At 43.3% G+C, this 144,179-nt stretch overlaps 5 protein-coding genes and 1 pseudogene across 8 annotated transcripts in view; 3 read left to right on the top strand and 3 right to left on the bottom strand.

Moving 5' to 3' along the window:
- Positions 1-761, top strand: part of LOC311176815 (acidic mammalian chitinase-like) — a 13,342-nt pseudogene extending 12,581 nt beyond the window's left edge. The window contains exon 11 of the transcript in view: positions 471-761. The product of the transcript in view is annotated as an acidic mammalian chitinase-like (transcript). The remainder of the gene's footprint in view (positions 1-470) is intronic.
- A 1,950-nt stretch (positions 762-2,711) lies between these two features.
- CIMAP3 (ciliary microtubule associated protein 3) lies at positions 2,712-9,103 on the bottom strand (the record flags this gene model as incomplete). Its single annotated transcript, XM_084242454.1, has 5 exons — positions 2,712-2,780; positions 3,791-3,908; positions 5,112-5,242; positions 6,741-6,883; positions 9,070-9,103. 5 exons carry the CDS (start codon positions 9,101-9,103, stop codon positions 2,712-2,714), a joined length of 495 nt encoding a protein of 164 aa, XP_084098580.1.
- A 14,759-nt stretch (positions 9,104-23,862) lies between these two features.
- LOC311176363 (acidic mammalian chitinase-like) lies at positions 23,863-30,528 on the bottom strand (the record flags this gene model as incomplete). The annotated part of the gene is made up of 11 exons (XM_084241814.1): positions 23,863-24,131; positions 24,773-24,914; positions 25,030-25,149; positions 26,158-26,343; positions 27,006-27,129; positions 27,308-27,432; positions 27,662-27,827; positions 27,920-27,976; positions 28,537-28,738; positions 30,047-30,076; positions 30,504-30,528. The coding sequence occupies 11 exons, from the start codon at positions 30,526-30,528 to the stop codon at positions 23,863-23,865; spliced, it is 1,446 nt and encodes a 481-aa protein (XP_084097940.1).
- A 37,773-nt stretch (positions 30,529-68,301) lies between these two features.
- DENND2D (DENN domain containing 2D) lies at positions 68,302-86,161 on the top strand (the record flags this gene model as incomplete). Of its 2 annotated transcripts, none has more annotated exons than XM_084243365.1 (12): positions 68,302-68,359; positions 72,855-73,030; positions 73,853-73,965; positions 74,629-74,698; positions 75,334-75,411; positions 76,487-76,627; positions 78,367-78,515; positions 81,102-81,279; positions 84,484-84,525; positions 84,910-84,994; positions 85,335-85,574; positions 85,952-86,161. In XM_084243365.1, the coding sequence occupies 12 exons, from the start codon at positions 68,302-68,304 to the stop codon at positions 86,026-86,028; spliced, it is 1,407 nt and encodes a 468-aa protein (XP_084099491.1). In that variant the 3' UTR covers positions 86,029-86,161. The 2 variants fall into 2 exon arrangements, with proteins under 2 accessions (XP_084099491.1, XP_084099490.1); XM_084243364.1 differs by lacking the exon at positions 68,302-68,359 and adding an exon at positions 72,196-72,286.
- Positions 86,162-89,134: 2,973 nt separating this feature from the next.
- Positions 89,135-117,189, bottom strand: CEPT1 (choline/ethanolamine phosphotransferase 1; the record flags this gene model as incomplete). Of its 2 annotated transcripts, none has more annotated exons than XM_084243267.1 (8): positions 89,135-89,254; positions 89,799-89,924; positions 90,433-90,591; positions 91,615-91,746; positions 103,567-103,651; positions 109,762-109,903; positions 111,966-112,113; positions 116,851-117,189. In XM_084243267.1, 8 exons carry the CDS (start codon positions 117,187-117,189, stop codon positions 89,135-89,137), a joined length of 1,251 nt encoding a protein of 416 aa, XP_084099393.1. The 2 variants fall into 2 exon arrangements, with proteins under 2 accessions (XP_084099393.1, XP_084099392.1); XM_084243266.1 differs by lacking the exon at positions 103,567-103,651 and adding an exon at positions 96,705-96,789.
- Positions 117,190-130,968: 13,779 nt separating this feature from the next.
- Positions 130,969-144,179, top strand: part of DRAM2 (DNA damage regulated autophagy modulator 2) — a gene marked incomplete at both ends in the record, with an annotated part of 13,274 nt that continues 63 nt past the window's right edge. Inside the window, 7 exons of the mRNA XM_084243979.1 lie at positions 130,969-131,099; positions 135,616-135,683; positions 137,067-137,206; positions 141,667-141,844; positions 142,707-142,789; positions 143,697-143,789; positions 144,135-144,179. The exon at positions 144,135-144,179 is cut by the window's right edge and continues 63 nt beyond it. Coding sequence (XP_084100105.1) covers positions 130,969-131,099; positions 135,616-135,683; positions 137,067-137,206; positions 141,667-141,844; positions 142,707-142,789; positions 143,697-143,789; positions 144,135-144,179 — 738 coding nt within the window. The remainder of the gene's footprint in view (positions 131,100-135,615; positions 135,684-137,066; positions 137,207-141,666; positions 141,845-142,706; positions 142,790-143,696; positions 143,790-144,134) is intronic.

The raw sequence follows: 144,179 nt of genomic DNA, 5'->3' as shown, positions 1-144,179 counted from the left end.
CTAGCAGAGTAAAATGAACAACAAAATGTCTGGAGAGAGAGAGACAGAGAGAGAGGGAGGCAACACTGACAGAAAACAAATAGAACAAAGCAAAGAAACAAACAATCCAAGCATAACACTTTAGCAAGATGAAAAACCACAAATGTATTCCTTATGACAGAAATATCTACAGATAAGTCTCCCCTACTAAAACTCAAGTATTTATCAGCTCCCACTGAAATCCTGGACCCTGCCACTGTGGGGCTGGGTTCATTTCCCCTGAGTGATTACAGTGGAAGCCCTGGGCTGCCTCCTGCTCTGACTCCCTCCCTCCAGCACTTTGGATGCTTGCCTCCTTCTTACAGTCTTTTCAACTAAGCCTAGAAGCCTCTCTCAAGTTGTTTGAGAACAGAACTGATATAGAAGGTCTGTAGCTCGGTTTTCAAAAACAGGTTATGATTCTGGTCTGAAATGCTCCTTCTGTATTTTAGAATGTACCCCACCAGCTGCCAATACTTGGTACAACCGGCCAGTGGCACCCAGAATCACGGGTTGGGTTTCTGGCCGGTCAAGGTGGAGAAAGCGGTCGGGAGGGTGGTAAAGGAGGATTTGGAGGTAGTGGAAGTGATGGAGGGGTCTGCTCCCGCAAAGCAGATGACCTCTACAGCGACCCCGAGGACAACACCAAGTTCTATCAGTGTGTGGGAGGCAAGACTTTCCATTCCCATTGTGGCCAAGGCCTGGTTTTTGACCAGAACCACAAATGTTGCACTTGGCCTTAAATAAAAAGTCGATAAAATTCTTTGTCACAAATTCTCTTCTGCTGTTTATCAAACTACATCTTCCAATATTCCATGTAGTCTATAGATATTAATCAGTCGCACTGCAAGTCCTAATCCACTAAAACAGCATTATGATAAGATTTTACTGTCTTAAAACCAAAAATAAACTGTCACCCCCTCTTAATCATATATTAAAACCAGAAAGAAACTGTCACCCCCTCTTAATCATATCTACTGCATATTTTATTCTTAGTATTCACTTGTGTTCTTCCTTAAGTACCTGTGTGTACAGTTTTGCATGTTAAGGGACCCTGAAGGTTAACTGGAGCTATATTAAAAAAATTATTTTTTATCAAATGAGGTTACTATTTTAGAAAAGAAAGTCGCCTTCCGTGGAAAAAGCCAAGGGTATAGGAACCAAACAGCAGGGTGAGTCATGTTCTGCTACCTCATTGGTACCCCTTAAAGAAGGGGTCCATGATCCTGGGCCAGAAGAAATACTGAATGCTAAATTATCACTCTAAAAACCTGAATGCTAAATTATCACTCTAAATTCCATGTGAATGGAAACAAAGCAGGAAAAAAGGGAGGGACATGACAAGTGAAAAGACTTTTAACCCTGACTTATCTCAGGTCATAAACACTTCTTGACAAAATAACAGAAATCCTTAGATCAACTTCAAAGGAGCATTTGTACTGCGTGAAAGTTCTCAGTCTGAGGTCTTTATCATTAATATTTGAATTTGATTTCTAATACAGACTTTTCCTTCACCATTATTTCTTCAGAAGACTTTGATCATTAAGGAATTAGGCCTCTCAGCATCAACACGCCCAGGGGGGTTTACCTGGTATACCTCCTATAGCCTCTTTCACTAGCTAACCCTTTGCCATGGGGTACCCCTGTGGTTACAGTGGGGTTTGCTTTCCTGCAGCTCCTGGCTGCTCCTCACTCTCTGGTATCCAAACAAATGCAGATGTACCACTTTCTGGTAATTGCTAAAATGCCTAAATAGGTACTAAAAGGCCATCCATTAAAAGACATGAGATAGACCACACTTAATGCCCATCTCGAAGGAACTAGCCTTGAGTGTTTTTTTTTTTTTTTTCAGTTGGTGTTAGAAAGGGGTCTATTTCCCAGGCCAGAGGGTTTGGGTTCATATTTTGAATGTGGCTACTGTGAGTTCTGACCTTATACTCCTAGACTAACTTATAAGGTTTCAGGGGGTCATTCAGATGGGGAAGGCCAATGCAATCCACGAGCCACCTAAGAGAATTCTCCTTATACTTTAGGCCAGACCCCAGGAATCAGCACATGAGTTCATCTGGATTCCTGTTGTATCCCCAGTGCTTGCTGCTCAGGCTGACTCATGGCAAAATCTCAATATATAAAACACGATGACATGCAGACTACATAGGGTATAATGGAAAAGGGGAATTTTTGATTCTGTGAGTTTGATATCAATCTGAGGAAAGCAACCAAATCAGGACCTTCCTACTCCAAGCTGGGAACTTAGAAACTTGGCAGAGTTTCCAGAACATGCCTTACCTGCCTGTAAATATCCTCTGTATGTGGCAAGTCCAAATACAAGTCAAAGCAGTCCCAAATCCCATCCATATCCTGTATATGTCTAAGAAACAGCCCATTCCCAGGGCTTGTGGTAGAATACATAAAACTGATACCTGATCATTAAAGCTGGGTACCCATGAGAATTTTAGTGAAATGGAGCCACCCCAATGGACAGTCAGTAGGAACTCCCATCCATGTGTGGAGACAATAAAACAGCAGAGAGATAGAATACTCTGAGCTAGATTTTATGTGCTCATGAACCACTTGCCCTCTCCCGGGGCCCACGTTGGAAGACAAGAGGATCTCAGCAGTGCAGAGGGAGACTTCTTATCTCAATCCTGGAGATTCTGTGGTCAGGAAGAGCTCGTGGCAGTCACAGCTCCTCAATCATAATACAAGCTTAGATAGGCCACACGGTTCCGATGCTTTTTAAAGTCTTTGTCTGTGGACAACTGCCATGAAAGAATATTGTCAAGGTCAATATTCTAGTAAGAGCTCTCTGCCTGTCTTCCTCTCTGTGCAAAATAGAATTATATAGTATAGCTGTGTGGTTTAGCTAAACCCCAGCCCCATGATAATCTAGTCTTAGTAACTCAACATCTGTGTTGTGTTGTGACAAATGTTGTGACTCAACATTTGCCCATCAACTCCTTGTATACTGTGGTGTATACCGTGCTAGAAATTACCTTCCACTTGGTCAATCCTCAAAATCAAAGATTATATATATTATTTCCTTAATGCTACCAAAGTCCGTAGCCCAATATTATAATTATCGATACATTAGGCATTTAAACCATATCTGTAGAATTAATACAAAGTTCCACTAGGAAAAAAGAAGGCATTTCTAGAATTATGATGGTTAACATGGATTAAACATTTCTAATGTTATAAACACTGTGTTAAATGCTTTTCTGCACTTATCTCAATCTTTACAACCACGTTAGATTGGTCTGATATCTATTTTGCATCAAGAAAACCAAGACTTTGAAAAATTAAGGATCTTGCCCCAAATTACAGAACAAAAACACTGAACCTAAGAGGTCTGCCCCGAGAATCTGAGCTCTTCCCAAAATGCTCTCCGTCCCCCAGTGAGCGAATGCTTAAGAGCTATGATGGAAAGAGACTGACTTAGGATTCAAGCTGAGCAACCTGTATAAGTCAGTCCACCAGGGCCCGATTCCCTCCTCCACTACAGGGGGTGAGGAGGTGTAATTCTCCCGTATCTACCATAGAAGATTATCTAAGGATTAAATGAGAAAATGTGACTTGTTCATATGCATCTTTAAAAATCTAATAAAATCATGTAACTCTTCAAACAGATCCCCATCTGCACAGAGACATCAAACTGTGCATATATTTTCAAGTGACAAGTCTCCCTGAAGTCCATTTATAACTAGTGGTTAAGAATGCTCGATACACATGGAAGTACTACATGGAATGGTCCACAGATGTCCAATATTACCTCAGCTTTTAGAGTCCTTTTCTGTAGACATGGAACCTGAGCCCAATCTGGGGATCCAAATTTCATTGGCCAGGTAACTTTTGGGGGTGACTTTTTCTCTGGGTTGTACATACCAGGGCTAGAATCAAAACCACAAAACATCACATCAAATGAGTCAGTGACTATGCATGAGTCCACCAGCAACACAGCAGTCCCTGAACTCAGACTAGCTCTTTGGGAAAAGGTAACAGACTGACTAGCTTTTTAATGTAGGGAAGCATGGGGTTCCTCTGCCTGGTAATGTACTTCTAACTAGATGTTAGTATGGTAAAAATAGCTAGACTTGACATCCAGCTATTATAAAAATTGATTCTAGCTTAAAAATATTTCTGCAACTCAATGCAGATAATAGAAGAGATATACCACAGCCATGAATCAGTACTGCCCAAGATTTGAAAATGGGGATAAAAATACAGTGGCAATTTAATATACCTACTATCTAGGGACAGTAAAGCAGAACCAATTAAATTTTCTTGACAATGGAAATATATCAATTGCTTTTGTTCATAACACTTTTTCTTTGGTTGTAGACTCTTGGCTGTGGTGGAAATAATAGAATGGACTTAGGGTTGGAGTTCCACACTTCTACTTTCTTATTGCAACCCTTGAGAAAGTTACGTTCACTCTGACCCTTGGATTTCTCATCAGTGAAAGGAAGACCTTGACTTTTTGCCCTGCATTTCCCTATAACCTGATGGCTTCCTAAATAACTTAGAATATCCCCTTGGTCTACAAGGTTTAAACTCTAGCCCTGCCCAGCTCCTCCTCTGTACTCACTTCTACTTTGCTCACCACACTCTATTATCACTGACTTAATTTTTTCCCTCGCACCAAATTCCTTCCCAACATGCCTGGTTTGCCCACTGCAGCCCTAGCTCATTATGACTACTGTCTTGGTGTAATTAAGAAAGACACCTCTTATTTTCAGAGGCATCATAGTCTAATAAGTGACTTGGCTACTCTTCTTATTACCATTGATATTTTCCTATTTATTTGCTTCTCATTTGCCTGGACACTAGAATGTAAGCTCCAAGAAGGCTGTAAACTGCTGTGCTAAGTTTAATGCAAACTCTCTTGAACCTATATAACCACCTTGCATGTTTGGAAATATTTTTTGAACGAACCACTAAGATTTAAAATTCTATAATGCCTGAGATCTGGAAGGCAAGAAATCAAATCTTTTAAGATAGGTGGTTTCTTTTTTAGCCTCCATGGATTGCATGTAAACACTTCTTTTTCTTTCCTATTATTTTGTATTCAAGTGTACCAAAAAGAGACGTACCAGAGATAACCAGAGTCCTTAGAGTATGTCCTAAATCGAGGCAATAAGGTATTAAATGGAGCAAAATTTTGTTTGTGTTTTTGTTCCCGAGGATAGACTGTCTGGTACATGCCTGGGTAAGGAGTCACATCCTACTTACAAGAAAAAGATCAGTTATAATACAAGGTGATACACACACACACATACAGAGAGAGAGAGAGAGAGAGAGAGAGAGAGAGAGAGAGAGAGAGAGAGAGAGAGAGAGAACCCTCTAAGTAAAAAGAACAAGCCTCTTCCTGTTCTTTTATCAGCTGTGGTTAAACCACCTCGAGCTATAGAAATAGTTCTACAGTAGGTGAAAAACCTAGATAAGGGCACAGTTCCTTTACCTAAAGATACAAATGCTTAGAAATAGAAACAGACCTAGAGTTGTTGGAGAACCATGCTAACTTGTTATAGCTGCTTCGCCCAACTTCCCACTCAGATTTTTAGAGCCAATGTCCCCAGTCCTGATCTTAAGTGTCAGCAAAATGCCCAACAAGAGATTAGGCTGGACTGTACTGAAGATGTTTAGATTTGACACTCAATCATTTAAAAGGATGGAAAAGTTTCTTAGGCTGCGTCTTAACCCCTTGGGCCACCAGGGAGGCCCAAGTTCACATTTTTTTTAGCCAGCAAGGTAATATTGATGCATATCCACAAAGTTTCTAGCAGGTTAACATCAGGTGTGTCAGGCCTAAAGTCCTGCCTTGCTACCATTTCCTCTGAGAATTGTTTTCCATTGTCCCAGGAAACACATACACACACATTTGCATTAACTCCCAAACTTTCTGGATCAGTTTTTTAATAGTTAAATATCGAGTTTTCTTCAATTTTAGGGCCTATTCCTTAGGCAACCTCCCGCTTCCTGTGCTTTGCTCTGCAATGCACAGCAACTGAATCACATTAAAATCTAAGGACATTCAGTCATTTCTAACCTTGAAAATTGGCTTAAATCTCACGGCTGTTCTGGCTCCACATGTATATCCTTTTTTACTGGTTGGGATCTTAGCGAGGTTGTATGCCAAGCCATTTTTCTTCCGGTGGTGTATATTAAAAAAAAGAAAGACAAAAAACACATAGAGAACATTATGTGAACTATCAAAGTGAACTTAGGATGTTCCTATCAATCTCGGCAAAATTTTCCCTTTGTTTCTTACATTGACTTGCCCTAGTCAAGACTATACAATTACCTGGGTAACACAAGCACATCTGCAAAGGAATGTGGCCAGAGAGGAGGTGTAATCAATGACACTTGTGAGCATTCCAGTTCATTTAGTTACCTGAGTCCCACAAAGCTGAATTTGTTCTAATGCAACAGCCATTCTGATTAGATTAGCTCATACACTGACCTGCCAGCTTTGGACTAGTGTGATTAGCATTGGCTCCTCACAGGTAGAAATGAAATAAAGACTAACCTGGGAACTAGAGAAAGCAAAGGTTTGCATTTGGTGAGGAAGCAAAGGGAAGGAAGCAATGTTTTTTTTTAATTTCTGACAGCTGGTTGCAGAGGACCCTGAAGGCCACAAATCATAGTTTTTCTTCCATGAAACTTCGGTATGCTTAGATAGCCAGGAAACTGACCCACCTAAAAGGAAGGTGAATACTCACATCCTCTGAAAAGTAGCATCCAGGTCCTCTGTGGGGAGCTCCCCTAACCGGAAGGTACTTGTGCCCCAACAAGCTTAGGGCGTGGCCAGAAGGAAAGATCTTCCTGTGTTGACATGTTCCAAAGGGGTACTTAATCTGCCTTTCTGAAGATCAAGAAAGAGGAGAAACTGCACATGAGTAAAGGCCCCTGCATCTGAGTGAGCGGGTTTGGGGATGGTAAGGCAGAAGGCAAGGTCAGGCGAGCTCCTAAAGGAAATCAGATCCATCTCCAAGAAGGGGAGCACTTGTATCCCCGTCCCAGCCCCCTCTTCTCTCCCAAACTCCCTACTCTTCCTTCTGCCCTCTCTTCTCCACTCCTTTCCTGCAGCAACCCTCCTCACTCTTTTTCTTGAAGCACATCTCACACGAACCACTCGGCCTAGCCTGTGTGTATCGCGTTGCCTAGGAAACGGCTGCGCGCGCGTGTCCAGAGGCAAAGCTCCGGGAGGGGAGTGGCTCCAGGTGTCCAGGTCAGCAAAGGGGGGTGCTCTAGGAGCCACCAACAGGGCAAGAATCCGCACCTCCCAGGGAGCAAACCCAGGGGAGTGTGGACTCTGCAGGAGGGGCAGAGGAGGCTGGGTAGGTTTGATGCACTTTATGGGGGTGACGGAGTTGGGCAGAAAATACTGCTGCGGACAGAGAGACACGGTTCAAAATGCTTCCAAATCTGGCAGCTGGGATCTGGGAAGTGGGGAAACTCAGCTGCTGTAAAGATCTCCTGTGGGGATGGGTTCCTGGGCAATGCCCCTAGTCAGAGAATTGGTAAACAAATAGAACCCACATAATACTGTTTGAGGTGTTATGCCGCAGACCAGCACAGCAGTGAACGATGAGGCCGTCTCAGGGTTGAGAGACTGCGCAGGGTGGTCAGGGATTCGGCTAAAGAAATGACAAACAGACACACTTCAAGAGAGAGTGTAAATCTGAGTGTAATTTTTTTTGAGTTTGTGACCAGTATATATATGGAACAATGAATATCAATGAAATTAGCTTGCTCGTGGGTTTAGCTTATCACTGACAGGGCAGTGATTTACATCTGGACCTAGCCTCATTCCTAAGTAGATAGACCATTAGTTTTGTTTTTAAACTATATAATTGCATTTTTTGTTTTACTAACTACTTTTCACCTAAACTATATTTTAATTATTACAGGGTTTAGTAATGTTTTATTTGAGTCAGCCTTGTGTTAAGGATTTTATATGATTTTTTAATTAACAACCAATGACCTTTATAGAAGAAAGAAGTTTAGAAAGACAATAAGGGAATAAAGTTTGTAGTTCTAGAAAGACGAGATAAGGTTTTTTGTAGTAGCATTCTTGTAGTGGTTCCTGGTGGTCCTTATCTTTTGATAAGCATCTGTCTTATCTATGTTTTTAGGGAACTTTGTTGTACTCCCCTGTGCGCTGGTTTCTTGCCCAGCCGTACCTAGGGACCGGGGCGAAAGTCATTAGCCCTAAAGGTCACTGCAGGGGGAGGTGCAGCAGTGTTAGGCCCCGCTTAGACCCATTTTGCCTTTCCTTAACTCCTTCCAGTCAGCTCCTGCCCTCTTCTCGTAAGCCACAGCCACGTGGCTTTAGGAGGGCTGAACAGAGAGATGTCACTAATACTTCAAAATTTTTGAGCAGTCTCTCAAATATAATAGCCCCACTTCCTCATCTCTAAATTGGAAATAATAGTTCTTTCTATAGTTGTTGAGAGGATTAAATAGCAGAATTAAAGCATCCAGTGCTCAGTACTTGGTAGGTAACACTACAAGGGATTATTAACACGTCTAAAGTATTGGAAGATAATAACCAGCTGGCGCAGGCCCTCTGGTTTGAAATCTCTTCTTTACCTTTGCTCTGGATATGAACACACACATGTTTTCACTTGATTTGGAGTTATGTTTTAGGAGTTAGGTGTGCAAGGCAACAGAACACACAGTGTGACAAGTTCATGTTACCCTCAGATGCTGAGGATGACCTGGGGAGACACATAGAGCCTGGGTGAGCTCTGTTCAGGGATGATTATTTTACTCCAGTTTTATTGACTTGCCAATCATTTACACAACTATGTAATTTGGGGATTACAACTTCCTATGTGCACAAGTTTCAGCCTCCATCAAAACTGTGGTGCCAATATCTCATCACTTTGCCTGCCCCTCCCTGGCCTGTCCTCCCTACCGCTCTATCCCCTGCCATGACCCTTATTTTTTCAGAGCCTAAGAATTATTTCTGTTGTGTTTTCCTTTGGTTATTTATATTCTACAAATAAGTGATATCTGGTAACTGTCTTTCATGTTCTGCCTTACTCCACTTAGCATAGTCGCCTCGAAAGCCATCCATTTTGCCCCTAAAGACACTATTTCCTCTTTTTCAATAGCTGAGTGATATTCCATGGAGTATATTCCACAATTTCTTTATCTAGTCACCTTTTGATGGGCATTTGGGTTGGTTCCATGACTTGGCTGTAGTAAAAATGCTGCTATGAACACAGTCGTGCATTAATCTTTTCATTGTAGTGTCTTCACTTTCTCTGAGTAAATAGCTAGCAGTGGTATTGCTGTGCTATGTGGTATTTATTTATTTATTTTTTTTGAGAAACCTCTATACCTTTTTTTCCACAGAGGCTGCTCCAATTGACATTCCCACCAACAGAAGATTGAGTGTTCTTTTCTCCACATCCTCACCAACACTTGTTTCGAGACACTTTTTTTTAAAAAAAAATTTATTTTATTTATACAAGAGCCGGGATACAGGCTAGAGTCGCGGGAGGGTGAGAGGATTCACCAGAGACAGAGCAGGGAGCAGAACAGACAGACGGACCAAAAACACTGCTGAGGGGTGTAGTGGACGAGACAGTCTTGCCACGTGGGCTGCTCCCTGGCCGGCCAGGAATTGAACTGGCACTGCAGAGGCTGAGGACAGCCTCACAGCACTGCGCTCAACCTGCCACACCACCTGGGAGGCCTCCAGCCTTTTTGATAAAAGCCATTTTCACAGGGGTGAAGTGGTATCTCGTTGTGTTTATTTTTTTAATAATAAATTTTATTTTTATATTCCCCATACAATTGCAACTCCCTTATTTTGACCCCAATCCCTCCCCTCCCGCCCCCCACCCCCCCATAGAGTGTCTCTGGTTCATAGTTTTTTGTTGATTTTGATTTTCACTTTCTTATAGTTATTCATTTTCCTGGTCCCTTATTTAAGTTTTCTAGATTCCTGCTATGAGTGAGACCATCCGGTATTTTTCTTTTTCTTTCTGGCTTATTTCGCTGAGCATGATCCCTTCCAGCGCCATCCATGTTGCTGCAAATGGCATGTGTTTATCTTTTTTGAATGCTGAGTAATATTCCATGGTATATATGTACCACATCTTCTTGATCCAGTCATCTATTTTTGGGCATTTGGGTTGTTTCCAAAGCTTAGCTATTGTAAACAGTGCTGCTATAAACATAGGGGTGCAGGTGTTCTTTGGAATGGATGTTTCTGTGTCCTTTGGGTAAATACCTAGGAGTGGAATTGCTGGGTCATCTATGTGTAGTAGGTCAAGAAATCTCCACACAGCTCTCCACAGTGGTTGGACCAGTTTGCACTCCCACCAACAGTGCAGGAGAGTTCCTTTTTCTCCACACCCTCGCCAACATTTGTTGTTGCTAGTTTTTTTAATATGTGCCATTCTCACTGGTGTGAGATGGTATCTCATGGTAGTTTTGATTTGCATTTCCCTGATTACAAGTGATGTTGAACATTTTTTCATATGTCTGTTGGCCATTTGCATTTCCTCTTCAGAGAAGTTTCTTTTTAGCTCTTCTGCCCATTTTTGGACTGGATTATTTTCTTGTTGAGTCTCATCAGCTCTTTGCAGATTTTTGTGATCAGTCCTTTATCATTAGTGTTGGGTGCAAAAATGTTCTCCCAGCTGGTGGGGTTTCTCTTTGTTTTTGTTATTGTCTCTTTTGCTGTGCAGAAGCTCTTTAATTTGATGTAGTCCCAGCTGTTTATCTTTGCCTTCACTATCACTGCTTTGGGTGATGTGTCTGTAAAGATGTCTTTGATGTGAATATCACGTAGTGTTTCGCCTATATTTCCTTCTATGTATTTTATGGTTTCAGGTCTTATGTCTAGTTCTTTAATCCATTTTGAGTTGATTTTTGTGTATGGTGTGAGGTAGTGGTCAAGCTTCATTCTTTTGCATGTAGCGACCCAGTTTTCCCAGCGTGCTGGGAAAACTGGGTCATTGTGGTTTTGATTTGCATTTCCCTTATAAATGATGTTGAGCATTTTTTTCATTTGCCCGTAGGGCATCTGAGTATCTTCTTTGGAGAAGTGTTTTATGTTTTTTGCCCATTTCTTAGATTGGGCTGGTTTTGTTGTTGCTGACTTGTGTAGAAAGCTGTGTGGAGGACCCTTAAAACACTAAAAATGGACATACCATATGACTCAGCAATTTCATTCCTAGGTGTCTACCAAGGACTATAAAAATGAATTCAAAGACTTGAACATTTACACACTGTATGAATAAATTTGAAAAAAAATAGGCAAAACTTATCTGATTGTTAGAAGTCAGAATGGGGACACCTTGTAAAAGTGGGAAGGGTAACTGAGGAGAGATGGGGGGTTCTTAGGAAATTATGTGTGGTAGGTTATTTATCCACGATTGGAATAATAAAGGAGATATTACAAAATAATTTGCTTTTCAAAGTACTTGGGTCTGAACAGGATTGAGAATGCATGATCCAGAGAATAGAGATTCTACTGAAGAATTGATATGTGTAGAAAATGGTGAGGAAAATATATTTTCTGAATCCCACTTTCCAGACTATCTCAAATTCCGTCTTTCTCATCTGGTGATAGAGGAATGAAAGCAGTCTTTGAAGTCCATCATAACTGGTTTCAAACATTGGTACTGCTGTCATTTACCAGCTACATGACCTTATGGAAGTTATTTAAACATCCTATACCCCAGTTCATCTACATTTTTGCCTCTTAGGATTGACATGAGAACTTATGAGCTAATGGGATAAGTCTAGCATAACAAATGACTAACCTATAACTGGCATTTAATAAATCTTAATGCACTTCCAATCTGCCACCTCTGTTCCCAGGAAGCAGCCACTCCAAGGGTACCTGAGTGCAATTAATTAAAAAATAAAAATAAAAAGGTGCTCTTTCATCTGGATGGGTGTGAACCATAGGCTCATGACTTGGTGAACAAAGCTCTGCTCCTGGGGCCTCCCTGGTGGCGCAAGGGGTTAAGACACAGCCTGTGAAGCTGTCCACAGCCTCTGCAGCATGAATTCGATCCCTGGCTGGCCAGGGAGCTACCCACATGGAGCAGCAGACCTCTCCTGTCTCGCCCGCTGCTCCCCTCAGCAGTGTATTTCAGTCAGTCTGCCTGTTCTGTTCCCCACTCTGTCTCTGGTGGATCCTCCCACCTCCCACAACTCTGGCCTGTACCCCAGCTTTTGTTTATGCATAAATAAATAAATTTTTTTTAAAAAAAAGTGCTTCTCCCACCCCTCCTTGGAGGAGGGCCCTGATATCATGCCCCACCTGTTTCCAATTAGACTCAAATATTGAAGGAATGAATTTTCACATATGTAATAGAGCCCCAGAACATGATTACCATGATTAAAGTGCCAAAAGACTGGCTGGGTAGTCCAAGATGGGGTGATCTTCGAGCCACGAGATAAGACCTCTGAATTTCTCCAAGGAGCTTGGTAAATGGGTGGACTCTCAGCGGAACTTTCAGAACTACTCTCTCTCTCATTTGTTATCTCCATGAGTCACCACTCTCATAAGCTGACTTTAACTAAGAAAATGAAAAGTGTAACTAAAATTGGCACCTAAGCAACAGCCCCACCCTTGGTGTCGTTCATCAAGTCATTGTGACACATGTTTCTGCAGGGCAGTATAGAGGGAATCAGGGTTAACTGTGCTTTCTTTTTAGAGTACACATTGCATGTTTTTGTTTATATGAAATTTTTAGAAAAGGCAAAATGAGAGATGTAGAAGGCAGTATAGTGGTTTCCTAGAGTTGGGGATGGGTACAGATACTGGCTACAAGAGGACACAGAGGAATTTTCAGGTGATGGGAGTGTAATAAAAGACTTCAATGATGTCTACACGATGATAAAAGTTTACTGAAACTCAAGCTATATGCACAAGACACATGAATTTTATGGAATTTAAAGTATACCTCAGTAAAGTCACTTTAAAAAACTCATCAAAGTGAACACTCAAAATTAGTGAATTTTGATAGGTTTTATCCATTGAGCTGATTTTGAAAGAAAATAAAATTCTCAAATTATATACATAAAATTGTATCTTATTCACATAAATTATATCTCAACAAAACCAACTTCTAAATAAACCGCTGTGTATTCCAAGAACAAGTCATATACTGATATCACACACACAAAAAAACATTTACTCAATGAATTTTAGTTAAACTCAATGCCTGCATAAGTTTTCATTTCCAACAATGAATGACCCACACATCATCTTCACAGAAAAGGAACTTAGCTATTGTTGAAACTAAGCAAATACAAGTCAAAAATGAAATATACTTGAGCTAGTAGTGCAAGTTATTTCTAGCTCTGAAATTGTTACTTTGTAAAGATTACTTAAACAAAACTACATATTTCCCAGAGATTATTTGAAAGCATTTAGAATTATTTTTTATAGAGAACTAAGAAGCCATTTTCAAAATAAAAATTGTATTTAAAGTAACGCAACTTGTTTAAATAGGTGCTATGTAAAATAATTTTTAAAGCTATTACACAAATTTCTAGTACTGACAAATCAAGTGTCTTAAAGAGACTGAGTGCAAATATCCTGGGTTTGTTTATTTTTCTGTCCACCACATGGTTTGCTGAAAATTTTAAGCCCACTGTTGAGAACTACCACTCAGAAAAAAGGTTCCTTTCAAAATACTGCTGCTCATTGACAATGCAACTGGTCACCTGAGAGTTCTGATGGACATGTACAAAAACATGTACGATGCTTTCAAGTCTGCTGTGACAACATCCCTCTGTAACTCGCAGATCAGGTCTTATTATTTAAGAGATATATTTCCTAAGGCTATAGCTGCCAGAGATTGTGATTTCTTCAATGGATCTGGACAAAGTTAAATGGAAACCTCCTAGAAAAAAATTCACCAATCTAAGTGCCATGCAGAACATGCAGGATTCATGGGATAAGGTTACAATATGATGACTTTGAGGGGTGCAACACCTCAGAGGAGAAAGCCACTGCCGATGTGGGGGAAACAGCAAAAGAACCAAGATCAGAGGTGGAGCCTGGAGATGTGAAACTTGAATGGATGAGGAGCTGCACTTATGCCCTCGTGTCCCCTCCTCAGTGCTATTTGCTTTAGTAGTAACCAAAATAGGAAACATCCTCCAAAAAAAAAAAAAAAAAAAAAAAAAAAAAACTCCCCCGAATTCCTATGTTCCATTTTACTCCAAACTTTATCATTCTTTGGCTAGAAATACAATTATTTTAATGACAATATGTAACTTTACTCACTCTTGCCTTCACTTCCACATTGAGAACACATGTGTCCACATCTGTCTTCTAGCTCCAAGAAAGGTCTCAAAAGTGCCCAGAAGTAAATACATCAGCTACCACCACCAGGGTCCTATTTCCCCATGTCCTTTAACCCTATTCCAGCCCCATCTCATCAACATGGACATTAGATCATGTCAGCCTTCCTCTGTCCCTGCTAAATTCTTCCAATGATTTCACAGCTCACTTAGTAAAATCCATTTTTAAAATTGTTTTAGGATATGATCCGACTCCTGCCTATTTCTTCCCAGTGTGCACTAATTCACTACACCACTGGTCTTTTTTTTTAACATGTTGTTGCACCAACAAGCACAGGGCATGTTCTTTGTTGATTATGATGGACAGATAAAGGAGAGTCCTGGAGCTGTCAGAGGCTTTTTCAGGCTTTAATGCTCTTTCAGGGGCAAGCCTGTAGGCTGGTGTGATGGCAGGAATGTCAGAGTGCAGCTTTTCTATGATCCACGCAGACGGCGTAAGGAGGAGTCCTGGAGCCCTCCGTGGCTTTTGCAGGCTTTTATTGGGATTTACCAGGCACACGGCACACAGAGGTGCCTCCCTGCCAGCCTCCCGGCCCCCAGAAAATCTTCACTCTTTCTGGGCTCTCTGGAGGTCTTGTTCTCTGCTCCTCTCTCGGTTCTGCTTCTCGGCTTCTCCTGGTGTCCCCGTGATGCTGCCCTTATAAGCACAGCCTTAGCCTAGGTGTACCCGCTTATGCATGCCCACACCCTACTCCAGGTGCCCGCCATCAGGCATGCATTCAGGACCACAAGGATCCATCCTCAATCCTAATGGCGGGAGGGTAGAAAAGTCTGATACTTTTTCACTTACCCTTACAGCTGGCAAGGCAGGGAGGTTGGGGTGTTCAGGAGGCTGGCAGGGCTCCCAGCCCCTAGGGAGTCTGCACACTTTCCTGTTTGGGTTCTCTCTGGCATCTGCTCGTGGTCCTGCCTCTCTGTAGTCACTCATCCTCCTGTAGCGATTCCACCATAGCCTTCTTCACCACACATGGTCTCTGTGTGATGCCGCCCTTATAGCCTCAGCCTCCAGGCTCAGGTGTGCACACTTACGCATGCCCACATCACACTCCAGGTGTTCACAATCAGGCATGTGTGCCTCTGCATTCAAGGCCACAGGTGATAGCCACAGAGGCCAGCAGCGTAAAAAGCCTGACCATTTCATTTACCCTACACTTGCCATGTTCATTTTATTTATTTATTTATTTTTTTGTATAGAGGCATGCTTTATTTATTTGTTTGCTGGTCTGTTTGTTTGTTTTGTTTATACAAGCACTGGGTACAGTCAGAAGCGCGGGAGGGTGAGAGAATTCACCAGAGCCAGAGCGGGGAGCAGAGCAGGCAGAAGGACCGAAGTACACTGCTGAGGGGAGCAGCGGGCGGCAGGAGAGGTCTGCGCGCCATGTGGGACCCTCCTCCAGTGGCCGGGGAGCAGCCGGGGATCGAACCGGCGCCGCAGAGGCCGCGGGCAGCTTCGCAACCCAGCGCTCAACCGCTGCGCCACCGGGGAGGCCCCTGCCATGTTCATTTTTAACTTCAAGGACTTTGAACTTGCTGTACCTCTACCTAGAATGCACTTTTTCCAGATCTGAAAACCACAGGCTATTTTTGGATGTTAAAACTCACGGGGTCCTCCTCACAGAGACCTCCCTGGACTCCCGAGACAGAGGAATTGTCACTAGAGACCATTGAGATTAAGATAACAAAACGTTGACTGGTTTGCAAATGGCATGCTTCTCTTGGAAATTTGAGATAAGAATGAAAAAGCATGGAGATGTAGTGTGAGGACTGCTTCATGGCTGCAAGATCCAGAGAGAAAAAGAAATCAAGCAAGAGGAGGGCTCCATCTCTGATTATAGACTCACCTGTAAGGATAATAGGCTTTGCCATGATTGCCATCGGTACTGGTCCAACAGAACCTGCATTTGCTTGTTATACCCTCTGAGTTCCTGGTTATCATGAAAAGTAGCATTTAACCCAGCTAATCAGTTAAATTAAAGCTAATCAGTTAAATCAGCACATCTCCTCATGTAAAAACACTCTTTTGACCTGCAAACTACAGGTTCCTACCACCACCACCACCGCCAGCCTCTCCTTGATCGGCAGCAACAAAACAGTATTTTATTTGTGTGTGTGCATTCCCCAGAAAATTCCCACCACCAGTTCACCCGTGAACCTTCACCATAGTCCCGTGTGCTCTTCCCTCCCATTTTGATCCCTTGTCTTTCCTCTCCCTCCAGAATGTCTCTTACTTATGGTTGCCTGCTAGTTTTTTTTTTTTAATTGTTATTTTCCCCCTGATCTCTTATTTGGTTCCCCTATATTCCTCCTATAAGTGAAACCATTCCATATTGTGATGTTTCTTAATGGGGTGGTTGAGCCCATCACCATATTTACTAAGAGCTGAATAGCCCTTTTGGCAGTTCCCAGGGTTGATAAGCATCTGTTTAAATGTTGTGATTATTTCTTTTGTGTTGTAAACATTTCGTGCCTGGCAACAAAACATGTCTTTATTGAAAAGTAAATAATGAGAATCCTTGGGAAATATTGGTGTTCTTAAATTTATTTTCTTCATGGAATTATTTGTATGTAATTAGTGCAAATCAGTGCCTTAGGAACTTTCCCTGTTTAGGGATACTCGCTGAACATTTTACTGGCACCTGTTCTTTGGAATGACTGGAAGTCATGATTATGTGATCATTTTATTTAAGGACATATGGTTTCCCAAATGTCCCCTTTGAAGTCCACCTCTAGTGTTCCGAAGTTCTAACTTACATCCAGAAGATTCTAAAAAGTATTTTGTATTGCTGATGGACAAAGATGGTGAATTATTGAAGAGAGCCTTTTATAGAAACACTTGCAACTTGTAGAATTTTATGTTTAAAATTAATTTCAGTTCATCTTTCTAAGCATTATCCACTACTATTATCCTACAACTAATTTCTGCTTCAACCAAAACAGCCTATTCACTGTCCTCAAACATGTCTTATCTACCTTTGGTCACACTCTCTCTCCACCCCTTGTGTGAATATCCTTCCTTTCTTAGCACTACCTACAAGCCCAGCTCAAATCCTCTCAAATTATTTCCATTCACATCATGATAATTAGGTCCTGAGTATTTGGGTCTCACTTATAAGACCAGAGAAAGTCTGGCAGATGTGTTGTCAGGCAGAGTTTCAATTGTGGGGGAAAAATCCACAAACACTGCAAGCACCTACTGTGTGCCAGAGAGTATATACATGGTGTTTCTATCATTCAGAATTTATTTTTGCAAATGACTAAAGTCAACTCTAGTAAGCTCAAATCAACATATTGAAAAATATAAAGGAAGCTTGCAGAATCAAAGATAAGAATATAGGACTGCCGCTGATAGGACAGAAACCAGGCATTTCCCAGAGCAGCAGAGAGGGAGGCAGGATTAAGATGAATAAAGCACAGTTTTATTTTTCACCCATGGATCACTCACACAAGAACCAAAGTCCTGGGAGAAAATGTCTGGTTGTGTAGCTTTGAGCTTTCCCCAGATCCTTGGATTGACATGCCCATCAGTAGCCATCCTAAAATGAAATTCTACAAGGGAGAGTGAAGACTGAGTGAAAAACAATGAAAGTTCATTAGCAAGACTTACTTCGTTATTTCATTTATCTTTGAAAGAGAGTTGCTACTATCACTGCAGCTATACAGAGGAGAAAGTTGAGCAAGCGGCTCTTAAGTACCAGAACCAAGATTCAGTGCCAAAACCGGCTGCCTCCAAAATGGAAATCTAATATTTACACTGTCCTATGTCCTTATTTTAAGTGGACTGGCTTGTGGTTCAGGTTGAACTGAGACATTTCCCTGAGGTACCCCAGAGAATATGATTAGAACGAAGAGCCAGAATTGTGTCAAATCAAGGTGAAGTCGAGGATTTGCAAAAATGAGCAGCCAGGCAATAGTCCCATGTTTATCCTACTAGCACGATCTGGTCTTAATGCTGTTTAGACTTAGGAAAGTATTTTGTATTGAAGTTGGCACTCCTGATCCTAAACAAACTTCAGATTAGTCATTCCTCTTTAATAGCTCCTTAGAGCTCCAGGTGAGTCCCCACCCAACTTGCTTTCCAACTGGGCCCTTGGGAATTGGAGAGACTTACTGCTATCACAAGAACCATGGAGTAAATAAAGTTTTGAAAGAGTTGGCATTATGTCTCTTTTCATAATGTTCTATTTTTTTCAATATGTATTTTTATTCTCCGTTGCGTCGGGCAACACCACACTGATAAAGACCCGGGAGTCGTGGAGCAAGCTGCACAAGGCAGGATGATGCTAAGAGCAAGACCCTGGCTGTTTTGATTGATAGAATAATCACAGAGCATCAGCTACATGCGGTAGGAGGACAAGGAGAAAAGGATGGATGACACTCAGGAATGTCATCTACGGCTTGGTGGGACACGAGTCTGCTGACCATGTTATCAGCTTGATGACCAAGAGTTGTCATCTAAACTAGACCCCAGACCCCAGGCCACAGTCCTATCAACAAGGCTTTCCATAGATCAGCTCCTGCGGTCCCTTGGCATACATCAGTCCTAGGTCCCCTGGGTGTTCCCAGAGTGATCAAGCTTTCTGCTCTTGATTGATATGAAAGGCACCTTGCAAGGTTTGGCTCCTATGACTGACTGGACAGTTCTGACCTTTGTATAGGAATGCAGAACTGCAGGAAACCATAATGGTGGCTGAACAGGCAGCTTAAGTCTAGCAGCCGCTTAAGTCCAGCAGACCCACAATTCTCTTTCAACTTTCTGGTACACTATACCATACATGAGTTTAGATTTACATTTGAAGAAAATTATTAAAATAAGAACCTCTGTCCCACCCCCCCCATTTAAATAAGATAGTGTTTTCTTTGAATATCATCATATATATCCTTCCCCAGTTAGATGTTCCTCACCGGCCTAGAGGGAGCAACTCTCCAAAATTTAATGCTAACCATTTCCTTGCTTTGTTTATAATTTTATCACTTTTGCCTGTATCACAAAATAATTGGTTTCAGAGTAGTTTACAGTAATTAATTAAATTGCTTTTAATATGTTGATAGTTTTGACTTTATATAAGTAAAGAAATACTTTATAAAGTATTCAAAGTAATACTTTATATTCTCCCATTTCTTGCTTTTTTAGCTCAGCATTAATTTTTTGAGGATTGTACTTGTGGCAACTTAGCAACTGCTCACTTATTTTCACATCAGTGAAGTTACACAATATGAAAAGGCAGCAATTCTTATCCTTTCTGCATAGAACATGTTCATTCCCAGCTTTTCTCTGTCCTGTGCTGCTATAAGCCTTCCTGTACATGTCTCCTGATGTACATTTGCAGATTTTGCCAGTATTTACACCTCCTAGGATTTCTGGGAGAACCAGCATATGCATCTCAGCGTCACTCTGCAATGCCAACAGCAACGTTAGGAGAATTCCTACTACTCCCCATTTTTGTCACACTTGGTATCATCAGACTTTAAAATTTCTGTCTTTGTGGTGGGTAGTTTTAGTTTATATCTCTGAGGTTACAAACAGTGTTGAACATTTTTTAACATTTACTGGCACTTTTGTTTCCTCTTCTGTGAAGTGTCCATGGCTTTGCCCACTTTTTTTTCTACTGAGTTGTTCAAAAATTTATTCATCCTTAACAAGATACTTTACATGTTCTGTATTGTAGTTATATCTTTCTCCTGGATGGCCTACTAAACTGTGGAATGTAGGATTCTTCACTGACAGTCAGTTATATTGATAGATACTGGGTGGTGTAACGTGATAGAATATTCTAGAAAGATTGTGACATTAGAAGACACCAGGACGGTCACTGACTTTCCATGATTGCACCCAATTCTAGATGGTAGATTTAATAGCATGAAGGTTAGTAGGAAAGTCTACTGCCTACAAGCTTTGCATCAAAGAATATGGGGAAATTGGGGTGCTAGTTCTCCTGGGAGGATCTAGTGTCAGATAGTGAGACTGTATTACTGTATTACCACCCTATATCCCATGGTTTCAAATGTTTCCTTCCAGCCTAGAAAGGATTTTTTTTCTTCTTCCATAAATATCCATGGCATTTTGCCTGGGATCATCATCTCAGTGGGAGTCCTACATCAACCATTCCTATTCCTACATACATGTAATAGAGTACCTCCTTGGTACCAGCACTACATTAAGAATGGCTGTTCCGTGCCGACATTGCAGAGCTTTGGGCTCACATCAGGGTAAAATTGAGGGTTTAGTTACAGTGGGTAGCCCACTAACAGCCAGGTAGAGATAGCAGTGACTCAGATTAGTCTCTACCCATTCCTTAGCACAGGATGTAGTCCCGATTCACAGTTGCCAAGAGAGTGAGTGTTGGAAGAATAAAAAAAATAAGATTAGGAAGGAATACCTGGATTGGTTCCCCAAATCACAGTTGTTCAGCTCCAGAAAGCTTCCTGTCTTCAGGCTCCTAGGTTTACAACAGATGGTTTAGAACAGATGGCCTTGTTGGGAATGGCTCTACTTAGGATATTTTTAGCACTGGGCAAGCAATCTAGTTAACCTACCAGTTGGAAGTGATCAGGCTTAAGCAACTTGTCTTGGAGCCAATTTTTCTGCATTCTCTTGTTCTCATCCTCTGTGGGTAATAGGAGACATGAAATGGTCATCAGATTAGGTTAAGACATTGTCTTAATCTGTTTGGGATGCCACAACAAAAATACCATAGGCCGAGTGACTTAAACAAAAATTTATTTTGTCACAGTCCTGGAACCTGGAAAGCCCTAGATCAAGGCTCCAAGAGGTTTGGTTTCTGGTTGGAACCCTCTCCCTGGCTTGCAGATAGCTGCCTTCTGACTGTTTTCTCCTATGGCAGAAGCAGAGAAACAGGTGATGTCGCTTCCTCTTTAATAAGGGCACTAGTTCTGTTGAATCAGGGATCCAACCTAGTGACCTCATTTAACCTTAATTAACTCCTTAAAGGCCCTGTCTTCAATTTAGTCCTATGGTGGGGGTGGGAGGTTTAAAGCTTCAACACATGAATTTTGGGAGATATGGTTCTGTCCACAGTAGGCAGAGCAATAATAAATGGAAGTATCCTTTCCATGCTTGACATGGTGTAGGTTTTCTCCTGTTAGAAAGCTAATGCCTCTAATTCATCAAGGCAAGAGGTGCCTGGGAGTGATGGACTACAACAACCCCTAGCACTGCCCCATGGTTTTGAGTCCTCACAACTGTATGTTCTGGACATGTTGTCCCTTAATCTTCCCTTTGCCTTACTAAGTGACCAGTCCAGTTGCACCTGTCACTTGGCAGTCACCTGAAGGTCCCCCATGAACAAGGGGGTACTTTTCCCATGTTCTTTTCCCATGAACAAGGATAGGAACCATCATCGCTTTCATTATGTTTGAGCTCTTTATCTAAAAACCACAATCACATAAATTTCTAAGATCAGACACCAGCGGGAATCCACACAGCAGTTCTGCTGGTGGGGTCCTACTTGGGGTCATTCTCTTCACCTATTGTGGGGAACTCATTATACAGATCTCATGGCTTTAAGTCTTTCCTCTCCGTTGTCCCCATTTAACAGGGCCATGTAGCACGCTAACATCTTAATAACCTGCGCTGTCTTAACTGACCTCACTGGTCTCAGAAAGAGAGTAAGTGGTCAATTTGCTTGATCCTGTTTACATGAGGTTTATAGGGGCAGGAATGGCAGAGAGCAGGTTTTCTGATCCAGCAAACGGGTGAAGGAGGATAGAGTCCTGGAGCCCTCGGTGGCTTTTGCAGGCTTTTATTGGGATTTACCAGGTACACAGCAGGCAGGGGTGCTGGGGGGCCAGGAGGTTGGCAGGCCTCCCAGCCCCCAGCAAGTCTTCACTCTGTCTGGGCTCTCTGGCCTTCTCTTGCATTCTCTCTGCTTCTCTCGTGGTTCTCTGCTTCTCTGCTCTCTGCTCTTCCATTTGTTCACCTTCTTGTGGTTCTTCTCCTGTGGTTCTCCTCCTGCTGGCATCCGTGACGCCACCCTTAAAAGTACAGTCTTAGCCCAGGTGAATCCCATCTACACATGCCCACCCCTACTCCAGGTGCCCGCCATCAGGCATGCATTCAGGACCGCAAGATCCATCATCCATCCTAATGGTGAGAGGGCAGAAAAACCTGATGCTTTTTCACTTACCCTACAAGGTTATATAAAATTACATCATTTCACATTCAATCAACGAGAGTTTTCAAATTGTAATTTCATCAGAGATACTTATTCAAACTTCTCCTTTGGGCAACATCCTCTCAGGTCATTAAGAACAGCCCAGGAATATTAGGTTGTGTGATTTTAACCACCAATCTCTTTTCACCACTTTGGCCCTTCAGGAATTTGGGGAACCCCCATTACTGCCATAACAATTTTTGCAGGCAGTTGACCTCAACATTTCAAGAGGACTTTAGTGCAGCCATCCCAGAGTGGGTAGGCTCACTGTGGATTTGGGCAGATGGGTAAAGGAATCTTGGAGCCCTTGGTGGATTTTTACAGGCCTTTAATGTTGGATCAGGGAACAAGGTCCATGGGCATGCCAGGCAGGGAGGTTGGCATGAAAGAAGGCAAGCAGGGACTCAGGGCTGGAGGACCAGGCAGGAGGGCCAGGCAGCCTCCCAGCCCCCAGAAATCTCCACACTTTCTCTTGCCTTTCCCTGGCATTCTTCCTGGCATTCTCCCTCAGTCTTCTGTCGTGTCACCTCGTTTCGCCTCACCTAGTAATCTCATGATCTCACCTCAGAGTGAAGCCATCCTTTTATCCCACCCTTCTACACTTCAGTTCTAGTCTAAAACAAGATATTAAATATTGACTTAACAAAAATAAAAACATCAAATCAGGAGATAAAAGATACCGAGTGTTAGGTACTTATTTTTCATACCTCTAAAGTTGAAGTATTGGCTTAGCTAAGATAATTATGAAGGTGATTACACTGAAAAACTTATTTGCAATATAGACAGAACAGACTTCTATTAGAAGACAATGCCATCTAGGATTTTCATAGCTAGAGAGGAGAAGTCAATGACAGGTTTCAAAGCTTCAAAGGGCAGGCTGACTCTTTATCCTAAATCCTGCTTAAAACCACTTTCTTATTTTCACAGTTAGAGACCTCCCAGTCTCCACTCCTGCACCCCTTGAACACGTAGAGGTGTTTCTCCAATAGAATGAACATGATACTTTTTATAATGGATCTTTATCTGAGTCTTACCTCCTTTCTCCTCCTGCCCTCATCTGAGTATATGTTTTGAGAATAAAAGGAACAAACATCTCTGAATCCCTCTGAGCCTGCCACCTACACCCAGGATAGGGCTGTGCACGCTGCTGCAGGTGGTCCATAGAAACCAGGTGGACTGATGGAGCCCAAGTGTGTTGTTGGGAGTCTGGGATTAATTACATTGAAGACCTCAGTAAAGAAGCAGTAGTCAGTACATGCAATGCTCAACCCTTTATTGTACAATTTCTGGGACGGAATGAGTCAGGTGGTATCTGGGAAACATATCACCAGTTGCAGCAGGAACAGGAAGGATCAAAGACAAGGCCAGCCTGGCAGTGCTGACTGTAGGTCTGCCCATTCAAGCAGTTGTAGAAGGCATTTTTGTCAGTGGGGTCAGGGTACAGGCCGTTGGACTTGCCGGCACAGAATCCGCTGCCACCGGCGCTCCCTCCAGAGCTGCTCCCCCCGGAGCTGCTCCCAGAGCCACCACTGCCACTGCCTGAGCTGGGGGTATCTGGGACGGGATCAATGGGCTGGCTTGGGGCTTTGCAACCTGAAAGAAAACATTAGATCCTGAATCCCTTGCTTTTAATCAGTGATGCCTTACATGTGAGAAGTAATAACCTAGATTTTGTTCTAAGTTCTTCCTTCCATGTCTCTGTGTGTTTCAGCCTCTTGATGCAGTAAGCCTTCCCACCACCCCGCTCTTCTTTGCTCATCAACTCCCTCTTTATCCTTCAAGGCACAGTTCAGTATTTTCTCCTTCCTAGCTCAACCTGATACTTTGATTCTTCTCATTGCCATGAACTTGAACACAAGAAAGCTTATTATTCCTTATCTGGTACTTAATTATACAATATCTTCTGTGTTGTTATCTGACTTTGTAATTGCATCAATCCTCTGTAAGTAGATTGCAAGTTTCTATGGAGTAGAGACTGTAAGTTATGTATTTGGGGTCCCCTGGGTTACCTGCAGAGAGCTGCATACATAATGGATGCACAAAAAGGCTCTTTTAAATTATGAAGTAAATGAATAGATTCATTTGTTTGTTCTCTCCACCATTAGGGAGTCATTGCCAAACATGAATGGAGCAAAAGCCATAAAATCACTTGTACAATGGTTCTTTGACTTCCAAAAAGTCTGAAATTTCTCACAAGTTTGAGGCTCTGGGTTCCTTCTCACCCCCTAACTCACTTGCACTCTGCAGACCGAGGGCATTCTTCAGGGTACTGATCAGGGGGTATCGGCCCTGGTTGCAGAAAGAGCCTGTGAAGTCATCCAAGTCAATGGCCCAGACCATGGCACCTCCAAAGTTGTTCTTCTTCAGCCAATCAGCCTGGGGTAATTAGAGAGAAATTCAGTCAAGTTCAGACATCAAGGTCAACCTGTGGCTCCGGGTTACAAATGGGAACAAACTCACAGGCAACAACAGCCTGTTGAACACATTCTACCTTGATTTGGAAGCTCTTGGTGTTGTCATATCCAATCCACTCATTGCCTTTGTAAGTATAGGGAACTTCCTCACTGGCCTCCCACACTTCAGTGGCCCCATTCTTCAGGAAGGTACAGATCTAAAAAGATATGAGGACGCAGTCAGAGGTAAGCAAATAGTCCACATAGCAAGGGGAAAAGTGTATGGGGTGGGGAAATAGATGACAGATGTGTAAAAGCTACTTGAAAAGAAGACTTGAGAGTTCTAGAGTTCTTGATTTATTTCGGATTCTGTTTCTTTGTTATATTTGGGTCATTTATTTTCAATGTGAAAAAAAAAAACAAACTTAAAAATGGGCCTCCCTGGTGGTGCAGGGGTTGAGCACAGCCCTGAGAAGATGTCTGCAGCCTTTGCTGTGCGAGTTTGAACCCCGGGCGGCCGGGAGCAACCCACTTGGCACAGCAGACCTCTCCTGTCTCTTCTGCTGCTCTCCTCAGCAGTGTATTTTGGTACATCTGCCTGTTCTGCTCCCTGCTCTCTCTGGTGAATCTTCTCACCCCCCCATGACTCTGGCCTGTCCCCCATTTCTAAAAAAAAAATGGGTCTCCCTGGTGGCACAAGGGATGAAGATGCACCCTAGGTAGCTATCCACAGCCACTGCAGCATGAGTTCAATCTCCAGCCAGGGAGCTACCCACATGGTGCGGCAGACCTCTCCTGTCTCACCTGCTGCTCCCCTCAGCAGTGTATTTTAGTCAGTCTGCCTGTTCTGTTCCCCACTCTGTCTCTGGTGAGTCCTCCAATCCCCCACACCTCTGGTCTGTACCCCAGTTCTTGTGTACATAAATAACTAAATCTTTAAAAAACAAAAACTTATAAATGAGTTAGAAGTATTTATAAATGAGTATAATCTCATTGATTATACTCTTTCTGTATTTGGAATTCAACCTAAAGGGCCCTAGTGTGGGCCCAACTAAAGTAGCAAACACCAGTGTGTATCTTGCCTCTCTTCCAGAAGCTAAGCGCATCCACTTTTAGCTTCAATTGTTAGTTAAATGAGCCAAGAAGGGGGACTATTGTTAACATTGTTAAATCCAAGGACAAAGGGAAATTTACCTTCCCCCTTTCTAAAATTCCTAGGAACATACCTCATAGTAACTCAAGAACCCAGACTGCCTGGTGTAGGGCCCAGCAGGGCCAGCGCCAGTGGTAGGAGCTCCGATTCCATTGTTGGCAGGGTTGCTTAGGAGGAAAGTGTGTCCATAAGTTGGGAATCCAACGATGAGTTTCTCAGTTGCGGCTCCATTAGCCTTCCAGTAGTTCATGGCGTACTCCTGCAACGGGAGGGAGTTAGCTAGAGCTCCCACCCAGATGATGGTCTAGTAGTTAGTTACTAGCTAGGGTTTTTCGGTTTGGTTGCACCAGCTATACAAAGTATTTGTAGTGTGTTTCAGAGCATCATTCACATACCTCTGTTGAAGTGGTATGTCCATATTTCAACTCACTTCTTTTTAATAACACACCAGTATGGGATATTAGATAAACCCTTCCCTTCAAAAATACATGTGAGGACAAAGTTTTTTGTCCCATGACTTTCTTGGTATGATCCACTGGTGAATGACTGAAATTCTGTGTGGCAGACATGTGCAAGAAATTAGAATAACAGAAAATAGAGTAAACAGAAGGGGAACTGGAAGAAGAGAAAGCTGGGAGAAAGATTTTGTAATTTACTGAAATATGAGTTATGGGATCTAATTTTTTAAAGACTGAATAATATCTTATTTCTTATCTGATAAAATTACTTTTTTGGTGACTTTTTAGTAAACGGAACTAGTTAAATTAGTGATACCAGCCTAATTTCCCTTTTGAGAAAATTTCTACATTTATAATGCTTTCTCCCTCTAATTACTACATTCACGATGCCTTTTCTCCCCAAATCACCCTGTGATTTATAACATCATCTCTGGTCTGCAAATGAGTCTGTGCAGGGACTCACCACGTTGAGGTAAGCATTGCTGCCAGTGTCAGTTGGGTATTTGTAGAGGGGGCTGTTCTCTCCAGTGTAGCCTTCCCAGGAGCCATGGAGGTCATAGGTCATGACATGGATGAAGTCCAGGTACCTGAGTGGGGTGAGGGATTTAGAAACATTTCTCATGGCCACTTCCCACACCTATGCAGGAAAAGATACCACTTCCAGAGCCTCCTAAACAAGGCCCCTGAACAGCAAGACAGACTAAGGGCGAGACTGTCCTTCAAAAGTGAGGTCTATAGGAGGGTAAGGAAGAGGTGCCTACTCACTGGGACAGCTGGGGAATCTCATAGCCAGACTCGATGTTGGAGATGCCAGCAGCCACGGCAGCGGTGACCAACAGCCTGGGCTTGTTGACCTGCTGGGCCTCCTGCTCAAAAGCTTCCCGCATTTCCTAGAGGAGTAGGAGAAATCATATGCACATCAACTCTACTCTGCCTCCTACTCTGTGGATTAAATTCCTCTTTTCCCTCCTTCACCCTGCAGCACCCTCACTAGAATAGGGTCTCCAGGTGCTTCATCTCCACTGAGACCATAAGGCACGAAGATTTCAGCCTCAGTTATCTTCCATATGAGGTTTGGTTGTGCATCTCCCACACCCAATGCTATGCAAAGCAGCGCACCTGCACCAGGACAGTGAAGAGGTGCTTGTCCTGAGGAGGACTCCCACGAGAGCCGGGGTACTCCCAGTCAAAATCCAGCCCATCAAACCCATACTGGCGCAGGAATTTGATGACCGAGTTGATGAAGGTCTGGCGGTTCTCGGGAGTGGAAACCATGGCAGTGAAGCTGAGAGAGACCCAACAAAGACAGGGTGAGGCTTTGGAGCTCCTGATACCACATAGTGAATTCCCTGTACAAAATCATCTTGAAAAACTTACGGGGCAGTTCCAAAGTTCCAGCCTCCGATAGCAAGGAGAGTTTTCAGTTCACTATTCCTGAGGGAAAAGAAGCAAAGCATTGTGTCAGAAGAGATGGAAAGAAAGGTAGATGGGAAGGTAAGTGGAAAAAAGCCATGGTAACATTAACGATCATAGTGACTGAGAAGTCAGAAAAGTCTCTGGCAGCCTGTCAACACTGGTTCTCTTCATTCTTACCTTCATTTCCAAAACGGTAGGTGATCTAAGGTTGGCAGGTTTCAGTGTCTCAATAGATCTGATTACTTCCCTTGGGGTGAAAGGCCTGACTCAGGACCCTGAATGTTTCATCAGTGCCAGCTTTGGGTTGCTCCAAGTGCGAGACTGTTTTTATCTGAGCTCACAAGTACTGGACTTTTCTAAATTTCCCTTGGCAACTGAACTGGACTCCCACTGACAATCACCTCCTGTGAGCCAGGCATTCCCCTCACAGCACCACTGTACTGACAATAATAAGGAAGCTCAGAATGTTTGTGTGTGCTGCGCATCGACCTGTCCTGAATGTCAGTCTGGAGGTCACAGTAGGTTTTATACAAATGATTCTTAAGAATGTTTTGAACATCAGTTCTTTCAACACTTACTTGTTTTTAAGACCATTGAAAGCTTGGTAAAGCTCAACATCATTCCATTCGATGGTGGTGATCTCGTTATTACGCATCCCAGCAAAGGCATAGATCAGGTGAGTACAGAGGCAGGGGTCGATGTCATCAGGCTTGAAGCGTCCCAGGCCAGGACGGTACTGGGCCCAGTTGGTGAAGTAGCATGTCAGGTGGTAGGCAGAACCTGTTAGCAGGAGGGATAGGGTGGAACACTATTACCAAGAACCCTCCTGTAATAGCAATCACAGATTGTTTAGGAAACCAAGACTTTCCAAACAACTTTCCTATCAAAGTCTCAAAGGGATGGGGAGATTGGAATGAGAACTTTGTGTACTTCAGCGAACTGATAAATAGGCAAATTCAGAGCTGAATTATCTTAGCGGCAGCTCTGTCCCTTCAAGAGAGAATTAAAGAAACTTAGAAATCAGTGCCTTTCGCTGAAATTAAATCTTAAAACTAGTAAGCTCTGATTTATACGTAATCTAGTTCCCTCTACATGCTAATAATAGCAATCACTAAGGCCTATTTATTTATTTATTTATTTTTTTAAAGATTCATCAATTTATGCATACAACAGCCAGGGTACAGGCCAGAGATGCGGGGGATGGGAGGATTCACCAGAGACAGAGTGGGGAACAGAACAGACAGACTGACCTAAACACACTGCTGAGGGGAGTAGCGGGTGAGACAGGAGAGGTCTGCCTTGCCACGTGGGTTGCTCCCTGGCCCGCCGGGGATTGAACTCATGCCGCAGAGGCCACCGACTGCTTCACAGTGTGGTGCTTAACCCTTTGCACCACCAGGGAGGCCCCTTGTTTATTAATTGTCCAATTACTACACTGAGTAATTTACTTAAAGTCACTCATTAATCCTCACCAAAACACTAGAGGTAGGTACAATTGTTTCCATTTTACTCATTTGTAAACAGAAACACAGAAAGAATGCAACGTCAGTCTGTTCAGCACTTGTAGCTGTCTCCCTGGGTAATAATTGCACTCAGAGGGAAATGAACCATCCACTAGGTGCCTGGGATCCTGGATTCCGATTAGATTCTGACACGAACTCTCTGTATTTTCTGGAACAAGTCATATCACTCATCTGCCTCAGTTAATTGGTCTGGGGTGGCCAATTAATTAGTTGGGGTGGCCCTGCCTTTCCTCTCCGCCTCTCAGAGGAGACCTGTTTTAAAGACTCATAAGATGACTGATTTTAAAAGGGTTTAACAGAGCAGAATGCACCATGTAGATGCTTCACCAAGTTATTTTTTTCTTGTTAACATTTATTTTTAAGACCTCTGTCTAGGCAGTTTCTGCTTTGGGATTTTTTGGTCAATCATCCCTTTGTCAACTTGCTCAGGGATTTTTGAACTCCCTTTAAAAGAAGAAATGAATACTCTTTGCTTGAAGAGGGACAGAGAGCCATACTGAATTTCCACATTGTGAAGAAATAAAGCCAAGGAACAATATGGCGCCCGCGGGAGAGGAATACATACCTATCTCAGCCGTCAGCACGAAGAGCAGACCTTAAAGCAATAGAGAAAATAATGAGCTGGAGAAAGACATCCGTGAACAGGGCAGTGAAGTCTAGCGCTTCACTTAAGCAGCAGGAAATTTTCCTGCCTTTTACTCTGAGTCCTTTGAATACTCTCTGTAGACGCCCAACCTACTGAGGCTGACAAAACCTCAAGATTTCCTTCTGAAGCTCACTTCCCTCTGCTCCCACTCACAAGACCATTAAATTGCCAAGAACCTCTGAGGTTTGGTACAGGAATGGAGACTCCAGGGGACAACAAGAGTCATCACCAGGGAAGGAATTGTGCGCCTCTACTTTTCCCAAAAGCAATCGTCTTGGCGGATTGGGTTGAAATTCATTGGTGAAAGAATGTGTTAAAGGGGCAGGAAAATAACAGGCTGAGAGGGCCTCAGAGACAGAGTTGCAGGGGTCCTTACCCGTGAGCAGGGTGAGCTTCGTCATCTTGCCTCTGTGGTAGAGTCTCCTTGTCCAGCCTGCTTCTGTCTGGTCTTCCTTCTCTCCTGTCCCCTATAAGAAGCTCCTCTGTCCTGAAAGCCTCCAAAGTAAATGTTGGTATTGGCGGCGCTTTCAAAGCTCAAACCCACTGAAGAACCACCTACTGACAGTAAAACAATATTATCTTGATTTCTTTTTACAAAAACAAAAGATTATGCTTAAGTGCAGGAGTCATACTAAAAAGCCCCATGATGGAGAGGTTTATGCACAGGGCAATGTACTCTGGATAGAGAAACAACTAATTGGCTATTTCATGTTTTTTTCTGTTGTTGTTGTTGTTGTTTTCACAAGCAGAAGCATTGAGTAACTTTGTATTTCTTTATTCTTTTAGGTCATTCATTTCTTTTATTGTGAGGAGAAAATTCCCCCCTTAAGCAAAGGACAGAAGGTCATAACCTACTCCATTTCCTTTGCCTCCAAATTCTTTACCTTCTTTTTTTCATTTCCTGCTCCTGTTCCTCCTACTTTGTCTCAACCCTCTGCTCCTGAGGCAGCCTGAGTGTGGTTCCTTACTGCTCTCATTCCTCTCCACTATGAAACTTTCCTGGCTGCAGTCTGGCTTGGCTGTCCCCACATAAGTACCAGGCAACCAGGCCCTGAGCAAAATGGGTGACACTTTCCAGCAGGTTCTTTTCCAGCTGCCAGCACTTTATTCTGTGAATGGTTCCAAACTTCTCTAGATCACTGGGGCTCTGACTCTATGGTCTTCTTGACTTGTCACTTCCCTCTGCTCCCCACAACCCCCTGGTCACTGGCATCTGCAGGGCTCCTCTGCTGCAGTGCTCCTGGGATGCTCCTGCCCTCAGGACTCTTCATTCCCCTCCCCTCCAGCAGTACTCTTCACGCTTATCGTCTGTAACCATGTACATGACCCTCTTCTTTTCCTTCCATGTCTATTCTATAGACAGTCTCAAGTCCCTGAGAGTGGGGCTTTCGTGTCTCCTTTTTTGCCTCATAAAGGGAGTCCTTTCTCCTTCACTTGTGAGCAAGACTAGCCTCCATTGCCTTTCCAGCCTTGCACCCTGCTAGCCCCTCAGTATAAATCTTGTGTTTGAAATCATACCATTTTTTCCATCATCAAAACCACTCTCATCCTCATACTTTTGCTGCAACCCTTCCTCCCTTCTCATTACAAGTAAAATAGCTAAGCTATGAGCAGTGATAGTATAGGATATGGTATGTTTTGTAGGTGCCTGTGGATCTGGACTTAGTCTTAACTCTGATTTGTTTGGGGCTTGAACTATGTAGAGATCTTGAGGTCTTGATGCAGATAGTATTCCCAGATCTTAAAGATCTCAGATGAGCTCAAGTTCAAAAACATTTGTGTTAAGAACAGGTTTCTTTGAAAGTTTCTCAATTCCATTGTAGGCTCCTGGGCAGTCTCAGAATGCATCAATATTCTTTTATCCTAGTTTCTCTTTCAATTGTAAAGCAGGCCATGATCTCAAAGCAGTGCTGGCATATCCTCAAAAAACAAACAAACAAACAAACAAACATCTCTAAGGTCTAGGATCACACAGGAGTGGAGGCAGAGTGGAGGAGGCAGGCAGATACAACCTTCAACTCAACTCCAAGGTATAATGGATGAGCAAACATCTTGGACTTCACAGTGAGGAGACATCTAAATGTGAGCTCTACCACTAGCATGCTGAAGGTCTTTGGAAAGTCAATCTCTGACTTTTTATCTCATGTTATTATCGTAAATGACTTCAATGGTCCCATCCTGACATAGATGAACATGTTCTTATTCTGTTTCTTTTCCCCCTGGGCCTTCATGCCTGGTGCTAGAATATATAACATCCCCTTTCATAAAATAAATAACCACATCTCAAATTCCCTATGTACTCTTTGCTAAAATTTATTTGCCTGAAATCTAGTCTGCAGCCTGAAAATTTTCTTTCTTTGCGTCTCCTTTCACAATTGATATTCTCTCCAAAGAGAGAAAACACATGGGTCAAAAAGAATTATAGATGTAGCTCTTTCTCTTCAAGGAAGCAATCAGCCAGCAGATGCAAAGACACAGATATTTTATAAGACTCTGATGGGCAAGACCATTGCCCTTGAGGTTGAGCCTAGGGCCACCATCAAGAATGTCCAAACCAATATTCAAGATGAGAGGGATCCTATTAGCCAGCAGTGCTGGATTTTTGTGGGTTAACAACTGAACACACCTGCTCAGACAATAATGTCTAGAAAAAGTCCACTCTGAATTTGGTGCTTTACCTGTCAGGCAGCATTATTAAGACTTTCCTCCCTTTTTCACCTAAAAACCTAACTTTCACTGGAAGATCTGGCTCAAATGTTTTGGTCACCCACACCCCCATGCTGTCAAATGTTCTAAGTCATGCCAACAAAAAACCAAGTCCTCTTATCCTGAAGGTTGATCTTCTGCACACAAGTCCCATGGCTTTGAGGACCTCAGTTTCCCTTTAATGGATTGGTTTGGTAAAAAAGGGGGAGAAAGGATGGCAGATTTAAACCTAAATATTCCAGTAGCTACATAAAGTATAAAAGGGCTAAATATTCTAGTTTTAAGTCAAAGACTGCCAGTGTTTTTTCTTACTTAACAAGTTATTGAGTATATGTGGCCTGTAAGAGACATATCACAAAGACAGTAATATTGCAGTAAAAAGATGGGAAAAATATGCCATGCAAACATTAACCAAAGGAAGTTGGTGAAACTATTCTGACATCAGATAAAGCAGTTTTTAAGACAAGAAACATTCTTAGAGATTTCTCGGATATTTCATTATAATAAGGAAGTAATCCAATAAGATGGTATCAAAATTTGAAGTCTCTATAAATTGACAGGGCTGAAAAGAGAAATAGACAAGTCTACAGTCATAATGGAACAGTTTAAAGTCCCTTCCACCATAACAGAATGATTAATATATCTGACCTACTTGACATACATAAAACACTGCTTCCATGGTTACACAATCATTTTATTTCAAGTGTTCATAAAAAAGGCAAGAGGTCAGGGGCCCTTGTTTCCAGAGACCTTTCATCACTTAAAGGACATACAAAGAAGAAATGCTCTAATGAAAAGACAGCATGTGGCAGGTGGTATTCACGGAAAGATGAGAGTGTGACATAGGGATTAGCACATGGGAGGCCAGGTAGGAGCTGTTAAAAGAAGGCATTCTTTCAGTAAAAGGTGAGTCACAAGTTGGAAGGAAGAAAGGGAAAAGGTGCAGTTCCTGTCCCTATTAACCTGGAGTCAGACACTACTGCTCTGTGATAAATACCATGGCAATGCCTCTGCGTCAAACTATTCATTTGTTAATGTTGATCCACTAATTTAATAATGAGCTGATAAATGCTTGCATTGTGTAGGTACCATGTAGGTGTTGGGCTATATGACTATTCAAGACACAGGGCTTACTGGCTCTGGTACAGATAGAATAAATGGGAAATTGTGACTGGATGAATTAAGTGCTACAGGTCAAGTTAGTCAGTTAGTGCTACAGGACAAAAAGCCTTGACTATTGGAGCTAAGTGGGCAATAATGCATCTGATTCCAAAGAAAATGGTCAGAGGTGGGTGGAGAGAATCAAGAAAATGTTTCTTGGCCTCCCTGGTGGTGCAAAGGTTAAAGTCTCAGCACTATGAAGCTATCACCAGCCCCTGCAGCATGAGTTCAATCCCCTCCAGGGAGTAGCCCACATAGCACAGCAGACCTCTCCTGTCTCGCCCGCTGCTCCCCTCAGCAGAGTATTTCAATCAGTCTGCCTGTTCTGCTCCCCACTCTGTCTCTGCTGAATCCTCTCACCCCCCACACCTGTGGCCTAGAATTTATTTTATAAATAAAAATAAATCTTAAAAAAAGAAAGCATTTCTGAAGAAAATTGTTTAGTGTTGGGGTAAAGGCATTGGAGAAGTAAGAAACAACATTCCAACAAAATGATAATGCAAAAATTCACCCCAAAGAAGTCTAGAATAGCTCAGGGGTGCTAATGAGATAGAAAGGTATCTAAGAAGGTGAAAAAAATGAAGCACAAAGAGTATGTTTCTATACATACAAAACACAAGAAACAGATAATAATGAATCATTTTTGCAAAGTGGGACTACAGAGCAAGTGTGGACCATTGTAAAAATGGCCACGGAGCTGTCAGGACATGGAATCCCTAACGCCACCCTGGAATATGAATTGCCCTTGTTATTTGCTTTGCTGAACAGAATGCAGCCAGAGTGACTTTGTGTGTGTTATGTATGATCTGGGCCTCTGGGTGTGTTGGACCGGAGCAGAACAAAGGGGTGTAGTACGGACACAAGGATCACTCTGCCAGCATTGAAGGGCATTTTCCAGCCTATGACTTTAGGCACTTTCTTGCCTCTTTTTGCTATTTTTCTCTCTGTAAAGTAGAATAATTATCACAACTACTTCATGGGGTCCTTATAAAGATTCATGAGTTGATGTTTACAGAGTGCTGAGGACAGGGTTACTATGTAAGTGCTGGTGAAATAAATAAAGCAGCATGAAGAGATTTGGAGAGAAGACTGGGGGCAAAAATCGAAGGTGAGCCCAACAGGGCTTCCTTCCTGTTCTATCCAGAGCAAAGAAATGAGGACCCATCTAGGGGTGGGAACACACACAGCAAGACTACAATAAGACACGTGTCCAAGTAGCTAAAGCACAGACCACAGAGATCTGGGGAAACCAGAGCCAGAGAAAATGTCCATTAATTGTGAAAATACGTCAAAACCAAGAAAATCAAATCCAAGGTTTCTTTTGTTGGTAGATCACAAAATGTCTGCACTTTGTGCAAATCTTGGGTCTTTTTTTTCTGCTGACTTATGAGAACATTGAGTACATATGGAATGTTTGATAAACAACTCTGTCCCTTCAAATAACTCATCACTCAAACCCAGATACATTTGAGAGTAAAAGGAGCATTAGAATTATGTATTATTTGAAATATTTATTTCTGATTGGCAAATGTTTTGTTACACAAATGTACTTATCACTAATTCTCTTAAAATTGTTTTCAAAAATACATATTTTTAAAACTAAAAATTTATTTTATCAAAATATATTAAATCAAAATTTAAAATTCTGGATAATTATTCTTGCTACAGCTTCACAAACTTTAATCATTTTCTTAGCTATATTTCTAATACTCTGTCAGTGGAATTTTTATGAAGAATGAATTTTTTCCAGATGGTTTTATTATTTAAATTTTTAATAATATGCCATATCTTCTTTAAAGCTGTTTCCCAGGGTCAATGTAAATATGCCAATGTTTTCTGTATTAGTTTGCTAGAGCTGCTGTAATAAAATATCACAGTGTTAAATTTCTTTGCTTAGCACAGAATTACATAGTTCTGGAGGCTGGAAGAATCAGGGTTGGTTGATTCTGGGTTGGTTCCTTCTGAGGCCTCCCTCCTGGCGTGTAGATGGCCATATTCTGCGTGTCTGATCTCTGCTTAGAAGAATACCTCATTTAGCTTAATTGCCTCTTTAAGTGTCTTATCTAAAACACAGTCACCTTATGAAGTACAAGCATTAACAGTCCAACATAAGATTTTTGGATGTACACGATAACACTTTTATTGATTTAAGTCCATAGACCTTTTTTTTTTTAATTGAGAAAAAACCCATAGATGCTATGAGAAAATTCTGCCACAGAGGGAATAGTCTCAATTCTATTTTTTTCTATTAACATAAATATTTCAACACAAGCATTTTCACAGATGCTAGTTTTTGGCCTCCATCTCTCGCACCTTTCTTTAGCAGATAGCTTTATATGACAAAACCCATCAAGTAAGTTATTTTTTATGACTCTTTTGATGTTCCACCAAATTCAGATGCCACAAGATGAAAGCTCTCTTCAGTTTCTTCCTAATCTAAGCTCAATAAATATACCCGATTGAAATAGTACTCAAAATGGTAGTTCCATGAAAAGATTTCCCCAAATTGAAATCTTTCCAAATGAGAATTTCAAAAATTTATATTCTAATGTATTTGAGCACTCCCCATTTAATTTGTTTAGTGATTCTGCCAGAGTCTTTCTGTATGATATTAGTGATTTATTCAATAGTAACTTACTAAAGCTTCAAAAATTTAAATGTTCTGGAGCTTCATTTATTGAATACCTTGACCAAAAATTTAGATTAAAGAATATTATTTGGAATAAAATACAATGAAAATTTAGAAGGCTTGTATCCAAAGAAAAGGTTCAATACCATTGTGAAATATTTTGAATTAATTAAAAAGTAATTCCAAACATTACTAGAATTAATATATGATTTTCTATCTAAAGGATCTGATCATATTGAGATAAATATGGTATTACTCAAAATCTTGTGAATTTGTTCTGTAAATAGGGTTTGACTTTTGTACATTTCCGGAGAGAAAGAGAGAGAAGCAGACTGGGAAAAGAAATTAATTTGTCACATCCATTACTTGATTTTCATAAATGAAAATTTACACTTTGCGGAGGGATATAAAAAACATCTTTAGCAACTGCCTTTGTCAAATCATCGTCTTTAGGTAAAATTCCCTTAGAGAATATTTACTGCTTTTGAAGTAGCTGCTGATGCTGATTCAGCAGTTTTGTGTCATCTGGTTTTACTGAATATCAAAAAACCCCATAGTGGTTGGTAGATGTCACGTAACATCCTGCACATTATCTATTCCTTCAGTGTCCTTGGAAAATGGAAATGCACACCAAATTTTCATGATGTAGGCACTTCAAACTTAGCTTAGCCCCCTGCTGACAAAAACATTTACTTACAAAATGAAAGTGTTGTTAAACAATAAAATCAGTGATTGCAGATTGAAGCCATATCCCCACCCCCAAAGTGAAAACCATCCTAAACGGAGCATTTAGACTACTCTCCTCAATCTCAATGGTAGGGAGACTTGTCTATTTCCCATCTCACAGTCCATGTACCCCTAACCCGTGTGTTCCCGAATCTCCCATTTCCTATACCCTCACAGGGCCTGCGTCCAGAGGAGACAGCTGTCCTTAGCCACGACATCCACGTACACTCCCATGCCAGTTCACAGCACACTCCCTCGAATGCTCCCTGACAGAGGCTATAATTTAAGTTTTATAGGACAAGAGTCAGGGAAAGAGAGCTGTGTCATCACAAGTGATGTTGATGGTTTTAACTGAGGTGTTAAAGTAAGAATTCTGTGTGCAGGCCATGGTGGAAGTCCTGTGAAAAGTCCATTCAAATAACTTTCTACAACTGGTAACAAAAATAATTGATGATAAAATTTAAAAACCAGTACAGCTGCCAAAGGAATGGGAGGCTGGAATGGCAGTTAGCAAGCAGGACTATCCCAGGCAAGCAGACACAAAGACACCCGCTCTTATTCCAACTTATGAGGTGGGAAGATGCGAGATTTATACTAATTGGATTTGTTCTATTGTAAAGGACTAATCTAACATCCCCCATTGTGAGCTGACTTGTGTGGAAGGGCTTCCTTGATTGGTGAGCTGCATCCTGCCTCAGTTTCTTCAGCATGGTTAATGGTTTGAGGAAGAACAGAGGGCAATCTCTCCTGGAACTGGTAGAACAAGAGACAACCCCCACCCCTGCCTGGGACATACGTGCCTTTTTCCTTCCTCTGGAATTGAAGGGTGCATCTGACTGTGCTGTGGTAATAAAGATGATAATGAGCTAATTTTTAACAGCTGAGCTAGTTTGACAGCCGTGCTGATGGTCTCCGTTCCTAACCTGACAGGTGTGACGTGGAGAGCACAGGCTGTCTCACAGGCCGTCACGCTCTGTCCTCACACAACAATATGTGTAAAGGTAGTGAAAGAGGAGCTCCTGAAGGAAGTGTGATGCAAGGACTTCAGTGTCCTGAATCCACCCACTATTCTAGGTCCCTCTGCCAGACTCTTTGGAGATTATAATATGTGAGAAAAAACAAGGATTTGATCTTTCTTGCTCCCCCAGTTCAGAAAAGTCCCATCCACTTGCCTCTGCTTCTCTTCCAGCCCTGAACTCTGGAGAATGGAAGGCACGGGTTCTCTGCTACATGCGGGGAATGATTTAGAAATCGAAATGGACAACTTGGCATTCTGATGCAAAAGTTCCATGTAACCATTCTTCTCTCCTCCCATCCCCAGTGGGTCCAATAAATAGACAAATTACTTAAGCCCAGTTATAGCAAGAGCAGCTGGGGTCAAAGACCAGGCCTATCTGACAAGCCTCCTCATAGGTGCGCCCATCCACACAGGTGCAGGGGGCGTGCTTGCTGGCAGGCTTGGGGTAGAGCCCCCAGGGCTTCCCAGCAGTGCTGCCTCCACTCAGAGCTGCAGTGCCTATGGGGGCCAGACATGTGCCCAGGGCAGTGGTGGGCACTAGGCAACCTGAGGAGAGTGAGAGAAGGATCCCCTGAGGCTCTGGAAAGGACTCCTTTGTCAGGAACAGCACCATGTCTGTAGGATTAGAGTGGGTTCTCTTGGCCATGACACATCCTATTTGAACCAGTGGGTAAATGCTCTGAACCTGAACCAATAATATTTAAGTTGACAGCCCCGCTGTGCCATAAGCTAAGTGACCACGAGCAAGTCATTAATTTCTCTAAGCTTCAATTTCCTTCCTCTAACTAGGAGACAATAGATGATCTCAGAGTCATTATGTAAAACATTTTTCAATGTGCTTGCCCATGACAAAGTAAGTGCTACTCAATAACCAGCTTTAATTTAATTTAATTTTTAAGGGGAAAATTCTTTTTTTTTTGAAGATTTATTTATTTTTATACAAGAACCAGGGTACAGGCCAGATGCGTGGGAAGGTGAGAGGATTCACCAGAGACAGAGCGGGGAACAGAACAGGCAGACTGAAGAAATACACTGCTGAGTGGAGCAGCGGGTGAGACAGGAAAGGTCTGCTGCACCGTCTGGGATTCTCACTGGACAGCTGGGATTGAACCTACACTATAGAGTCTGCAGACAGCTTCATAGTGCAACGCTCAACCACATGAGCCACCAGGGAGGCCCTTAAGGGGAAAAATCTTATTTATCATCTTCATCACCTAAATGCATGACCAGATGTGATATTCCATAACCACCCCCCCCCAAATCCTACAAAGTTAAGGAATTTGAAAAATCATTTCATTCATGTTAGCTAAGGCAAAAGCTGAAATTCAAAACTAGTTCTGAGTTCCAAGGCTGTGTTTGGAATAAACACTTCAGAGAGGTACAGTTGAGCCATGAAAGGCTGTTCAAGTGCAATGCATGCAATCCCGATTTCCACAATCGACACCATCAACTAGCCAGCACTTCCAAACATCACCAGGCAGAGGTGGGCATTAGCAGGCAGGCATTCTCAGGCCTCTTATGTTATTTTGTGATAAGCACAATGTAGGGGCAGGAAAGACAGGGCACAGTGCAGGTTTTCTGATCCATCAGACCGGGTAAAGGAGGAGTCAGAGTCCTCAGTGGTTTTTTGCAGGTCTTTTATTGGGATTTACCCGGTACACAGCAGGAAAGTGTGCTGGGGGGCCAGGAGGCTGGCAGTCCTCCCAGCCCCGAGCAAATCCTTACTCTATCTGGGCTCTCCGGTGATCTCTGTTTCTCTCTTGGCTTCTCTTTTGGCTTCTGCTATCGTCCCCGTGACGCCGCCCTTAAAAGCCCAGTCTCACCCCAGGTGAATCCCATCTACCTAGGTCCACACCCTACTCCAGGTGCCCGCCATCAGGCATGCATTCAAGACAGCAAGGATCCATCATCTATCCTGATGGTGGGAGGGCAGAAAAGCCTGATGTTTTTCCTTACCCTACATACACGCACCATAAGTGCTACCCTCTAGCAAGGGTTTAAGTAGACAAGACAGGATTGTCCGCTGTAGGTGCCACACTGTACAGGAGGATTTATTCATCATGTGTAACTGAAACCTCCCCATTTCTCCCTCCTAGTTCTTATTTGTAAAGACAGATACTCCTGCCTCCAGCATACCTGTGAGGTGCATACCTGTGGGGAGAACAGGTGAGCTGGAAGAGCCAGCAGGCCTGGCATGGAATAAAGCCCAGAGTCTGCACCAGCACACCCCAGGGCTTCCCAGCCCTTTTTACTTTCTGGGCTCACCTGGCCCTTGAGGCTGGGGCAAAACTCTGTGTCGAGACCAGTCGTGACTCTGGTCCTCACTCTGGGGCATGGGCAGGCTGGACTCTTCAGGGTTCTCTTCTCATCACCTTTTTGCCTCCAGCTTTCGAATCCTTCCATTGCTTTGTCTTCTCTGCTCCTCAGAGTTAATAAAGGCTGGAAGTCGGCAGGTGGGAATGGGGGTGCGAGGTGTTCCTGCCGCCTCTCCTCCACAGGCTCCAGGTGCTCAGGTCACCTCACTGAGCAGCTGCCGAGACCCTCGGGAGGGGAGACAGGCCCTTTCTCTCTCATCAGGGCCCTTCGCCCACGGCTGCCCCTCAGAAGGCCACTGGGGTTTCTCTTGCCGGGTCGCAAATGCCAGTGCCATGCGGGCATGCCAGTTCAGATGGGAGGCCTGGAGGGGCCTTCCTTGAAGCCAGGTTGGAGGAGCCCTAGACAGCTTTTCACTGCACTTCACGACTTACTGGGCGTGGAGACACCCAGTGCGGACTTGAGGGCATTCGTGAGCAGGTATTTGCCTTCTCCATAGAACATGCCCGTGAAGCCGTTCAGGTCACTGGCCCAGACCACGGCCTGGCCAGAGCTGTTCTTAGCAGCCACTTGGCCTGTGGGAAAGAATTGGGGGAACGTGAGGTGTCCTTGCACAAGCACAGGGAGTAACTCTGGCAGGACAACAGGGATCTAGTCATGGGGAAGAGAGGAGGCCACGGCTTGCCCACAGAGACTCTCAGGGACTCATGGATGTATGTGTATACAAGGAAAGATTCTAGGCCTATCTGTCTGGACAAAGAGGACTGCAGATGGGGAAGGAAGGTGGGGGCCTGGGGTTGGTCAGAAGAAACACGCAGATCCTCTGGCCCACAGGATCTCTGGTGTCCTGATTCGGGTTCAGCCTGCACGGATTTGCTATACGCAGAGAGTAGCAGAGAAGAGGCAGAAACGCTGATGCCCACCCTGGCCCTCTTGCAGCAAAGTACACCATCCCAAGGGGCATGAGTCAGAGAGCTGGATGACCCCCCACAGTGCAGAGAGGCACAGGGTGGCCTCTGTGAGCAGAAAGGACAATAGGGGCAGGAGCCAGGGGAGGAAAGATGTCAGCTACAACTGACCTGGAGCAGAAGGGCTGCACCAACTGCAGCAAGGCACTGGATCCCCTTGAGACCTCGGGGCGCCCCTCACCTCTCCTAGGTATCTCCTGAGGTTGCAGGCCAGTGCACTTATAGGGAGTTCCCTCTCTCCTAACGCTGTAGGAGGGAGGGTGTGGAGAGCATTACCTGGAGGGTGAAGCTCTTAGGGCTGTCATACCCTATCCACTGGCTCCCCTTGTAGGCCGGGGCACCTCCTGGGGAACATTCCACACCTGGGTGGCCCCTTCCAGGAGGCAGCAGACTTGGGGCAGGTGTAAGAGGAGTGTGAGGACTCAAATGGGCCCTGCCTGCTGGCCCCGCCTCTCCCCCATCCTCTGTCCTTTTTGAGTTACACTCTTCCCTCTCCCCTTTGCTGGAAATAAGAGTGCCTGGTTCCAGTTTCACCCAGCTTCCTGTCTTGCTTCCTGCCCAGTGCCACAGTGGAGAAGGCACTGGCTGGAAAGAGCAGACATGAATTCCAGCCCAGTGTGTGCCGACACCCATCTGCGAAACAAGGACAGGGCAGTTTCTTTGTGCCTCATGCCCCAGTTTCCCTGTGAAACGAATTGTTCCGCTTATTTGAGTTTTTGCCACTGAAGAGCCAACGTAGTGAGAGTAGAGCATAATGGCTAGGCTCTGAGATTCAGGAGTGGACGACTTAAGTTTGAATCCCAGCTCCGCTACTTGCTGGTTCTGTGACCTTGAACAAATCTCTTAACCCTTCTGTGCCGCAGTGTCCTCGTGAGGTAACATTGGCACTTCATCGTTAAGGTGAGGGTTAAATAAAACAATATATAAAAATCACTAGAACAGAGCCTTGCTATTCATTTTGCAGTCAGTAAATGCTAACTACTACTAGTATTAAAGATGCACATTTACTTCAAAAGGTTGATATTTGAGATATTTTATCAATTGCTAGCTCTACCCCTCCCTCCCTAGAAATCAGAGTGTGACTTCTCTCTCCATGGAAGTACCTTCAATCCTTTAGAGCAGAGAGTGGATCTTCCTGGCCTCCCAGATCCTCAAAGTGGGCAAGAGTCCCAGACCTCTGAGTGCAGGGTCCAGCAGTCCCCGGCCCAGAGGTGGGGGCATCCAGAACATGATGAGCAGAGTCAGTGAGAGCGAAAGCACAGGCATAAGCCCCAAAGCCCACCATCAGCTTCTCAGCAGAAGCACCTTGACTTCCAGGAGTTCATTGCATAATCCTGAGGGCAAGGTGAGATATTGACAAGCAACAGCTGAGGACGTCACCAGGAAGTAATAACAGCTGTCATTCAGCACATACAATGTGTCAGGTGCCTCACATGCTTTAATTTATTTAATCCTCAAAACATCCTTTGAGGCAGATGCTGTTATTAGCATGTTTTATGGATTAGGAAAACCAAGACACAAGGCAACTAAGTAAACCACCATCAGTCACAATGAGAAGAAGCAGAGACATAATCCAGGGGAGAGCCTGCCTCTGGGGCCCTGCTACCTTTCACCACCCCATCCAGGGAAATCCTCGCTTGGGATTTGATAGAGCACTCTTAACCTTAAAAGATTCCCTTCCTGGGGCCTCCCCGGCAGTGCAGCAGTTGAGCGCTGGGCTGTGAAGCTGCCCGCAGCCTCTGCAGCGCTGGTTCGATCCCCGGCCAATGAGGGTCCCACAAAAAAAAAGAAAAAAAAAAAAAAAGAAAGAAAGGACTCTGCAGAGTTCAGAGCTTGGAGCAGAGCACACAGACCTTCCATGGGCACTGAGGTTCCATGCAAGGCCAAGGTCAATGTCAGGCAGCTGTTCAGACTCCATTGCAACAGCAGGATAATTAGGTAATAAACAAACACGAAATCCCATTCATGGCGCATCAGGCACTAATCTAAATGCTTTGCAAATATTGGCTAACTTAGCCTCACAGCTCTGGTATGCAGGTATTCTTATTACCCAGCCAGTCTGACGCCAAACTGTGCTTTCTTCTCAAGAATGCAAGGTCCAGGGAAGCAAGGATCTAACCCAGAGGGAGAAAGCCAGAGAGGTACCCCAAATAACACCTCCCTTATAGGAAGAAGGTGTGTACACTGCACTGTTCCCCTAATCTCCAGCAGAGTCTGCCCTGCCACCTGCTTTTCAGTACTTATGTCTGGCATTTGTTTGGTCATATTCAAAACAATAGTTCCACCCTCACTCCCCATTGGACTATGTAGCCTTCTTGAAACCCTTCCTCTGTAGAAATTCTGGTGCTGCCACCACTTATCAAGAACTATCTGAGCTCCAGTTATCCCAACTGCAAACTGGGCTCACATACCTACTTCCTAAGCCATGGGATTAAATATGTACATAAATGTGTCATTCAAAATTTAGGATAAAAATCATTTTCCTAGAAGGGGAGGATGGAAAAGGTGGGAGAAGGGAGAACACATAGTTTATCCCCCAATTAGGGTGTCTGAACCCTAAAACAACCTCAGATCCTGGCAACTCTAGTCCTGCTTTGAGCACAAATCTTAGAAGAACTGGGCCTCCCCTCGTGGTGCAGCGGTTGAGCGCTGGGCTGCGAAGCTGTCTGCAGCCTCTGCAGCACCAGTTCGATCCTGGCCACTGACGAGGGTCCCACATGGTGCGACAGACCTCTCCTGCCGCGCCCACTGCTCCCCTCAGCGGTGTACTTCGTCAGTCTGCCTGCTCTGTTCCCCGCTCTGGCTCTGGTGAATTCTCTCACCCTCCTGCACTTCTGACTGTACCCAGTGCTTGTATAAATAGATAAATAAATCTTTAAAAAAAAAAAAAAAGCTTAGAAGAACTGCTAAATTTTCTATCAAAAGCCATAGAGTAAACATTTTAGACTTCACAAGCTACACCATCTCTGTTGTATCTTCAAGACCCCACCATTGTAGGGAGAAAACAGCCATGGCAATATGGGAAAAAAATGACCTGGCTGTGTTAGGACAAATGTTTATTTACAAAACCAGCAGCAAACTCCGCCCCTGCTTTGGAGGGTCGACTGCAGGCCTTGAGACACATCACCTGGAGGTCACCATGACACACGCTCTCTGCACAGTTCTCCACCCACTCCAGGCCTGTCCTGGGCTCTGTTACCTTCATAGGGAGCCAAGGTTTCTCTTAACAGCTTGGACAAAAGGGTAAAAGCCCTGACTGCAGGATTTGCCTTAAAGTCATCAGCCAATAGACCAAGGCCATGACCCCTCCCAGCTTAAATTCTTTAGAAGCTGAACCTGTGAGTGGCACAAACAGACACAGAGAGGTTGGAAGAAATCCTGAAATGTCCATGACCCAAGTCAGGTCCAGAGGCGGGCTTACGTTTAGAATGTTATAGAGTCAGGGTTTCCTAAAGGGAAGGGCTGCTCAGGAAGACTTACAAAACAAGAGAGCCGCCCACTATTAACCGCCTCTCAGTCTGGAGCCTGGAGTCACCACACCCCGATCCAGTATTCCAGGGGTTCTGAAGTCTTCCTCAGATGAGGGTAGAAACCAGGAAGACACCAGCGAGATAAGTGATCTGGGAGGGTCAGTTACACCAGTGCCTCCTTCCTGGAAGGCAAGCAGATGTCCTACCAAGATCCAAGTGGGCTCAGAAAACTGGACCCTCTTAGAGAGGTAACCCATGAGTTGTGCTGCAATGCGGGGTGAGGTCGAGAACCCTCTGCTCCCTCTCCTATCACCTTGCTCCTCCTTTCTCTCCACCACCCATTTCTCCCCTTATTCTCAGTTCTTTCTTGTATCCTTTCTACCCCTCCGGCCTGGACCACAGGTGTTCACAGGTGTGGCCCAGAGAACAGAACCACGAGGCACTGTTTACCTTAAGGCGTCTTCAGGAGGAGCCACAAGTTAGAAATCAGATACATCTGAAGTCGAAATCAGATGGCAGCAGTGACCAGTAACTTTTTTTTTTTTTTTTTTTTGTGGGTTAGCTTCCTGGCCGGGGATTGAACTCATGCTTTAGTGGTTTGTGATAGCTTGATAACTCTGAGACTTAACCCTTGTGCCACCAGGGAGGCCCCTGGATTTAATTTCTTTAACCTTTCTTTGTATTTGATAGCAAACAGGCGTACTTCTTTTTAAAAAGGTATTATTAATAAGCTCTGATGCATATTTAATATACGCTAACAATTTACTATTTTTTAACATTTTTCCTAATTTTAAACAGTTTTCAATTTCAAGTGACAAAATTGCTGCACTACAAATGCCACTTTTAAACCTTCATCTAGGTATAAAAGAAAATGATGACGTCAAATCATATTCTGTTGAAATGAACAAAGAAGAGCTGCAGAATCTAATAAGTTCCTTGGAAGCAGCTAATAAGGTATTTTAATTTTGTCATATGGTTTTAAATTTTTTTTTACTCAAAATATGGATTTTTTTAATATATTTTTTTTATTTTTATATTCCCCATACAATTGAGACCCCCTTATTTTGACCCCAATCCCTCCCCTCCCCACCCCTCACCCCCCCATAGAGTGTCTCTGGTTCATAGTTGTTTGTTGATTTTGATTTTTACTGCCTTATAGTTATTCTTTTTCCTGGTCCCTTATTTAAGTTTTCTAGATTCCTGCTATGAGTGAGACCATCCGGTATTTTTCTTTTTCTTTCTGGCTTATTTCGCGGAGCATGATCCCTTCCAGCACCATCCATGTTGCTGAAAATGGCATGTGTTTATCTTTTTTGATTGCCGAGTAATATTCCATGGTGTATATGGACCACATCTTCTTGATCCAGTCATCTATTTTTGGGCATTTGGGCTGTTTCCAAAGCTTAGCTATTGTAAACAGTGCTGCTATAAACATAGGGGTGCAGGTGTTCTTTGGAATTGATGTTTCTGTGTCCTTTGGGTAAATACCTAGGAGTGGAATTGCTGGGTCATATGGAAGCTCTATGTTCAGTAGCTGACCAGTAACTCTTGCTGTGTTTTTCATTTGCATAATGAAAATAAGGAAAATGACGTCTCCTATATACCCACTTAAAAAATTGTTGTTAATACATGTGTGTTTTTTTAATCTTTGAAAGCAGTAAAGTGCTTTACAAATATACACTTCTGTAGTGGTCATCACACCACTCCCCAGTTTGAAGACCATGTCTACTTCCACCCCACCACTCTGCCTGTGTCCCTTCCTTTCCCGTATGCCCTGTCCTGGGAACCCCCCTTCTGTGATCAGCTATTTCCTCTTCCTGTTAGCATAAGCAAGTTACCAAAAGAAGATTAATAGCCAGTGGAAAAATGCATTTCAAAGTCACATAGAAAATGCATTTTGGATTGCTAACTCTTTGGGAATTATTTGCACTCATGTCTGCCTCAATGAGGGTAGAAAATAGAAAGCTATGTATTTAAGAAAATACCAATTTGTCAAAATTATAATGACCTGGAGCGATAAACTGAATAAATTAAATTTCCCTTGAGATGACGGCATCTCTATCCAGCAGTCCATACTAAAAGAGAGATTCTGGGCAGTCCAGCTGAGGGGTCTGGGAACAGCCTGCTGCTGGATCTGTGGGTGGATCTAGTGCAAAAGTCCATTGGGGCCAAACTAGGCCCTGGGTGCACTGGGGCAGGCTGGGCCAGAGCTGCGGCAGAGTTGGGTGCACATTTGATTCTCTTTCTCCCATTGGAGATCTTCTGACTTAAGGGCATCTCTCTTCATACTGCACAGGCTTGGGAGAGAGGTGATACAGGTACAGTGAAGGTGTCCTTCTTACCCAGGTGTTATAATCTCTTGCCTAGATTCTGGAATTCTCATGAAGGTATTTTTACATGTGGATGTTTGTTAAATTGGTATTTCTGTGGGTGGATGAGGACTAGGATCCCCTGTTCTACCATCTTGGTGACTCATTCATTTTTTTAAACATTTAGCATGGAACTTGATCTACCAAGAGTTCAGTCCTACCTACTCTGGTTCTCATCCTACAAGGCTACTGAACCTGGGTCCGTTACCCAGTTCAACCCACTGACAGTGGGCCAAGGAAATGCTGGTATCCCTGTAGCAGTTAAGGAGACCTAGTGTGACGGATCAGAGTTTGGGGGCCACTAGGAACCAAGAATTGCCAGATAGGTAGGAGGGTGAGGATGTCATTTCATGATGTATAGGATCAGAATTAAATGACAGCTCTGGGTAAATTTGACATGCAGAGAAGTCAAGATCCAGCTCTGTTCCAAAGTCCAAGGAGGACCTGAATTCCTACAAGTGGGGACCACTATACTTACTGACCCCAGGATTGTTCAAAAAGAAGCTTCAGGGATTTGAGAGAAAATTCAGAACCCAGTTCTGCCAAAAGGAGGAAATAAAAATGATAAATGACTTTTGGAAAGATCACGGAAGAAACTGAGGCACTGTCTCTAGTCTAGGCAGAATCTTGGGTCCAGCCCCTTCAGCAAGAGCTTCTGAATCACCTCCTGCCTGGACTGGGGACTTCTCAGCAACAGGTGACCTGAGGACATAGCCCCCTCTGGTGGCTGCTGTAGGAGGCTCAACATCAGGAACGCGGGGGCTCTGCTCCAGGGAAGGGAAGGTCTCCCCTAACTGCGTCTCCTAGGATAGGGATTACCTCAGAAAAGTTGGTGGGATAAAAGGAGAAGGCAGAATGTGTCCATGTCTCACTCACTGTGGAAATAGTTATGGGCCCAAAAAAGTAGAGTCAGAGGGAGAACTCCAGAGAAGGTGGAAGGGGAAAATGCCGTAAAAGGAAGAAGAAATATTCCATTCTAAAAATATGGTGAAATGGATTTTTTGGTTTGTCCCAACAAGCACAGATTCCTGAGGCTTGGCACCTTGCTTTTTGGGGCCTAGTTCAGGCCTACATTTGGTGTGACAGAAAGGAGCCTTTGTTAATATGCCTCTAGCCAGAGGAAGAGAGAGTCTTTCAGTGTATCTCAGCTTAGAAAGCAAGGGGTGGTTATGTGCTAAGAGACCCATGCGCAAGAAAGACCTCTGGGAGGGAGGTTAGATGAGGTCAAGTGTCCTTTGGGGAGAGGAGAGAGAGCAGGTTCAAAGAGATGTACCAGCTCCTTAGAGAGCAGAGTAGGCTCTGGGGTACCCAGAGTACCTAGCTAGAACCAGGGCCTTCCTGGTGGCCGTGGGCCTAAGTCTCAGCTCTATCACCTCTGCAGCTTGAGTTGGATCCCCAGCCAGGAGCTGACCCATACACTGCACAGCAGACCTCTCCTGTCTCACCGCTGCTCCCCTTAGTGTTGTATTTCCGTAAATCTACCTGTTCTGCACCCCCCGCCCCCACGCTGTCTCTGGTGGATCCTCTTACACCCCACGCACCTCTGGCCTACACCCCAATTCTTCTTTCTTCGGGGGGAAGAAAACAAACTGGAGGGCACACCCAAATGCCCACCTTGACTGGGAAACTTTCCCATGAGAAATTCCTATCAAACCCCCAACTAAAAATGTGAAACTGAACTTAAGTCCAGCAGGTCCTTGAACAGCATCTTTCATCCAATGTCATTTCATGATGACATTGATGACAACATTAAAGCCAATTCCCCGTCAGGGAACTGTCTGTATGAAGTTCGCACGGTCTGTGAATTCTGTGTGGGCTTTTCTCCACATACTTGTGTTTTCCCCCCACATCCCAAAGATGTGCAGTTAGGTTCACTGGCATGTCCAGATGGTCCCAGTTGGAGTACGTATGAGTGTGTGAGTGTGTGTGAGTGAGTGTGCTCTCCCCTGGAAGAGCACCCTGTCCAAGGCTGAGTCCTACCTTGAGCAGACTCCAGCCCGCCCAGCCCCAGCCCCTGGCCCTGAAATGGAATAATTGGGTTGGAAGATGAATGCAAATAGATGATTGTTTCTTGTTAGAAGTGTTTGGGGTCGTTATTTACATGTTTGGTGATTTTTTCCTGACCAGCAGCCTGCCATAGGAACTCCACTCTCGTTTATATCAATTAGCCTATGGTCAAAATTGGTTTCATTATATTTTGTCATTTTGCTTGAAGTTGCAGTTTCCTCATACTTCTCCACAGCATTAAGTAAGATCTTACTGTGGTTTAATAATGGACAATAGCCAGTCTCCCTTCTACAAAGCGGAAGGAGAGGTCGAGACCTTTTCTTGTTCCCCATCCCATCTTTAGAACTTGTGCTTCAACCAAAATAGGATCTCAGCAAACCATTCTTTAAAAAGAAAGTGTGAGAATAAATAAGTAGGTCATTCATCTGTGTGGCTGCAGCCAGTCCTTGCACACGGTGGGACCATCGATGACAGCCTGTCATTGATGACTGGGTGAATGCATGAGTCACCTGTTTGGAGCCGGATTTGATCATTGCTAGTCTGGCTCTGAGATGAAAGAAATTGCATAAAAATTTGCCTCCGTTAAACCACTGGTGGAAACTTCGCTCAAATACAGGATGTGGTGAGCATCTCATCTTACTTTTGAAGGTGTGGGTTGGTTGTACTTTGCAAGTTTCTCTGATTTGCTAGTGGGGGTTGTGCAGGGACTGCCTCATATGAAGAATTGAGAATTGGGGGAGGAAGCGGGAACAGGGGAATGCAAGCATGTTCACCCAGTGGGAGATGAGCAGGAAGCTGTGTCCAGGGGCTCATGGTCAAGAGGATCCAGGATCCCGGATGGGCAGGAGATAATCACACAGCATCTACCTATGGACCTGCCTCTCTTTTTCCTAGACAGAGGTAGAGGAGGCTTTGCCAGAATAGGGATAATAAAGTTACCTTCCCTGTGGAAGATTTGTGGGGGTTAGGTGTGGTCATGCATGTGAAGCAGGCCTGGATCAGAATGTGTGTGTACATATGCGGTTAATATTCATATTAATATTAGTGTTTTCCAGTACTTTCTAGATGTTCATTTCCATTTTCTGACACATTGATAAAGGGGGTGGAGAATTGTGAACCCAACAGTGATGGTACCAGATAACCTTCCTGTGGAGTCACCACCTACTGCTTGACTTTGAGGCTGCAGAAAAACAGAACGGTAAGTAGCTACCAAAGCCTGGTGGTGGTTCTCAGATCAAGTTCTCTGACAACAGATGTGGAGTCAGAATATGGGTAAATCATCACCAGTGTAGGGGTGGGGAAGGAGGCAGGAGTGGGCAGGGGTAAGCTGAGTCGCAGGCAGCCCTGACAAACTTTGGCCAGTCGGGTGAGAAGTTCTAGAATAAGTGGTATCCATGGAAGTTATCCCACCACAAACTAGCATGTGTGGGTCTTTATATTCCCACCTCATTGAGTCACCAGAGGAGGCTACCCAGGTAAGGGTGTGACCTCTGGAAGGAGGATATTAGCAACTGAGGCAGATCCTGAGAAAATACAGAGCAGGGGCCTCAGGGCAGCCTGCAGCTTAGCAATAGGTCGTTAGAATGAGAGCATCTTAGAAAAGAGGCCTTTTCTCTGTGGCCCTCAGCCCCTCGTGGCCTGATGCAGAGGTCGATGTTCAAGACACTGATGAATCTTCTATACTTAAACCAGCTGTTCATAACACAATTTCACAGACATGGTCTCATCTTGGGGCACGTCACTGCAAGGGGCCGTGGGAGCAAATCTGGGGCAGATGTCAACATGGGGAGAATGAGAAAGCACATCCGACTGGCTTGACGGAGCGGGTCTTAGTTTCACTCCCCCCAGGTAGATGATGGGTGATTACCTCCCGCCCCTCCAGGATCCCAGTTCATCCTCTATAGCCTGAGCCCCTGGGGACTGCTTCCTTCTCATCTCCAGCTGGTCCTTACATGTCCTGATTCCCTTGGGCCTGAAAGACCTTTCCCAGCTAGTCTAAAAGGGGGTGTGGGGACCTGGCTGTAGAAGTGAGCATCTGAGTATCTGAGGGCAGGAAGCCAGGGGGGCAGAGCTCAGAGGAGCCAGGCTGTGGAGAAAGCCATGTGACTTTAGCACAAAGAAGAGTCTGAGAATGCAAAACACCTGCACTGTCCTGCAGCTCCAACCACTCTTTGTCTCACACAGATGATTTCCCCATTGTGAGTTTCAGTTCCTCTCTGGCTCTACTGACAACTCCAAGTGCTCACGTCTCTCATGGAGGCTGAGACTCACTGCACATTTAAGAGTTTTGCTGCCACTTCTAGTGACAACTGTGTAACCCTCATACCATGAACTAGAAAACTAGTTTAAGCAGAGGCAACATTGTTTCTAGGCATCAGGCAACAGCACTGCAGGACTGTGATCCGAGAAAAAGAAAGCAAATAAAGTGAGCCCCACTGCTCCCCCAGCTTACTGCCTGGGGACAATTTCTAGATGGGGAAACTCTGCCCTGTGACAAGCAGAGCAGAGTCAAATATGGGAGTTAGAAGAGGCCAGGTGTGCGGAAATTGTGCAACAGAATGCCAGCAATGAGAGAGCAATACAGAAAAGAAGCTTCAGGACGGTTGTGTGTTCCCTTAGAGTTTAACGAAATACTAAGTTGTACATACATAGGATGACACTGCAGAAAAATGGCTAAAAGCGATGACCAAGAAGACAGCAGAGAGCTGAAACTGAACAAACACTAGAACTTGCACAGAACGAGGAGGACTTCATGTAAGAGGCCAGAGTGGGATGTCTTTGTTGAACAGATGGGAAATTAAGCGGAACCACAGAAGGTTAAAACCTTAGTAAGAGCACCCTGAACCTAATCACAAGGCTAGAACTTCTCTAAAAAGCTTAAACACAAGCCTCAAAATTCTCAAGTCAACAGCAAATAAATTAACCACATGCCAACAAAATACAAATATATGACAGTGTAACCGCTATAATAGGCAGCTCTCAATTAAAAAATTACTGGGTGCACCAAAAAACAGGATTTGTGATTCATAATTGGGAGAAAAGGGTGTCAACAGAAACAGATCTAGAAATGGCAGCGATTAACATACAGGGCTTTCATGTAGATTCAAGGATTTAAAGGAAAATATGAATATAATAAAAAGAGAAGTAGGAATGGGGGAAAAATGGATCTTCAAGAACCAAAAAATACATTTAAAAAATCTCACTGGATGAGAATAACAGTAGATTATTTTAAAGTTAATTACATGAAGAAAAAAGTGTTGGTGAGCTGAAAAGCAAAGTAACGGAAACTTAACCAAAATGAACAACAACAAAGAGAGAAAGGAACTTACCGTGCAGGGCTTGTGAAGTTCTTTTCAAGGATTTTGGCTTCTATTCTGAGTAACATACACACTGTTGGCGGATTTTGATGAGAGTGTTAGGGGGAAGGATGTCCTGAGCAAACTCCTACGGGTTTTGTGGACTCCACCCCCACTGCAGACCAAAGCCATCAAGACACTGGAAATGACAAATCCCATCATCACCAAAGGGAGGGTTGCTGGGACCTGAGGGTGGGGTTAAGCTGTCAGGTTTGGTATAAAACCAGACACATGGGCCTTGGGGGGGTCTCTCTCTTGGCCTCACGGCTCTTGGCTCTTCCCCAGCTCTTGGCATGCCATTGGGATTCCAGGTCAGCAAAACAGGTAGGATGCATTCATGAGTTTATCGCCCTCTTTTTCTCCCTGAGTTATTCATTTCTTCATTTTCCCTTTCTTTGGTAAATAAACCTTTATTAACCTTTTGTGTGTGCCTGCAGTGGAGTATTAATAAGTCCCTTTTAAGCGCCAGTGAGGACCCACAGTTGGTAACCCATTTTGTGTTGGGGTTGCTCTGTAACAAGAGGACTCCAGCTACTCTGTTAAGAATAGACTGAAGAGGGGAAAGGGTTAGCCTGTAAAGTGAATGTTACAAAATATGGGGCATATTTCAATAGGGGAGATTAGATTCTTTCCTGCACTAGATTTGGAATCGAGAGAGGGCCTCCCTGGTGGCACAGGGGTTAAAGACACAGCACTATCAAGCTATTGGCAGCCACTGCAACATGAGTTCGATCCCCAGCCAGGGAGCTGACCCACATGGCGCAGCAGACCTCTCCTGCCTCACCCGCTGCTCCCCTCAGCAGTATATTTCAGTGGATCCACCTGTTCTGTTCCCTACTCTGTCTCTGGTGAATTCTCTGACCTCCCATACCTCTGACCTACACCAGTTCTTGTATGCATAAATAAATAAATCTTTAAAAAATTAAAAAAAAATAGAATCAAGGGTGATGTTGACATATATATTTTTACATGCCATTAACTGTTAATTGAGAGCAAGAACTGTGTATCGGTTGGGACCACATTTAGATCTACATAACAGAAAACCAGTCACATAAGGAAAAAACTAGAGGCTTATTTGTTTCACAAAATTGGCTAGACCAAGGCTGGTCAGCTACTCAAGGTTATCATCAGTATCCCAGGCACTTGCTATCATCCTATTAAACCATACTGTAACAATTATCTTATTGTCCTTTTTCTTGTGCCTCGTGGTCTCAAAGTAGCTTCTGTCCCTCTGGCCAAGGGAGACAGAGTGGCCCTGCCAATTTGTCCCTGTCTACTCAAAAAGCCAAAACTTTCCTGGAGACTCCATCCAGCAAGCAGACATCCCCCATAGTTCACTAGGCCTCAGAGCCAACCTCAGAATGAGATAATGTGCATGTTCTCATTGTAATACAGGTGACTTGCAATTCATTCCTTAGAGCCAAAGTAGGGGGTCTATTCTCCCTAAAGTCTAAGGATTTCTTTTTTTAAATTTTTTTTTAAACAATATTTGCTTCCCCCTACCCCTCAGGTTGAGTCTCCATAGAGTTTCCTTCCCCAAGGCACCCGGGCACCATCACCACAGTCCCCTGTGCTTCTACCTCCCTCCCTCTGATCCCTCTCCCTCCTCCGCCCCTGCAGGATGTCTCTGATTTATAATTGCCTGTTTTTGCTTTGCTGTGTTTTGTACTATTATTAATTTTTTTACACTGATGTTTTATTTGGTTCCCCTATATTCTAAGTGAAACCACCTGATATTTTTCTTTTTCCTTCTGGCTTATTTCACTGAGCATAATTCCTTCTAGCTCCATCCACGTTACTGCAAATGGCACCTCCACATGCAAAAAAATGAAACTAGACCACTGCTTCTTACCGTGCACAAAAATCAACTCAAAATGGATAAAAGAACTGGACATAGACCTGAAACCATAAAATATATAGAAGAAAATATAGGGAAAACACTACAAGACATACATCTCAGAAATATCTTTAAAGACTCATCACCCAAAGCAGTGATAGTGAAGGCAAAGATAAACACCTGGGATTACATCAAACTGAAAAACTTCTGTACAGACAAAGAGACATTAACCAAAACAGAGAGACACCCCCCTGATTGGGAAAAAATCTTTGCACTCCATTCAACTGATAAGGGACTGATCACAATGATATACAAAGAACTCACACGGCTCAACAAAAACAAAATAAACAATCCAGTCAAGAAATGGGCAGAACTCAAAAGATATTTCTCCAAAGAGGAAATGCAAATGGCCAACAGGCATATGAAAAAAATGTTCAACATCCCTTATCATCAGGGAAATGCAAATCAAAACCACAATGAGATACCACCTTACACCAGTGAGAATGACACATATCAAAAAACAAGAAATGTTGGCGAGGATGTGGAGAAAAAGGCGCTCTGCTGCACTGCTGGTGGGAGTGCAAACTGGCCCAACCACTGTGGAAAGGTGTCTGGAAGTTCCTCAGTCTACTAAAAATGGGGCTACCTGTCACTTGGCAATTCCACTCCTAGGGATCTACCCAAAGGACACAAAAAGTCTAAGGATTTGTAATGGTAACAAGTCAAGATCCCCTGTAGTGCCAGCAAGCACAGGGCAGGTACTGGGCAGACGGGTAAAGGAGAGCCCTGGAGCTCTCAGTGGCTTTTTCAAGTTTGTAATGATCTTTCTACACCATTTGTAATGAGGCAACCAGGTGCAGGGCAGGCAGGGGGGTAAGAGGGGCTCTCAGCCCCCACTGAATCTTTACCCTCCCTGGGCTCGCTCTGACTGTCACTCGGAGTCTCTCCTCTAGCAGCCAGTCTCTGCCACGCTCTGCTGCAACACGCTCAGCCGCACCCCATCCTCTGTGACGCTGCCCTCCTAGCCTCAGTCTCTCGGCTCAGGTGCACCCACTTAAGCATGCCCACACATACTTCAGGTGCCCACCATCAGGCACGCGTACCCCACGCCCATGCTCCCAAGCGCCTCCGGCTTTCAAGGCCACGGGTGATAGCCACCGAGGCCAACAGCACAAAAGTCTGAGCAATCTTCATTTACCCTACAGCCCCTTAGCACCGGAGAAGGGAATTGCTTCGGGACGATTGTGAGGTTGGTGATGGACATTTCTATCATTGCTTTGTTTCTACAATTTTCCTACAAAACAACCCCATCCCCCCTCTCATCTCCCCTCTGGTGTCTGGCAGTTATCTATAATAACAATTACCGTGGCCTCCCTGGTGGCCTAGGGGTTTAAGTCTCAACACAATCACCGCCACGGCCTGAGTTGGACACCGGACCAGGGAGGTGACCCACATGACAGAACAGACCTCTCCTGTCTCACCCACTGCTCCCCTCAGCAGTGTATTTCAGTGGATCCGTCACACCTCTGGCCTACACCCCAGTTCTATGCAAAAATAAAAAAATAATAATAAAATAACAATTACTACTACCACGCTGTCGCAGTGGCACAGTGACTTTGGAAGACGTCATAAATACACGGCTTGAAAGAAAGACCTAGAGAAAAGGGGTGGGCCTGGGATTGTGCTGGGAGCCTCTGTGACTCACAGAGTCCGTAGACGATGGCAGGCCCGTTGTCTCTCTCATTTTAGGACACCTTGGGCTATCCTAAGATTTCCCGGGCCAGCAGTGAGGAGAACAGAAGCCAGTTAGAGGAAAACTGGAGAGAGACTTTTGGAGAACTTTGGTTGTGGTGGTTGCTGCTAGCAAAGCATTTGCATAATCAGTCCAGTCTGAAAAGTCAAGCCCCCAGGATCTGGGGTAGAAAGCAGAAAAGAAAAACAAGGAAACCAAATTGCTCTGCAAAATAAAGTAAGAAGAATTTTAGGGTGTCCGCAGAAGAGGGGAGTAGGGGATACAGGTTCCTAGGGAAAAGGGGGAGATTGAAGTGCACGGAAGAGCATGCTGGGGGTCCTCGTGGTAGTGCCTATTACACCCGCTTCCGTTTCACAGGGAGGCATCTTGCAACTGTTAAATGACAGAGCCAGGATTTAAAGTTCATAGCCTGGTGCTCATTCTAAGTGCCCCCCCAACCCCATCCCTCCTCGCTATGCACTCTCCCAAACCCCAGTGAGCATGAAGGAGATCAGGTTTGAGCCTGGAGGCAGTGGGTTGGATACAAAACCCTCCAGTCTCCATCTGTGGAGAGATTTTGAGTGAAGGTCCGCGTAGCAGTGCACTGAAGTATCAATTGCTCTGCCAGGAAATCCCTCAGTGACTTGGGGGACAGGCTGCTTCCTCTGGGTAGTTCTGTGGGCCACACACACTTCCACCCTTGCCCCTGAAGAACTGGTAAACAACCTTAGCCCCACCTCCTGCCCTCAGATCTCGCCCACTAGGCCTCTGTTGCTCAAACAACGATACTTTCAATTTCCTGATAAGTAGGCCACTGCTGTCTAGGCCTATCAGAATGTACATTTACTCTCCATTGTCGAGTTCAAAAAGAAAGAAAGCAAAAGCAAAACAAAGCAGTTTTTAATTGCACAGCCCCACTCACCCTGGGAACCCGAGGCCCAGGCTTTCTCACGTCCTTACAAGCTGATGCCGCTCAGACCTCACATCCCGCACATGCGCTCAGCTGCAAAGACACAGGGGCCGCCATGGCAGTGGCTCTAGCATGGACACTCCAGTTATTCAAAGCATTTTCCTGGGCCTCCCTGGTGGCGCAGGTGGTTGAGTGCAGTTCTGTGAAGCTATCTACAGGCTCTGCAGTGCGGGTTAGATCCCCGCTGGCCACAGAGATACCCACATGGCGCTGCAGACCTCTCCTGACTCGCCCGCTGCTCCCCTCAGCAGTGTATTTTGGTCTGTCTGCCTGTTCTGCTCCCCACTTTGTCTCTGGTGAATCCTCTCACCTCCTGCACTTCTGGCCTGTACCCTGGTTCCTGTATACATGAATAAATAAATCTTAAAAAAAAAAAAAAAAGCATTATCCTAACCAAAGTCTCCCCTGGTCGTCCCAAGACTTATGATAGTTCCGTTGAGTGTGAAGACTCCTCTGAGGGTCTCAGTGCAGCCCTTGGGGCACAGTTCAGGTTTGTGTGGTTCAATCTGCAGCCACTGGCAGTGTGCCGGGGCCCTGGAGACATTCAGGAGGTGATGAGTCCATTAGAGTAAGACGTAAGTGAGCAGAGAAGGGAGAAAAGATGAATAGACTGTGGCTTTTTATGGCTCTTAGAAAGTCTGATTGGGCAAATGGAGGCCAGGCTTCCTTCACTCTGAGGTCAGGTGCAATTTCCAGGGTGCAGTCTCCCCGCCGGCACCATGTTTGAGCTGCTCTATTCAGCAGACCCAGTTTGGGGACAGGTGCCCATTTGGTCCACATAGTGAAAGAGGCACGCAGGCACCTATGTGAGTGTATGTGCACGTGCACACCCCTACGTACATCCATCCTTTAATGATGACCAAGATATGAGGACAAACGCTATTCTCTGTGGCAGCCAAAGGAGAGAGGAGTCTCTGAGACCCAGTGGGCAGCCATGTCTGTGAGAGTGATGCCAGTCCTCTCCAACCTCTCTCTTCCCTCCTGCTCTTGCCACTATGACCTTTCTTTATTCTTCAAGGGCATGTCTTACAAAACCTTTCATTTCCCTAACTTCCCCAATGCAAACACAGCCCTTCCGTTTAGCTAGGCTGTCTAGTCCTTCCTGGGCTGGGCAGGGGCAATAGATGGGATTTGTGGGGTGTGGGTTTCATACCTTCCCTGGGCTTGGTATTAGGATGAATGTGGTCAGTGCTCTTAATCAATGAAGAGATATTTACTAATCGCTGCATTCCAGGACTGTGCCAGTTGCTCACTGCTCTCTATGGTCTCTGCTCATTAAGAAAAAAAAAATAGGGACAATTATCTATCAGGTCCCTTCTCTGGGCTGAAGATGGGGCTTAGACAGGGCCACCTGCTGGGTTCTGGCCTGACAGCCACTCCCTAGCTGTGTGATATGAGGCTTTACCCTCAGCCAGGGAGGACAGGGTCTGGCAGACTCCAAATTCTTTAGGTGGAAATTTTCCTGTACCGAGAACATGCCAGCAGAGGCTCCAGTGCTACCAGGGACAGGTTGGGCCAGAGGAGTGCCTGACACTCTCCCTTCTGACATCCTACAATTTGAAGTTATTTAATATCAACAAATGGCCAGAATAGGGTGGCTAATGAGACATATGGACTGCAGAGAAACAAAGAGGGCATGGAATCCAAGAGGAAATTAAGAGATTTCATTGACCTTCAGGGATGAAGAGAATTTCTATTCAAACCAGTCAATTAAAGTTCATGGAAGAGATATGTTATAAATGGTTATGTTCAAAATATCGAAATGTTCAATATTACAAGGAAAGGCATAGGGCAGAGAAGATTTTATTACTCTGAGAAGGGTGCAGCTTATTAATTTACAGCTCATCTACTATGACTTGGAGGTAACTCTGTTTCTCATCCAGAGTCTCAGACCAAACCCTGATGCTGAAATTGTCAGTCACCGATGGCATGGGACTGAGCTGGTGTTTAAGTTTCCTTTAGTTGAATGAGAAAAATATGTTGTTCTAGGAAATTATACAAATAACCAGGAAGGTTGGTAGGTAGGTAGGTAGGTAGGTAGGTAGATAGATAGATAGATAGATAGATAGATAGATAGATAGATAGCAGATAAATAAATACAGAATCAGTACTTTGGAAAACTGAGTTTGTTCAGGTTAAGCACTTTATCTTCATGATGCCAAGTTGGTTATATTTTGTGTGCTTACCACATTCAGCAGGCTGACATACTTGATTTATAAGACCCATTTATATGTTTAAAAAGATTTTGCTTGTTCAATTGATGCCTTCCCTAACTGAAGTTTGGAGAAAACCAGGCATTTTGCATCTCTAATGATAGCTAGAAATGTCTAAGTATCTTTGATGAACTATGACGACCCCCATGATCTTGAGACCCATGCTTTCCTCCTCTGGTGCTGAGTGGTGGGCTTGTTTACCCAGCTTTACAGTAGAACTCTACTCTGCCTTCTCTCAGTGGGGGGGACACTTATATCTCTGAGGTCTTGCTGTACCTGTGAACCTATTATGATGAGTCTCTGTCCCCTGTAGGGAAAAACCACATGCATTTGGGTGGTTCCTCAGGGTGGATGGAAGAGCCTTTTGGGACCAGCGAGCAGTCTGACCGAATCCCAGAGTGTGTCTGAGGACACCATGGACCACTGGTCAGCTGCACAGCAGACTCCAGGACGAGTGCTGCTGGGCTCACCAGCTCTGCCTCAAAAACCCGGAGACAAGGCTTCCCCTCTGAGGGGGAGTGAGAGGCTCACTACCTGTGTTGTCACTTCGGGCAAGTTCACAATCTCTGATCCTGTTTCTTCATCTATAACTCAAAGGATTGTTGACGATGCTGATTTGAAATAATGTTTGTGAAATGCTTGGCATAGTGCCTGAGACTTGGAGAGAATGCAATCCGTGACAGCTGTCTTTTCCTGTTACGGGAATGGCCAGGGAGCAGTGGGAAACTTCTGAGTGTAAGCAAAATGTTAGGACTAGAGTGCAACTTAGCAATTTCATACTGAGCATGTGCTGATGTTGCAGTTTTTGAGGTGGGAGGGGAGCTTAACTCATTCATTTGTTCAACAAATAATTATTAAGCAAGTGCTTGATAAGAAAATTACTTGTACCGACTGGTAGATCAGAGCATTAGAATGCTGAAAAGACCCTTCCATATTCTTACTCTTCATTATTTTTCTTCTGAATGTTTTCTGTATTCAGAGAGATTTTTAAAAACTAAGAAGATAGGCTCAGTGAAAGAAGCCAGTTGAAAGAGCTGCATCCTGTATGATTCCAATTTCATGACTTCCTAGAAAAGGCAGAATAATGGAGACTGTAACAAAGTGGTTGCTAGGAATTCCAAGGGAGGGCCGGAGGGAGGAACAGGTGGAAGAGAGGGGGCTTTTAGGACAGTGAAACTATTCCACATGATACCCTCATGGTAGAGACATGCCATTATACATTTGCCAAAGCCCACAGATCATATGGGGCAAAGAGTGACTATGGGTGTTAATTGATAACAGGATATTCACATTGGTTCATCAGTTGTGCCAAATGTTGTGCCAAATGCAAAATGTTAATAATAAGGAAAACTGCATGTGAGAGTCGGAAGTGAGGGAATATGTAGGAATTCTCTGTACTTCTCATTTGGTTTATCTATAAATCTAAAATTGCCCTAAAAATTAATCTATTGCTATTTTTCAAGGAGAATTTTCACAACACATTTTTTTCTCCCTGTTCCACCTCCTGGAAATTAGATTTGAGTCCTCAGACTGGATGCATCTTTCTCCTTCATGTTCCTGCTCTGCTTCGTGTTTTTCTTAATCCCAAAAGCTCCACACTATAAACTATCTTCCCCAAAGAATGTAACCCTGAAAACAGGAACCAGATCTCATTCCTCTTCATGAAGTTCTACCTGCCTTCTTTTCAGATCTCCCAAAGGAGGTTGAACAGAATCACTCAACAGAATCACTCCAATCCTTTACATGCATTGACTCATTTAATCCCTTAAAAAATCCTATGAGATTGGTGCCATTGTTATTTCTATCAGATGTAAGAAAACTGAATCACAGAGAGGTTAAGAAACTTGTCCACTGTAACAGTGTGAGTGAGGGCAGAGCTGGGGCATCCACCCTGAGAATCTGTAGGAAAAGTACCAGAAAGCCCCAAAATGTTTTAAGTTGCAGATCACACACATTTTTGCATTGTGAAATCATTTTAGGTTGCCTTTAATAGGAATTTTTTAAATAATGGAAGAAAAAAAAAAGGGGAAATCCTCATACATAGTAGAAGGGATGTTTTGTGAAACTTCTGGTTTTCTATATTACATGTATGTGTGTTTGTGTTGGGATAGCATGTAAAATGCAACGAGAAAGCTCCCTGCCTTAACCTGGAAGGAAAGATATTACCTTGGGCTATAAGAATTACAGAGCTGAGGCAACTCTGGCTGCCAGCCATCCCTGGCTCCAGCCCCCTCACCCAGCATGCCATCCCTGTTCTGCTGCAGGCGCTGCCTCCATCTCAGCATTTCCTGTCATCATATCCAAACCCAGTGAACTCCAGAGGCAGAAAAACACCATCGCTTCCAGGGAAACCTATGCCAAAGTTCTCATCAGATTTTCCCTTGACTAGGAAGGACATCTCCCTACATCTCCCTGGCCAGAGTTGAATCACATGCCCACTATAAATCAATCTTAAGAAAGAAGACTTCCAGGATCAGATTCTGCTCACCTGATACACCTCTGATCAACAAGTTGGCCAGCAAAGATAAAAAGCAGAGTGAGTAGGGCCTCCCTGGTGGCGCAGCGGTTGAGCCCTGGGTTGCGAAGCCCTCGCAGCCTCTGCAGCGCTGGTTCGATCCCCGGCTGCTCCCCGGTCACCGGAGGAGGGTCCCACATGGCGCGCAGACCTCTCCTGCCACCCGCTGCTCCCCTCAGCAGTGTCCTTCGGTCCTTCTGCCTGCTCTGCTCCCCGCTCTGGCTCTGGTGAATTCTCTCACCCTCCCGCACTTCTGACTGTACCCAGTGCTTGTATAAATAAATAAAAATAAATCTTAAAAAAAAAAAAAAGCAGAGTGAGTATTAAGCAACCAGCCTTGTGTAAAATCCAAAAAAACAAAACCGTTTCATGGAATTTTCTGTTTCCTTAGAGATGAAAGCTTAAAGCAGACAACCCATTTGTTTATTCATTCATTTATTTACTCAATAAATGGTTACTAGTTACCTAGAGTGGCCTGCCACTTTGCTGGAACACTAGGAACACAGAGATGGCAAGACACACATCCCATGCCTCCTGGTGAACTACGAAATCTCAGAAATAAATACATAACTACAAATCATTTTAAGTACTAAGGAAACAGGAAATGGCGTGACTTGAGTTAGTAACAGGGGGATCTGATTTACATGAACTCAGGTCAAGGTTATCCAAACACAGAGTAGAGACCCTTGTTAAGGAGAGGGATTTGAGAACAGAACTGTTGTCTGTTTCCAGTATTGGGATGTTCTTTCTTTTTTCTTTTTTTTTAAGATTTGTTTTATTTATACAAGAACTGGGTTACAGGCCAGAAGTGCGGGAGGGTGAGAGGATTCACTAGAGACAGAGCAGCGAACAGAACAGGCAGACTGACGAAATACACTGCTGAGGGGAACAGTGGGTGAGACAGGAGAGGTCTGCTCACCATGTGGGTTGCTCCAAGGCCAGCGGGGATGGAACCAGCACTGTAGAGGCTGCGGACAGCTTCACAGCGCTGCGCTCAACCGCCTGCATCACCAGGGAGGCTTCTGGGATGTTCTTTCTTAATCTCAGCTAGCGTGGCTTGCGCCAGGCACACATGTGGCTTATTGTTCCAGTCATTTCTCCCAAGTGATCAGAAGCCAAGACTCCAAGATGGCTTGAGAGAATGATAGCTGAGTTTCTGTTCACTCAAGTTATTGTTGGTGTGCAGACTGAGGGAGTACCCGGGGGCCTCCAAACTTGCACACTCTAAAGGGATTCTGCCATCTGCCGCATAGAGACAAAGCATACTCTCAGTGCGAAAGATCTTTAATAGAATGATTGTGCATAGAGAGGGAAGAAGAGAAAGGACATAATTTCCCAATGAAACACCCAAAGTTCCCCATCCCCTCATGGATAAACGCCCAGCCAGAGTTGGCCCAAAGTGGAGCCACTGAGGCCTAAAAGGTTGCCAAAAGTCTAGGGCACTTTCTGGGCCAAAAGGAGAAAAATCAACATAACTGCGTCACTGTCAGCCTCCCCACATGTCTCTCACCCACGTCTTCAACATTTCCCAAGTTCCTGGTGCGAGTCCAAAACCAAGAAGCAAGTGAACCCTGTTCTCCACATGCCTCAGCCTCACCTGACTCCTCTCCTGCTCATTCTTCCCCAAGGACTCTCCTCACCTGGCCCTCCGCTCCACCCCTCTTTAGGTGGGGCAGGGAACATGGAACCTCCCCTTTTTATGGAGATGCCTCTGTTACCTGAAGAGGAGGAATTGTGCCAGACTAGCCATCGTGTTACTCTGTGATGGAGGGTTCTTTGGAGTTTTTTGTTCCTCCTGTTGTGTTGTTGTGTTTCCCACTGTTGTGCTGTTGCATTTGTACCAAAGGACAACATCACTTCCTGTGCTGGGGCAGGGATCCCCCCACATGGAATATGCATTGCCATTGTCAATCATTCTGGAATACATGGTTACACAGGCAGAGTTGGACTCGAGGGCATTTTCATTGCAGGCATGTCAGCTGGGGCAGGTCTGGGGCAGCCAGAGAAGTGCTCGGGACCCATGAACCGTGATGCTTGGCTTTTAAGTTCTCTCTTTTGCAATATCGTTCTCTTAACACAGCGCCCTTGGCAAAGTCTTAACAAACCTTATTTTTTGATCTCAGCGTCACTGTACAGAACTGGAAATAAGGCTAAGTTGGGCAAGATGGCGCAGGAGAGAGCAGCAGTAGCCTGTCTCGAGACAAACAGACATCGCTGCAGGAGGAGCAAGTAACACAATGATTCTCAGATGGATTCTGACAACAAACAACTACGGGAGTTGTTCTGTGGAGCATGTGGGTGATGGACTCTTGCAGAGGGAAAACTTAGAATGGAAGGTCTCACAAGGACAAAGAGAGATGGGGGTAGGGATGACCAATAAATCTTAACTAAGCCAGCTTTGGAAGGTTCCAGGAATCTAAAGTGGGGTCAGAGAAGATTATCAGCCAGAGGTGGTGGCAGAAAGCATTGTCCATCTTAGAAGACCAACCCAATCTGAAGCCAAGGCAATACTATCCACAATAATTCCATCGAAGAATGTTATGAAAGAACACCCCTTGCTCTGGCAAAATGCGGTTCTTGTTCGTTAAGACTGCCTGCCTGTGTCTGTGCAGGCATCTCTCCTTTCTCCTTTTCTCAATAAACAGGCATGTGCTGACGAATGGGAACACCTGCTTCGATTCTTTCTCAGAGGGACCCAAGACCCCACACACCAAACCCCATCATCTGAACTCCAATATCAGCAGCTCTTAAGTGTTTCGCAAAATATCTAGAAACAGCATCCTGGAAAAAGACAGGGCTTCTGCAATAAAAAGAGATCAAGTTGAGTAATAGAGTGATTTGGGCATTAAGGGGATGTGTGTCACTTAGACATTTGGATTACAAATACATTCTTTCTCTGGCTCACAACCACCCTGTGGGGTGATTTTATTATCTTAGGAGAGTGAGGCCCAACAAATGCCTAACCGAAGGGTGCAGGGCAAGTAGGTGGCAGAGCAGAGGAGCGTGGGACTAAATCCCTGTGCAAGGTCACTCAGTTATGCCATTCTGCCTCTCTGGATACAACTTACCTGTGGCTTTCCTTTCAAGACCCGCAAGAAGGCAGGCTGGGGTCATTTTCTCCCACAGCCAGACTGGCGGAGAATGGCTCAAGGGGTAGAGAGGAGATGGCAGCTGTAAGAAGAAAAAGGGGGACCTTATCTCTCTACCCATTCACACCCACTTCCCTATATTCCCTCAAATTTCCCTTTTTTCCATTGGAAGCCAGCCTTACCCAAGCCCCTGCTTCCACCTTCTCCCCTCCTCACACCTGTTCCATCTGCTCCTCTGGGGTCCTTTACATCTCATCCCTGCTGGTGCCTAATTATTCCCACCTTAACTCACCACCTTAAACTCCAATTTTCTTCCAACTATGGATCAGTTAGCTTTTTCCTCTTGTTGTCTTTCTCAAACATATTGATTATTTTTGTTAATTTTTACATCAAAACAATCTCTAAATTCATTCCCAACTCAACTAGCTCATGCCTTCCTTTATGTCAGCCTAGCATCCTAATGCATACCTAAAAACATCTTTTGAAATAAAACTTTTACATGCATATAGAAAAGCACATGTAAGTATACTGTGCAAAAGAATGATCACAGTGAGCACATCTATGTATCTGCTGCTAAATTAAGAAATAGGATATCACCAGCACCCAGAAACTGTATGGCAATCTGCCAGTCGTGCTTTGAGCTTTCCTCCCTAAAGTCTCTTATCACCCAGATTTCTCATTGTCTGGTTTTAACTTCACATAAGTGGAAACTTACACTACATACTCTTTCATGGCTGACTCTTGCTTGAGATTATGTTTGTGTGATGTACCCATGTTATTGCATGCAGCTGTGATATTTAATTTTATTGCCAGGTAGCACTCCATTATGATAACATACCACAAATCATCCACATTGATGGGAACTTAGGGTAGAAAAATTTAGGATGACAGGTCTCACAAGGACAAACAGCAGAAGTGGGGCTAGGGATGATTAATGAATGTTAAACTAAACTGGCTGTGGAAGTATCCAGGAATCTGATGTGGGTCAGAAAAGATTATCAGCCAGAGGTGGGGGCAGAGAGTTTTATGGCGTGTAGAAGACAGACCCAACCTAATGCAAAGGAACTTGGGAAATGTTGAAGACGTGGGTGAGAGACACGTGGGGAGGCTGACAGTGACGGAGTTATGTTAATTTTTCTCCTTTTGGCCCAGAAAGTGCCCAACCTAATGCCAAGGTGATAATTTCCATAATAATTCCATCAAAGAACATTGTAAAAGAATGCCCCTTACCTGGCAAATGCATTTCTTGTCTTTTAAGACTGCCCGGCCCGCCTGTGTCTATGCAAGTGTCTTTCCTTTTTTCCTTTTTCTCAATAAACTGGTCACGTGCTGATGAATGGGACATCTGCTTGGATTCTTTCTCAGAGGGTTAGGGTTAGGGTTAGGGTTAGGGTTAGACGGCCCGCCTGTGTCTCTGCAAGTGTCTTTCTTTTTTCTTTTTCTCAATAAACTGGTCACGTGTTGATGAATGGGACATCTGCTTGGATTCTTTCTCAGAGGGACCCAAGAACCCCACTGAATCCCATCATCTGAACCCCAACACCTAACTGCTCAAAGACATTATGTCCAGTTTGAAGCTCTTTCAAATATCATCACCAAGTATTTATGCACCTGCATAAATGTTGGAGGTGGAGGTGTGCATGTGTGCACAAACTCACTTGTTTTTAATGGAGGGATCACTATAAAAGGTTGAAAAAATTAAGACATGATCATATTCAACCGATGGGACAGATTTTTCGCAAACAGCTACTGACATAGAAAAGCATAAGACACAGGTACAACCAAAGAGTCCTTGGGCAAGAGATGAGCGCCGGTGCGGGGAACACACAGAGAATAGGAAACAGAAACACACTGTAATTAAGTACAAAATTGCATGGGCCCAGAGTCGAGCAACTTTTAGAAGTCACAGGCTAAGACTAGACAGTTTAATACTAGGGCTGGATTTCCCACTTCTGCTCAGCCCAACCCCCACCGGAGAGTCCTAGGGCTGCATATGGGCAGAGCAAGGATGCTGTGGGCCATTCCTGCAGATCCCAAACCTTTCTGCAGGAGTCTCTTCTCTCTGCCTCTCACACTTGAAACAGAAGCTAAAGACTCTGAATGGAGAAATTTCAGGACTCTGTCCTCCCTCCACGCGCACCACCCTCCAGATACAGGTCTTGGGAGGAAGTGGGAAGCCAGGGCAGATCCCCCAGGGCCAAGTGGGGCTTATCAGCAAACCGAAGCTTGCAGTCTGGGCAGCCTGGAAGCCAGTGCAGGTGAACAGGGTAAAGGAAGAGCTGAGAGGCTGAGCTGGCATTGGGGCAAGCGAGGGAGTGTGCACAGCGGCGGCCACCATCCCCACGGTCACCCCACCCCCACCCCAGCAGCAGCAGCAGCCACCACCTTAAATCTGCATCATCTAAGAGTTTACGAAGAACTTTCTAAACGTCCCTATCTATGTGTGTGTGTGGGGGGGGGTGCAGCGCCGGCGGGTGGGGGGCGGGTCAGGATCGCAGCCTGCAGCCATCTCGAGGTCCCCCCAGGCCAGGCCGCGGGGTTTCTGTCACTTCCAGTTCCTTGGGGAAGTGAAATGGGGAGAAGAGGCAGACTGGGCTCGTGCCTCGGGGGATGGCAGCTCATAAAAGCCAAGAATCTGGGACTGTCCAGGGGCTAAAGCAGCTGCGGGGGCCGCGCGCGCGCGGGGCTGGAAAGGTGCGACCCTGGAAACTCCCCTCCGGGGCGAGTCGGGGGCGCCTGGAAGGGGCGCGGGCGGCGCAGGGCGCTCCCAGCTCCCGCGGTGGAGTCGGAGTCGGCGCGGGCTCTTCGGGGTTCGGAACCTCCGCGCTCCCAGGGCGCCCCACGCGGGGTGGGGGCGAGGCGGCGCCGCCCCGCCCCGGACGCCCGGCGCGCGCCTCAGTCCCCGCGGCCGCCCAGCCCGGCCGAGGCAGGCGCGCCCGCGCAGGTGCGCCCAGGGCCGGCCGGGCCGGAAGGTGCGCGCCCCGCCCCGCGTCCCGGGTCCCCGCGGGAAAGTGAAAGTGTCGGGCCCCGGAGGGCCGGCGCGGGGGGCGGGGCCGGCGCGGACCTGGGCGCGGGCGCCGGGGACTCCAGGGGCCATGGACGGGCTCGGCCGCCGCCTCCGAGCCAGCCTGAGACTGAAGCGCGTCCGCGGGGGTCAGTGCCGGGCCGGGGCGCAGGGCGCGCGGGGCGCCGGGGCCGGGGTGGAGCGCGCGGCGCGGGGGGCCAGGTGAGGGGCGAGGGCGCAGGTGGAGCGCGCCGGGGCAGGTGGGGACGGGGCGGGCGGTCAGAGGAGTGGCCGGGCCTGTGGGGCGAGGGGAGGCGGCGGCTGGCCCTGCGGAAACAGTTGTGGGGCCCCGGGGACACGTGTCCTTTCAACCAGGAAACTTGTGCAATCGCTGGGTGCCTGGGGCGCACGGGCTGAGCGCCCTGGGGAGACCCCGCCCCGCGCCGCTGCCGCGTCCGGGGATCCTGGGAACTCGCGCTGCGGTGGGCGGCGGGGTGCTAGGAGCCGGTCCTGCCCCACAAATAGCCGCCGGCTCCAAAAATGGCTTGTGGACAGTGTCGCCAGCCCTGCCCGAGGAAGCCTGGGGGCCAGAGATAGAGCCTGCTCACACTCCACAGTGTGAACCCCACGAGTCACACCGCCCCCACCCGAGACCCCTCATCAATGAAGTGACTGATCCCCTCCTTTCTGGGGTTGTGGGAATTAAGTTAGAAGTCAATATAGTTTCCTTTTTTTTTTTTTTAAAGATTTATTTATTTATTTATGCAAGCCCTGGGTACAGTCAGAAGCGCGGGAGGGTGAGAGAATCCACCGGAGCCAGAGCGGGGAGCAGAGCAGGCAGGAGGACCGAAGGACACTGCTGAGGGGAACAGCGGGCGGCAGGAGAGGTCTGCGCGCCATGTGGGACCCTCCTCCGGTGGCCGGGGAGCAGCCGGGGATCGAACCGGCGCTGCAGAGGCCGCGGGCAGCTTCACAACCCAGGGCTCAACCGCTGCGCCTCGGGGGAGGCCCTCCCCCTTTTTTTTTTAAACAGAGGCGCTGGACTTTGGAAGGAAGGCAATTAGGACTACTTTTTTTTTTTTTAAAATATTCAGTCAACAAATGCTTATTGCTGTTTCCTAGCCAGTGCCATGACCGAGCAAACACAGCCCTTAGATGCTTTTCCCAGAGGTCCCCTTTCTGCGGAGAAAAGAACAGATTGGAAAGTAAAGTCATTTACAGAACCCCCATTCCTTCTGACATTGGGGTTGAACGAGACCCCCCCAACCCACACGCACATTCTAAGCCCAGATTTGGGGAGCTCAGGTGAGAATAGTGTTCCTTCTGCAGCACCCCCTTCCCCTCCCCCAGCCCTGGCTGTTCTCCCTGAATGCAGGTTTCCAGTATCTGCTCACCCCACCTGCAGGAAGCAGAGAGGTCAGAGGCCTGGAGCTGTGCGGTGGCTGAGAGAAGGCGGGGTGGGCAAGCATCCTTTCTTCTCTGGAGAGCCCTGCTTGGTTTTTCCTGGTCCCCCTCAAACCTCAAAAGTGTATGTGGATGGACGAGACTTGCTCCCTGTGGCCGCAGGAGACATGGCCCAGGGGAGACAGTCCCACCCACCCCAGCCCCCAAGGGAGGATGAGGCCGTGGAGGAACTGTGTGATGACCAGCAGCCCAAACCAGGACCCTGAGCTCCGGCTGGCGGGCCCAGGAGAACATGCCTCCTCATAGGTGCCATCCTCCACCCTCCACTTCCTGGGGCTTTGCTTCCTCATCTTGTCCTTTTGCCCCCAGGACAGCTGTGTGATTGGAGGGTGTGTGTGTGTGTGTATCCTGCTGGGGGCAGAGCCAGGGGGGGTGACCCTAGCTTGAGAACAGCTGAGCTGGAAGAGGGAGGGTCACCTTTCCAGATCAAGGTTCAGAACATCTCACCTGTATTCTAGACAGTTCGGGGACTTTCCTCGGGTGATTATGGGAGGCGTTTCCTTGTGGAGGAACAAGTGTAACCAGACTCCTGACTTCCCTGGAAAGGGTGGCTCTGTCTTCAACTAAAAACAAGACAATAATTCTTTTTTAGGGCATTGGCGATTCAGTGAGATGACTTAATTAAAACACATCCCTTTTGTGGACAGTAGTTTTCTCTGTTTCTCTTTTCTTCCAGAGGGCTGCTACTCTTGACAACTCCCTTGGAAAGATTTGAGAAAACCGTCCTTTGGATTTCTTGGTTCTTAAGTCTAGTGACTGTTTTTGAGTTTGTGAGTTTTGCTATGCTCATGGCTATCTTGATAAAGCAGGAGGAAATAAGCCGAAAATAGAGGATTTGGGGAAAGGAATAATTTCCCGTGGTTCCGGAATGATGAGCAAAAAAATTGGGGGATCTGAAAGTTCTTTGCAAAGAAGAGGCATTGCACACTTGAGGGATTTTGGTGTGTACCACACCCATAAGGCAGGGCCATGGCCTTGGACTGCAGTCATTTCTACTGTGCATTCTGGAAGTCCCTGAATTACTCTGTGCCTCAGTCTCTCCAACTGTATCAGGAAGATGCTTGCTTCTCAGACACGTGCTAAGAATGGTGCAACAAGTCTGTGCAGGCTGGGAGTAAGGCGTGACAGCAATTCCGAATGTTCCAGCTCACTGTTCTCACCGGCACAGCACTCATAACATCCTTATGTACCATGACGGGGCTCTCCCAGGAGTCATAGCTTCGCCACTGAGTGCTAGCTTTTTCTAGTCCCACAAAAGCCAAGTCTGGAGCTCCTACGAGGCAGCTGTCTCCCCTGTGCCAGCACCCAGAGCACTGCTAAATCTTGGCAGGAGAGGAAGATACTGGCACAAACCTTTCTGCCTCCCGGTTCTTAGGTCTTCTTTCCTGGCAAAAGTCCTCTTTCACCCTGTGCATTTATTCATTCCGGGGTTTATGCGAAATCCTAGGTGATTTATTGCTATTCTTTCTCCCCCTGTCTCTAGACACAGGCTCTTAACACCTTGAGAGCCCCAGGGGCCAGCTGCTCTGCCTTTAGCTTGAGCAGAACTGTTGACCTGGCCCAAGAGGGAAAAGAGATTGAGCCGGAATGGGGGTGGGGTGGAGATGCTTTCCACTGCCACCCTGCGACCCCCGGTCTGCTGACTCAACCAGTCTCTTTCTGTAGGCCAGAGAGAATGTCCTGAGTCAGTGCTTCCTACTTGGGAAGAGGGATTCTTGCTGGGGCCTGGATTAGGCCCCAGCAAGAAAAGCCTGTATTAGCCCAGGACATGTTGCAGGAGGCGAGGGATGTGCCATGTGGATAGGCCGGAAGACTGCCTCTCCCAGCTCAGAGGTGGCCTTTGCTCTGTAATTCAGCAGCTGGTGAAGAGGCTTTTAGGTTCATGTTGATCTGCAGGACTCCTTTTCTTGCTAGAACATCTTCTCCATTTAGATCATGTCTATTTACCCCTTTATTCGGGGAGGTGGCGCGATCCCGACCGTGGGCCTGATGCTCTTGGGGGCAGGCCTGAGTTGCAGAAGTTCTCTTGGGCAGCGGGGGCCTTGCAGGAGCTTTCTGCGCTGTTGAGCAAGTCAAGAAGTGAAAGGTCAGGAATCTGTATCGCAGAGATGTAAGATCCCTGTCTGTGGCCAGCGCCTGCTGTTTCCAGTCATTTGTATGGTCCGGAGGAAGTTACTAGCCCCCTTGCACAGCCCGCAGCCCAGAAGTCAAAGCCCAAGCTTGCAGGTGTTTGCTGTGACCTTTCTCTCACCACACCCCGAGGCTCTTGGGAGGAGCTGAGGTCTGAGCTGCAGTGCCAGGATGCTGCCTCTGCTGGTGCAGGCGCTAAGCCGCCTTGCTGGGTCGCGTCACTCACAATCTTCTTGCTCCAGCAGTGAGTGCACAGCATGGAAACTGCTCTGCGCTTTCTGGAAGATGACGCATGGCTTGGCTTTGTAGCGTTGTGGCGGGAGACTGAGGTGGCAGCCCTTTTCTCGGGCTGCCTTTAGCTGGTCTGTGTTGGAGGAGAAGGGACGACCCCATGCGCCGCAGGCTCGAGAAGATGGAAGGACAAGTGATAGGCGGGATGCTCAGGTTCTTCCGAAAAAAACAGCTGCCTGGACTCCGAGCAGGTCTGGACTGGATCACCTACTTCCTTTCTTCCGGGGTGACCCTCTTAGATGGGGCTGTTCTTCCTCGAAATGTTTCTTCCTCTTCTTCCTTTTGTATCTTGACCTCCACTTGGTCCCCCATGTGACTGGGCTGGAAGTTTCCCCTGGTGGTTTGTAGAGTGGGCCAGACCTCTGTGGGGTTGGTGTGGTCACAGGCCACATGGCCCTTGGGCCTCTTCTCTCAGTGAATACAAGTCTGCTCGGGCATGCAGTTCCGGGTGCTGAGCACCCTTGGGGAGGCAGAGTCTGTGTGTCTTGGGGCTAGCGCCTCCCGGGCGGCCTCCAGTACTTTTCCTTGGCTTCCAAATCAGTGGACTCTTTCTTCCTCTTGGCGCCATGTGGTTTCACGTCTCCCAAGCACAGAAACTGCCCGGTTGGCTCCGATCCTATCTGTGACCCAAGATGCCGGGCAGACTCCGAGGACCTCAGTGTGTGCAAGGCGGCCTTGAGAGGCAGAAGTTGCCCAGAGTATCGTAGACCTCACTCGTGAACAATGAGATACCGAATGTGCCTTGTGTCTTGCTTTCAGCACCTTCCCAGGACAATGTGGGGGCAGCTGGAAAGGAACCGGAAAGGACCCAGGAGTACAATCTACCCAACTTTGCTGGAGGACAGCACTTCTTTGAGTACCTTCTCGTGGTTTCCCTCAAAAAAAAGCACTCAGGGAATGATTATGAGCCCACAATCACCTACCAGTTTCCCAAGGTAAGGACTGAAATAGGTTCCAGGGGAGACAGAGCGCTGGGACTTTTGAGAGGTGGGGGGGGGGGGTGCCGTCTCCCCACCCTGCCAGGGCTTGAATCTAGAAAATGCCCTGAGCTGGCTGTTTCCTCCCTAGCCCAGCCCTGTTTTCTCTTATCACCCGCAGAATCTAGGTCTGACTTCTTTGAGAAGCCTAGCAGGGAAACTAGGCTAGTGCTTTTGCCCCTGTAGAAACACCTAGTTCCTCCAAATTCCATCCTCAGTCCCCCTTCTTGGTGGATAAGCTTACCTTCTGCCAGAGTCTTGCAGGAACCCCCTCCCTGGGCTGGGCAGGGGAGTCACACAGCTGGGGGGGCAGGCTCAACCTATGGCCACAGCCCAAGTATCAGGTTCCCTCTTGTCTGATCTAGCATGGGCCTGGGGGAGGGCATACTTTTCCTTAACCCTGAGGGTGTGGCCACTGAGCTGGTGGCTTCTCTTCTCAGATGTGGTATTTCTTTGACGTGGTCCTTCTGGAAAGCCAGGCCATCTCTGGGTCTTTCTGTATTCGTTGTGGCCCTGACCCCATTCCTGACTGTATAGCTTTGCAGGATGGTCAAGTCAGCTTCATGCAGTTCTGGCCAGGTAGAGCTGTTTCCGGCCTGGGGTCATTGTGGCCAGACCCAGACCCAATGTGCAGAATGAAGTCTACAGGCAGAGGCTCTCTGAGTCTCAAATCAGCAGAGAAGCTACTCTCAGGCTACTAGAGCCCCAGAAAGCCACCAACTCTCAGCCCTTCCTGCCTCTACCCCCATAATCCACTCATCTCTTTTCCTATTCCCATAGCGGGAGAACCTGCTTAGGGGCCAACAGGAGGAGGAGGAGCGGCTGCTTGGAGCCATCCCCTTGTTTTGCTTCCCAGATGGGAATGAGTGGGTCCCACTCACTGAGTATCCCAGGTAACTGCTCAGCCCTGGGACAGGAGGCTCGGGGGCTGGGGAGAAGGGACGGTGTGAGCCATGTGGTTCCGGGGCCCCTTCACCTCGTGTGTGTGCTGACTCGCCCCAGCTCCCCTCCTGATGCCGAGGACTAGAATTGATTCATATATAAATGTCTTGCCTGGGGTTCCTCAAGGTCAAGGCTCTTAGCTATGGCGTTGGCCAGTCACCTCTGTCCACACATGGGGGAGACTCTCCCGACTGTGAGAGTAACTGTGTTTTGACTCTGCCATGGGCACAAGCTCGTGACCTCAGGTCGGCCCCCTGGCCCGCCCCTTCCAGCACAAGCCCTGGGTTGGACAGCACGAGCCCTGGGTTGGACTGCCCAAGTTCAGACTTTGGCGTTCCCACTTATGGCCTGATCTTGGGCAAGAAACACCTTCTCAGATCCTCAGTTTCTTCATCTTTAAAGTGGGAATAATCACTGAACCCGGCTCAAAGGGTTGGCTTGACACCAGGAAGCACTTAGTAAGTTACTGGTGTTATTACTGCCCTCGCGATTAGTCAGCAGCTCCCCTTATCCCTCTGACCCGCCCTCCACCCCCACTGCACCCCTCTGGCGCTGACCTTCCTGTTCTAGAATCTAGGGAGACCGTACAAACCAGGTCTTGTCTGCTCTTCCAGGGAGACCTTCTCCTTCGTTCTGACCAACGTGGATGGGAGCAGGAAGATCGGATACTGCAGGCGCCTCTTGGTCTGTGCTGCTCAGAACTGGCCCCTCATCTCTGCAGCCTGCTCTTCTCCGGGCTCGAGCCTCAGCTGCAAAAGCCAAGGCTCCCTGGCAGTGCTGCTTATGGGGACCACTGCCCAGCCCCCACTGCCACGTCAGTGTAAACCCGCAAGAATTGGGAACACGCCCCCTGGCTTCCGTCTTTGCGCACCTTAGCTTTCAACAGCTCCCCTCTGTGGGAGGCTCCCAGCCCCTATCACCTTGGCCCCTGGAATCTGAGAGCACACACTGGGATTTGGACAACTAGGTTCAATTCTTGGGTCTCAGGAGGCTTCTTCAAGCCACTTTTACAGTGTCACCTCCCTAGCCATTCCCTCATCGGTGCACACTTGCTCGCTCTTTACTGACCCCCGTGGGTGGTGCTGGCACTGATGGTGGTGGTGCTGGCAGTGAGCCCACCCAGTCCCCTCCAGGTCACCTTTTTTTTTCACTTTGGTGGCCATAGTGTGGCCTTTCCACTGAATGAGTGGGGCCTCTGACAACCAGGCCTTTCTCCACGAACCCCCTTCCACAACCACCAGCCTCGTGCCCCTTCTGTCCCAGTGGGTGAGTCCCCTGGGGAGCTGTGGCACTAAGGGGGCCTCTCTGTCCCTCCGCAGCCGGCCGGCGGTGGCCCTCGCCTCCCTAAGGTCTACTGCATCATCAGCTGCCTCGGCTGCTTCGGCTTGTTCTCCAAGGTAGGGGTGGAGCAGGATTCCTCGGGGCCTGTTCAGCCTGTTTGGCATCAGGTCCACCTGGCAGCCTGCCCGCCTGTGCTTCCTGGGGCCCCTGCAGAGCTGCTGCTTCACAGCTGGGGTCGCTGGGTCACCCTTGGGGAAACTGAGGCAGAGTGCGGCTGTGGCTCAACTTGATCTTAGGGGCAAGTGGAAGCTGAACTTTGGGGACTGTCTCCCTTGCAGAGGGAACGCTGCTCCCACCCTAGTCAGGGGAGAGAGAGCTGGAGAAGGGCAGATGGGAGGAGCCCAGGCTAGGTCGGGAGATGTGTGCCTAGAGGTCTGTTTCCTCATCTGTCAAATGCACAGAATGACCCCTCCTCACCTTCCTGCCTCAAAGGTCGGGGTGCGGCTCAGGGGAGGTGACAGGTGAGAGAGGCAGAGCTCTAACCCAGACGCCCTCCAGCTCCTTGGAGGTGGAAAAGAAGTTGAGGGCACTGGCACTTCTGCCCAAGCTAATCTGAGTGTCTGTCCAGCTGGGGGTGGGGGTGGTCAGCAAGGAATCCTCAGAGAGCTTGGGGCACATCTAGGTGGCCAGGGGAGGGTTGTGTGCCCTCTGCGCTGGGCAGGCCCTTGGAAGATGAAGGGAGGGAGCTCCCCTGGGTGACTGGGGTGGCGCCCATCACGTGCAGGCGCCATCAATAGCAGGCGATTCGTTGTTAGGTTTTTGGGGAGTCAGAAGCTACATGTGGGCTTTTGGCTGGACTTTTGGCTGGGGGTCAGCGCCCTAGTCTTGGGTGTTCAGGGGGCAGCTGTACTCTGGGGTGACTTCCTGGGGAAGGTAGTCACCATGGGAAGACCATGGCTTGGTAGGCAGGAAGAAAGGAAGGCCAGAAGAAATGGAGTCTCTGTGCAGGAGATAAACAGCAGATTGTCTGGCGGGACACCAATCCCCTGCAGGGAGGGGAGGAACCAGTCGGTGGAGGAGCCCAGAGGACGTGTAGACGTGGCTGGACCAGTGGGGAGCCTCGTGGGAGGTCTCTGCCGCACCCCCGGGAGCCCCTGTGAGCCCTGCCTCCCGTGGGTCCTCTCCCTGCAGATCCTGGATGAAGTGGAGAAGCGGCATCAGATCTCCATGGCCGTCATCTACCCGTTCATGCAGGGCCTCCGAGAGGCCACCTTCCCGGCTCCTGGGAAGACTGTCACCCTCAAGAGCTTCATCCCCGACTCTGGCACCGAGGTGGGTTAGCAGCCTGGGCGGGGCCCCTCCTGCCAGGAGAGGGTGGGCTTCTGAGGCACCAGCTTAGGATGCAGGGGCTGGGGCTTGGTAGAATTATTGGCAGAACTGAAAATTAAACCCACATTTTCTGATCCTGATGCTCACAAGGACCTAGTCTCCATTTAAGCAAACGAAACTTTCACTTGTGATAAATAAAATCCCATCAGCTTGGGTTCCTGGTGCCAGAATGGACTTCGCCCCCTGGGCCCAAACTGCTGCTGGCCCCCAGCCCCACCCTGACCCTCCTGTGTCCCTCCATGACGGCCTCCATCTGTCTCTTATCAGCCCCACCCCTGGCTTCCCACCCTTCCCGCATAGGGATGCCTTTGTTTGAAGGCACTAAGCAGGTAGAACATTCTTTTAAGAATCTCAGTCCTGACCCCTTTTACTCTGGATAATCTCTGTGTCCTTCTGGACCATGACTTCCCTCTGTAAAAAACAAGGGCTGGAATAGGCTTTTTTGCTTAAAAAAATAAGTGTGGAGTGCCGCTGTGAAGCAAGGTCTGCTGTTTTCTGAAAATATAAGGAACGTGGCCCCTGGCCTTGTGGAGCTGAAAGTCTAGGGGGAGAAACAGACATTAAAGGAACAAAACATCAAAATGAAATTAAAAATTGTATGATTGTGATGAAAACAACAGGATGCTACATGAGAAAATGAGGGGCAGGGCCTCCCTGGTGGCACAGCTGGTTGAGTGCCGTGCTGTGAAGCTGTCCACAGCCCCTGCAGTGCTGGTTCGATTCCCGGCTGGCCAGGGAGAAACCCACATGGCACAGCAGACCTCTCCTGTCTCGCCCACTGCTCCCCTCAGCAGTGTATTTCGGTCCTTCTGCCTATTCTGCTCCCTGCTCTGGCTCTGGTGAATTCTCTCACCCTCCTGCACCTCTGGCCTGTACCCCAGCTCTTGTATAAATCTTAAAAAAAAAAAAAAAGAAAATGAGGGACAGACATGCACCATATGAGGTGGCCAAGGTGGCTTCTGAGCCTGTAAGGAGTAAAGGGCCGAGGGCCAGAGTGGGCAGGCCTGTGAGGGGCCTGTAGGGGGCAGGAATGGGCACAGTGCAGGTTTTCTGATCCAACAGATGGACAAAGGAGAAGTCCTAGAGAGAGTCCTGGAGCCCTCAGTGGCTTTTGCAGGCTTTTAGTGGGATTCACCACGTACACAGCAGGCAGGGGTGCTGGGGGCCGGGAGGCTGGCAGGCCTCCCGGCCCCCAGCAAGTCTTCACTCTATCTGGGCTCTCCGGCGTTTTCTCGTGGTCTTGTTCTCTGTTGCTCTCGTGGTTCTGCTTCTGTTTGTTCTGTTGGCATCTCCGTGACGCCGCCCTTATAAATTCCATCTCTCTGCCCAGGTGTACCCACTTAGGCATTCCCACACCCTACTCCAGGTGCCCGCCATCAGGCATGCATTCGGGACTGCAGGGATCCCTCATCAATCCTAATGGCGGGAGGGCAGAAAAGCCCGCTATCATTTACTTACCCTACAGGCCTCAGGCAGGTGTTGATGTGGAGAAGCACTGTGAGGGAGGTGGGGTGCACTCAGCAAGGCAGGGCCTTGTGGGCCACACTAGGGATGACACCCCTCAGAGCAGAGGGAACCAGAGGTGGGCCTTCAGCAGGGAAGAGACATGGTCATTAATGCCGGTGGGCAGAAAGCAGTGGAGACCGGGAGAGGCCCAGCATCCTACTCTGCTTTCCCCACAGTTCATCTCACTGACACGGCCCCTGGATTCCCACCTAGAACACGTGGATTTCAGATCTCTGTGGAATTGTCTCCATTTCGAGCAGATCCTTCAGATTTTTGCCTCTGCGGTGATGGAGAGAAGAATCATCTTCCTGGCAGAAGATCTCAGGTGGGTCCCGCCTTGGAACGGATCCCCTGAATTGGTGGGCAGCTCTGGGTTCCAGGGAGCAGACCGGCAGGTTTGTGAAGGAAACCAGGCAGCAGGACCTGTACTCACCCTCCTGCTCCCGCTCTTAACCTGCACTCACCCACAGAGACTGTCGCCATTTGTTTTGCCTCCAAACTTGATTGCTGCTTAAGCCTGGAGAATGTTCCTGATTCAGCTCTGAGAAGGCATGAGTGTTCCGGAGATAGCCAGGTGGAGACCACTTAGAACGGATACAAGTGTAACTCTGCCCTTGAAAGGCGGAGGGAGAGAGAGGCAGGAAGGTAATGGTATGGAGGTCAGCACCCCACGTCTGTCCATCTGCCCACTCATTCAGCTGGCATTTATTGTGTCACTTGTTGCCAGATGCCAAGCATTGGCAAGGCATAGACAGACCAGGCCATTGACCTTAAGAGGTGTGGAATTCTGTGGCCGAGGGCATCGTGTTGAAATCACCAGAAATCACCAGAGGGTCAGGTCCTGCTCTTTTACCTTTAGCTACGTAGTTCTCCTGAGGTTGGCTTCTTAACTTTTTGGAGTCATGATGCCCTTATCTGTGAAGTGGAGATCATGGTTGTTCCTACCTTTGAGGTTGCCGGTGGGGATTCACTGCAGCCGACACACGTTAAGCGCCTGGGGCCCTGCAGGTGTGGTTGTTAAATGCTCACTGTTATTCTTAATAAAGAATTCACAGTTGAGATCATCCCCGCTGGCAAGTCTTGGGCCTTACCTCTTAGGTATTTCAAGTCTGACAGAGGCCCGAGGAGTCGGGAGAGATTGGGGAAAGAAAAAACAACACAGTCAGATGGGACCTATTCATGTCCAGGGAGGGAGAAAGCCTGCTTCCGTCCTTTAGGGAAGAAGAAGACCACGCCGAGAAGACTAGAAGGAGCCACATGTTAGGCCAGTGGTCAGGAGGATGTCATAGGTTTTAGAGGAAAGGAAGTTTGGGCGGGGAGTGAGGTCTGTGGGTTAAAAGTTCATTAAAAATCGGTGCTCACCAAACCGAACTCATTATTGGCTAGTCCTGAAGACAAGTGGCATAAAACCTTTGCTTTAGAAATTGCTCTTGTGCTCTCAGCTCTGCAGGGGACTATTCTTGTGGCTGGAGCGGGGGTTCTGGCCTCGCTCCTGAGAGAAGTGTTTGGGAAGTAAAGGTGACTTAGGTGTCAGTGCCTGGACTTGATGGAGGCCGGCAGGGCTTGCTGCTCAGGCCTCGACACTCCAGGGAGCGCCCTCCACTCCACACTTCCTTCTCACAGCCAGCTTTCCAGCTCTCCAAGCAGGGAGGGGACTTCCAGGCAGCTGAAGTCTTGGCCACTCTCTCAGAGATGCCATCTTTCTAGCTCAGGAAGTCCTAGCTTGATACCAAGAATTGAAACGCGGTTTCCGCCTGTGTGTTTTTATTGGCCTTGACTCTGGAGCGTTTTGGAGAAGTGAAGCGCCATGGGGGGCAGTGCAGACAGAGCAGACAGAGCAGACAGAGCAGGGCTGTGCTGTGGAACGGGAAGGGGAGGAGTAGGGCTCCGCTGGGACCTTGGCAGAGACTGCATGGGCAACGCTTTTCTGGCGAGGACAGAGGAGTCTCCTCTGGGGGACTTTCCAGGTAGGAATTGCCAGGAAGAGCTTCCTGGAATGCAGGAATTTCCCAAGCCCATTCAGGCACCAACCTGGTAACTGTAAAAACACCAATATGGCCAGAGGGAGCCATGGGAGGTGAACGAGGGATGGGGATACTGAGACAAGAAGGAAATAAGGCCCAGCTGCTGTTGCACCCCGGTGTTGACAAGTTTTCTCCCTTAGCTACACCGCCAGTTCCTTCAAAGCAGTCACGTCATGCTTCCTGGCACCCGCCTCGTTAGCACAGTGACAAGCACTTGTTTGGGTGAAGACATTTCTTCTTCCCACCTGTAGTGGCAGGAAGACACGGAGCAGGTTCTCTAAGACCGAGCAGATGGGGTAAAGGAGGAGAGAGAGTCCTGGAGCCCTCGGTGGCTTTTGCGGGCTTTTATTGGGATTTACCAGGTACATGGCAGGCAGGGGTGCCAGGGGGCTGGGAGGCTGGCAAGTCTTCCCTCTACCTGGGCTCTCTGGTGGTCTCTGCTCCTCGTGGTTCTTCTGCTCGTGGTTCTGCTGGCATCCCCATGACGCCGCCCTTATAAGCCCAGTCTTAGCCCAGGTGAACCCACTTACGCATGCCCACACCCTACTCCAGGTGCCCGCCATCAGGCATGCATTCGGGACCACAGGGTTCCGTCACCAATCCTAATGGTGGGAGGGCAGAAAAGCCTGATACTCTTCACCTTACCCTACGCCACCTCTCTCTCTCTCGAGCCACCTTTATTTTGGGCCAGGAGTGAGTCAGGAAGACTAACTGGGAAAAGAAGTATCAACTCGAGGCCCCATCCCTGATGAGAGGAGCCCAGCCCCTCTTGGTTTCTGCCCCTCCCCTGTAGGGGTGGGCAGTCCTTGTGGGGGGGCCATGTGGGGTTCTAGGGGTGGAGGTGCAGAGTGGCCCCTCTGACTCTCGTTCTCTGCGCCCTGCCCCAGCACCCTGTCTCAGTGCATCCATGCGGCCGCCGCACTGCTCTACCCTTTCAACTGGGCCCACACCTACATCCCGGTTGTCCCTGAGATGCTCCTGGACACTGTCTGCTGCCCCACCCCCTTCATGGTTGGAGTACAGATGCGCTTTCTGCAGGAGGTGATGGACAGCCCCATGGAAGAGGTAGGATGCGCAGGCAGGCAGGCTTTGGAGCCGGACGGCCCCGGCTTCCCACCCCAGCTCAGCTGCCAGTGGCTGTGTGATATGGAGAAAGTTGCTTAACTTTTTTTTTTTTTAAGATTTATTTATTTATGCATGCAAGAACTGGGGTACAGGCCAGAGGTGCAGGGGGTGAGAGACTTCACTAGTGACAGAGTGGGGAGCAGAACAGGCAGATCTATTGAAATACACTGCTGAGGGGAGCAGTGGGCGAGATAGGAGAGGTCTGCTGCGCCATGTGGGTAGCTCCCTGGCTGGGGATCGAACTTGTGCTGCAGTGGCTGCGGCTAGCTTCATAGGTTGCGTCTCAACCCCTTGTGCCACCAGGGAGGCACTGCTTAACCTGAGCAACCTCATTTGTAAAACGGAGATAACAGTGCTCAGTTCGCAGGGTCATGGAGGGAAATAACTTGCATGAAGTGCCTAGCCTGGTGCCTGGTACATAGTTGATACTCAGTGAGTGTCTGCTCCCTGTTTCTGGATGCTTTGCCTGTGGCTGAAGGGACAAGGCGTGTCCAGAGGTCACCCAGCTGTCCTAGGCCAGCCAGCCCTGGTCTGCAGGCTCAGAGTCTCGGCTTTCATCTGAATGGAGCACAGCTGGACTGTACAGCATACACCCCCCTGGAATTCACTCAGTTCTGTGGAAGTGAGCTGACAATGCATCTCTCCTGCAAACCATGAGTCTTGAAAATGCAGACTTTTGCAGCAATTCAGTTAATCTCTGATTTTTTCAGTGCTCAGTTGGGTAATGAAGATTAGTTTCCAGCCCCTTTGACTTTGTGAACTTCTCGTTTCTTGGCGATGCCCCAGATACAGCAGAGGCGTCCATGGTGAAACTGGCCATGAATAGCATAAGCCTATCCTGGGGCTGGAAGAATCACACACACATGCGTCCTGAAGGCAGGCTTGTTACTATCATTGCAAGCCAAAATTGCTGACCACCGCCTCCCCTGCAGACAAGCACCTAAGGGGAGATGCAGGGTCAGAGCAAGCTACTTAAGAGGCTTGGAACTAGCCCTAGTGGGAGGACTTGCCTCCATTAACAGGGAGTCCAGAGAACTCAACCCAGAGGCAATGCTGGAACCTACCACAGGCTACACAGTGTTGCTGGAAGCAAAGAAGCAGGCAGACTGCTTTCCTCCCCTGCTTCCCAGCCCTCCCAGGCTCCTCACACACCCTTTGACCGAGTCTTTGCCTTGTAACTAACTGGGCCAGAGGATCAGCCCTGTGTTTAGCAATAAGGCCTAAAGTGTCCCAATGCCAGAAGTTAGGAAATTTCCTGATGCTGCGGCTCCTCAGAAGCTGTGGCTCCTCCCTCGGGAAGACACCCCAAAGCCAGCCCCACTGCAGCTCCTGCACTCCAAGGGCTGAGGCCTAGACCAATGCTCGGTAGCTGCCCTGTGAAATGGGCAGGGGATGAGTCAGGGCCCCAGTCAGAGTAGGGGGTACCTTGACTCCCCATATAAACTCTCTGGAAGGGGTTACTTGACAGACACTAATAGACCATACTGGAAAGATTTCCGGGAACAATTTCACAAGAAAATTCTTCACACACACGCTTACCTCCCAGCCCCCAAGATGAACAGCCCTCCCTGCGCCTGTATGTACAAGTGATTTCAGGCCTGGACTAGTTCAGCTCTTCTCCCCAAGTATGGATAATTGCAGTGCCTGCTCTGTCTTTTGGCACATTTTCCAGCCCCTTTCTATTTGGAAGAAGGACACAGAGAGGGAACATTTACCCCATTGTCGAGACCAAAGGTCACAAACCAAAATGAGGTTCCAGCAGGAATTTAAATGACCAGAACAAGCTTGGGGGGTGGGGGTGGTTTATGGCAACTGCAGAAAGGGGGTGGCTGCATTCAGTTCCTTTTGAATGTTATCCTTCAGAAGCCAGGGGTAGAGCTCCTGACTTTTCAGAAGTCTCAGATCCAAATTTTATGTGAAACTTTGCAGTGTAAAGATTGGAAACAAATTCAATGATTTAAAAGTTCTCTGAGTATCAAAGAAATAGATCTGCAGGTTGGATCCAACCAAGTGCATGCCTCTTTGTAATCTCGGGTCTAGACCGAAGACCCCTCGAGCAGTGATGGAGCTGATTCCAGAACTCAGGTCTCCAGGTTCCAGTCCTTGCTTGGCTGTCTTGCAGGTGCAGACATAGATCCCCCCTGCCTTTTCTTCCCTCTTCCTGCTGACCCTAGGCTCCTTACCTTCTCTTGCTGTTTCCTGCTGGAAGACACAGAACTCCAAGGAAGTTTTAAAAATAGAACTCTAGGCAATGGTACATAAAGCTTATAGCAAGAGTTAAACAATCAGGGCCTCCCTGGTGACGCAAGGGGTTAAGATGCAGCACTGTGAAGCAATCCGCAGCCTCTGCAGCACAAGTTCAATCTCTGGCCAGGGAGCTACCCACATGGCATGGTAGACTTCTCCTGTCTCGCCCGCTGCTCCTTTCAGCAGTGTATTTCAGTCAGTCTGCCTGTTCTGCTCCCCACTCTGTCTCTGGTGAATCCTCTTACCCCCCACACCTCTGGCCTGCACTCCAGCTCTTGTATGCATAAATAAATCAATCTTTAAAAAAAATAAACAATCAAAAAATGCCACACCTGTCCTAAAGCTGACCAGAGGGAGGGAGTTGCAGGAGAAAGCTGCAATCCCAAGGACAGCACGATCTCGGCTTGGGAGTTGGTTTCTACTGTGTGTTAGCAGCAGGACTGCAGGCCATGGAACTTGGGGTCTGCTTCCTCACCTGTAAAATAGGGATGAATGGTACCTGCCCCTAAGGGGTGCTGGGAGGATTAAAAGAGAAAACTTGCCAAGCACTTACGTGTGCCAAGGACCGAATAACCCATAGAGAAGCAATTACTGTGACCCCTGTTTTATTCAGGGAGTGACAGACTATGGTTTCCCCATGTTTCCCTTCTGCCTGAGCTCTCTCCTCTGGCGTCTCTCCTACACCTTCATCCTCCTTCTCCAGGAAGGAGACTGAGATTTCCAAAGAGAGAAGAGGTGAGGAAGTAGATTGTCAGACAGGAAATGAGAACTGAAGATGTTGATTTTGTTGCTATTTGGGCTGAAAGGCACAGCCGTGGGTAGCAATGGCGATGGCGGAGGCCTCCTGAGGTCTGTGAAGAAAGGGGAAGAGAAAAAGCTGTTCTGTGTTTATTTCAGGTCCTGTTGGTGAATCTTTGTGAAGGAACCTTCTTAAAGTCAGTAAGTATCTGGATTTGAACCTCTTCAGGCCCATCATGAACTCAATCACTCTCGTCTCATCCCTGATCCACTTATTTCATACTTTTGTGGTGTGAGAATCCACGCAGGTAACACCTCTCCTTTCTCAAGGGCCCTGTTGGCAAATGGCTTTCCAACACAATCAGTGTTAGTGCCTTTAGAGCAAGGGTATAAACCAAGGACCCCAGGATTAAAAAGGAAATTGCAAAAGTTTTGAGTCAAACAGAAGACCGGGAAACAGCTTCTGCTGGGTCTCTGTGTGGCCACTTACTGGGGATGGAGAGGGAGTGTAAATTCATGCCCTCCTCGCGCTCTCTGCCAACACTTCACCCCTGCCTGACCTGAGCTGCCTCTGTCCTCTCCTAGGTTGGTGATGAAAAAGACATCCTGCCACCCAAGCTTCAGGATGAAATCTTAGACTGTCTTGGCCAGGGCATCAATGGTTCACAGAGTAAGTTCTAGACCCCACTTACTTTGGGTTTCTCCGAGGATCTTGAAGCCATGACCCCTGGCCATGCTTTTCCAGAACAAAGATAAACTCACTCAGCAGTACTGAGCCAGCCCCACAGGGCTAGATTTTAGGGCAAATCTGAGTATGAGATTTTATCCTTCCTGAGCCCCCATAAAGAACCCAGACTCAACCTGCCATTTCAGTCAGCGCATCCACAGCGACGCGTCCTACCCCAGCCCCTTCCCAGCAGTGTTCAGTCTGCAGCGAAAGGCACTTGAGGTAAGAGCGGGTAGCTTCGTCCGCCTGCTTCCCTGACGCAGCCTGTCCGTGTCGCCTGCAGCTTTAGAACAAACCAACGAGCATGTGTCAGGCCCTTTCGTGAAGTTCTTTGTGAAGACTGTGGGCCACTACACTTCCTACATCAAGAGGGAGGCAGACGGGCAAGGCCACTTCCAAGAACGGGCCTTCTACAAGGCGCTCAACTCCAAGGCCAACCGCCGATTTGTGAAGAAGTTTGTGAAGACGCAGCTCTTCTCCCTCTTCATCCAGGAAGCGGAGAAGAGCAAGAGCCCTCCCGCAGGTAGAGTAACAGCCTCCATCAGTCTCGGCCTGGAGGGGCCTCCTAGTCAGGCGTAGCCCTGGGATGGAGAGGAAGGGAGGGGTGCAGTGGGCTGACACCTTGTAGCTGTTCTACTCATGGTCAGCAGGACTGGGCCCTTTTCTCTTTTAGTCTGAGGCAAATTCCTGCCAATTCTCTTGTTTGTAGGCCCTTACTTTTGAGTCTAAGTGGGCACCTGGCTCTCTAGAGGCCTGTGAGGGCTTGGGAATCCAGGGCGGAAATGTGGGGTGCGGGGGGAGCATGGGGAGCAGAAAAGATTTCTGATCCTCACTCCTGGCCTCTGACATCTGGCCTGGCCACAACATTAGATGCTCTAACGTGCATATCTGAATCTACAGGCTATTTTCAACAGAAAATACTTGAATATGAGGAACAGAAGAAACAGAAGAAATCAAGGGAAAAGACTGTGAAATAAGCTCTGCTTAACAGGACTGACTCGACTTATTGGCCAGTTTTGGACTTGGGCCCCTGCCACCCTGGCAGGATCCACGGCCTTCTTCGGACTCCTGGGAACCAGATCTCTCATCATGCTGGTGTCTGAGTTTGGATCCTGGAGTCAGCTTTCTCAGGTCTTTAGAAGGCTCTGACCTGGTGCACAGACTTGGGTTCGAGGCTGCATTTTCTGCAGAGGTGACATGGAGCGGGCTGTGCAGGTGTCGTAGAGGCTTAGTTAGAAGTTGCTGCAACTGTCCTCTCCCAGGAACCACTACTACAAAATCCTCAACTGAGAAAATAGCTGTGACCTAAAGATTCAGTCTCTTCACATAAAATAAGAGTTCTGTGATCATGTGAGGAGAAGAATAAAGACAAAGCTCTTGTTGCAGCTTTTGTGTGCATCTTTGGATTCCACCCTAGGGCGAGAACCAGGAAGACGAGGCAGTAAACGTGGGAATACATTGGACAAGGAGAGGAAGGCCTGGTCAGTGTGGCCCAGAACTGAGCCCTGGGAGGAGAGGCGGCTAGCCAGGGTACCGTGCCTGCAGGCAGAATCTCAGTAACTGAAGTATTTCCACAAATAGGTCCGTGTGCCCGTCACAGTCAGTTTGGAGCCTTCAGTTAGACATCCTCCTTCCTCTGTGCCTGGTTCAATTCTTTGGGCAAAGGTGGGGCTCCTGCACTGACATTTTTTCCCTTTAGAAAAGAGAATCACAGTCCTTAGCATCCAAAGGACCTTAGTTGTTCATCTTTCCTCTGTACCTACCTCTGCTGACTGCTTCTGTTTAAACATTGCAAGAGATAGGAAGTTTTAAGAAAGATCTTGACTTAAAAATTCATCTTTCGTTAATGTGTCTGTGAGTGCTGTGTTCTATACAAAGAGCACAGATGCTTTTGGTCGGTGGGAAAGGAAGCAGGGATGACCAGAAACAAGTTAAAGCCAATGTAATTAGATTTGGGGGGCATAGACATCTACCGCAGGGGGCATAGAGATCTACTGTCTTCACACCACCCCTATATGCTGCTACTCTTTATAGCTTTTTCTTTTTTCATGTGAAATTACAATTCTTTTTTTCACATAAACCTTTTGTTTTAATAAATATATTCATGGCTTAGATTTTGAATCACACTTACAGAAAAGGAAAATAGGCCTAAATAGGTAACAGTGAAGCTTCCACTGCTGGAAGGAAAGTCTGCCTCACATGCCTTTTGAGTGTGCAGAGCAGAGATTTAGTGGCTGAACACCACACACATCACCCTCCAGACTAGACAACTGGAACCAGAGAAAGCAGAAGACTCGGCAAAGAGCATGCAACCACCATCTAATCCCTTCAGCTGCAAGCTGCATAACCAAGTAAAAGTTGTCTTACTTTTTGACAAGCTAGAGGTAGCTTTCCTGATCACATGGGGTGAAACTTTCTCCCTTTATTAACAATCAGGCCCAGGGCATCAGCTTACTCTTCATCGCATCTTCTTGGCTTATGGCAGTGGCTCCTAAACCTAGTTGCAATTCAAAAAGTTTTAGAACAAGGATTAGACTTCGTCTCCAGACCTCAATTTCCACTGGAGGTAATTGACACATGTTGTGTCTACTAAATTAATCAAGTAAGATGGTAGAGGTGCCCGTGCCAAGTAAGTTGAATCATCCTTCTTTTGCTTATTTTCTCTACTTTGCAAAACTTAATCTGTCCTCACATTTTTCTGTGTGCCTTTTATAAAACCCCAGATGCTAGAGAATTTGCTAGCAAGCAAAAGTGATGGAGTTCCCTTTCCTGCAACAGAAAAGAAATGCAGTTTCACTGTTGCTGCTAATCCAGATAACATGGGACTGATGGGGTCATCCAAAGAATGAGAGAGTAGAGTTGTGGCTGCCAGGCAAGACAGTACAGTATAATTTACCCATGATTATGGAAACAGGGTCTAAATAAAAATCACTAAAATGCTTCATTGTGGCCAATGGTTGAAGCTTTTCTGCTGTCTCCCTCTCTTTAGTCACACAATTGAACTACCTTTATGCAATGGAAAGTGATCTGGTTTACAGTTACTGAGGACTCCTGGTTCTGATTTCAAATTGTAGTAAAAATACTGAGTAGCCAGAAAAGGAGTGTGCAAAATTGCAATATAGATTCAGGCAATTACTGAAATGTCCAGGAGAGCTTACAAAGTCCCAGAAGACTTGTAATTCTCAACAGTGGCAACTACGATGAAAAATCTATCTAGAGGGAAAGGGAACAAAGTTCTGTTTCAAATTAAATAGTTTATACAAAGGTCACAGGACACAAAATGACAAAGCAGCTGACCTAATTTATTTGTTAGAGAACAGAAAATTCACTTGGATTTTAGAAAATGACATTGAAATTTAGTCAGCCAATGAATGAAACTGAGAAAAAGTCTGGCTTTCAGATCATATATTTATTTAAAAAAATAAAATGAATCGACAAAATTACCACATTATTCTGCATGCTAAGAGGATTTCCCAAGCCCACGAGAGATACCATTTCTTGAGCAATAAAAAAAAAAAAAAAAAAAAAAAAAAAAAAAAAAGGAAAAAAGACTTCTTCAACAATGTAAAGATAAGAAACCTTTCGATCCAAAATTCAAGGTCTTTATCACTAGTTCCATCTCACAAGCTAGTGGGATACAACAGTGCCACAGCTGAGCTCCTTAGTAAAGAAAGCTTGAGAAGACACTAAATAAGGATGTCACTGAAAGATGATTTGTTAAAATTATAAAGCAACCATCTGTTGGCCTGCAGATATTTTACATTAGAAATCTCCACCATTGGGGATCTGCTCCCCATGACAATTTTCTTCTGAATCCAGAATAATTATAAACTCATGGCATTTTTTCCTGCATGCTTCCCGGGCCAACCCCTGTACAACACCATGTACGATTTATAGGATGGGACTTGAAACTCCCATTCTCACACAGGATAGTTAAGGAGTGTTACCAATAACAAAGAAGAAAAGTTACACAACATTGATTATTATAAATTATATTTGTTCTTATCCACGCCATCCTCCTTAATATGTTCAGATTCTTCCCAGCAGAAAACGTGACTTTCCTACATGACACCAATTACATCATTAATGGTGATTAGAATGAGCTGCAGAGACCTTGATTCTGAAGACATGTATGTGCAGGTGAGACGCAATCTGATTGCAAACACTGACACAGTAGCGGATCAAATCAAAGAAAGAGAAAACCTGGAAAGAAAAGAGACCATTAGATTCTCAGGACCCGCTCAGGGCTTCCCTAAACTTCTTGAAGTAAAGAGTGCGGCTTCTGACTTTCTTCTCCTCTCTTCACATTCCCCTTCAATTCCATACAATTCAGTAATGCAGTTTCCTCACAAATCTTTTTATTTACACAAATGATCAGCAAACAAAAGACAGTAAATAGGTTAGGCTTGGAGAGCCAAATTGTCATTGGCAAACTGCTCAACTCTGCCACTAGAGGTGAAAGCAGCACTAAACAATGCAGGCTATGAGCTACACTGGCCCATATGGTGTAGTCAGCTCCAGCTGTATTAGTCAGAAATCTGAAATTATGAGCTCCGGTGAAGGCAGAACTGGTAAGAATAAGGCCAAACGTGTCAAAGACAAAGCCACGAGGAACTCTCACAGAGTCCCATCGGTGTGTTTTCTGGTACTTCAGATCATTACGTGATGTGCTGCTTGGGACTGGCCCACTGAAACGGGAATACAAGTTGCCGACAAATCATGAAAGAGGACAAAGTACAACACTTACCAAGGCAATCCAAAGCACAATGTATTCATCAATAAAGCTGTTAAAATATTGGTCCAGAAACAAAAGTGCTGGGCCTATGAACGCTGTGTCATGCAGATGCATCTCACTTTTCGTCATGTGTGCCACCTGGGGGTGAAGAGTCCATAGGTCAGCGTTTTTATATTATGTGATTATGTGGTACACAGTAAATTAGCTCTGAGCTCAAACACTAAGTTTCAAGAATTAGCCAGAAGTACTTTCTGAATTTCCAAAACTGAACAACTGGCAGCGTCAAGTGGGTATGAGAACTAGACTCCAAAGGGACATGCCGTCAACGAAGGCCACCAAAGCTGTGTTAGACCGGAGCCCTGATCGAAGCGTGGAGGTGAAGACTGAAGTGTGCAGATAAGCTAAAGACCAGATTAAACTGTGGATTGAAAGGAAAAGAGTTGCAGAGGCTCAAGGAGCTTCTGGGAGCCTCAAGTTGTAGCTTCACAGAAGGGTAAAGACAGTTTTCTTGTTGATGTAAAGAGATTTAACTGAAGGAAAGCCAACTCTAGAACTGCTTAGGAAGTAACAGAATAAAATCTAGGATCATAAAACCAAAATAAGATAAGAGTTAAAAATAGAAAAAATTAAAATTTTTGGTGCTTACCACAAGTTTATTAGTGATTTTAGCAGATACAAAACCAAATGTCAGTATATAAAGACAGGGATGCTTTTCAAAAAGCTGAACTGCTGATTTCTTGTAGATCATCGCAGCTAATGTAATCACTGATCCAATATGGAGGAAGGGCGAAAGGACACTTGTTCCCTGAGCAGAGTAAAGAAGAGAGGAATTAATGGCATTCAATACCGATCAGACACGACATAGACCTGCTGAAAGAAAATTCGACTTAAACCTTAAAGAACATCTTGGTGCCTGGCAGCCAACAGTTTTTATGAAGCAGAATACCAGAACCATTAATGAAGGTCAGTAGCTCTGGATGGGTCAGGCCCAAACTGAGAATTTTATTTCAGAAGTTAAGCTTGTTTTGGGGTCTCCTTGGTGGCATAGGTGTTAAGTCTAAACACTCTCACTGCTAAGACCTGGGTTCGATCCCTGGCCAGGGAGCTGACCCACACATGGCACAGCTTACCCTAAAAGTGGATTTCAGAAAATCCATCTGTTCTGCTCTCTACTCTGTCTCTGGTGAATATCAACCCCACCCCACTCTGGCCTACATCCCAGTTCTTCTATGTCAAAAAAGAAGTTAGGCTTGTTTTACAAAGCAGATCATACTTTAATAAAAATGTGTATAAAAGTGTGTGTATGTGGGCTTCCCCTGGTGGCGCAAGTGGTTGAGCGGAGCGCTGTGAAGCTGTCCACAGCCTCTGTGGCGCCGGTTCGATTCCCGGCCAGCCGGCAAGAGTCCCACATGGCACGGCAGACCTCTCCTGTCTCGCCCGCTGCTCCCCTCAGCAGTGTATTTCATCAGTCTGCCTGTTCTGTTTCCGGCTCTGTCTCTGGTGAATCCTCTCACCCTCTTGCGCATCTGGTCTGTACCTCGGTTCTTGTATAAATAAGTAAATAAATCCTTAAAAGTGTGTGTGTGTCTGTGAAGAGTTTTACTTTAGAGGGTTATACGATGAGATTTGTATTTATAGTGTATTGAAAATGCCTATACAAGCATATAAATGTCCTCATGTATTAAAAACAACTAAGTTTAGGATACCACTTTTTAAAAAAGACTATGCACAAATTCTAAATTAGGTGAATACACTAAATAAAAAAACAAAACAACACAAAACCAAGCTCTAGCACAAACAGTTGTTGGCAGTCTTAAGAAAAACTTACTGCTATTGTTGATCCATTTTTTCCAACACCACCTGTGAAGATTACACGGAAGTAATTTGTACAGGAAAATATGGTCCCTGCCACAGTACAAAGTGCAGGAAAAATTTTCATTTGAATATTCAGCACTGGAATCTTTAATGGGTAGAGAGAAAGAATAATTAAAACCATATGAATTAAAATAAACAGATCAGTATTTGATTCATGTTCCAAATAGTCTTCATTTGCATCAGCTTAGTAAATGCCTTAATTAAAGAAATTTTCCCTCTTCTTCCCACTACAAGATTTATGACAAGTGTCAAGAGATGAGGCTACATAGAAATTAATCTCACTTCTGACACCAATGTTGATCCACCCTCATTAATCTGTGTCCTGAGCTTTAGCAGTTCATCTAACGTATCCCAGAGCTGGTGACACTAAACCAGGCTCTTCTGGCTGTTTTATAAAAGAAGAATACCCTGTCTTTGTCTTTGTGCATCTTTTGAACTCTAACTCTAACTCAGTAGTTACTAATTGTTATGAGAGAAAAAGTGTGTTGATTAAAGACTAGAAATATTTGCAAGAAGATTTTAAAAATCTGTAAGCTAGAAATGAAAGACAAAACTTCCACTCAGAAAAGTTCCCGACTCCAAATTGTTAGGATACAGACAGCTAGTAAAAGCAGAGGGCAGCTAAGAAAGTGTTCAATATGTGTGTGTGGGGAAAACATAAGCAAGTTGGCTCACCTCTACAATTGTGTAGAGAATTTCAATATATAAGTTTGCCTTTTAGAAGAAGTAAATAATATATTTTATAATGTACTGAAAGGATACATTTACTTACCTAAAGTAAGGGGGTGCTAAGTGGCTTAAGATCGTGTATCTAACCTTGCAAGTATAATGTCCATCATTTAAAGAGAAATGTACTTGCCCACAATGGTTTAATAAACAATGAGTTCTCATAATAAAAGCATTTCTATTAGGGCTGTTTACACTTTTGGGGGCTACCATCTGCCTACACTTTTCAAATCAAATAGAAAATATGGCATTTCCTAACTTTCTTGTATGTATAAAAACCTCAGTAAAATTGGTAGATCTCGACCTTAATGTTTAGCTGCTCTGTTTCTTTAAGACTCTCAAGAACTCTGTTTACACAACTCTATGATCTCTTGCAAAACTGCAGCTCTAAAAAGCAGTTGAAATCAACTGTTCAAATTTCAAGTAGTACTGTTGCAGCATTTAATTTTCTTAAATGAACTTGGTCAACTTAAAAAAAAAAAAATCAAGCCCAGAGTCTTATGAAGCATCCTAAATGGTCATCTTCCTTCCCAACTCCTACAGCCCAACTCAAAACTTGTTTTCAACAAAAGGGAAACTCAAACCATGGTTGCTTTCAAGGCCAAGAGATTTTTCTGCTCTAGTTCAGAAACTAGGGCTATTACAATCTCAATCTGATGCACCTGGCTGAAATTCAATGCTTGGGCTAGTTTTCTTTCCCTCTAGAGACAAAGAGCTTGTCTGGCAAGGGAGAAATACAACACTTGCTCAGATTTCAAAAGAAGCTAAGAATTAATCCACTGGAGGGGCATCCCTGACTCGGACCTAGGCCCTGAATGAGTGCCAACTCTGGGGCGGCAGCAATCTGTGCCACATTTGAAAATGAACAGCACCACACCTGTATTTAAAATTTCGTGAAAATGTTTTAGGATCATGGAAACTGTTGCCTGCTGAAAAACGAAAGAGTAAACAGAAACGCTAGAAAAGCAGGCAAGTTAGTAAATGACTCGGAGCACAAGCCAAATAAGTGAGCTTCTGACTTCAGAGCAGAGCGCCATAAATATTCCTGGGGCCCTGGTTGCTTCTGTCATAGGGACAAGCCATATTCACCAAAACATTAGCTCCTGAGTGCAGGATATTCTGTGAACTGATTTTTATGTTCTCTCTAGACCCCTGGACTCTACAGGTGCTCGATATCCACTTGTTGAGTAAGGATAAAGATCTTCTCTCTTTCTCTGCTCTCTATGCAGAATTGCTGCTTGAGAGACTGTAAAACACAACTCCTGCCACCCACATGAAAAAGTAGAAAGAGTGAGTCAACTACAAAAATAATCTGAGGTAGTGCAGAAATAGCTGGAATCAGAGAATCCCAAGACTCACCAGGTGACCCCTAAAAAGTGGCAACAACTGAACCACTTATAAAAAAGCATTAAAAGTACTTTTTCACCTCATATCCCAGATCAAGGAGGGTGGGCACAGTCTGTCTTTCCTAATTATTCTCTGTCCTCATCCAAGGTGGCAAAAGTGCACCCACCTTGTAGAAACAGCCAGAAAGCTGTGCACCTGGGTCTCAGGCCTGCCCAGACCTCAGAAATCTTTGAGACTGGGAACAGGAAGAACTCCCGTAAGGTTCATGGACTCTGCCCTAGAGATAGGGGACACTCCTCTGGATTCATGCCAGGATATTATGCATCCAAATGATGTTAATGTAACGTAATTCATTTAATGATGGGAAAAATAAAACCTTAAACTGTCAGATTTACCAGATTTATAACAGGCAGATTTTGTTCTAATAGTTTGGACTAATGCAGAAGACCAGTCACTAAACAGACTAGTTTTATTTTGAGCATAATAAAATGTCCCTATAAGCTTTGTAAATTTCAGCAGAAAATAGAAACATTTTGAGATTAGGTATTAATGTTCTTTCAAAGAATGTGAAAAGCCTGCTTATAAATACTTTTCAATACAAGTGAATTCTATCAAAATACAACACGACAATTATAACAGAGTCCACCTAATGTTTAAAGAAAAATCACTGTGTCTGAATTTAGGTAAAAGTGTACTTCTTAAGCTTTTTATTTTAAAAATGATGTACAAATAAATTACACTACATAGCAAGCCTTCAGCTCTACCTAATTAATTCATCTGTTTTAACATTCATCATTTGCTTTAATGGACTCCAGAAGGTGTTTCATGCTATAATACACATTTATTCAACTACTATATTTAAAATATTCAAACATCAGTGCAAGTAACTGAGAAGATTATATGTGGGTATCTTTCAAAGAGATGTCTTTCTCAATTTTTTTTAAGGTAATATGACAGAAGATAGTTCCAAGATATTCCCCAAAGGAAATATTTTTGTGGGGGAATTAACATCTAAAAAATGTATTGCTTTATTTCTTGCCTCGTATAAACCATGTACTGACTTTTCCACATGAAGAGAATGTCTTTCCTTAAAAAAAACTATTCATAAATAAAAACTATTCATAAAGGAAAGTGACTAATATTAGCTATAAGTCACTTACCTTGGCAAAACAGCTGATCTTCTGGAATCATTTTGAAGATATTTGCACTGCTTTTTACCATAAAACTGCTTTCTAAGTATCAGTAAAAATCTTTCAGTGAGAAACTGGAAATCAATTTCCATTTTGTGGCTTTGACCTCAAAAGATGAAAGTTTCAACTCTGGCCCTATGTATCATTCTGGCACACAGTCAGCTGTGCACATCTCATGTAGTGCTCTTCCCTGAACTGACAGGATGTAAATCAAATAACAATGAAGCCATAGAGTCAAGTGAAAATAAATAAACACAATTCACCTGAGCCAATTGTGGGACTTGCTCAAAGAATGATCACCAGAGAAGTCAACTCCTGCACTTTAGTTTAATGATGGTGACAGGAAGAGCAGCAATGCTACTAAGGCTATGTCAAGGGCAAGGAGTCTGTCCTTGTGCTGTATAATCTAACCTCACTGGGCCTGGTGTGGGACTGCCAGGCCTACGCACTCTGTGTTAGTCTCTGATCTGAGAAGTACTCAGAATACTTTTTGAAACATAACAACAACAACAAAAAATTGCTTTATGTACCAGAAAAGACAAAACATTTGATCCTTTTTAAGGGCTCTGTTAAGTACATGTTATCTGCATGTACAGGTTATGTACGTAATTCCTGGTAAAAACAAGGTAACAAGTATACCCGAAGCATCTCTACTGCCAGACAGCACGTAGAGATTAAGGATATGTGTATCACTTCTCGTGGAATAACCTTACCCTTTTCCATACTGAGAAGGATAATTAGGCACATATACCTGATGCTGACTTGCCTCTTGCTGATCAAGCCTGAAGCTCCAGTTTTTTTTTGGTTATTGGCATGTTGAAACTCTGTAGGTAATTTATATATATTTCAGATAATCGAAGTAATTTATAAAAGGTAGAGATTTGTGTATAAAACACAGTTTATGAAAATATAGTTGAGATATATAAAAAATTTCAGGCTTTATGATCTACTTTCAGAAAAAGAAAACCTTTTTCTACAACTAATTTATTTCAAAAAATACAGTTATTTTTATATATGTAAAAGTTAGATATATAAATAACTTTTTAAACTATTTGGAAAACAAAAGTAATAGAACTCTTTATGTCTAACTCTAGATAAATATCTATAAATTCTGTCTATACAGGTACATATCTAAAGAGCTCAGATTTCACTGGAGATTTTATTGGTTTTTGAGATTAATGTGTAGGAAAGATATGAGTCAAATATTGTACACAGAATTTTCCTGATTGTCTATAGATTATTTGTATTCTTTCATTAATGTCCTCCACACAATCCTATCCTCTGAACAAAAGATATTAAACACTTTATGATAGTAAATACTTAGGGAAGTGTGTCCATTACACTTCCTTAAGTATCTAATTTACCATCATAAAGTGAATTAGGTAAGGGAAAATCCCAAATTTGCTGTTGAGTATTGCAAAGGACAGAAAAACTGTAAACTCACGTAGTTCTGAATGAGAGCAAAAGGTCTGACTTAATCTTGTCTTTGGTTAACGTGCTACACTACCTACCTGCTGTTTCCTAAGCTGTAAAACAGAATGACAAATAATGATTCAAAAATAATAGCCCTGGAATGGATCTAATGTACTGGATAATTCTGAGTAGTAAAATTCACCATGCCCTAAAGGAAAAATCTGTGTTCTACTGTTGTTGTGACTTTTCTTTTTCAGGAAAGAATATAATTTGCTTATACCAACCGTTAATTGGATTATCCTATATTAGAAAACACAAGCAAAGGACAACATGCAGTATATGGGATACACAATTTGAACAAAATTACCATAGATTGCCAAAAAGGTGGTCCTCCAATCACTGCCAGCAAATGCATGATTATTATGAAGATTTGCACTTCAGTCACATCAATTCTGATTAGGTACAAAAAGCCAAAAAAGCAGAGTTACTCAAAACAATATCAAGTTAATTACTTGCAAGCTTAGCAGCATTCCTCTATCATGCACAATAGAAAAAAATCTCAAATATTGAGGAAAGGGGAAAAGGAGGTGTCAAAAATTTGTTATGAGCAAAACCAAATAAAATCCAGAGCTTTTTAATTTAATTTGATGAATTTCACAGAGCAATAAAAACCCCTCCTTTCCAAAGGAAATTTCTGACTCATTGACGTTGGGTTGAAACTATAGCTTAACCTTTCCCACCAAAAAAAAAGGGGGGGGGCTATGCATTAAATTTTGAATATCAAGTAGAGGATTATATAATATAAAATCCTGAAATAAGTGCTTTGTAGTATCAAATGGAAGAAATGGTGAGCTTTTATTCAAGTAATACAAATCATTGAGACCTTGTAAGACTTTCTGACCTTAGGTATTATTCATTTAATAACTTCCATGATATGGGTGTGGAAAAAAATTTTCACCCAATTCGCAAATTCTTGTACTTACTAGGTCAACTACCCTAAGAGTTCTTGAAAGAAGATACTGAAAATAGTCAAGAATTAGTTTGAGGTTGCTAAAAATGACCCTATAGTCAAGAAGAGACAAACCTGTTGCAAAAAATGGGGGGGGGGCGGCGGGTATAGATATTAGAAGTCTGAGAGTCTGGAAAAAAGAATATGGGCAAAAAGATTGAGGAGCAAAGCATAAACCTGTGTTCCTTTCCTACCTTTGGCTAGCACTTTGTAATAATCTCGAGACTGGCATTCTCAGATTATTGGATACAAGTATCTTTTAGTTTTGAGAACTCAAAATCCTACAGATTTTGATATCCTACAGATATGATTGTACAAAATATTTGTGCAAGGTTATCCATTACAGCATCTGTTACAATAGCAAAATTTTAAACATATCTTTCAATGAGGGGGTTGGATATAGGAATTATGGTACTTTCATATACTGGAATAGTAGTTTTTAAGAGTAGGGCAGTTTCCTACATAGTGATACAGAACAACAGCAAAGATTTATTGGGTGAAAAAAAGTTGGAGAAGTTATATATGCTACTTTTTGGTTAAAAAAGAAAAATAATATTCTACTTTTATTTTTGCCAAGAATTACATAACAAATTTCTGGAAGGATACACCAGGAACTAAGAACAATGGTTATCTATGGAGAGGACAGTGTGGGAACTGGTCAGCTGAGGGGTGAGGATGAGAGGGAGACTATTCACTGCATACCTTTTTTATGATGTTAGTTTCTAAACAAAGTAAACAATTTAGCTATAAAAGAAGGCAAATTTTTTAAAAAGTAAGTAGTCTCAGAAAAATAGATATCAACGGCAGCAAAGGGGTTCAATTCCCAGAGCAGAATAGAGTCCCCATTTCTAAAATTGATACTTAAAGCAGACAATCTAAACTGTGAGCTTAAGGAAGCTCTCATGCGCATTATAAATAACGAGGCTGAAACCAATTTCTCACAATTGAAAAATACTGATTGAACTTTGTTTGCTCGAGAATGTTTTTTTAAACAGAAGCTTATTAAGCTGCAAACAAATAGTGATGTAATTATCTTGCTACACACATTTATTAGGAAAAAAATTGGACTGAATTAGGCTAAAAAGAATCTGTAGCGCTGACCTGGTGGGTGGTGTTGCCAATAAGGGGAATTACACTCAGTAGCAGATTCAGGAGACTAAGCAGGTGTCAAAGATGATCGACTCTGTCTTGGGTGGAGGAGGGTAGACATCTTACAACATTTTGCTGGATATATGAAGTAGCCTTTTGGGAGGGGAAGGGCCAGAAGTATAGAATTACAAAATAAAAATGGAGGGAACCTCATGCAGTTAATCTTTGTACCTTGGATGAATGTAAAAGGAAACATGAGACAGATTTTCACCAAACCCCAAGCTGGGATTCCTAGGGAAGTGTTATGGATTTGCCTATTGGAAAATATGAAAGATACAATATTCTAAACCATTCAGATATTGTCATTGTGTTTAGATCAACAATGCCTTAAAGTTCAGAGGGAGGGCCAGGGAAAACTTACTTACCAGTTGGTAGTTAGTTAGGACTGTTTTTTCCTGTTTGCTTATCTGATTTAGAAGAAAGTACTCCAGGAGGAGACCCTCCAGCTCTGAATCACAAAAGTGCCTATTACCACTCCGAAGGTATGGCTTTAATCTCCACTATCAGTGGAAAAGGGTGGATAGAAGCCATCCCACAGAAAGGAAATACCAGGAGGGACAGACAGATGGCAGAAGTGATTAACAATGAACAAGAGTTAATGATTTTGTTTAGAAAAGAGCTGGTTACATGACATTACATTTTCCACCTTTTCAACAAGAAGTCTCTCAGTCTGGGCTGGATTTACTGGAACACATATTGGGGGGGGGGGGGCTCACTTTATTCTTTTTGGCTCTGCCAGAGAGAAATGGTTCTATTGATATAAGGGACAATATTACATAAAAGCTGGAATTGAGAATTTCTGCAGTCATTTCCCTTTTATTATCTTCAAAATATTCCCAAGTGTTGGGACTATTTCTCAAAACAAAAAACAAACAAGAAAACCAACCTCCAAACTACGCTAAAAACAAGCTCCCATGGACACTAGAGATATGTGGTAGAAGAGCACCCAAAATACCAGAGTGATTTTTTAATAAGGTGTGGGAAAACAAATCGATAGCATTTGATTTCCATAGCCTCAAAATTTCAGAGGGGGCAAAGGAAACAGTATTAAACAATTTTTGTGTAACCATGAAGGTATTTCAATATTTTGACTTAAGTAACTTCCTATTTCTACTGTATTTTAGTATCGGGTGCCAAAAGGGAAAAAGAACTTCCCCAACTGCTGTGGACAATCCATAATGAATATTTTGATCCGTTCACATTTAAATAACTATAACAAGCCAGCAACAAACAATGTTCTGATGACTGTCACGGAAGAAAATGGAAAGAAGCAAACCATTTGTGGGAACTACTCTCCCACTCTTTTGACAGGGAGACTCTTCAGTCCACAGTCAAAATAAGCTTTACCACACAAGACAGATTCCTTGGACCTAACACTCCATCCTACTGGAGAGTCCCCTCTCTTCCTCCTTCCTATAGATTTAGAGGTAAAGAGATCAAGGTGTCCTAATGACTAGCAGTAACTTTAATTTCTAAAACAGAGAACAGAGACTCTTGCTAGTTAGACTGAGGGCCTCAGGCTCCTTCATCACCTAAGAGAGGCAGCTCAGAAAGTTCCTGCTCAGGGCAGTTACTACATCAGAAGCACAGCTTTTAAAAATGATTATGCGGGCGTGATTCCAAACTTAAGTAGGCTTGTGTTTGCTTTGGCAGCACATATAAAAACTAAAGCTGGCTAACTATGAAGAAGATTTCTGACTATTTTGAAACTTTCGTTTTTATTTCTCAGTGTTCAGAGAGCTACCTAACAAATGCATTTGGCTTAATTCCTGCAAGAGTCAGCTTTAATTGAAGGGACCTAACTGACCTTCTTTGAAACTGTTAATAAATTTTTTCCAGAATTTTTTCTTTCTTCCTTATTATCAGGCATTAGGACAGCTTACTCTACTTTAATATGTGATTTGCATTTCAAAGATTATATTTGCAATTAATTTGTAAACTTTTTTTTTGTTTAATTATACATAGTAAATATAACTGTGTTGTAATTTGGATTGGCTACTACCTTGGTCAACACAGAATATGCACTAAATTCAGTGTCAAAGAAGCCCTGATTTGTACAATATGACTTGCGAACTATTATTTAAAAAGAAGCATTTTGCTTAAAAAGTCATTCATTAAAAGTGTATGAAATACTATTCAAGGATTAGATTTCAACAAACTCCAGACTTTCAATTATTTGTAAATGGACACTAAGTTCTGGAGAACTTATGCAAAACTAGAGCATGGCACTACCAGGAAAACCAAGTGTAGGATGAAGTACTGAAATGAAGATTGGCCTAGAAATTCAACAAACCACTTCCCTATATTTTACTTTCTATTTCTGATTAAAACGGGGCAGAGATAGATTAAATTAATATTAAATACATCAAGGTGATAGCTGAGTGATGACTGAATATTTTAAATTCAGGTGTTAAATACAAAGTCTAAGCATTTATTTTTTGAGCTATACTGATTTAAACAGTATTACCTACCAAATGAATGACATCTGGATCTTTATATTATCTGAGAAAATTAAAAACAACCCCAACCCCTGACATTGAGTTAAAATAGCAAAATAGCCAAAGGCTAAAATAGAACAAATCCTCTAAGAGAAACTAAAATTTAGGTCTCAAATTTAAGGGGCAGCCCATTGTTACACTCTTTGGAAACAGAAGAATTATTAGGAGAGTCCCCTCTCTTCATTTAGTTATACTCTTGGAGTAAATAACCTCTTCCTCTCAAACATACACAATTGATTTTGGGAGAAATCCGGAGGCTATTAGGTATGACTAACACAGGTCTTAAAATTAATATAATAATGATAATGAGCATGGACTATAAGCCAAGCACTGCAGTTACTATTAATCAGCACATTACATTTTGACTTTCAATCTTCACACCTACTCCAGGAGGTAGGAACTATTACCACCGTACTATAGATGAGGAAATTTAGTCATCTAGGTTAAATAACCTTTTCTAGGTTAAGAGATAGTAAGTGGCAGAGCCTGGAAAGAAATTAAGCATGCAGTGCTAAAATTCTTCTAATTTTTAGTCTACCAATCAACTGAGCAAACATTCGTCAAAAGCTTTTACCTTGCTATCTCTCAGCTACCTATACCGTATCTTTCAGGACGTTGCTTCTCATATTCTAACATAATTTTCCCTAAAATGGTAGAATACAATAGGCAGTTTAGATGCTGATAAATTCATATGGAAACAAACTAGAAAGAATAATTTTCTGAATCTTAGTTTTTCCCTAAAATTTCAAAAAAAGTACATCTGACAAGTTTCACTTTAATGACCAAACCAGTTAAAGCAACAAATAATAAAAGTAAAAGAAAATCCCTCTAAGTCAGTAACTGGCAAAAGTGAAGACAGTATATGTGGAGAATAAAAAACGTATTTCTAAAATATTTTTGATGATGGCAAAATTTAAATGCCAAAAAGATTAAAATACGTTAATTTCTAGAAACATTTTAAAAGAAGGGGCACTATAAAGATAGGGTACACAAACAGGGAGTAAGTAAATTACATAATTAATATCCTCACTGTTAATTTTACTAAGAACACTGGTAGAATAGATCTTTGGTGAGTATAAATTAATAAAATGATAAATGATCCATCAAAAAAGCTAAATCTAGGGCCTCCCCTGGTGGCGCAGTGGTTGAGCGCTGGCGAGGCTGCCTGCAGTGTCTGCAGGGCCGGTTCGTTCGTTTCCCCACTGCTGGCAAGGGTCCCACCAAAAAAAAAAAAAAAAAAGCTAAATCTAGACAACTGCAGTGAGCATATAAAGCCTCAGGTTTTTGGAGAAAGCACGAGGAGACTCTGAATGGTAAAATGGTACTGAAGGAAGCATCTGGCACCACGCACATTATTCTACCCTGGAGGAGAAATCCACAAGTAATTAGGTAAATTACTATAAATTCAATTGAAAGTGACTTTAGTTTTGCTGCCATTGTACTTTTCAATATTCTTCATATTCCAAATGTATTGTGAAAAAAGATGTAGAATACCCTCACTGTTAAGCTGACTCCAAAGCCATCACCACTGCCATTGAAAAAGTGGATTTACACCCCTGCCAGGAAGCTTTCAGAGAGTTCTGCTACCAGACCTCGACTTCTGTTACATGAATGAAGCATTTTGGGGTGTGGGGTCTCAAAGGAGAAAACACAACTGGTCACTGCTAGGATCTGTTGGGTATCCATATGAACACCTGACATAAAATAAACGGAACCGGAAATAAACGGAATCTAAGTTCCATTTTTCTTGTAGATAAACCTTCTCATACTAATATGTAAAAGAGTCTGGACTATTCTATGGGGAATCCATATCCAAATAAATTTTTTTTTTTTAACTTTCACGAGTCCTAAGGTCAAAACTACGATTCTAATACAAGAAGGAAGAGACACATTATTTACTTTTATCATTAAGGAGATACGTATTTACTAAAGGAAAAAAATCTGAAAAAGGAGGGTATTTAAGGATGACTACAGTAAAATGAAAAGCTAAGGATACTTAGTTTCAAAAGCATAACTAAGAGAGGAAAATAGTAAACAGAATTGAGAATAGCTTCTAGAATTAATTTTAAAAAAAAATAAGATCATTGAAAACCCAAGCAAAAGAAACAGAACTAGACTGTTTAAAGGATTTGCAAAAGAAGTTAAGAGAATAAACAGAATCTTTCCTGTATTACTATAGAGTCCTCTCAATCTACCTATGTAAGGAAACGTCTGCTGGCTTTATTTTGCTTTCAAAACATAAAATGCCAAAAAATTTCTACTTAATGGTGGAAAGGTATTTGTTTTAAAAATACTATACAAAGCAAAACTGATATTAGGTACATTGAATAAATGGGAGAGAGAAAAGTTTTTAGCATCAAATGACCAGAAATATTATTTTCCAAAAAATTTTAATAGGGGATTTTTATTGCCCTATTACATATAAAAATGATTTGTTTCTAATGGCCTGTTTGTCTGTGAAATACCACCAGGAGGACTTTTTATTTTTTAATTACTCTGTGCATGACAAAGGTGCTGTTTTTATTGAGTTCACGCCATTGTTCACTGGACAGCATGAATGTTCTAGCAGTTACCGTGAAGTTCCAGAACCAAGGTCCCAGGGTTCCTGTGAGAAGCTGGCATATTATAATTAGGATCTGGGACTCTGTAACATCGAATCTATGCATAAGGAAACAAACATTTCAAAATAACTTTACTCAGAACTTTTGCTAAACAGCCCCACTAAAACAGGTAGCAAATAGATTTAAAAGGCAGCATTCTCTTTATAAAGACATCTAAATTCAGTGATATGATTTATACAGTACTGTAACTATCCTTATGCATATTTATATTTCTTATCCAAATCAAAATAGAAAAGTTTAAAAATCAAAACTGTCACACTAAATAAAGAACTCATAAATAGGTAGCTGCAAACACTAAGCCTGAAAACGCACGGTCGACTCTCAGTAACCCAGGAGTAGTAAACACTCCCTAGCAAATATGAACAAATCAGGATCTGCAACATAGGTCCTTTGGGGGCCAGAACCTATCCAGACTTCCCTGTGGATAGAAATGTTTCCAAAACCCCTAATGGATAGTCACTTATGTGTATGAAAACTCACTGATTTTCTAACACCTGTTCCTTCCCCACATTTCATCCTGCTCCTAACTCTCTCAGTAAAATAAGCTTATCTATGTGCAAGGGCAAGTGGGAAGGGTGACTTCTTTGGATTTGGTTAAAACAAACATCAAATTTGCCATATTCTTGTCCTGTTTCCTGATAATCTCTAATCCAGAATCTTAACTTTTTCCTCTTTCTCTTCTCTTAATTTCAAATCAGCATTGTAACCATCAACTATATTAATTTATTAGTGGTAAACATAAAGTAAAACATCCAGTTCAACCACTATCGGTATTTTGGAATACAGATGGTGTCAGAAAAAAAGCAGCAGTAAACAATAGCCTTCAAATAAAACTACATAATCAAAATTCAGAACTGAGGCATGCTAATGAGATAGAAAGAGGTCCATGATATAAACTGATGATCTGAGAGTCCAAATTGCAATCTGGGTTTTACATTAATACAAAGTGTTTCAGGATTCTTATCTATTATAACAATTTGATAAAACAAAATGGGCAGAGTCCAAACAAATGAATCATTGCTGAGAAAAAAATACTAGAGAAACTAGAAAACTGAAAGGAAAAATTCTGGTACTTAAAAATTCAAGCAATACATCTTAAACATTTAAAGATATGCAGATCCTATACAGGCATTGGGCAGGAAATTTCCTAATTCTTAATCCACAGAAAGTGGTTTACACATTAACAGACAACACTTTAATTACTAGGAAGCCACCTTCTTTAGCGGTTACTAGATAAGAAAATGAACTGGATTTGTCAGACTACTAGTAAAATACATAGCCAGAAATTATTTTATTTTCATTTACTTATACAAAAGAAAGTCAGAAGTATTGATCGACATAGAAACATTTGCTAGCAGGGTTTTTAGGTAATACAAATGTAAAATCTTAAAAACATGAATCAAGACGTAATAAAGATAAATATTCTGGGCCTCCCCTGGTGGCACAGCAGTTGAGCGCTGGGCTGCGAAGTTGCCCGCAGCCTCTGCAGCGCTGGTTCGATCCCTGGCCGCCGACGAGGGTCCCACATGGTGTGCAGACCTCTCCTGCCACGCCCGCTGCTCCCCTCAGCAGTGTATTTCGTCACTCTGCCTGTTCTGTTCCCCCCTCTGGCTCTGGTGATTTCTCTCACCCTCCCGTGCTTCTGTCTATACCCAATGCTTGTATAAATAAATAAATAAATAAATATTAAAAAAAAGGATAAATATTCTGCCTCCTGTAATTATAAATAAGCACACTAGAAATAACATCGATAAACTTAATAGACTCATAGAAAGAACTTGAGATATCATCAAATCCCAAACTTTTATTTTATGAATTTGGATACGAGGCCCCTGAAAGTACTGGGCCTGCCCAAGTTGATATACAGACAGGGTAACAGAGATAACACTCGAGGCAAGATATAATGGCCTTAGGTCAAATAATTGTAGTGTCTTTCTTTTTATCTCCTGAAAAGATACACCTAAGAGTTTTGTTTGTTTGCTTTTTGAAATGATAATTACCTTTCACACTGTAGAAGATTTTTTTAAGGACCATATTTTGTGTATACTTTTATTACAATTATTTAGGGTTTCTAAGAATTTTTAAAAATTATTTTATCTCCACATCTTAAAGTCACATATTTAATTCTTATCTTCTTTTACAGACCAAATCCATCTATGAAACTCTAGCCTCTCAGTCCATTTCCCTCCCTAGATATATAAATTAGTAAAAATCAAGGGCTAAGCTAGGTCTGGAAGAGTCCCAGTTCAGAAGCCACTGTCTGAACGGGATCTATCTAAATGTGACAGGTAAGCAATTCTCTGTGTGAGGCAGTTTTTAGCTGTGATCAGAGCAAAGTGCTGAAAAGACATACATTATAACGTCAGGGAAGATGTATCCAAATCACATTTGCTTTCTCATAACACCTGACTCTGAATGGAAATTATTTGGTTATGGATGAATTACTGTGCCAATTTTTATTCAAGATACTATGAATAAATTTCATAGCAACTAAAAATAGGACATTAGAATACTAAAAAAAGCACACACAATCTTATTTGGCAAACATATTATTTTATACGGTTATTATTATTTTATACGGTTATTAAATAGATAATAGGGCCTCCCCTGGTGGCACAGCGGTTGAGCACTGGGCTGCGAAGCTGCCCTCAGCCTCTGCAGTTCCGGTTCGATCCCAGGCTGCCAGCGAGGGTCCCACATGGTGCGCAGACCTCTCCTGCCACCTGCTGCTCCCCTCAGCAGTGTATTTTGTCAGTCTGCCTGTTCTGTTCCCTGCTCTGGCTCTGGTGAATTCTCTCACCCTCCCGCACTTCTGACTGTACCCAGTGCTTGTATAAATCTTTAAAAAATAAATAAATAAAAAGATAATAATGAATCTATATATACAAAAAAGAAATCTTCATTTTTTTTACTCTGGTAAATAAATATCAAAATAACTCTAAAATGTTTTTAAGAAAAAGCAAATGATTTTAAAAATTGGTTTCTTCAAATTATACCTGAGAACTGACACTGTTCTTTCTTAAACAAAATAAAATTTTGACTTTTCCCTTCACACATACAAACTTTATATTTCAATATATAACTGATTATACATCTGCCTATTCTATGTGCTCTTAAAAAAATGTGTGATATCTAAACACTTTATGATAACTTTAGGACTATCTCTAGCAGTCCACATGCCTCCATTATATTGGTATTTTGATAAATAGCTCAAATACAAAGGACTTACAGCATATTTCTATGAATGCTATAACTTGCTTTTAATTAAAAAAAAATAAACTCAGTTTCTTAGGATGAATGCATGATGTCAGAAAACTGTGTATTATTTTCCCAAATCAAAATCAATCTCTTATAATACTAGTATTTAAGGTGAGAAATGAAATTCAATCTGACCTCAATAGTTCTAGACATTTTTTCCTACCATTATAAGGAAGCACTACAGTCTGGGTGGGAGAGTGACTGCCTACCTCTGTCATTTTAAATTTGGTCCTGCATATTCAGCAATCATCCTCTCTTCTCTCTCTTTTTCTCCCAGGTATCTTTAATTTTTTCTGTGGTGAATTTCTTAAACCTTTCCTATTAAAATTTACTAAAGCCTTCTTCCTTTAAGCTATTTTCTCCTCCGCGATGGAGGCCTTGCTCCTTCCCATTACAGCCACACATTTTATAAGTAACTTGTACTAGCTGTGTACTTATTCACCCCCTTCATTTCTCATTCCTTGTGATCTGGCTTCTACCCCTCCACAGTAGAGAAGCTACTCTGGATAGCCTCGTACTGCCAAATTCAAAGTACAATTTTCTGTCCTCATATTGAATTTTGGCAGCATTTAGCATTCTCTTTTGGCTTTTTTGTTCCAGTGTGCCTCCTCCTATCTGGTGCTCAATGATTTTCATGGGCTTCTTTCTAGGTTTGCTTTCTAAGTTTCCTGCTTTTTGGATGTCTAAAATTCCCCACATACATGTTCTAGATACAACTCTTCCAATAGGTTCCTCTTCCTGCAGTGCCTTTCTCTACCTTCCTCCCAACTACCCAAGGAGAAGAACTGGAGTCATTCCAGTGTGCTTGGTCAGTGATTCCTCACACCAAAGTAGAGACTTCATCCTACAGTGTTTACCTATTAAGTCCCTCTCAAACCCACCCCTTTCTCTTCAGCAGCCCTGTCACTGTGCCAGTTTAGGCCTCATCATTCCTCATGTTAATTATGCAGATGCTTCTTCTGGGTCACTTTACGTTTGTCACAGTCTCCTCTAGCCAACTCTGAAATGTTATGAAACAGATCTTTTCAAAAGGCACTTCTGTCATTTCCCTGCTGCAGGCTCTCCACAGAATCAGGAGAATAGCCCATGTTTACTGGCAGGACGCAGCAAGTCCCTGATTTTCTGGATGTCTTCCAGCTTCTCTCCTGTCATTCCCCTACAGGCATCTTCTGATACAACAATATGAACTTTTGCAATTCTCCATGCATATGTTTCATCAAAGGACTACACCATGAGAGAAATTCTGAGACTGACACATATAAGCTACAACAGCAAATCACTTCTAAAAACACTGTTTACTCGCCCCCTATTTCCTTCAGTTCTCACACCACAAGGTTAGTGTTGCTCTACTATTTGAAAGAGAATGAGAATCCACTAGGGTTGGATGATAAATAAGCTTTCAAAATAAGGGCTTGAAAGTTAACTGTAGATAATAACCAATGAAATATAAACCGTAAAATCCAGACATTACAAATCCTGCTATTTTCGAAAATACTGTCAGTAAAAATTAAGACTGAATTAGGGCAAACCAAATGATCTTAGATGTCCATTGTATTTTGTGGTTTTACCTTATGCAGAAAAGTCTATGAAAACATTACTGAGATAAAAGAGCTATGAAAACAATTTGGAAAAAAACATCTGCATGTATTTCAATCACTGTTTTTTTTTTAATATCAGAAGTCTTTAATATTTTCTGAGTATTGACCACCTTATAAACTGCTGATGAACAGGCATATAGTTTTCAACTGAACACTCATGTCTATTAGGGGCACTTAGAATAAGTTGGGTTCTAAGATGAGCCTTAAAGCTTAAGATGAGTCTTAAGTGTGCTCTCTAAATCCCTTCATTTTCAAATTCTTCAAGACATGTCTTTTAGTTAACATGCAAAATATTAGCAATAATTCAGCTAATATCACAAATTAGAAACATCTTAAAATCTATTTACAAAGTTTAATGAAAGCCATCTGAACCAAAGTTGTATAGACAAGACCAGATAAATTTCTGTGCATTCTGTCTTGTTCAAAGTCTAAAAAGTTGTTAGCAGAAAACTAAAATTTCAAGAATCTATTAATGTGTCATCTTAGAGACTAGATTAAGATGTTCTCCTATCATTTGCCATCAGATTTTTGTTTGACATCTCATGAAGTACTCAGAGTCTTCTCAAATTCTTTCTCTCTTAATCCTACACCGTGTGAACAGGATCTGTGATATTTAATTAAACACCAGTTCATGAATTCCATCCTTTGCCTGTTCCAAGATTGGTTTACTGATTAATATTCATGGAAAAGTGCTGTTCACCAGGTAGGAACAATTCATTTTAGAGTTTGAATGGAGTTTGTATTTCATTTTTAAAATGCTTAAGCATTTTGTTGTTGGTAATAATCTATATTACTAACATGTCAGTTCATGTCAACTGATTATCAAGAGCTTAAATTTTTATAAATCCCTGAATGAAACAGTATGAAAAGAATAAAATTATTTAAGCTATGGTTATAGAGATGAAAATTGCTCTTTGCTTTCATAAACTATCTTATCTTTCCTGAAAATGCATGTGTTTATGTCACAATAAAACAGTTAAAGAAATATTAGTAGAATGAAAAAATGAATTTGTCTAAGAAAAAGACAAGTGGATATGACCGAGGAGCAGCCATTGCTTTTCAGATTATTTTAGAAATATTGGTTGGGAGGTTCTAATAAATTCTTTTCAAAAGTATGACAGAAAAACACATAACAGAAACATGAGATAATTTCTACAATAATGAGGTTTTTCACTTCTTCTATTTACTAAACTAATTCAGTGATTTTATCAATTGCTAATATGTGAATATCTATAAGCAACATTCACCATATTTGAAAGAGAAAACAAAATCACTACTAAGTGTTACTTACATCCCAAACCGTAAGGTTCCAGAAACATATGTTTGCCAGTGTGCACAGTAGAACATGAAGGTCCCAGCAAAACAACAAAAAAACATCCAATCAGGATTTGTCCCCAGTTGCACTGCAATACACGTTCCAAGAACCACAAAAACTGCAAAGGAAAGGCCACAGTGTTAATGAACAATGTGAATTATATCAACAAGCTGGAGATAACTGTGGGTGAGGGGAAAGAAGATACACTGTGGATGTATAATCTCTCTGTTCTTTATGGAGACAGGAAGACAGGGTGTCATCTGTTATCTTTTACCCTAATTGCAACCTCTTCTTTCATCACCACTCAGTGGAATCAAACTTCTTGAAAACAATTATTTTAGAGTATTTTCGAGTGAATTTACCCACCTTAGTGACATTAAATCAACAGTAAAAAAAAGATGGAGGGGCCAAAAGAAATCAAAATAAAAGATCAAGATAATTCATAAAGGGACCTACTTGCTTCAGATTGCGAGCTGTCTTTTCTTATTCAGCAGCTATCATTATGGGTGACATATATAGAAAAAGACTTCTTATAAAAGTTTGGAAATCAAACTACAGCACAAAATGACTCGTACACAATAAAAAACAGTGGCCTATCATTCTGCAGTCACCTAATTAAATTAGAATAAGCTTTCAAGATGCTCCATTAGTTTTTATTAAGTGGAAATTTTGAGCTTTTCTTAAGTTAAAAATTAGAAGCCTTGGGGGCCTCCCCGGTGGCGCAGCGGTTGAGCGCTGGGTTGAGAAGCTGCCCGCAGCCTCCGTGGCGCCGGTTCGATCCCCGGCTGCTCCCCAGCCACAGGAGGAGGGTCCCACATGGCGCGCAGACCTCTCCTGCCGCCCGCTGCTCCCCTCAGCAGTGTACTTCGGTCCTTCTGCCTGCTCTGCTCCCCGCTCTGGCTCTGGTGAATTCTCTCACCCTCCCACGCTTCTGACTGTACCCAGTGCTTGTATAAAAAAAAAAAAAAAAAAAAAAAAACCAAATAAATAAATAAACATGCCGCTATTAAAAAAAAAAAAAAATTAGAAGCCTTTAGCTGGCCCTCCTGTTCCACTAAGCAGGTGGTTGTCAGATACACTGAAACAAAGACATTAACACCCCAATAACTGTGAGTCTGAATCCAGAAGAAGAAACTATCAAAAGTTTCTGTTTGTTCCTTTAAAATATCTTAAATGCTATGCTGAATGGAAAGAAGCCACCTGAAGAGGTTAGAGAGGTAGACAGGGAGGGGGTTGGGGGTAGAAAAGGAAGTGGGGGAGAACTTCTTGTCAGGAAGACTTGTTAGAAACTCATTTAGTTTCTAAATCTTTTTTTCCCCTCTTAAAAAGTACTCAATAATTATTTTGTTTTTTATTTTTATTTATTTATTTTTAAAGATTTATTTATTTATTTATACAAGCACTGGGTACAGTCCAAAGTGCGGGAGGGTGAGAGATTTCACCAGAGCCAGAGCGGGGAGCAGAGCAGGCAGAAGGACCGAAGTACACTGCTGAGGGGAACAGCGGGCGGCAGGAGAGGTCTGCGCGCCATGTGGGACCCTCCTCCGGTGGCCGGGGAGCAGCTGGGGATCGAACCAGCGCTGCAGAGGCTGCGGGCAGCTTCGCAACCCGGCGCTCAACCGCTGCGCCACCGGGGAGGCCCTCAATAATTATTTTAAAAGCAGTACAAATAAAGACAAAGCACCTTAAACCTGTAACTCATCTATTGCTTGCATTACAGTGTATTTAATACAGTTTTCCAGTTTTTTTTATCTAAGTCCATCATCACAGTTACATTCCAAGTTTGCAATAAAATGATAAAAGTCCACATAAAATCCATTTAAATATAAAGACCATGACTTCCCCAGTCTCATTATTGTACTTATATGTGTAAATTATGAGATTTTTGATGATGACAATTATGTCTTAAAATTTTAAAAACTAAAGGTGCTAAAATGATAATATTTAGGGTTAAAAATAATTTAAGTAGAAATTAACTTAATTTCTAAATTTCCCAATACTCCTAATAATGAACACATATTAACCAGGTTTACAATCTTTTGAAATACTCAAACTTAAAAAAAAATTACTTATTCCCACAACTGTTACAACACCCTAGGCCTCTTACTTTGACATTGTTTATCACATTCTTTTTATCATTGTTAATTATTAACATTAAAAAAAAAACAAAACAGCAGTACCTGTTGATAGGGAATCACAACCATGATCAAAAAGTTCTCCCAAAGGAGAACTACTATTGGTTCTTCTTGCTTGTTTCCCGTCTATAGCATCCAAAGACTGGTAAATGAAAAGGCCACATGCACAAGCAATATATGCCCACAGAGGTGCCTGAAATAAGACAAGAGGATTGAGACATTAATTAGTTACTATATTTGCTAATATAATTCTACTTGCAGATATTTTATCTTCATTCTTTAAAGAAGTAATAGTGTTTGGAAGTCTATGGGAGAGATGATGCAGGTGCTATCTATTGAAAAACTTTGAAAACAATCAGCATTGTAAAAGGATTAAACTTCCTGCTTTGCAGAGGTGTTGAAACAGATGCTAACAACTATGCTGCAGGGATATTACGGAAATCTCATGTGAGATTAGGTAGCCTCTATAAGATTCCTCGTCACATTTCAATTTTAAGAGTCAATTAGTGAATAATCTAGGATAGCTTTCCCCAGATTGTATCTTTCAAAGACAATTATAGCCCACTGTGGGGAGCAGTGGGCTAAACAATGGTAAACAGATTTCTCTGCTGCAGAGACTCTTGTCAGTCCTTAATAATGCCAGTGCAAAAACAAGAAGGGAGACACACTATGCTGGAAACTTTTCAAATCTATTTGAGCATGTAACTTATTTTTAAACACACCTCTTCAATGTTCCATGGAATGAGAGAGAAATGATGATCTAGTACATGGAGTGCTCAGAGTATTATTTTTCAAGTATTTATGGTCACATCTTCAAAGAATAGTTTCTCTTTTCCCAGAGAGGAACAACCACTAGTATTGAATTTAAATGTTGGACATTAGAAAAGGAGAGCTTCTAATTGGTTTATTCTCTTTTAGAATGTGGAAGAATGTTTGATATCACTTTTTACTATTTTCTCATGCCCATGCTATGAAAATATCAGGCGATATTGTGATTATTAAATACTTAAGAGTTGCAAATTAAAACTACTCAGAGCTACAAATAATAGTCGATATATTCTGCATTGCAGAGATGTCGCTCTGATAGAGATATATTTAGTTCTCAGTTAAAGATAATAATCTTCTCTTAAACATCTTCTTGGAGTCTTATATTTTAAACACTGAGGCTGTCAAAAGGACCATAGTATGTCTCTCCCCTAAGTCAGAATTACAAACCCTGAGAGCAGTATTCATCTGACCATTCTTGATATGTAAGCAAACTGGCCTATTAAGTATGATTAAGAACCCCTTGCACTAGACCTTGGGTCTATTGCTTTTTGCCACTAAAGCAAGCCAGCAATTTTCTCCAGTTGCACTGCCCCTTTCAGCAGATATTAGCCATGTATAGCTATTTTAAATTCATTAACATTAAATTAAAAGTCAGTTACTCTGTTGTATTAGGAACATTTCAACTGTGCAAAAGTCAGATATGGCTATGTTTACCATACTGAACCACAAAGACATTGAACACTGTCAGCAAAGAAACTTCTACCAGACGGTATTGCTTTAATAGACCAGACACTTGGGAGTTTCTGGGTTCTAAACTTAGAATTTTTAATTGAGCAAAGTGTTCCTTTGGAGCAGATACAACTTTAACTATTAGTGAAGACACAATCTTAAAATAGATATTTTATATACATGAGAGTCACATCTGGGCCTCCCTGGTGGCTCAGGGGTTAAAGTCTCAGTGCTATCAAGCTATGGCCAGTCACTGAGGCATTAGTTAGGCCAGGGAGCTGACCCACGTGGTACAGCAGAACTCTCCTATCTCGCCCGCTGCTCCCCTCAGCAGTGTATTTCAGGAGATAGGCCTGTTCTGCTCCCCACTCTGTCTCTGATGAATCCTGTCATCCCCCTCACCCTCAACCTACACCTCAGTTCTTGCATGTATAAATAAATAAAAAATTTTTAAAAAGACACATCTTCCCATTTGAATTTTTCTATGTAATTTCCCCCCATTCCTTTTTAATGCCAATGGAATTACTTGGCAGTGAGGTCGTGAGCAATACACCACTTTAATTTTCTTTCCATCATTTTTCTACATTAAAATTTCTTGAAACAAGTTTCTTAGTGAATTAAATAAACAAAAAAACTCTTATGACCAAATCCCGAAAAGCTGTATTTCAACCTGAGAGCTCTTACTGGTAACAGCCTGTAGCTTAGTCTGGTTTTCCTGTGTATAAAAAACGTAACACCAAATTCTTTTATCTATCTTATATGTAAAGGGTTACTCAAGAATACTGAACATATGTCAAGGTAAAAGACAAATCCCAAATAAACTTATACTAAAACCAAACTACCAGCTAATGAGGTTTAAATACTTAGTATGAAAAATAGATTATGAGACTATTTTAATGTTCCATGTAAAAAAAGTCCACATTAAATACTTAGTATGAAAAATAGATTATGAGACTATTTTAATGTTCCATGTAAAAAAAGTCCACATTTCTCCCTCAGGAATCTGAAAAACATGAACTAATTTTCCTTTCTTGACTACTAGAAAGTTGTTTTTCTTAATGAAAAAGGCAAACTAAGCTGAAATCATTACAATAGTGACACTCTTTTCTACCAGAAAGACTGGACTCTAAAATTTATTAATGCATTAAAAAAATCAGTTAAAAATATATGGAAAGTTCATAATACCTATAGACATGAAATTTAATGTTCACCTACTGGTATAAGGTTCAAAAGAATTAGAGCTACCATGAAGAAGAATTTCCCTGGATAATATAACTATGGAAGCCTTTGATAAACACTGATAGAGGAAAAAATATAAGAAATTAAGTAGACTTAGATGAATTCATGAATCCATGTATCACATGTTATTTATTTAAGGAAATCAGAAATGGGAGGAGGGCTGGGGGGGAAATAGTTTTAAGTTATCAACTTAAATCTTTTTGAACAATGAAATAATAGCCATTTGGTAAGCATAATATGCTAGGTTCTCTGAACCTGTGATCTTTCTACTCAACCCTCATAACAATAAAAAAAAAAAGGTAAAAGGATAAGTAAACTGTGACTTAGAGAACTTACGTAACTTACTGAGTATCACAGAGATACTAAGAGCACCCCATGGAAGACAGCCATGACCTATTTTAATGCATTCTCATCTAAGCCTAACAAAGATTTCTACCACGCAGCTATAATCGCACCTCAGCATAGCCTTTGTTGGACACTACCTGCCCTTGCAGAGCATCTAACAGTCACGTTCCACCGTTCCGCGTAATTACTCCCAGGAGAGAGTCTGAAAAGTTCTCTGTGATTCTGGAGGTTTCCCCAAAGATTTAATTTATTATAGGATTATGCCAATAATTCCAAATCATTCAAGATTTGGCTGAGGAAAAATATTACAGGGGATCACGATGATTGCTGCAAACTGGGGTGTTTAATAATGACTATTAGTAGCTGAGTTACCTTTGAACCTGAGCCTCACCTAGAATTAGCATAGGGATTCCACTGGACTCAACCTACATGCTGTTGTTGTGCTGTGCTTCTAAGGATGGTACATAATAGGACAAAATTTCTCTAGAAGTAGCTGCAGGTCCCAAGTAAGCCACAGGTAAAATAGCTCATGGGACACATGGTAAAGAATCCCAGGACATGTTTAAACAATTACACTGGCTTTTGTTTTTTAAGATTCCTGATTGATGTAAAGCAAGATAGTTCAGAAAGTGAGGAAAAACCAGAAATATATACAATCTATTTAGACTTCTTCTTTGTATTGTAAAAGAGGAATTAAAAGAGAGGTATTTGAGGATGAGGGGAAAAAGGAGCATCTGGAAGAAGACAAAAATAAAACACCAAATTAACCGTGGTTTATAGGTAACAGGGACCCTCAATAGCTATTTGCATTAGGAACTATATGTAGAAATAATGAACTGATGAAAATGAAAGGTATATAGATCAGATGGTGATAATTTTATCTCAAAGTACAAGTTGTCTAAAAAAGACCACTTTTTTGAAAAAGGTTGTTACTTCAAGCTTAAAACAAGACAAGGAATGTAGTGGCCATTATGATTTCATACATTTCAGAGTCACTTTTGACATCTCCTTCTATCTTCTTGGGTAAACTGAAACTGATCATTCTGATTAACAAAGACATAACAAATGTTCCTGATTCACTTTCACTTTCTAACTGCCTGAGTTCATTTTTTGACAGAAATTTTAAAACTAAAAAATTAAAACACCAATTTACTCAGTTTTCATTTTAAGTAATGGGTACCAAGAATAAAAGAGGGAACAGCAGTAGAAAGACCTGTGTTTGAGAAGGTCCCTGAAGGCAGTCTTTGTAAGCAATGCCATAGTTTCTCGATGGCAGCCATAGCAGCACACAGAACAGGAATTACATTGTATTGACTTTTGCTTACACTTCCTTTGCCTTGTTAGAATAATAGAGATATATCTGACGTTTATCAGTCACCTGTGTTTACAGAAGAGAAAAGGGGTATTCAACCATTCTCACAGGAATGGAGAGGAAAAATATTTTTGATAAGATTGACTTACAGCTGTGCTATCTCCAAAGACTTCTCTCTCTGATTATTTGAAACTTTGCTAAGACTTTATTTGGCCATTTTTAAAAAATGGGATAAAATTCTTTGGCAAAGAATTGACACTTTCTGATTTCAAAAGGAACATTTTGCTAGCAATCCCTGCCAGCATTAATTTACTGACTAGAACCAAAGTCCACCCTTTGCTCCTGGTTTCTCATAAGCCTAGTCTATAAAGTAGTTTGTAGTTATGAGCTTTACTACCAGTAAGTGTGATAGGATATTTGAGAGCAGTTGCCAAATAGCTGTCAAATTATCTTATCTTTAGCTAAAATGACCCAAATCCCAATTATAGTGCTGCTGGTATATAATGGTCATATCTGTTGTTAAAACATTTTTCTTACCTGCTCTGTTGCTGTAGGGCAGTAGAAGACTAATAAGACAGTTGTACAGATATTTATTGACAATCCAATGATGGTGATGAGATTTGGGGCAATCCAGGAGGGAACTCTTCCAACTAGCCATTCCCAATAACCTTGCATTAAGGGTTCAAGCAAGGACCGTCCTGCACTCTGATATCTGTGTTCTTCCAGCCGCTTTAGTTGATGTCTCGACAATGGAGGTGTAGGCAACTGAAACAATTTATTTAATACACACCCTGGAGTACTCATATGCCCGAAGCCCACAGGGGACTCCAGGTGAGAGTCTCCACATCGTTTTCTTGTTGACCGATGCCCACTCATGGATCTTGGCTTTCTTTTATTTGGAGAGAATAAATGATCTTCTTTTATAGCTTTTTGTGGCTGGTCTTTACCTAAAAGAGAGAGAGAGAGAGAGAGATCTGTCAGTCACTAGTTATATCAACATCAGTAAATTAAAAAAACAAAAACAAACTGGTAATAGAATAATACATATCAAGTAGGAATCAGAAAATCAAGTATCTGCTTTTAGTTCAAGTTCTTACTGATAGTGTGAGTGAAAAGAAGTCATATAACCTTACTTTTAAGTGAAAAATATTAAGGGATTTTAATAGCTATATGCTTCCTGTGACCTTAAAGTTTGTCTCATGTCAAAGTTCATGCTCTATTTTCTCTGTCTTCTCACACCGCCTTCAACAATATACAGAACAAATCTTAGAAACGAACTGATCATTTCACATATGTGAAAACAGGTGCAAAGACATACCTAGCTAGCCAATTAATATTAATATCAGAGGAATGACTTGAGTAAAATGTGTCTAATATTAGATTGTTTTTCTTTAAAGATTTATTTATTTATTTATACAAGCAATGGGTACAGTCAGAAGCGCGGGAGGGTGAGAGAATTCACCAGAGCCAGAGCGGGAAGCAGAACAGGCAGACCGATGAAGTACACTGCTGAGGGGAGCAGCGAGCGTGGCAGGAGAGGTCTGTGTACCATGTGGGACCCTTGCAGATGGCTGGGGACCAAACCGGCGCTGCAGAGGCTGCGGGCAGCTTCGCAGTCCAGCGCTCAATTGCTACACCACTGGGGAGGCCCCTAATATTAGACTTTATATGTACTGCTAATAGCTAACATTTATTGCACACTCACTACGTACTCAACACTTTAAGTTTCATATATTAACTCATTTAATCGTCACAATGACCCTACATGCTAAATACTATGAATTTATTCCCATTTTTATAGAAATAGAAACTAAGGCACAGAGAGACTGATGAACTTATCTAAGCTCATACAGCTGGTAAGTAAGTTTCAAACAAACATGGGGCTTCTGTATAAGCTAAATTAAAAGAAAAAAAGTCATTATTGGGAAGGGATGCAGAGGGTATCCCAGGTGAAGTTAAAAGGCAATGAAAAAACTAACTTTGACCTGATGAACCGAGGTAGTAAGAAAAAGTATTAAGTGCAATAAGTAAGGACTGTTCATAAAGGACTCTGAATTTAATCACTGAAGCATCTGCACTTGACTGAAAAAGATTAGCAATAACATGATTCTTAGAAGCTATGAAGCAACGTAAGATAATGACAAAAAAGTATTTTCAAAATTAATAAGGTAGTTATATATATATATATAATTCATTGGAATGGAGACAGAGTGAGAACACTTAAAAATAAGTATGATCTCAAAGACTGAAAGTGGTGAGAGCCTAGGGTAGGATGGTAAAAATGGAAATATGAAGGAGAGCCATAGCTGCAAGTAATATCCAGTTAGAAAGAAGATGCAAGAGAAGGCACTTAGGGATAGATCTGCGGGATCTGAGGGATGAAGGAACAAAGAAAAAAGGCATCAACAGAGACTAGTGGTACCACTGTTGAAATGGAAAATTGGGAAGGAAATCAATTTGTTACTTTGGCTTTTGGTGGAGAGTAAGAGGGAAGACACACAACTTTTAAGCAGAGATGTTTTAGACAAAATCAAATAATTGGAGTTTGAGTAAGAGATAAACACAATATGGTCTCAACTTAGAAGCTAAAGTCTAATAAAAAACTAGAAAGTAGAAAAGTTCTCAAAGGGACTAATAGGAAAGAAGAAAAAAACCTTGTGGGAAACTCATGGTTAATGAACAGGAGGAAGAGAAGCCATAAGAGGATTAAAAAAAAAAAAAAAAAAGGAATAATCTTACAACTAAAAGGGTAATGGCACTGAACCAAGAAAGGTGAACTTTGATCTTCTGGTAGAAAGCCAGTCAGAATACAATTCAAAATTCCCAGCAATGATCCACGATGGGAAGACAGAATGTGATACAGGGCCTAGGACACCTCTATGATGGACCTACTATCAGAAGATGCCCAGGATTTTGTGCCTTGATTCCCACATCACATTCCAAAATTTCACTGTTACTATTGATCTAAGTGGCATCCAAATCTGGGTCCATAAGGTATCTCAGTAATTAGCTCAGATAATAGATGCTGAGTCATTAAATACTTTAAATGAATTTTCAAAAACCTCAAAAGAATCATCAGTGTCACAATTTACGTAATGGACGTGCTCTAATACAAAAATATTGGAATAATTTTCAAACCAATGAGGAAAATTAAAATGAATATCCTACTATTTCAAAGAATTCTTTCATACACCCAACTGTATCACGCAGCAACTGATTAACTGCTTTTAAAGAAGTATTTATAATAATGCTAAACAACTGGTGACAAATCATGTTAGATCAAATAACAGACTTGATAACCATCAAAATGCTTATTATAGCTGCCCATTTTTTTACTGTGAAGTTGAATGATGCATTTTCAAATACGGTGCGCTATAATAAATCAGATGTTAGGAATTCCACTTAATAAGGGAATGCAAAGTTTAGTCGACTTGCTTTATACTTTATTATTTAGAATTCCATTTTACTGTAAAAAAATTGCAATATTGAAGGTGCTGATCTGCTTTTGGCACTTAACAGTACAAGCAACTGATCCTAATGGTTTTAAGTTTGGGCAGCTGGCAGGACTACAGGATAAACTGATACTTTGCTTCTGAGTGTTTTCCTCCTCTGACCTAGATTCTCTTTTAACCTCCTATTTCTCTTTTAGGAAAATTTACATTTTGAGAAACCTTTCTAGATGTAGCCATTAAATAATTAATATTTAAAAAGTCAAATGAATTTTTTGAAGATTTTGTCAACACTGCCAACATTTCTGTCTGGCAACACTGTCCCTGTGAAGCCATTAGCAACAAACTTGCAAATACAAATTCAAACACTTGTAGCTCCTGACCTGTAGTAGCTACTTTGCTTCCCCCCCCCAACACACACACACAGAGGTAGAGGCTGCCTCAGCACTGGGGGTGTCATCTGTACTCTTCCTTCCTCCCATCACACCTGAGAACGGGAAGCTATTACCGTGAAAAGTATTTCAGGGAAAGAAAAACAAAACAAAACCAGGAGTTTCTGAATTTCAGCAAACAAAATGTAAACATCTCTCAAGGAAGAAGGAAGAAGGACGGGGAGGTGGTCACAATGGGAAGATCACAGTGTTGAGCAAGGGAAAAAGGACATGGAATAGGAATGTGGAAAGGAAATACAAATACTAGAAAATTACTTTAGCTACTTGAGATTTTTATCTGTAGTCAGGCCCATGTCCAAAAGGGTAAGGAGAAAATGTTCTTTTCTTGACTCACCAGAAGGAACTAAAAAATTAATATAAGTAATAAAAATTACTGCTGTCTAGCCTAAAAACCTGACGGTCAGTTATATGTTCGTATGAGAAAACTAAAGTTCCAAAAGTATCGAGCCCATTGACAAGTGCAACAAGCAAGATAGACATGGTTCCAGCTCCATGCTCAATGGGAAAATAGCTTAAAACTCATAAACAAGCAAATAACATTACACACTGTGACAGGCACTACGAGGAAAACAAAGTGTGGGGCCAGAAAATAGGTTGGGGTGTACATTTTAGCAAACGTGGCTGAAGTATATGAAGAGGTAACATTTTTACCAGAGTCAGAGGAAGAGAAAGAGCAAGCCATTCTAAGAGAGGAGTGACCAGGCCCCAAGACAAGAAAAAAGCTTGTCTTAAACAGTTATTTAAGAAATCCTGACAGGACAGTAGTAACCCATACAGGAGGTCAGATTAAATAGGGAGGTCAGATTAAATAAAATTTGAAAAGCCAAACAATGCAGCAATTTATAGATCACAGCTGGGAGCTGAGATTTTACTCTGATGTAAAATCAATGAACTTATTTAAGAAATGTTAAATTTTGTAGCACAGTCTATTTGTTAACTGAGGATATGTTTTCACAAATCATAATAGTAAAAATGAATAGTCTTTAAACAGTAACAATTCCCTTCCTCTGTAATCCATTTACAACAGTATATATAGATCACAGCCCCCTAGCTATGGTAACCTTTCCACTTGTAGTCAGCAAATTCCCTTCCTCTGATAGAACCTGGCTCTAGTTAACTGTTCCATTCATAGCATTCAGCATTATTTTGAAAATTTTTTTGTTTGTTTGTTGTTGTTTTGGTCTTTCCCTCACACTGGTGTGTAAATTCCAAGAGTGCAGGGGCCACACCCATCTTAACATTTTTTCCTGATGCTTACATCATTCAGAACACCATGTAGGTAACTATTTGTACTTATTTGTGGAACAACAGTGAACAAATAATGATTCATCTGGTATTTACTGAGCTCTTAGTGGTTTTATTTTTTTCTTTTATAGAGGCATGTTTTATTTATTTACTTGTTTGTTCGTTTTTCGTTTATACATGCACTGGGTACAGTCAGAAGTGCGGGAGGGTGAGAGAATTCACCAGAGCCAGAGCGGGGAGCAGAGCAGGCAGAAGGACCGAAGTACACTGCTGAGGGGAGCAGCGGGCGGCAGGAGAGGTCTGCGCGCCATGTGGGACCCTCCTCTGGTGGCCGGGGAGCAGCCGGGAATCAAACCAGCGCTGCAGAGGCTGCGGACAGCTTCGCAACCCAGCGCTCAACCGCTGCGCCACCGGGGAGGCCCTCTTAGTGGTTTTAGACTCTGAAGGAACAGAAAAATTGAAAGTGACCATGCCCTCAGGAAGTTCAAAGGGGGAAAGGGCTGTTGATGAGGTGTCCTTGCCAACAGCTAAGTTATAACATGTTGCAAATAAACTACTGTGGGAGCCCAGAAGAGGGGACACATATGGTCTAACAAAGAATTTCTCTACTTGGATGCGAATCTTTATATGAAAAGTCAACAAAGGGACAAAAATAAAATCAGAAATATTTAATGAATACCTTTACTAACATTACACATGATTTGTGGACCTTAAATATATGATTTGGAACATCTGGGCTACAGCAGCCAGGGATCATGGCATGCTGCCTATATTATTCCTGTGTTCCGCATTCGGGGACATCTGACAAGTAGCACGTTAAAAAAGAAATCTCCAACTGTTCAGCAAAGCATAAGGTGAGCTTACACAATACCTAACCTGTAGTGTGAAATTCCAGAATTCCCATCATCCCATGTTCACTGCTGCCAAGTTTTGAGCTGCACTGATACAGCACTCTGTCTATAATGCGTTCACAGGAACTGGTGACTACATAGCTCTTTCCAAACTTTATGACACTTATAATAAAGGAAAATACTCATGATCAGCACTATTTGGGAAATGGAGTAAATTATAAAAAGGAAAACTAAGAGGATCACAGGATTCCATCCAACATTATTTAACAAGTGATACGGAGAACAAGCCTAGCAAAAACAAAAGCTTTTTCAGCAGACTTGGAAGCAGAAACAATACTGGGTAATACAATTTAGAGCTACGATTCCCTTCAAGTGAACTCTTGCATTCTTTAAAAAAAAATATAACCACTTCCTCTTGAAAACAGAAGCAAAAACAAGGCATTTTATAGACTTTCCCCCAATCCCTTAAAAATAAGACAGCACAACAGGAACCTGAAGAACACCAGTACTGTGGCCAACTTAAAGAAAAGTCTCCTGCTACCCAGAAAATAGATTGACTGTGCAATAAAATTTAACTGTTGTTATAAAAAGTTTAGTGTTATAAATCAAGCATTTACTAGTGCTTATCATGTAAACTTAAAGAGAGTTTGGGTGTGGGAGAGGAAGGCAAATGAATTTATCAGACCATAGTTGTAAATAGTTATGATTAACTGGATAAGAAATAAAGAAGCTTCTGTCAGAACGGGTTAATACAAGAAGCTGATTTATCTAACTTATTTCTTAAACGGGAGGGCTGTAAAGACAAGTTGTACGAGAGGCTTTGACCTAGTTTTCCTCTGTACAGAACAACCATGTGCTAAAATGCTTTTAGAACGTCGATTTCCAGGATTTTATGTGAACACCAATGATTCTAAAGTAGTAATGCACTAAACGACCTCTCACAGCCTAACTTGTGAGTCGATGTAATAACACACTCAACACATTCCTACTAGTTGGAGAACAAAAACTTAATTCTTTAAGTTAGGGTCCACAAAACCCTACTATTTGTTGAGCTACAACTATGAATTTGCCTGCCACGATAACACGGATAGAGTCCATTAGAGAATGGCCTCTAGGAGGGTTTGAGAAAAATGCTCTCTTCAATACCAATGCTCTAAAACGGCAGCTATGACCCAAAACACCAAACTGCAGAAAACACGGCTAACCCTAAAAACATCCTATTCGCCCAATGTCCCTGGGAACACAAGCCACCACTCACACTCCCCTGTCCTCTCTCCTTCCAAGAACACCTCTGAAATAAACCCTAGCTGGCAATCTTCTGAGTTTGTCAATATACGTTGAAATTTCTAGAAAAGTTGCTGACCAAGAAAGCGTGGCCCTGCCCGAAACGCCAGCACCGCATTCCAAAGGGAGGACAGCCCTGGCACAGGATGCCACCCAGTTTGTGGACTCGGCAGCCCTGGCAGGAGGGTCTGCAGCTGACAGCAAGGTCGGCCCCGCGCCCCCAGCCCACCCCGGCCCAGCCGGGTCCGCCGGGGCTCCGCACCCCGACTCCCGGCGCCCGCCCCGCAGCTCGGGCTCCCGCGCGGCGCCTCGCCACCCCAACCCCCCCTCCCCCCGGCCCCGGGGCGGGCGCCCCCGGCCCGCCCCACACCCCGGCGCGCGAGGCCGCCCCTCCAGGAAGGACGGCGTCCGCGGGGAGTCCCCACAGCGCCCGTCCCGGCGCCCCACCCAGGGCGGGCGGCGCTCCCCACCCCTCCCGGGGCGCGCCCCCAGCTCGTCCTTCGCCCCCCCGGCACTGTTCCCCAGATGGCGCCCCACAGCCTTACCCGACCCCCCCAAGCACACCCCTAGAAATAAGACCTCCGCTTCCAGCCGACTGGGTGACTCTGAGCAGCGGCAGCTCCTTTACGACACTTTCGCGATTGCCGTAAAGCGCGGCCGGGCGGGCGCGCGGCGGCGCGTTCCTGCGTCGGCGCGCGCGCCCGGGCCTGGGCTGGCCGCTCGGGAGCGCGCCCCGCGCGGGGCCCCGCCCCGTCTCCCGCCCAGAGCCGTCCCCCGGCGGGCTCCCGACCCGCGGCCGGCGCTGGCGGGACGTGCAGGCCAGGTAGGCCGAGGGGGCGGGGGCCCGGCTCCCCGGGCTCTGGAGGCGCGTGGCGGAGGATGGAGCGGGGGGGGGGGCGGGGACGGGGCGCCCCCGGGGCTGACGCTGCAGAGCGCGGGTGCTGGACGCGTGGGGACCCGGGCCTGGGCGGGCGCCTGGGCCCGGGGCTGTCCAAGCTTCCAGCCTCGCCCTCTCCGCACCCCCACCCCGCCGCTCACCCACACCCCGAGCCCCCCCGGATCGAGCCGGCCCCCGCCCCGCCGTGTAGGTCCTGCTCTTGGCGGAAGTGGGGGTCCGCGCTTGGACCCCCTGCGTCGCGCCCCTGCTTGCTGCAGCGGCCTGCAAGGCCCCCCCTCCCCCCCGGCTTGTTTTAAGCGGCCACCTCTGCCCCAGCCCCAAAACACTGCAGAGGAGCTTGCCTTGCAATTGTTACCCCCGAGGACTCAGATTCCTCGGTGGCTGGTAGAGGGGAAGGTTTGAAATTGAGGTGCCGGTGACCTTGTGTTTACACCGTCAGGTCTACACTCGCAGTTCTCACGTGCTCGGGAAGGCCCGACTCACCGTGTACATGGCCAGTGCTCTGTGCCCGCCAGCCCGTGCTCTGCGGGAGGACTCGCTTGCAAAACACAGAAAACAGCGCTGCAGCGTTTTGAACGCTAGCCCCCCAAATTATCTTTTAACTTTGTATCCAAATGCTGCTCTGTAATTTGCAGTGTATATTCAGATTTATTCCCCTGTGTATTCCTTGTCATTTAATCAAGCTCCTTTAAAAGCTGCTTAATGAAATGCTGGGCTTTTTCGATGTAAGCATGACGAGAGTAGTCCATTTGTCAGGCCAAGTTCAAGTTTAGGAGAACAACCATTTTCTGTTATACTTTGATTCATTCTGTGTAGACTTTCTCTTCACTTGGAATATCCAGGATTTAATTTCTTTTTGTTTCTTAGTCACCTTTTTGGAGAGACAGCTTAAGGAATTCATCTTATTACCAGTGGCATTTAAACATTTGTGAATTTTAAAAATTGTAACTGCAGTTCTGGTTCATGGATCTTCAGAGAAGCAGAAAAGAAAGATAGGTGAGAGACGCAAGAACATTTTGTTAAGCACTTTTGTTACTGTGTGAAGGTTGTTTCTGCATATTTTCAAGTATTGAAAGGTTTTTTAAATATTAACTATTAAAATTCAATTTTGCTTGCTTGGCATTCAGCCAGCCTGCTTCCAGCTTTCCAAGGTCACAGTTGCGTATAATCAATACATCAGCTTTCATAATATTGTTTGCTTGTTCTGTTGTACTCTAAGAAATAACTGTTTGAAATGGGTACTTTACAAATCGTAATACTGCAACTCAAAGAAGTTAAGTAACTTGTCTGAAAAATATAGAGGTGGTGAAGCTAAAATTTCCATTTAAATAAATCTGATCTCACAGTTGTGTTTTCCTCACACAGACTATTGAACACATTATTTTATTTGATAATAAGCTATTATTCTTTGCTGTTTTTTTGTTTGTTTGTTTTGGTCTTCCTTAGGAGGGAACTGTTCTTTGTTTTATTCTTTTTGAGGTCAGTGAAAGGTTTCTAGTCAGAGAAAGGATAAGAAAATCAATATCTTGATTTAAAATATTTTTAATTTCAGATGGTATAACATCATTAGAAAATACCAGTTTTAGCTTGTGTTTAGTTCTTTAAAGAAAATAACCTGTTAACAATGCGAGCGCATAGTATCCTACCTATGCATAATATTGGTATTTTGATTTGAAATTATACATATTTAAGCAGGTGAGTTGAAGCAATCTCTTATTTTCTTTGTATATGGATTTTGGGATTTACAAAAGGTGTAAATTTGGACAGATAGGAAAACTGATATTCTGTGAACTTGTAAAACTAATCGTTGGTCTTTTACATTCTAAAAAAGGAACAAACATTTATTGACCACCTATGAAAATATCTAATATATGTTATTTGGTTTATGAATAAATATCTACAAAATGGGTGCTATTTTATATCATTTAATAGTTAATCCCCAAATCTATTCTAACATTTATTACATAGCAGCAATGTGTTAGGTGCTTTGCTTCCCATATGTCAGTGCAGTCCCTGCAATAACTGCCCAGCACAGCCCAGTAGAACTTTTCCACAACCCTGGAAATGTTATTTTCCACTGCCCTGTATGATAGTAACTATAATCCTGTGGTTTTTGAACATTTGAAATGTGACTAGTACAACTGAGGAACCGAACTTTTAAATTTTATTTCATTTTCATCAGTTGAAATTTTTATTTAAATAGCCACATGTCACTCATGGCTACTGTAGTGGACAGTACAGCCTTTGTAGATATTATTACCATTTTTCAAAGGAGAAACTAGTTCAGATAAATTCCTGAAGCTTGTCGAACTTCATATAGTTTTATATAGTTTTTGAGCAAAATAGTATTATAGGAATGGTAATTTGTGGTGCATAATGAATAGATGGAGTAAATGGAAGAAAGCAGGTAAGCAGTTACACTGGGAGCTGCCAGGAAGTATGGTTACAAATGACTGGAGATGGGTTTACCATCACTTAGTGACAGAGTGCGAGGACTATGGAAGAGAGAACCCAAGCTTACTGTGAGGTGCGAGAATCTAGATAACCTGGAAAAATGATAATAACTATTTACTGAAACAGAAAAATCATGCACCTTGTTGAGGCTTAAGAGGATTTGGTTTTGGCTGTTTATTTTGATCAAAAATATTTATTGAATGATCATTATGAACAAGGCCCTCTGCTATGCTGAAGTAGAGGAATGTACTCATTCAGCAAGGATTTTATCACTTAAGACACTCTCCTAAGTTTTTATGCAGGTGGAAGGTAATGAGCTGTAAGAGATGTACAATTCAAGTTTTCTCAGAGGAAGGGATACTGCATTCATGATGCAGAGGGATCAGGGCAAGGTGTGTATGGGTAATGATATTTGAGCTTGTTTTTGAAGAATGAGAAAGATTTGGACAAGCTGAAACAATTAAAGGAGGGGGAGGCTGTGCTTTTTTACCAAAACCTCTAAAAGCTGAATATCTTGGTCTCCTAAATATGGTAAGTTTTGCATAGTAGGAAAGAAAGGAAGATCTCCAAGTTTAAAAGTCAGAGAAGTCTGTTATTAGAGTAGTAAAGTGTCGGTTATGTCTTCTTTGGGGCATTTGGCTGATAGAAGTGTTAATACATGACTGGGGGGTATCCAGGGATCCCAAACAGGAATTGCATACTCTCAAAAGAGTCTGACCATCTGCACAGACAAGGGCAAAGGAAGCATACTCTTAGTGTGAAAGATTTTTAATAGAATTGGTGTGCAGAGAGTTGGGGGGCCCAAGATGGGGGAGGACTTCAAATAATGTCCCAAATTACCCAACCTCGTATGGGAAAATGCCCCGTGAAATAGGCCCAGCCTGAAGTAGGGCCACTGAGGCCCAAAAGCTTGCCGTAGATCTAAGGTACCTCCTGCCTGGGAATCACAAGACAAGGGCTAGGCAGGTCCCAGAGAGTTGGGGCAGAAGGAGAGACTCAAATTTTAAAATGTACCACATCATCCACTATAAAGTCAAGATAGTGGCTGCCACTGTCTCTGCCAAGGACCAGGAACAGCCTCTACGTTTACCTCACATCTCTTCCAGGTGTCTCTCCACATCTCTTTTTATCCACCTTGCTTCTTCACAGCTTTCCCCCATCCAGGAAGTCTGCTGGGAAGTATAGTCCAAGGCAAGTGTGTGTCAGTGGTGGTGGGGAAAATGGCATCTGTTCCGTGCATCTCCCCCTTTCATAGAGATCTATAGCAAAAGGAATAAAGCCCAATTAGGGACAGATGCTTGGCTTTCCCTGCTCTCCACCCAAGGTAATGGCAGTAGAACTCTTGCCCCTTTGACCTCCCAGGAGCACAAGTCAGTACACACCATTCACATGGAAGTTTGTGTAAATGAGGCCTGTGTGTCAGAGATGACTTTTTCATAAAAAAATAAAATGCAAATATTTTCCACCTGACATTGTCCAACTCATGGCCTTGGAGAACCACTTCTCCACTTCCCTGCAATTCAGTCAGGACCCTCAAAAAATCTACACACTTAGGTTAGTTAAAAAACAATCTCGGGCCTCCCTGGTGGTGTAAGGGGTTAAGCACTGCACTATGAAGAAATCCACAGCCTCTGCAGCAAGAGTTCGATCCCCGGCCAGCTAGGGAGCAACCCACATGGCACAGCAGACCTCTCCTGACTCACCTGCTGCTCCCCTCAGCATTGTACTTCGGTCACTCTGCCTGTTCTGTTCCCCACTGTCTCTGGTGAGTCCTCTCATCCCCTGCATCTTTGGCCTGTACCTCAGCTCTTGTATGCATAACTAAGTAAATCTTAAAAAAAAAAAAAAAATCTCCTTCCTGGGAAATGGAGATCACAAAGAAATGTGTTCATTTTCACTACAGCTCCAAGCAGGGGAATAAGATACCACCTGAGGACTTGAAACTCTAGGATCTGCCATTGTTGAGAGTCAAGCTTCAAATTTACTTATCTCATTCTTATGGCTAAAAAATCCTACAAAGAAATTAAAGCCTGTCTAGGTTGTTTGTGTGCTAGAGTGCCTGACAAAAATGAACACAGACTCTCCCTAAAATGATTCACTCTTAACCAAGCCTTTTAGGACACTACCAGATTAAGATCATGTAAATATTGAGATCAAGTCAAAAGCCATGAAACACTTCTGCAGGGGTCAACAGAACCTACACGGGAACTAGAGAACTTTAGGTTGCAATCTTCAGAAACAAAGTCAGATTTGAAGAGATGAAAGATGAAAAGTTAAAGATTTTAGAAATTGAAAATTTGTTAAAAGTGAGAATGATCAGAAAGCACTATTGGAATTTGGCAAGAAATTGTCATGAGCACCTAAATAGAAGAAAAAAGTTTTGATGGAATGTTGTAGACTGACAGAAAAAAAGGAAGAAAGAAGACGTTAAGACAATGCAGGCAGGAAATTGCTTAGATCAAGCCTATAATGGTCACTGTAGGGACGAGGGAGAAGCTTATTTAGCAAGATTTGAATGTACATATTTAGCAACAAGTCAGCTGATGAGAGTTAATGACATGTACAAGTCAAATTGCTGAGATTTCATTTGGAAGATCAGTCTGAGCTGAGGAAGCTGAGTCCATTGGAGGGTTGTAGAGGTAAGAGTTGGGGATTTTTATAAAGTTATTGGGAAATACATCGGTCCATCCTATGAGAGGATGTGTCCACCAACTATGATTTTAACATGCATAGCAGATTTCTTGTAATTTGAAAGTATTTCTCTATCCTTAAAAATTAAATGCGTGAAGATGGACAAATGTTTTCTAATTTGTATTTTTATTAAATTATTGTGACTCATTATCGCTTACCAGTGTCCTCAGTCTGAACGTGAAGGAACAGAGTACTGAGGTGTGAGGTATACGTGTGTATTTAGGCTCTCTTTTTCTTTGACCCCTCATGTAGGAGCTAGAAATGTAATGGTGAACAAAACAGTTGGTTCCTGCTTCACAGAACTACAAGTCCAATAAGGAAGTAAAACTGAACAAGTAAGTAACTGTTAAGTGTGATGAGCATCCTGGCTGGGGAAGTACGGGCCACAAAGCTGGACACTCCGCTGAAACCAGTAGAGTCAGGGCTCGCAAATATGGGGAGCTGGCTAGTGGTGGTGGGGCAGCCAGGGTGTTGGCTATAGTCTAGCCCTTGCACAGAACGGTGTGCCTGAAGGGTAAAGTGGGCAAGGCAGCATGCCAGTGATTTGGTTAGAGTGGAACTGCTGAGTTTGAATCCTCTCTTCAAGTTCCAACCCTATGACCTTGGGCAGTTTTTTCAACCTCTATAATTCTCTTAAGAGGAGTAAATGAAATTATGTACTTAAGGTGTTTAGTAACATTGTTGACAGGATACAAACACTGTGTTTGTTTTTATGATGATGAAGATGGTGATAACTAGAGCCAAGAATTAGAAACAGAGTGGCCAGGGATGAACATACAGAGGTCAGCAGAGATCAGACAACACAAGGACCTTATAACCATAAGAAGATGGAAAGACAATTTGTAAGGGTATAGGGGCGTCTTCGTAGATACCAGTGGTCAGATTGTTATTTTAGAATTAGAAGCATCACTCTGCTTTTAGGGTGGCGTCTAGATTGGTTGTGGTCCAGACGAGAGGAAGACCGTTTGGAAGGTTACAATTATAGTGTGGCCATGAGATGATGGTGGTTCCGATAGGGTGGTGCAGTGAAGACGGAGAGATGGGTAGATGTGAATGAAGTTTTAGGAGGTGGAATAAACAGTACTGGGTACTTGATAATGTGTGGAAAGATGGGGAAGAAAAGTTCTGGGTATGGCAAGTGAGTGAGTCTTGGTTCCGCTTACTGAGAAAGAAAAGGGGAGCAGTTAGTCCATGCTGTGTGGGGGATGATTTCAGAAGCTCAGGGTGATCAGTAGAAGGTTGTGGGAGAGGATAGCTAAAGTAGAATAGATGAGCTCTTATGAATAAATGTTTCTAACTTGTCTTTTTATGCGTGAGAAGACCTGTTTGAGATGTGGTGGTTTCAGCAAGGCCTCAGTTTTCTCCCTTCAGCCCTTGTCATTTGGACAGCTGCCGCTTTCATATTTTCTTACATCACTGCTGTCATCCTCCACCACGTTGATCCCGCTTTGCCTTATATCAGGTCAGTGAAATGTCTACTTTTTATAGGACAATCTTTATGTCTCATTTATATTTTAACATGGAAGCCAACATCTAATGTTCATATCTTTAGTTCATATTTTATCCTCGGCATTATATGCATAAAAGAAACATTAAAAGGAAGTTGTGTGGAGCTCTTTCTATGTGAGAGAGTAATGTGGAGGAGGGGGTATGATTCAGTACTGAACTGATGAGTGAACTATGACACTTCAGTGCCTTGTCTTCCAAATCAGTATTTGAGGTCTCAGAACACAGCATTGAAATTATTCTCTCCTTAAAATTCAAAGCTGCTGCAAACAACAATTATGATATTAAAAGGTAATGACAATCTTACTGATCTGCTTACTGTGTACGAGGTTGTGTTCTAAGCATTCCACAGTTCTTAAATAATTGAATTCTTAAAATCATCCTTTGAAGTAGAAATGAGATCGAGAGATTGAACTATTTTTTCAATAGCAGCACAGTAAGTGATGGATCCAGGATTCCATTTGGTCATTTAGTTTCACTCTAAAGGCCATGTTCTTACCCTTTACGACATGTTGTCTAGATTTTCCTACCCGTTAAGTATCAAAATTGATTGGTTATATTTTTGAGATTTCAAAATTACTAATAATGCAAAGCACAGCTACTCCATTGCATGTTCTCTATCTATAATCCTCTCTTTAAAAAAAGTTATAAAGGCAGTGTGTGCTTATAACAGATTTTAAACACCACTAAAGTATTACAAAAATAAAAAGTGAAAGTCTTTTCCAGTCCCCCTCAGTTCCTGACCCCTCTCCTGGGGGTGACTCATGGTTTAGTTCATTTCCTTCCAGCATTTGGTTTGGTTTGTCATCCTGTTTATACAAAACTCTCTTCCTTTTCTTTCCCTCCTTCCTTCCTTGCATCTCGCTTTTGAAGTTTTTTTTGGGAAATTTTGATTTTGTCTGCTTCGTTTATAAAAAGTGATAAAGCTTGTTGCTAAACAAATTGCTTGTTTCCTTTCTTCTTTCCATTGCTGAAGGATGACCCTGTAATGTATGACTTTACACACGTGTAAAGATGAGGGAAATTCCTAGAGGGCGGGATGGACAGATGGGTATAGTGCATCAGCAATTTTTGTTTTTGACTCTGTCAGCTCTCCCTGTATAATACTCTAACGGTAGTGTATCAATTTGTGGGTACACAGAGAGTATGAAAAAAATTCTAATCATGACTATTTCTGCAGCTTTTAAGTTTTCAACTTTTATATAAAGAAGTTAAAAGAATTACATAAGGAGGGAGTAAAGAAAAAATAATTATTGAAATAACAGTATTAAATATTATTTAGCAATTACCAGTGTTCTAACCTAAATCTGTCTGTTCCACACTGGATATGATCAAGTTTTTAAAAAGTTCAGCTTTTATATGATGCCTTTGAAACATCTCGCCGTGGAGATGTCATACTTCTTTTTTTTTTTTTAAATTGTGGTAGTTGTCTCATTTATTTGCTTGCTTACCTTCTGAAAAATGACCTTTCCAACACAGAAAATAGTAAACTTTAAACGATGATAAAGTAGGAAGTTAAATTTATCTTTTTAAGATGTTAAGTTCAGAGTACTACACTCTCCATTTGTCACCACCTGGTGTGGCATGATACAAAGAATATAAACAAATTGGGTACATTTTAGCAAGACTTACAAAACTCAAAGATATTTTAGAATTTAAGGTGTCAATTCTAGGAATAACTTAATGACTAGTCCCACCGTTCAGAGCTGTGGTGAGCAAACATGTAGCTCAAGGAACCACTTCATTCTTTAGTAGCGCCAAGAGGCTGCCTATATGATTCACAAGGGTGCTTTAGCTTTTTTATTTCCCTTCCTGAGAACTTCTGGGCTTTCATTTTGAAGAGTTTTTAATAATTTAAGAGGCCATTGAGTTCTTATTCAGAGTTTCATTATTCTGATGGTTCTGCATGTGATTTTCTGGTCATGCCCTAGATACTTCTGCTTCTGTCCCTGTCCTCTGCCTTACATTCCTGCTAATAAGCTTAGTATTATTCTGGGATCTTTCTCTAACACTCTAATATATTTCAACTCAATGGTACTATTTTTTTCTCACCCTTTTCTGAGGATTATTTCCTTCATCTGGAAAAATGGTTAAAACAAGGTATTTTGCAAGCTTCCTCTTAGCTCATAGGCCCTTTCTAAAAGGTTTAATTGTTACCACCCAGAGGACTTAGCCAGATGTAAATTTCACTTCAAAGACAATTCCTCTGCAGTTATGTTTCAGGTGTCCTCTTAGTTGGTTCTGTAGTGGGTACCGAAATCGGGTGTGTGAGAGTAGCCCCTGGGGTATGAGAATACTTGATAAGGACATCAAAAATTTTAAATTTATATGAAATAGCTAGAATAAAATATGATTGCATCTGTTTTTTTTTTTTTTTATTTTTAAAGATTTATTTATTTATTTATACAAGCACTGGGTACTGTCAGAAGCACGGGAGGGTGAGAGAATTCACCAGAGCCAGAGCAGGGAGCAGAGCAGGCAGAAGGACTGAAGTACACACTGCTGAGGGGAGCAGCGGGCGGCAGGAGAGGTCTGCGCGCCATGCGGGACCCTCTTCCGGTGTCCGGGAAGCAGCCGGGGATCGAACTGGAGCTGCAAAGGCTGCGGGCAGCTTCGCAACCCAGGGCTCAACCGCTGCACCACCAGGGAGGCCCTGATTGCATCTGTTTTGAAGTTGGATGATCAGACCTTTTTTATAGTGGGATAAATACAGTGTGATGACCCCTGGGTTGAAGCGCTGTGCTGATGAGGTGGTGGGAATGGCCAGTGCTGTCCTTCTGTTCCAAAGCAGAGGAAGGCGCACACTGAGCCAGCTATCGTGAAAGCACGTGCTTTCGTTGACTTACAGGGTAATCCAAAACTGAAGCATCTTTTGGATTACATCTATTGAAATGGTGAATTTTTTTTTTTTATCTAACTATGAGAATAATACACAGGCGTTGTAGAAAACTTCAAAGGTAGCAGGCACAACAACAAAACCCAGTAAGCCTACTTCCTGAAGATGATATGAGTAACAAAATCTTTCATATCTGAAGATACATTTTAGAATCAGAAGGAGCAACCTTACAGTGCCTGTTTTTTCTGAAACTTTTCTGAGACCTCCTACTCCAAATATTCACCACACCCAGGGATTCCTCACCAGACATGCCACTCTTTATTCTCATTATGTTAGCTTAGTTGAGATCCTTATTATCTCCTTCTTATGGTACTTCAGTTGCAGGTCAAAAAACTTTGTCATTTTAATTTTCATAGTAGTTTGAGGGGAGGGAAAGGAACGAGCACTTACTGGGTGTCGCCCATGGTAGTTACTTCACACGCATCATCACATGTTTTATTTCATCACATTGATCCAGTGAGACTGGAAGAGAAGGAACAGCTTCATTTTGCAGATGAGGAAACATTCTTAGGGAGATAAGAGAATCCACTCACGATTCTAGTTAGCAATTACTGGCCTGAATCTGGGATCTCTCTCATCCACAGTGGACTGAAAGAGCCGTGTAAGCAGGTAATTGCAGTACAGGCCAGTGAGTGATTCCTGCAGGAGCTGGGACAGGATGCTGTGAGTCAGCGCTCTGCTGAGGGGGTGGCCAGGACTGTGGAGAGGCGGGGTCTTAAAACAGGTCTTGAATGGAAGTTCCAGGAGGGCAAGGACTTGTCTCACTCACCACACTGTATTCATGTCCTTAAAATAGGGTCTGGCATGTAGAAGTGCTTGGTAAATATTTCTTAATTAATCAGGAAATGATTAGGTGTTAATTGAATTACAGGCAGAGTCAACAACAGATGCCAAAAGACTGGTTGTACAAGGACCTGTGATTATTTAGGGAATATTCAGGTGAAACAGATGAACATGTCTGCCTGACAGATTAGACAGTAACTGAGACTTACTATGTTGGGATAGCTTCTGTTTTAAAAACCAATTTATATTGATTTCTATCAGGTAAAAAAAAAAATTTTAATGATGCGAGAAAAAAATGAATGAGGTTAATATTGTGCCAGTTGTTGTTTTCTTATAAAATTAAGGGTTGGGCCTCCCTGAAGTCGTAAGGCATTAAGTCTCAGCACAATGAAGCTGTCTGTGCCACTGCAGCATGAGTTCAATCCCCGGTCAGGAGCTAACCCACACGGCACAGCAGACCTCTCCTGTATCACTCACTGTTCCCCTCAGCAGTGTATTTCAGTAGATACACCTGTTCTGTTACCCACTCTGTCTCTGGTGAATCCTCTCACCTCCCTACACCTCTGGCCTATACCCTAGTTCTTGGATGCATAAATAAATCTATAAAAAGAAAATAAGTATATATATATATATGTGTGTGTGTGTGTGTGTGTGTGTGTGTGTATATATGGGTTGGTTTCATAGGCTTATGAAAAGATAGAGGATTTGAAGTAACCCATTATTTCTATTCTCCATAAGAAATACACTTGTATACCTGGTGTGACAAACCACATACCTTCTTCTTTTCTTTCAGTGACACTGGTACAGTGGCTCCAGAAAAATGCTTGTTTGGGGCAATGTTAAATGTTGCTGCAGTTTTATGTAAGTAATGGAGTTTTAACCATCAAAATTGATAGCTAAATGACCTTTCCTTTAAAAAACCCTGTTATGTTGCTGCTTTTACCTCCTAGTTCTGCATGAGGGAATGTTATCACTAAATTGCTTATTGCAAATATACTCCTTTAAAAAACACCAATTTCTAGAAATGCTAAATTATGGAAATAACCTTAAAATATCTACAGACCTATTTGACTCATCCAGATAGAAACTGTAAAGTACAGCCAAGTATTCCTCAAGGCCCAAAGTGGATTCCATAAGCATCCAGTCAAGGACAAAGAGCTGTAGACATCTTGACCACAACTAATCCCAACTAAATCCCTTTAGGATAAACAATTTGGAAGCTTGAGAATAGCAGTGAAACCAGGAGTTTGATTTTTGAGCAGTATTCTAATGCCAAAGTAATGCCAAATTTTTACATTCCTGCTCCTTATTTATATTTTGAGCTAAGTTTTTATTAATAGTTTACTAAAATAATACTTTTCCATCAGTTGTTATTGTTTAACCATTTGCAATCTTCTGTATCATAAGTATCATTTGGTGGGGTATCAAATTGAGGTCAGTTTCCCATTTGACTACCACATTTTCTCTTATTCATAGATTTTAGTGGCTATGCTTGTGGGATAGATTAAAATTGCCATGATCTGAAGAGGGGGGATTTATTTGTGTCCTTCTCCTATATGAAATGGCTGAACAGGAAAAAGAAATGAAGTCAGGAAAATGACTCAGTGTAGAAGCTCATCTTATGAACAACTCTTTGGAAGATATGTCTACAAAAGCAGATTTCTATTATGTTTTTTTTACATTTCTGCATTCTTTGACAATGTTTTTGTGATGGGAATTGGTCCTTTCTTGACTAATATGGATGGTAAAGTGGGTCTCTTGTCTGTATCATTGACTGCCATATCTGATTGGGCCACATTGTTGTAATTTGAAATAAAATGATACAAGAGTGAGATAGGGAATCTTTGACATTTTTTTGTGTATGCCCATCTTACTCCTGTACTAGAAATAATTATTTTAAACTTTGATGCTAATCATGTAGAATTTTTTCAGTTTAATATTAACACCATCATTAGTGATTTTCAGAAAACATGAAATTTATCTGTTATGTTTTGACCTAAGTATTTGTAAAGATGGAGGTCCACGGAAGGCAAATGACTCAAGTAATCACACAAAAATGTCAGTAGCTCCATAAGGCAGTCTTGAAGTTCTTTAAAATCTATAGCTTTTTTTGTTTTGTTCTGTCTCAGGTTAATATTAAAATGGAAATCTGTGTGTCTTGGTATCAGTGACCTTTGTGAAATCTTCCTTGTCCACTTTCTTTGTTATTTATTGCATCGTTGCTTCTCAATGATCTCTTCCCAGGCATCGCTACCATTTATGTTCGCTATAAGCAAGTTCAAGCTCTGAGTCCTGAAGAGAGTCGGATCATCAAACTAAACAAGGCTGGCCTTGTGATCGGATGGCTGAGCTGTCTAGGACTCTGTCTGGTGGCCAACTTTCAGGTCTGTGTTTTAGGTCAGCGCAGGTATTTTCTGAGGAACATATATGTGCACATTAAAAAAGGAAACCTGAATCGTTCAGTGGCATGTTATTTTCTTTTACTTTAACAAGGTTGAAGCCACTGCCTTTTAAAATGTTTTGTTCTTTGTAGAAACAGCTACATTCACAATCAGAATAACTATTTCTCAATAATCTCTTTAACAAATACAAATAATTCTGACATTTTTTAGGATTCACAGGACAATTACTAGATTCTTAGTTGGAGATTACTCTAAGACCAGAGAGAATTTTTTTTTTTTTTAAGATTTATTTATTTATACAAGACCCGGGGTATAGGCCAGATGTGTGGGAGGGTGAGAGGATTCACCAGAGACAGAGTGGGGAACAGAACAGGCAGACTGACGGAATACACTGCTGAGGGGGACAGTGGGCAAGACAGAAGAGGTCTGCCGTGGCACGTGGGTCCCTTGCCGGCCAGCTGGAATTGAACCAACGCTGCAGAGGCTGCGGACAGCTTCCCAGCACTGCGCTTAACTGCCTGCACCACCAGGAGAGGCCCCAGAGAGATTTGTTATACATAGTGTGACAGAAGTACAGATTGAAACTTATTTTTAATATGCCCAACAATTTACACACATTTGCCTGTTTTATATTCTCGTTTAGATGTTGACATTGATTGTCTGCATTCCGAGGTGCCAGACCCTTCCTCATATGAGAGAGTTAAGGGAAACCAGTAACCCTTGCAGCTTTTTTCTCAGGGAATTCTTCATATTAAAGTAGTGATTTCTCTTCACTAAATATTTGCAAACTCTACATTCGTTTCTGGTAACATTGTTTCAGATGAGTGTTTGGTAATATTGGCTGTATCCTAGGCATGTGGTACTTTTCTCATTAATCTCTCTGCAGGCTCTCTAAAGTTTCAGTGTAGGCATTTGACAACTTACTTAGACATCTGATAACTATTTTGACATGCAAATATTAACTCATATATATATATAGAGAGAGAGAGAGAGAGAGACAAACCAGACAGACACACACACACACACACACACACACACACACACACACACACACACACACACCGCAAGTTTACTTTTTACATACATGCTTCAGGAGCAGGTGTTTTGATTGGTAACCAGCTTACCTCCCACAGTGACTGGAGACGTGGGTGCAATCCATATGGGGGCTCTGATGTTCCCAAGTCCTGTTGTCTGCTGTATCGCCACCGGCTGAAACAGTCAAAGAACATGGTCCTTAAAAGCCTTCACCTGGCTGTGAGTCACATCCCACTGGCATCCATTTCTAGATGTTGGGACCAGGGGATAGTCTTTCTGGGTACCAGTTCCCAGGACAGTTCTATACTATGGGAAAAAATGTAAAATTTTTGGTGGAAAGCTTGCTAGCTGTCTTTGCCACAAGTAGGGCCCTGCCTTCCCTAGACATCTTCTATAGCTCAGTTAAAAATATCTTGTTTTGGGGCCTCCCATGGTGGCACATTGGTTGAGCGCTGGGCTGCAAGGCTCTGCAGCCTCTGCAGCACCGGTTCAATTCCCGGCTGCCGGCGAGGGTCCCACGTGGCGCGCAGACCTCTCCTGCTGCGCCCGCTGCTCCCCTCAGCAGTGTATTTCGTCAGTCTGCCTGTTCTTTTCCCCTCTCTGGCTCTGGTGAATTCTCTCACCCTCCCGCGCTTCTGACTGTACCCAGTGCTTGTATAAATAAATAAATCTTTAAAAAAAGGAAGAAAAAAAAAAACAACTGAATTTCTTTCTCTAAAAAAAAAAATCTTGTTTTGAATTTTTAATTTATGGAAAGTGATTCTTTGCTCCAGTTTTCCCTAGATCGATTGACCAATTTAACAGCATCTCTCAGCACTGTTGGACAGAAATGAATCGCAAAGTGACTGCCGCAAACTCCCTGAAGTAACATAGTGTTTACACACACAGTAAATTCTAGCAACAATTCTTGATAACATCTATGCAAGCTGCCTGTTTACCTTTTTCTTTTTTACCTGCTAAGACAGTTTATATCTAATGAATCAGCTTTCATTCTAATTCACCTTCCCCACAGGAATTCTCGCCTTATAACTGTGAATCAAATTACTTTTTCTCTGTGGATTCTGAACTCTAAGAAATGACCCTGAAAGTGTAGTCTTTCTCTCTCTGGATCACATAGTCTTGGACCTGTTGAATGTCTCTACATCTTTCCCTGCCGGCTGCATTGCTGTTTATAGCCAGATCTGATAACATTACCCACATAGCAAGCATTTCCAGTGAAAGTAAGCTTTTACTGTTCTTTGAAGTGGAGAGTGCATTGCCTTCTCTTTTTCCTTCCTCTCCATTACAGAGACAGACTGTAGTTGATTCACATAGAATTACAGGTACTTGATTCGTATAGGGAAAAGGTTTGCACACTAGGCCTATCAGTGGTTTCCAGCTATGTAGCTGGATGTGGAAGAGAGGCTAGCACTGTATTTTAAAGTAGGAACTTGATGGTTTCACCTCTTCAATATTTCTTGAAAGCAGGTGCTCCTCCATTTCTACCTTCACTTCTCTCCCTACTTCTTCCTTCCTTTCCAATTTAGATTTCATCTTTCAGATGAATGACTGCCAGTCTCCTTAGTGGTTCCTCTGAATTTATTCTTGTATCCTTTTAATTTAATTTATCCTTTTAATTTAATTTAACATTGCAGCCAAAATTATCTTTTGGAAATAGACATTCCACTGTACCCCTTTGTAAAGCTCTGCTGGTCCAAAATTGTTTGAATAGTGATCTAATCAAGAGAGAAAGAGTAATTTGATAAACTGCCAAGATGCTCAATTAACTCAAACATCTTATGTAATCTGGCACCTGTCTAGCTCTCCTGCCTTGTTCTACATCATTCTTTTGGCTAATGTGTCTGTTGTACATTTCTTTGTTCCTTTATTTAACTCCATCTCACATTCTGTTGACTGTCTACAGGTCCAAGCCTCATTGGTTTAGGCATCTTTAAGGTCTCAGAGCAGACTACTTTTTCAGGGAAAGCTCTCGGTTTGCCCAAGGTCCAAGACTATGTTATCCAGAGAGAGAAAGACTACACTTTCAGGTGTCATTTCTTAGAGCTCAGAATCCACAGAGAAAAAGTAATTTTTTTTTTTTCTCAAATGCATTTTATTTTTTTTTTAATTTTATTTTTATATTTCCCATACAATTGCAATCCCCTTATTTTGACCCCAATCCCTCCTTTCCCCGCCCCCCACCCCCCATAGAGTGTCTCTGGTTCATAGTTGTTTGTCTATTTTGATTTTTACTTTCTTATAGTTATTCTTTTTCCTGGTCTCTTATTTAAGTTTTCTAGATTCCTGCTATGAGTGAGACCATCCAGTATTTTACTTTTTCTTTCTGGCTTATTTCGCTGAGCATGATCCCTTCCAGCGCCATCCATGTTGCAGCAAATTGCATGTGTTTATCTTTTTTGAATGCTGAGTAATATTCCATGGTGTATATGTACCACATCTTCTTGATCCAGTCATCTATTTTTGGGCATTTGGGCTGTTTCCAAAGCTTAGCTATTGTAAACAGTGCTGCTATAAACATAGGGGTGCAGGTGCTCTTTGGAATTGATGTTTCTGTGTCTTTTGGGTAAATACCTAGGAGTGGAATTGCTGGATCCTATGGAAGCTCTATGTTCAGTAGGTGCAGAAATCTCCACACAGCTCTCCATAGTGGTTGGACCAGTTTGCACTCCCACCAGCAGTGCAGGAGAGTTCCTTTGAGAAAAAGTAATTTGATTCACAGTTACAAGGCGAGAATTCCTGTGGGGAAGGTGAATTAGAATGAAAGCTCATTCATTCATTCATTCATTCATTATTTCAGTTTTCTTTCTTTGTGTTATCCAAGCCTCTGTAAAACTAATTCTTCATAGCACTGACTATAATTTTATATCTGTGGTTTATTATGTTTATTTAAAAATTTTACTTGATATACTTCTCATTAATTATAAGAACAGTGGTGCTGTTCATAATTGTTATCTCTAGCAGCTGACATAGTACTTAGCATGAACGTGTCTCATTAAATTTTTAGAAACTTATTGAGAAAGACAAGAGGACTAAACAGGATGGAAAAAAATATTCCCTTGCTGTTACTATGGTTATTTGCATTGAAAAACATGCCTGGTGGTCATAAAATGATTTTGTTCACTTAGAACAGTGTCTGACACACAAGACGTTCCTTAATAAATAAAAATATTAGATGAGTAAGTTAATTACTATCATAGTTTCCGTAGTGACCTGTGAGATCATTTAATTTTACAGTAATGCTCAGGACAGTCAGAGAGAAGAGAACTCAAGAAGGATCTGTTAGACCCTCAGAGCTCTTCTACTAGTGAATGTCCTATTTAAAATCTCTGGTTTGTGCTGTTAAATACTGTGTTGGCAATGTGTTTTGAGTGGCTGTTATTTACTAATTTCTTCTTTCTACTCCTCAGAAAACCACCATTTTTGTTGTACACGTGTGTGGAAGTGTGCTCACCTTTGGGATGGGCTCCTTCTATATGTTTGTTCAGACCGTCCTTTCCTATCAAATGCAGCCCAAAATTCACAGCAAACAAGTTTTCTGGGTCAGGCTGCTGATGTGTGTCTGGTGTGGAGTAAGTGCATTTACCAGTATCCTTTGTTGTAAAATGTGGCTATACTTGGAAAGGAATTGAATCACAAAATTTAAGTGAACACTGTTGATACACAGTAGTCAAATTGCTTGCCATATTGTGGCTGAGACTTTTGAATTAGTAACCCCAAATTAAAGGATTTGAAACATGAAATTCAGATTTTTACATAGACCCTTATAATAACTGAGCTAAGAATAAAGATAATGTTTAGCCTGATTATACCCATTACAAGAAAATGAAAGATGAGTTAAACCCTCCTTAAGAACTATTCTGTAGCAGAAGCTTATGCTAGAACTGCTAATTTACTGAGCAAAGAGGGATTGACTATGCAAAACAGTCCGTAGTAATTCTGTGCGCACGTTTTATTTTTTTTTTTTTATTTATATTTTTTTTTATTTTATTTATTTGTTTTGTTTTTTTTTTTTTGTTTATACATGCACTGGGTACAGTCAGAAGCACGGGAGGGTGAGAGAATTCACCAGAGTCAGAGCAGGGAGCAGAGCAGGCAGTGTTCTTCGGTACACTGCTGAGGAGAGCAGCGGGCGCCAGGAGAGGTCTGCACGCCATGTGGGATCCTCCTCCGGTGGCCGGGGAGCAGCCGGGGATCGAACCGGCACCGCAAAGGCAGCGGGCAGCTTCGCAACCCAGCGCTCAACTGCTGCGCCACCGGGGAGGCCCTGTGCGCACGTTTTAAGTTTCAGGGCTGCCATCTGACATTAAGCCTCTAGGAAATGGGCATGGACCTTGGCAACAAATGTCTGAGAAATCCTTTTGGATCTTCAGAATTATTTTTGGTTTAAATCTAATTAAAACTCCTAGGTCTTCTCTGAGATTCTTCCTTGACTGACTTTTTTTTATAGTGCTCACTTGCTCCTCGCTTTTGTACAGTGGCAGTTTTGGCACTGACATAGTACAGAAACTCCATTGGAACCCTGAAGACAAAGTAAGAGTTAAAGTCTGTCAAGCTTAGTTTTATGTTAAAGATGAGCATTTTGGTTGATTTTTGAATAGATTTCATTTTATCCTAACAATGAAAATTTTGGGTCAAATAATCAGATATATTAGGATTATTTTCTAAGTATGACAGGGGTTATGTAGAAATATCCTGTCACTTGTGATCTGTGGACATTTTCAAGATATAAGGAGAATTACAATGAGTTTTTGCAGAAATTGACTCCTCTTTATGTAGATATTGTATACAATGTACCATACTGAGATATTTTATTATTGGAATACATATTTTCTGAATTAAAAATATGTTATCTCCCACTTTTTGTTACATACAAGTTGATTATTATGGACTCTGCTTGGGTTCAGCAATAAGATATCAGAGTGGAGATGGCATCTTTGATTGAGAAAATAAGAGGGATATATTCTAAATGGATAATAAATGAGTTCATTCATTTTTACAAAACACTCAGTTGCAATTGAAATTATTTTTAGAGAAGCACCCCTATGTAGATGTTTGTGAGAATGAATGAATTGAATAACCTAGTAGATTCTCTGATTACAATTTGTATATTAGTGCACTAAAATATAAGATGTATTAAGTTTACCATGTGCAGTTGGCTTAAACTTTTTTAAGGGTATTTTAAGGATGTTTGATAACTCTTACAAGTTTTGAGAAAGGCTAACTTCTTGATTGTAATTGTCTTGTTTGCTCTAAAAGAAACTAAGGAGCTAGATCATTTAGGAGGCTGTTCCTATTGTCTGCCTTTATCAAGATATGTTGAGTAAATCAGTGGTTGGTGATCAGAAGTCATTAATATAGAATTGTGGTTTTATTTGAGAGAAATTATAGATCACATGGATGAATTTTACAGAATGATCCTTTTTCCATTGCTGTTCAGGGTTATGCGCTCCACATGATCACTACTGCGGCAGAATGGTCTATGTCATTTTCTTTCTTTGGTTTTTTCCTGACTTATATCCGTGATTTTCAGGTAAGAAAACACAGAGTTAGATTTATGCAGTCAAACTTCCTTGAGGAGTAATAAAGAGCACTTATCCGTAAGCAAGTCTCCATGTGCGGAAATCATCCTTAGTGTTTAATTTTACTGATCCTTATGGAAACCAAGGAAAACAGGAAACTTCTGAGTAGAGAAGTTGGATTCCCCATTTTACTGGTACAGTGGATGATATTGCTGACAGTAGAGCAGCTGTCTTATCTGTGTTACTCAGAATTGATTTGCATCCCTAATCACAGAAGGTAGGCTGCAGAAGACATTGAAGATATGACCTGTCTTTATGGAGCCAACTTCTATGTATAATTTTCTTTTTTGTTCTAGAAAATTTCTATACGAGTGGAAACAGACTTAGGTGGATTAACGCTC

The sequence above is a fragment of the Talpa europaea genome (assembly GCF_964194135.1).
Source record: "Talpa europaea genome assembly, chromosome: 9".
Lineage (NCBI taxonomy): Eukaryota > Metazoa > Chordata > Mammalia > Eulipotyphla > Talpidae > Talpa > Talpa europaea.
Note: the sequence above shows the minus strand (reverse complement) of the source record. Positions and strands in the feature narration are given on the sequence as shown.